At 40.9% G+C, this 138,664-nt stretch overlaps 4 protein-coding genes and 1 pseudogene across 7 annotated transcripts in view; 4 read left to right on the top strand and 1 right to left on the bottom strand.

Annotated features, from left to right (window-relative positions):
- The window catches only part of LOC116065603 (sodium/hydrogen exchanger 5-like), a 21,286-nt gene extending 21,073 nt beyond the window's left edge, over nucleotides 1-213 (bottom strand). The window contains exon 1 of the mRNA XM_035999895.1: nucleotides 164-213. Within this exon, the coding sequence (XP_035855788.1) occupies nucleotides 164-213 (50 nt within the window). The remainder of the gene's footprint in view (nucleotides 1-163) is intronic.
- Nucleotides 214-296: 83 nt separating this feature from the next.
- Nucleotides 297-3,048, top strand: LOC118494780. The gene is made up of 13 exons (XM_035999894.1): nucleotides 297-535; nucleotides 616-672; nucleotides 762-853; nucleotides 958-1,092; nucleotides 1,179-1,226; nucleotides 1,336-1,416; nucleotides 1,552-1,617; nucleotides 1,768-1,874; nucleotides 2,321-2,381; nucleotides 2,469-2,519; nucleotides 2,699-2,743; nucleotides 2,830-2,886; nucleotides 3,025-3,048. The coding sequence occupies exons 1-13, from the start codon at nucleotides 361-363 to the stop codon at nucleotides 3,046-3,048; spliced, it is 999 nt and encodes a 332-aa protein (XP_035855787.1). The 5' UTR covers nucleotides 297-360.
- Nucleotides 3,049-15,950: 12,902 nt separating this feature from the next.
- Nucleotides 15,951-18,445, top strand: LOC116045191 (annotated as a pseudogene).
- Nucleotides 18,446-37,101: 18,656 nt separating this feature from the next.
- ano1a (anoctamin 1, calcium activated chloride channel a) lies at nucleotides 37,102-122,456 on the top strand. Of its 4 annotated transcripts, XM_031292703.2 has the most exons (27): nucleotides 37,221-37,353; nucleotides 40,264-40,426; nucleotides 48,091-48,245; nucleotides 61,078-61,425; nucleotides 67,811-67,909; nucleotides 72,503-72,654; nucleotides 78,140-78,194; nucleotides 80,515-80,566; nucleotides 83,472-83,527; nucleotides 84,274-84,315; nucleotides 90,427-90,491; nucleotides 91,588-91,722; nucleotides 94,405-94,565; nucleotides 96,181-96,266; nucleotides 98,240-98,251; nucleotides 101,270-101,341; nucleotides 102,922-103,011; nucleotides 104,845-105,043; nucleotides 105,597-105,708; nucleotides 105,931-105,988; nucleotides 108,532-108,632; nucleotides 110,017-110,159; nucleotides 114,085-114,237; nucleotides 115,636-115,688; nucleotides 116,418-116,602; nucleotides 117,501-117,606; nucleotides 121,207-121,455. In XM_031292703.2, exons 2-27 carry the CDS (start codon nucleotides 40,357-40,359, stop codon nucleotides 121,447-121,449), a joined length of 3,003 nt encoding a protein of 1,000 aa, XP_031148563.1. In that variant the 5' UTR covers nucleotides 37,221-37,353; nucleotides 40,264-40,356; the 3' UTR covers nucleotides 121,450-121,455. The 4 variants fall into 4 exon arrangements, with proteins under 4 accessions (XP_031148565.1, XP_031148563.1, XP_035855090.1 ...); XM_031292705.2 differs by lacking the exon at nucleotides 40,264-40,426 and having other exon boundaries at nucleotides 37,102-37,353; nucleotides 121,207-122,456; XM_035999197.1 differs by lacking the exon at nucleotides 37,221-37,353 and having other exon boundaries at nucleotides 39,925-40,426; nucleotides 121,207-122,456.
- Nucleotides 122,457-127,922: 5,466 nt separating this feature from the next.
- On the top strand, nucleotides 127,923-133,825 carry fadd (Fas (tnfrsf6)-associated via death domain). Its single transcript, XM_031292763.1, has 2 exons — nucleotides 127,923-128,303; nucleotides 133,374-133,825. Exons 1-2 carry the CDS (start codon nucleotides 128,003-128,005, stop codon nucleotides 133,643-133,645), a joined length of 573 nt encoding a protein of 190 aa, XP_031148623.1. The 5' UTR covers nucleotides 127,923-128,002; the 3' UTR covers nucleotides 133,646-133,825.
- The last annotated feature ends 4,839 nt before the right edge of the window (nucleotides 133,826-138,664 follow it).

Genomic DNA, 138,664 nt, shown 5'->3' with positions numbered 1-138,664 from the left:
TTAATATCAAAACAAAAAAACGAATAATGGTTTGTTTTCCGTTTTTTGTTTTCCTATTTACTAATGGTAATTGGGGAAACTGGCCGTTTTTCGTTTTTTTTTTTTTTTTTCCTTTCAAAACGAAAATCCGTTGGCCACCAATACACGGACTCTGAAGACCCACCTTCCGTGGCTTTTGGAACCAAACACTGAAACTTTGAAGATGATAGTCATCCGGTTACCAAATCCTCTCACATTATGTCTTGTGTGACAAGCTACATGAAGTAACAGCAAGGATGAGAGGACATTCTGAGGATTGAACATGTACCGGAGCTTGCAGGTCAACTCAACAGCCAAGTAGCTGAACAGTTCTTCGCAAAGATGCGGAAGAACAATTATTTCATCAACAATATGTCGCCTTCAGCTCACATTTTTCTGGTGCGAAACATTTTTCATCACCACAATGAAAAAAAGGAGAGACAAACCATTGAGAAGATGAAAAGAAATGTGAGGAATGTCAGTATCACACTGGACACACTTGGGAAGGCAGTAGCAGGTAACATAACAGTAGTTTAAAATGTAGTGTCACCATCCAGTCCAGGATGTATTTGATCTACTGTTGATTGCTATGTTTAGCTCCACAGACTTCAATGGGCACTCAGACTTCATTGGAACCCACAAGAAATCTTGCTGGTAGGACTCATTTAAACAGATTTCAGACATTGGGGTTAATCATTTGTTAGGCTTGAAAAATAATCTCTTTTTACATCTTTAACCTGTAGGAACAACTCCCGACAGGGAAACTTTCCTGTGTGACATACAGCCGCAGAGATCATGCTGGGGTTTGAAACCTAGTCCACCACAAAAAAATATGGTACGTTTGATTTCATACTGTACATACACAAAGTTGGTACTCTTAATTTATGTGTGTGTGTGTGTGTGTGTGTGTGTGTGTGTGTGTGTGTGTGTGTTTTCTAGCTGAAATATGTCTTGGACCCCAAAAGAAATCCAGATGAAACAATTATACGAACCCAGTTTACCAAAGTGCAGCAAGTTACCTTGCAACGCAGAGACTTTTTGACTCTGGGCTTGGCACGGGAGTTGGAGGCCACAGTAAGCACAACTTTAACAAGTTATTTGGGTATAGCACACTGTTTTTGCCTTGTGTTTATATTTTGTTTATTTTATGCTCCATACAGATAGCAAATTGCTGTTTTCAGATAATCACCCAAATAGCACAGTCACAGGTAAATTACTTAGTTTGAGATATACAGCATACAATGATAAATTTTGTTGTCTATCCAACTTAGTTGAATTTCAAATCATGTGTAATTTAAATGATATATGTGCCATCAGCAAAATGATGTGTATGCAGTGGATTGCTATGTTGTACCAACATGGCTACCACCACATTGTCCAGATACCTCGTCTTTCCCCGTAAATATATTATTATTATTATTATTATTATTATTATGTTTTTTTTTTTGTTTTTTTTTTAATAGTTATATTGTTTAAAAAAATAAAGGTTCAGATCTGTTCTGCTTTTCTATTTCTTCATGATTTGTCTTTCAGAATGATTTGGCAAACAAGGATTTTGTCCTCATACCTATTTGGAAACCAGGACACTACATGCTCTGTGTGCGTCTGCAGTTTTATTATTGCCATTACTTTTGCACTGATTTACTATTATAAACTAATTTATCCTTTGTAGAAACCTATTTTATCTTTAATTTGAGAAATTGTATTACATTTGTTTACGTTAAAATTCCTAAAAATATATGTGTACAGGTTTTGAAGCTGAGAGAGAGACACATTCTTTTCCTAGACTCCTTATTCCATAAGCATCCGGAAGCCTCAGTTGGCTTTGGCGATCAACGATACATTCAGATTTGCAGGTTTCAATGGCATAAAGTTCAGACGTTCAATCCATCCGTTTTGGATTTAAAGTTGTTAAAGTTATTCTAGGTGCTTTTGGTCTGTTCCTGACCACATGAAGTTGTTCAATAAGCATGCTGCTGTGGTATGTTCCTTACCACATTTACAGTTCCATTTACTAAACTCTTGTTCTCAGCTGATCATTACCAATCCTTGAATGACTGCTTTCTGGGGTGGCAATGGTCAGGCTACCTTGGGTTTTTAATGACCCTCAAGTACTTGGGAATATTGCAATATTAAGGGTTTACGTATACAATTTCAAAACTCACTCTTTAATGTCAAATATGGAATTTGCTGGACTAGAAATAAAGTATACACCTGACTACTGCAATAGCCCCAACCTATTTAGTTTGGTCTGTTTTAGGAATTTTGGAACTTAAAATGCTGATTAGTACTTTAATTGCAGTGATCTTGCGCAGAGGATTATTCCAGGAGAATGGACTGTGATCTACAGCAAGGACCTCAAAGTAAATGGGTTTCTAGGTATTGTTTATTTTCCATGAATGAGCTGTGCTGAATGTTGTACACTGTCTTACTGTATTTCTGATTTTCAGGGTCTCCCAAGACAGAAAGATGGCAATGCCTGTGGGATCTTCATGTTAATGGTATTGTGTGTTGTCCTCAAATGTTTTTGCTAACATAATCAGTAATGTGGTCACTTAATGGTGTGAAATATAATTTACCTGACAACATATTAGCTGTAGATCTCTTATTTTATTTAAATACCAGGGGAATGTTTTTTCCAAGACTAGTACTGACCAATAAGTTTTCTGTTTTATTACAGTATGCTCTTTACATTGTGCTAGGGGCAGATTTTGACTTCACAACTGTAAGTGCCCAGAAAGTCCACAGACATATTACAGTGCACTGTTTTTGTAAAACGTGACTTCATTGTTTGAAATATTGTATTTCTAGGCTGACATGGACACAATCAGGACATGGTGGTGCCTGTTGCTCCTGTCTGGTCATTCAGTGTGTCTGATTTCATTATCACATGTACAACTGTAACATAAAAATGTGTAACAAAGCCAAAATTATACATATAGATCAAATTACTATTCTTCTTAATCTCTAACATGTAATTTAAGAAAATCTGTTTCTGTGTTAAAGATTGGCACAGAAAAGGAAAAATGAAGATCCCATCGTAAGAATCACATTTTGATAGTCATTAGTTGTTTAGTTGTGACCTGCATGCTAAGGGTTATTATATGATTTGATTCATTTTGGATCCAAACCTCCCACTTCATATGCATACTTTGTACTGACTTTTAAATATTTATTTGCACCCTGTGATGGTTAAATAATTGTTGTCTGCAGATTACAAGATCTTGTCTCAAAGACATATTGCTTGAGGTGGTCCTCCAGGATGGTGATAAGGCACTGATGACCTTGGCCCTTGTCTGTTCTTCGTTCAGAGACATAGTCACAGATGAAAACTTCCGGGAAAGAGCTCACTTTCTGTGGCTTGACAGTAAGTAAAAAATTATGCTTTGATAGTTGCCAACTTTAAAGGTTTCAGCATATTTATCACATCAAACATAGTGTTAAATTTGATAATCCTAAAATTTTGTAATATAGGTGTGACTAATTGGAGCAGGTTCTCCTCCAAATACCAAAAAGACAATGTACTCAGTGCTGAACTGCTCCCAGTGCTATTGTCCATACAAGAGCTGCATGCCAGGTATGTATACTATATATAATGTGCTTTGAAACTGGATGGCTGTTTGAGTTGTCACTTTTTGACAAAAAGACTGCCTGAAACAAATTGAAATACTATATGATAGCAAAATGCGAGTATGCTTTTGTTCTATACCGACAGGTTACGTTGGAAGAGGAAGGCGGGGTGAGCTGTGGGGGATATATTGTGAAGATCCCCACCCTGGATTCTGCAGCCATTTCTGCCAACAAACAGCAGGATTTTAACCTGGAGCAAAAGAATGACAGCTGGCAGGTTTTGCATCTTTTACAGCACCGCTCCTTTGGAGTAGAATGGGCTGATAAGTAACCTGACTTCCTCAGACTCATCCAATCTCCTCTCCCTCTGTCTCAATGGGGCCAAACAGAAGGGATCTGTGAACGCCTTACTCATCCCTCCCATCTTCCATCTGAACATTTTGCCAGAGTTTGCACAGTTCCTCCACTGGAGTGTTAAAGGGCTAGTTCTTTTTTATCTAATTCATCACAAAACCTATTCAATATTTGCACTATATTTTGTTTTGGGCGAGATGTTTACCAAAAAAAGCTGCCTCATGACCAGAGAGGAACACGGCACTGTATTAGTCCAGTACCTTACTTTAATTAGATTACAATGCAATTCAATTCTTAAAACAAGTACTATTTTAATTAACAATGTCAGGCACATTGAAACAGTTCCTACATTAAAGGCAAATGTTTTCCATCTGTTAACCTGTAGTCACTTTAAGTTGTTTAATATGTTAGACTCCCCAAGGTCCAGCTTGAACAAAACACCCCATACAGACAAAGACAACATGAGCGAGACAGGTAGCACATATTAACATTGCACTAAATCCAGTATGTGGTCCATCTATATACTCTGCTGTTAGGTGATAACATCAGAAGAGAGGATGCACACTCAGCAAGAATGTGCACGTTTCCCATAATTTGCAGACTTGTGGCCCTGTGCAGTTACATTTAAATGTAATTATTACTGCCTAAAGGTCCCATGACATGATGCGCTTTGGATGCTTGTATATAGACCTTAGTGGTCCCCTAATACTGTATCTGAAGTCTCTTTCCCGAAATTCAGCCTTGGTGCAGAATTACAGCCACAGAGCCAGTCCCACAATGAGCTTTCCTTAGGATGTGCCATTTCTGTGTCTGTAGCTATTGAGGAGGAGAGGGGCAAGGTGGAAGGTGGGGGTGTGGCTTTGACCAACTGCTACTTTGCTCATTTGAAAGCCATGATGTCTCTCTTTCTCATGGGTTGGCCAAATTCTCTGGGCGGGCAAAGCAGAGAAAGAGGAGGTAACCTCGCAAGATTCCAGATCGGCCCATCTGAGCTTTCATTTTCTCAAAGGCAGAGCAGGATACCCAGGGCTAGGTTTACACCTATCACCATTTAAAGCCAATTGGAGACCATAGGCAGGCTGGGGGGACGCATATTAATGTTAAAAAACCTCCATAAAGTGAAATTTTCATGCCATGGGACCTTTAAAACATGATATTTAGTTTGTATTGAATCTGCTCATGTTTTTTTATTGATCAAAAATGATACAATGAGAAAAACATACCTCAAGATATATAAGTGTAATAACAAAGGTATTCAACAGTTAAATACCTAATAATTACATTAAAAGAAATTACGCTTTTGAGATATCGGCAGCAAGTGATGACCTACTGTAGCTTTTGAGAAAATGTATTTTGTTGAAATAATTGCTGTAACTTACTGGCATGTTTGTGCATTTTTCAAATGGTGATGGATGAAAAAAAGGAGTTGGTATACAAGATATTTTGAATGTGAGCCACCGGCACATTCTGTGTTTTAATGACCTCACAATGCATTCACAGGAACAACAGCACAATGACTCTGACCTGTTTTGAATACCAATTTCTCCTAGGGTTTTCTCCTTTTACAATGCCCTCTCCCTGAAGTACCTTGCAGGACTTTAAAGACTCAAAATGTAATTTGTCGGGGTCGGTCATCACCACAATTTCTTGTGGCTATTTTTGAGGTTTTTTTTATTTTTTTTTATTAAATGTTGTTAACAAAGCTGTTATCATTTACTCCAGACTAAGGAAAACAAAATGTCTCAGCCCATTGTCACACAAGGGAGCTGCCCAAAGTAGAGATGGCCATACCCCCTCACATCTTCCTGTCTGCGCCCCTTCCATCAACAAGCCCCTATCCAGACCCCATTCTCCTGACCTAATCTAGATGATTAAATCATTATTCTTTAGCACAAATTGTGTCCCTCCGCTACTCTTGTCTAACAGTCATTGTTTATTGTCTTTAAGTACTAGAACATAAAATAGCATGTTATGGGAGGCTCCAGGTTGCAGCCATAGAAGGAACGTTTTAGTTTGCCTATAATCTGCATTTATTTTATGGTCATATATTTTTAAGTATTTTATTCATCAGTATGATAGTCTGCATTTATCTTGTAGACATATATTTTTTAAAGTATTTTTTACTCATTTGTATGATTGCCGTTACTGTTTAGTTAAAAAAAACACCTAATATATCAAGTATTTTAGACTATTCATTAGCATGATAGTCGACGCAAGCTTTTACTTTGGCATGAGACAGGACGCTCCAGGCTGCTTTAAAGTATTTTATTCCAGACGCAAGCTTTTATTTTGAAAAGTAGGCCCGCACCAGGCGGGATGGCATGAGACGGGATTTCAGATGCAAGCTTTTATTTTGAAAAGTAGGCCCCGCACCAGGCGGGATGGCATGAGACGGGATGGCACGACATGGGACGCTCCAGACGCGAGCTTTTATTTTGAAAAGCAGAAGGCAGAAGCCCGGGCGCGAGCTTTTATTTTGAAAAGCAGAAGCCCGGGCGCGAGCTTTTATTTTGAAAAGCAGAAGCTCGGGGACGGCTCCAGGCGGGATGGCATGAGACGGGACGCTCCAGGCTGCAGCGATACACTCTTTTTTTGCATTCAAAGAATTACGGTAAAATTATTAGGCTGCGAGAAAAAAAACAAAAACGCAGACAATTTTAAGCTGTCTTCATACAGACAAGAGCATATGGCTCAGTAGCCTATTATCTGCATTATGCCTTAAAAAAACATTGAAAAGTATAGGTAGCTTTGCAAGCTGGCTTATAGTCCCTGAGCTAGTGAGACATGGTACATGCAGCAACGACGATAGAGTTCACTATCAATGCTCGACCCAATGGCAGCGCCTACATCCGTCCGCTCGGTATCTGGCAGCTGCACACCCTGCTACCAATGTAACTCTACAGTCGAGCTGTATTTAAAGGGCTCCAATGTCGCTTTTGTTTCACTTAGGGTGCATACTTGTTTTCTCTGTTCATTCTCATGTAGGACACACTCTCTGTTCATTCCGATGTCGGACACACTCTCTCTATCTCATAGTCACTGCAGACACTGTTTTCCGGATTTTAAATTGCTTTTGTTTTCAAATTATTGGCTTTTATTTGGCTAAGGATGCCCATTGGAATTGTGGGTAACGCTTGATACATGCCATGTAAAATGAATGTATACGAATTCTCATGACTCATCCATAAAATAGGAACTTTAATCAGGTATATATGGTCATGGTGAGTTGGGCTCTAAGTTAATCACATTTCCTCTAGCCACGGCTGCCACTGTAGTACTTTTCCAGTTATTTTGTCTGCTGAAAATACGAGCCCATTAGATTGTGTTGTCGTTTTGTTATTTTTTAATGTGGCCTCTACTCGCTTAGAATGGAACCCTCATCTAAAGGGCCACGAGGCAGGGAGAAATAGGCTGCATTACCATGTTCGGCCACAACGAGGTGTCAATGGGCAGGTGGCGCTCTTTCATAATGACTCACAGATCTGATACTACTCCTGGAGCCTCATCGTTTACAGTTTTTTACATCTGCTTACACACGTTTTCAAAACTCTACACACAATTCACAAAACTGCATCCACAGAATGCGAAATGCCTCACATCTCCTTCAAAATGAAACACTGCAGTCAAAATGCCTTAAAGATGCCACAAACACATCTCAGAAAGAAGAATTTGCATCAAATGGCTTTTTTCATAACAATAGGTTACATTTTTAGATATACCATGTACACACTGTTGTTCTAAATCTAAAGCTCTTTTTTTCTTTCATAGGCTTAAATCTACATTTCCATACAATGTTCTACAATGAAAGTAATTTGCTGAGAGGGGTTGAGATATAAGGTGTAAACACCAGTGCAATGTTGAAACAGAAAATATATATATATATATATATATATATATATATATATATATATATATATATATATATATATATATATATATATTTATAACAATGACTGCAGGCGCAAAGTGGCGCGAGCAGAAGATCTTGCACTGCCTTTTTCCCCATTGAAGCCTGTTTTTTTTCATCTCCTGCAAAGTAATTAATTAGGCAAGTTAGGCTGCCCTAATTTTAAACTGTTTAGACATGAAGTGTAATCTTTAATCAGGTTTGTGCTGATGGTGAGGTGGGCTGTAAGCTAAATCACATTTCCGTTAGCCTCAGCTGCAACTGTAGTATTGTTTAGTTGTTCTGTCTGCTGGAAATACGAGCCCATCATGTTTCGTTGTTTTGTTATTTTTAATGTGGCCACTCCTCGCGTGGATTCGAACCCGCGTCTACCACGACAACCTCGTGTCGTGGTAGATGCGGGTTCGAATCCACGCGAGGAGTGGCCAGAGGGAAATAAACTGCATTACCATTTTCGGCCACAGCAAGGGGTCAAGGGGCAGGTGGCGCTCTTTCAACATTTAGACTGCTGCGGAGGGAGACAGTAAAGCACGGTAAAGCCTTTATGTTTAGAAAAAGCGGGCACTATGTGTGAATTCATCCACTTCAGAGGGACAGATGTCGGGGGAGTTGATGGTGATTAGCACCCAATAATTTCAAGAATGTTTCTTAAACTACTCCTGAAGGAATTTTACTTCATTCCCGGGAGATTTGATGGTGTTTGTCATCAAATAATTTCAAGAATATTTCTTGAACTACACCTGAAGGAATTTTACTTTATTACCGGGAGCAATGTCTTTTAGGACCACATAAATACATTCAGTAGGCTAATATCTGTCAGTGACATGCTGGAGAGTGCTGGAAAATGAATAAATAACAATTACGCAGCGCTTTTGGGCACAGCTGTTTCTGTCAAGTGAAACTAAACAGACATCTCCAGGATCCTAATATCACCAACAACTAGCCTAATCAGTGTTAGTTAAACATTTCTGTTAACAAAAAACAAGCACTTGACTGGCTGAAGTGACACCGGCCGAAGATCTAGCACTGCCTTTTTCCCCACTGAAGCCTGTTTTGTTTTTCAATACTGGAAAGTAATAATTTATTAGGCTACCCTCATTTTAAACAGTTCAGACATGAGGCGTCAGGTCTTATAGAGTAAAACCAATGCTTTTTTTGCATTCAAAGAATTACGGTAAAATTATTAGGCTGCGAGAAAAAAAACAAAAACGCAGACAATTTTAAGCTGTCTTCATACAGACAAGAGCATATGGCTCAGTAGCCTATTATCTGCATTATGCCTTAAAAAAACATTGAAAAGTATAGGTAGCATTGCAAGCTGGCTTATAGTCCCTGAGCTAGTGAGACATGGTACATGCAGCAACGACGATAGAGTTCACTATCAATGCTCGACCCAATGGCAGCGCCTACATCCGTCCGCTCGGTATCTTGCAGCTGCACACCCTGCTACCAATTTGACTCTACAATCGAGCTGTATTTAAAGGGCTCCAATGTCGCTTTTGTTTCACTTAGGGTGCATACTTGTTTTCTCTGTTCATTCTCATGTAGGACACACTCTCTGTTCATTCCGATGTCGGACACACTCTCTCTATCTCATAGTCACTGCAGACACTGTTTTCCGATTTTAAATTGCTTTTGTTTTCAAATTATTGGCTTTTATTTGGCTAAGGATGCCCATTGGAATTGTGGGTAGCGCTTGATACATGCCATGTAAAATGAATGTATACGAATTCTCATGACTCATCCATAAAATAGGAACTTTAATCAGGTATATATGGTGAGTTGGGCTCTAAGTTAATCACATTCCCTCTAGCCACGGCTGCCACTGTAGTACTTTTCCAGTTATTTTGTCTGCTGAAAATAGGAGCCCATTAGATTGTGTTGTCGTGTTGTTATTTTTTAATGTGGCCTCTACTCGCTTAGAATGGAACCGTCATCTAAAGGGCCACGAGGCAGGGAGAAATAGGCTGCATTACCATGTTCGGCCACAACGAGGTGTCAATGGGCAGGTGGCGCTCTTTCATAATGACTCACAGATCTGATACTACTCCTGGAGCCTCATCGTTTACAGTTTTTTACATCTGCTTACACACGTTTTCAAAACTCTACACACAATTCACAAAACTGCATCCACAGAATGCGAAATGCCTCACATCTCCTTCAAAATGAAACACTGCAGTCAAAATGCCTTAAAGATGCCACAAACACATCTCAGAAAGAAGAATTTGCATCAAATGGCTTTTTTCATAACAATAGGTTACATTTTTAGATATACCATGTACACACTGTTGTTCTAAATCTAAAGCTCTTTTTTTCTTTCATAGGCTTAAATCTACATTTCCATACAATGTTCTACAATGAAAGTAATTTGCTGAGAGGGGTTGAGATATAAGGTGTAAACACCAGTGCAATGTTGAAACAGAAAAAAAAAAAAATATATATATAGATAATATATATATATATATATATAATATATATATAATTTATATTTATAACAATGACTGCAGGCGCAAAGTGGCGCGAGCAGAAGATCTTGCACTGCCTTTTTCCCCATTGAAGCCTGTTTTTTTTCATCTCCTGCAAAGTAATTAATTAGGCAAGTTAGGCTGCCCTAATTTTAAACTGTTTAGACATGAAGTGTAATCTTTAATCAGGTTTGTGCTGATGGTGAGGTGGGCTGTAAGCTAAATCACATTTCCGTTAGCCTCAGCTGCAACTGTACTATTGTTTAGTTGTTCTGTCTGCTGGAAATACGAGCCCATCATGTTTCGTTGTTTTGTTATTTTTAATGTGGCCACTCCTCGCGTGGATTCGAACCCGCGTCTACCACGACAACCTCGTGTCGTGGTAGATGCGGGTTCGAATCCACGCGAGGAGTGGCCAGAGGGAAATAAACTGCATTACCATTTTCGGCCACAGCAAGGGGTCAAGGGGCAGGTGGCGCTCTTTCAACATTTAGACTGCTGCGGAGGGAGACAGTAAAGCACGGTAAAGCCTTTATGTTTAGAAAAAGCGGGCACTATGTGTGAATTCATCCACTTCAGAGGGACAGATGTCGGGGGAGTTGATGGTGATTAGCACCCAATAATTTCAAGAATGCTTCTTAAACTACTCCTGAAGGAATTTTACTTAATTCCCGGGAGATTTGATGGTGTTTGTCATCAAATAATTTCAAGAATATTTCCTGAACTACACCTGAAGGAATTTTACTTTATTACCGGGAGCAATGTCTTTTAGGACCACATAAATACATTCAGTAGGCTAATATCTGTCAGTGACATGCTGGAGAGTGCTGGAAAATGAATAAATAACAATTACGCAGCGCTTTTGGGCACAGCTGTTTCTGTCAAGTGAAACTAAACAGACATCTCCAGGATCCTAATATCACCAACAACTAGCCTAATCAGTGTTAAAACATTTCTGTTAACAAAAAACAAGCACTTGACTGGCTGAAGTGACACGGGCCGAAGATCTAGCACTGCCTTTTTCCCCACTGAAGCCTGTTTTGTTTTTCAATACTGGAAAGTAATAATTTATTAGGCTACCCTCATTTTAAACAGTTCAGACATGAGGCGTCAGGTCTTATAGAGTAAAACCAATGCTTTTTTTGCATTCAACGAATTACGGTAAAATTATTAGGCTGCGAGAAAAAAAACAAAAACGCAGACAATTTTAAGCTGTCTTCATACAGACAAGAGCATATGGCTCAGTAGCCTATTATCTGCATTATGCCTTAAAAAAACATTGAAAAGTATAGGTAGCATTGCAAGCTGGCTTATAGTCCCTGAGCTAGTGAGACATGGTACATGCAGCAACGACGATAGAGTTCACTATCAATGCTCGACCCAATGGCAGCGCCTACATCCGTCCGCTCGGTATCTTGCAGCTGCACACCCTGCTACCAATTTAACTCTACAATCGAGCTGTATTTAAAGGGCTCCAATGTCGCTTTTGTTTCACTTAGGGTGCATACTTGTTTTCTCTGTTCATTCTCATGTAGGACACACTCTCTGTTCATTCCGATGTCGGACACACTCTCTCTATCTCATAGTCACTGCAGACACTGTTTTCCGATTTTAAATTGCTTTTGTTTTCAAATTATTGGCTTTTATTTGGCTAAGGATGCCCCTTGGAATTGTGGGTAACGCTTGATACATGCCATGTAAAATGAATGTATACGAATTCTCATGACTCATCCATAAAATAGGAACTTTAATCAGGTATATGGTCATGGTGAGTTGGGCTCTAAGTTAATCACATTTCCTCTAGCCACGGCTGCCACTGTAGTACTTTTCCAGTTATTTTGTCTGCTGAAAATACGAGCCCATTAGATTGTGTTGTCGTTTTGTTATTTTTTAATGTGGCCTCTACTCGCTTAGAATGGAACCCTCATCTAAAGGGCCACGAGGCAGGGAGAAATAGGCTGCATTACCATGTTCGGCCACAACGAGGTGTCAATGGGCAGGTGGCGCTCTTTCATAATGACTCACAGATCTGATACTACTCCTGGAGCCTCATCGTTTACAGTTTTTTACATCTGCTTACACACGTTTTCAAAACTCTACACACAATTCACAAAACTGCATCCACAGAATGCGAAATGCCTCACATCTCCTTCAAAATGAAACACTGCAGTCAAAATGCCTTAAAGATGCCACAAACACATCTCAGAAAGAAGAATTTGCATCAAATGGCTTTTTTCATAACAATAGGTTACATTTTTAGATATACCATGTACACACTGTTGTTCTAAATCTAAAGCTCTTTTTTTCTTTCATAGGCTTAAATCTACATTTCCATACAATGTTCTACAATGAAAGTAATTTGCTGAGAGGGGTTGAGATATAAGGTGTAAACACCAGTGCAATGTTGAAACAGAAAAAAAAATATATATATATATATATATATATTTATAACAATGACTGCAGGCGCAAAGTGGCGCGAGCAGAAGATCTTGCACTGCCTTTTTCCCCATTGAAGCCTGTTTTTTTTCATCTCCTGCAAAGTAATTAATTAGGCAAGTTAGGCTGCCCTAATTTTAAACTGTTTAGACATGAAGTGTAATCTTTAATCAGGTTTGTGCTGATGGTGAGGTGGGCTGTAAGCTAAATCACATTTCCGTTAGCCTCAGCTGCAACTGTAGTATTGTTTAGTTGTTCTGTCTGCTGGAAATACGAGCCCATCATGTTTCGTTGTTTTGTTATTTTTAATGTGGCCACTCCTCGCGTGGATTCGAACCCGCGTCTACCACGACAACCTCGTGTCGTGGTAGATGCGGGTTCGAATCCACGCGAGGAGTGGCCAGAGGGAAATAAACTGCATTACCATTTTCGGCCACAGCAAGGGGTCAAGGGGCAGGTGGCGCTCTTTCAACATTTAGACTGCTGCGGAGGGAGACAGTAAAGCACGGTAAAGCCTTTATGTTTAGAAAAAGCGGGCACTATGTGTGAATTCATCCACTTCAGAGGGACAGATGTCGGGGGAGTTGATGGTGATTAGCACCCAATAATTTCAAGAATGTTTCTTAAACTACTCCTGAAGGAATTTTACTTCATTCCCGGGAGATTTGATGGTGTTTGTCATCAAATAATTTCAAGAATATTTCTTGAACTACACCTGAAGGAATTTTACTTTATTACCGGGAGCAATGTCTTTTAGGACCACATAAATACATTCAGTAGGCTAATATCTGTCAGTGACATGCTGGAGAGTGCTGGAAAATGAATAAATAACAATTACGCAGCGCTTTTGGGCACAGCTGTTTCTGTCAAGTGAAACTAAACAGACATCTCCAGGATCCTAATATCACCAACAACTAGCCTAATCAGTGTTAGTTAAACATTTCTGTTAACAAAAAACAAGCACTTGACTGGCTGAAGTGACACCGGCCGAAGATCTAGCACTGCCTTTTTCCCCACTGAAGCCTGTTTTGTTTTTCAATACTGGAAAGTAATAATTTATTAGGCTACCCTCATTTTAAACAGTTCAGACATGAGGCGTCAGGTCTTATAGAGTAAAACCAATGCTTTTTTTGCATTCAAAGAATTACGGTAAAATTATTAGGCTGCGAGAAAAAAAACAAAAACGCAGACAATTTTAAGCTGTCTTCATACAGACAAGAGCATATGGCTCAGTAGCCTATTATCTGCATTATGCCTTAAAAAAACATTGAAAAGTATAGGTAGCTTTGCAAGCTGGCTTATAGTCCCTGAGCTAGTGAGACATGGTACATGCAGCAACGACGATAGAGTTCACTATCAATGCTCGACCCAATGGCAGCGCCTACATCCGTCCGCTCGGTATCTGGCAGCTGCACACCCTACTACCAAATTAACTTTACAATCGAGCTGTATTTAAAGGGCTCCAATGTCGCTTTTGTTTCACTTAGGGTGCATACTTGTTTTCTCTGTTCATTCTCATGTAGGACACACTCTCTGTTCATTCCGATGTCGGACACACTCTCTCCATCTCATAGTCACTGCAGACACTGTTTTCCGATTTTAAATTGCTTTTGTTTTCAAATTATTGGCTTTTATTTGGCTAAGGATGCCCATTGGAATTGTGGGTAACGCTTGATACATGCCATGTAAAATGAATGTATACGAATTCTCATGACTCATCCATAAAATAGGAACTTTAATCAGGTATATATGGTCATGGTGAGTTGGGCTCTAAGTTAATCACATTTCCTCTAGCCACGGCTGCCACTGTAGTACTTTTCCAGTTATTTTGTCTGCTGAAAATACGAGCCCATTAGATTGTGTTGTCGTTTTGTTATTTTTTAATGTGGCCTCTACCAAAGCCCGTCTACGGAAAGCCGTTCCACTCCCTATTAAGCCCCATTGTACCTACTTTGGTTGCAGTTCCACCAGAGTTCCACTGGGGGTGATCACGGTCCAGTGCAAAATGAATGGGACCCTATGGAGCTAGACGGCTAAATTTGTCTCTTTCGCCTGATTGTCGTTGAGAAATCTCAGATTTGATTGTAGTTTTTGCAAGTTCAACATGGATTATAGGTCAAAAGTTGAATGAACGAGTACTTATGCCCTTTCGATTTGTTACAGGTTGAGTCGTTGTTGCCCATAACACAAACTGACAAACTGATTGGTCAGTGAAGGACTGATTACGATCGGAGATCCCGCTTGACGGCATCCGAAGCAGAACCAGAATGGCAGAGTGAATATTTCGGCGTGGTCTTTAAAACATTAGCAAACCTCTTTCTAGCACGTGTATTGACAGGGAGAGTCTAATCTGTCAGCTGTGTTGTCGATGCCTCGAGAGAAAAATGGAAGCGACTCAGAGCTTGCCGTAAAGCAGAATCTCTGGCCGTATATGTGTATGACGTCATTGACATTTTAAAAGGCTTTTTAGAACAAAAAAGCCACTTTAAAAAAATCTAACACCCAGCAGTGTGTATTTTCTTAGCCTCCCCTTTCAAATGCAACATTCAAATTACTAGACAAAAAATTATATTCTGAGAAAAGTGGATTTTGAGGGGTATAGCTCCATAGAGTCCCATTCATTCTGCACTGGCCTGTGAGCGCCCCCTATATGGAACTCTGGTGGAACTGCAACCAGTTCAGAAGCCGGAAGTAACGAGAGAGTGGAACTTCTTCCCATATTAGAAATTCTTTGCCTCTACTCGCTTAGAATGGAACCGTCATCTAAAGGGCCACGAGGCAGGGAGAAATAGGCTGCATTACCATGTTCGGCCACAACGAGGTGTCAATGGGCAGGTGGCGCTCTTTCATAATGACTCACAGATCTGATACTACTCCTGGAGCCTCATCGTTTACAGTTTTTTACATCTGCTTACACACGTTTTCAAAACTATCTCTACCTTTTTTGCAAAACTCTACACACATTTCCCAAAACTGCATCCATAAAATGCAATATGCATCACATCGCCTTCAAAATGAAGCACGGCAGTCAAAATGCCTTAAAAAAAGCCATAAACACATCAGGTGTCAATCATGGATGTATTAAGAGGTGTCAATGGGCACAAAAGATAAAGATAATTGTTTTGGGCATTTTAAGCCTTCATTGTCATAGGACAGATGAAGACATGAAAGGGGAGAGAGATGGGGAATAACATGCAGCAATGGGGCAGCAGGTCGGAATAGACCCGCCGGCAGCTGTGTCGATGAGCAGGCCTAACCCTACTATGTGTGGGCGCGTGCTCTACCAGGTGAGCAAAAGTAGCCTGCGCTGTAGGTTAATGGAAAATTCAGGTGCAAAACGAACCTAGGGGTTAATAATAGATGTGTACCCACTCTGTCGTTCTCTGGGACATGTTTTCATGCTAATCGAATGTGTTTGTAGCTTGAAAAAAGCTAGCGAGGGCCGCTGATTAGCTTACAACACTAGTATTCGGGGCACAGGTAAAGTAAAACACAAATCGCTATTTATACCACTAAAAAGGCTCAAAATATCACCACACTTCAACGGTAGCATAATGAGGGTCCCTAAATGTTAACCGAAGCTTTGAGAACATTTTAAGTGTACAGACAGTTTACTAGTGTAAAGGTAGTTTAGAACAGGGGTGTCAAACGTACGGCCCACGGGCCGGATCAGGCCCGCAAACGGGTTTAATCCGGCCCGCGAGATGATATAAAAAAGTATAAAAATGAGCTGCAATTTTTCAATAAAATAAACTGCTGTTCCAATTGCGTCCACTGGACGGCGCAATCGCAATTGTGTTAAGCAAGCAAACTGTTTATACCGGGGCAGAGCAAGTAGGTCAAGCAAGTGCAGCCAGCCCGCGATATTTATTACAGCTTCTACTTTTAACATTATGTGCTTTGGCACCCTCATTGCCCCAATATGTCTCTGTCAAAAAAGAGAAAAGTGGACACAGAGTGCAGAGTGTTGGGAAAGCTGTATGTCTGGTGTGTTCACAGCATGTTGCAGTGCTGAAAGAATATAACCTTCGTCGCCACTATGTGAGTCTTCATGCCGACAAATATGACAACTTTCAAGGACAGCGGAGAAGAGAGAAAGTGAATGAACTGTTGGCGGGTCTGAAGAAACAGCAGTCTGTGTTTACTCACAGCCGAGACATCAGTGACGCTGCAGTGAAAGCTAGCTACCTCATTGCTAATGAAATCGCAGTGGCTTCAAAACCATTTAGTGAGGGTGAATTTGTAAAAACATGCATGATGAAGGCAGCGGAGATTGTGTGCCCTGAAAAGCGCCAGGCTTTTGCAAATATCAGTCTGACAAGAAACACAGTTGCAGACAGGATTTCCGATCTTTCAGTGGATTTGGACAGCCAGTTGAAGCAAAAAGTAAAGTCATTTATTGCGTTTTCAGTTGCAATTGATGAAAGCACGGACATTACAGATATTGCACAACTGGCCATTTTCATCCGCGGAGTTGATGACACATTGACCGTCACCGAGGAGTTCGTGGAGTTGGTGCCGATGACAAATACAACGAAAGCAGCTGATATATTCACCGCACTCGTCGGCGCGCTGGACAGGGTCGGAGTGGACTGGTCCCGCGCTGTCAGCCTGGCTACAGATGGTGCGCCCTCAATGATCGGGAAAAAAAGCAGGAGTTGTGACAAAGTTCAGAGAGAAAGTGCAATCTGCAAATGGAGGATGTGATTTTTGGACTTTTCACTGTATTTTGCACCAGGAGGCTTTGTGTTGCAAGTCATTAAAGATGGATAACGTCATGAAGGTGGTCAACCAAACTGTTAGTTTCATCCGATCCAGAAGCCTGAATCACCATCAGTTTGACAGCCTTCTCAGAGAGAAAGACCACATCTATGGCCTGCCATACCACACTGAGGTAAGATGGTTAAGCCGAGGTGCTGTGCTGAGGCATTTCTTTGATTTACGAGAAGAAATTGAACAGTTCATGGAAGAAAAGGGCAAAGCAGTGTTAGAATTTCATTCCGCAGAATGGATGCAGGACCTTGCATTTATGGTGGATGTTACAGAGCACCTGAATAACTTGAATAAACAGCTGCAAGGGCGCAACAAAGTTGTCACGCAGTATTATGACAGCATACGTTCTTTCAAGTTGAAGCTGTCATTGTGGGAGACGCAACTCGCCGGTGGTGATGCAGCTCACTTGCCCTGTCTGAAAAATGTGTGCGCGACCCAACATGTGGCAGACATGAAGCGGTTCAAAGATAAAATAACGGGACTGTTACGGGAGTTTAAGCAACGCTTTCAGATTTTTGGTGAACTGGAGAAAGACTTCAAAGTTTTTTGCTCGCCATTCACCGTGAATCCCTCTGATCTGCCCGTCGGCATCCAACTTGTAATAATAGACTTGCAGTGTGACTCGGATTTGAAGGGCAAATTTGCCGCAGCTGGCTTGGACACATTTTATCAGAATCTCTTGCCAGGTTACCCCAACTTGACAGCCCTCGCCGCAAAATTGTTGTGCATGTTTGGGAACCACATATCTTTGTGAGCAAGTTTTCTCTGTAATGAGCATAAATAAAACAAAGCTGCGCTCAAGGCTCACGCACAAGCACTTGAATCACATCCTGAAGTTGGCTGCCACTCAGGATGTGATGCCTGATATTGATGCGCTGGTTAAAGCTAAAAGATGCCAGGTATCAGGAGTCAAATAAACTATGCAACCCCACTTAAAGTGTTGCATGAGACACCCTGATATAGTTCTGTGATCTGTGATATACTTCTGTGAATCACTGAGGCATTGTGTGTTTGTGTGTTCTTTGTCCTCACAATTTTCAAATAACTTGAGGTGTTTTATGATTAATAGTGATGTTGTGCTTGTACTATTTTGGACACACTGTCCTCAGGCTCCAGCTTTATGTTTTATGTTGATCGTATTAAAGCAAAGAAAACAATCTGAAGTTGTTGTTTTTAAGTTATATATACCATGATTTTACCGGTCCGGCCCACTTGGGAATAGATTTTCCTCCATGTGGCCCCTGAGCTAAAATGAGTTTGACACCCCTGGTTTAGAAAGACAGTAGCTCCCAAGACGGCGGCCGCCTGTATATGAGAACGCGACTGTCTTCATAATCTATCTTTCTATTCTATCTATCTAAGACACTTGCGTCGGGCTTTGCGCTGTGCTGCGCTATGCCGGGTGCAAGATAGGGCCCTTAGTCTGGCTAGTCCACACAGCATTCTGGGATGAGAGGAAAACGTGCTCTGGTTTATTGGCATTTCTTTAAACCAATCACAATCATCTTGGGCGGCGCTCAAAGGTTATTTAGCTAGCTGTCTGATTTACCCTGCAGAGATCTGAGGAGCAGTTAACCATAGTCCTCATAAATCCACCAGAGTTTAAAATTTCAACATAAAGAAAACTGAAGGTAACGGACATCCGGCGGGAGCAATCCCGGAAGTGGAACGTCGTTCATATAGACTATACAAGACTGATCACCAGAAAAGTGGCCAGGCCTTGAACTCCCATCCTAGGTCTGACTGTGCTCCTGCCGCTCAACGACTAAGTGATAAGTTGTTCCACATCATTTTATATTATAAAATATGATTATAAAAGAAAAATAATAATAATAATAATAAACATTTGTTATTGCGATACTCTGTGATGATGTTAAACCCATATATATATATATATATATATATATATATATATATATATATATATATATATATATATATGTTAAACCATTGAACAAACAAATGACTTCTTCCATTATGCGTAACCCTATCAATCTTTCCATTTAATGTCTCATATCAATAAATATTTTGTATTTATTTATGTATTTGTATTGATTTTGTGTCTATGTATTTCTTTTTACTTGTTTTAGTTTAACCTGCATTTTGCATGTAGACCATGCAGAAACTCTCTCCTGTCTGTCACATAAAATTACTTGTTATAGCTTTACTTATTAATTAAATCAAATGTGTAGATAATAAGTAAAGCTATAACAAGTAATTTTATGTGGAACGAATGTAATCATGAAATGCACATTATGCCCTGGGCAAAAGTGCCTATCCACATCGGTGTAAAGTAATTCAAACTTACTCAAACATCTTTCAACGATGCATGCTTCCACAAAATTAGTGGCCAAGACCACTAATTGTATTTGCACTAAAAAGACTGTATATGATTCTTATTTATTTTTGGAATAATGCTTAACAAGCATAATTTAATTTTGCCCAGTTGTGGCCTGTTGAGGGGCAATAAATATCAAAAGTTCCAAAACATCTATTGTGTTGTATCGATCCACTATATAAACATAATATCTACATACGTGGCATTTGATAGGAGGCTAGTCTCACTTTGTCCCAGGGCATAATGTGCATTTCATGATTACATTCGTTCCTTTAATTTCTTGGAGGGAAAAGTAATGGCTATACTTCCATTTAGAGAACGCTACTTTTGGATTATTTGGGCTCGCCATACCTGTCTCTTGTTGACTGACTCGCTTGTGTTGTTCGTTGTGTGTCCGATTATGCGTACTTTCGAACACCCGCCCAACTCTACCTCTGTTGGCTTACCATGAAATTTTACTCAACCTCAGCAAATCATCAGCATTTATGCGCTTGTCTCGTGCACTGCCCAATAACCAAGGAAGAACAGTAAAAAAAGTCTTTGCCTCTCGGCTCAGAGATCTAGTTGGTCTGATGAAAAAAACTTTAAACTTCAATTATAGTAACGTGCCGCATTTTTTTGGCAGTAACGGTAACAGCGTTATTAAGATGGGAAGAGTAATCAATTAGATTACTCGTTACTGAAAAAAAGTAACGCCGTTAGTAACGCCGTTATTTGTAATGCCGTTATTTGTAATGCCGTTATTCCCATCACTGCAAATGATCATATAAAACCGCACACTATAACACACATTAAAAGCAGTTCTGAAAAACTCTTGATCTCTCTTGATCATGTAGATTTTTTAGATATTTAGCCTACTGTGGTATCTCTGGTACTCTACAGTATACTACTGAATAACTATAGATAGCTTAAACCAGTGGTTTTCAAAGGCTGAGACTGTGGGCCTCTTCTTCCTTAGTTTTGCTTAATTAATTTGTTTGTCCCTTCACATGGGACTTGAAAGTCTTAACGTTTTGTACCCCTCTGCCCCTCTGCCAGGGTACAAGCGGCCGAAATGGGTTTCCTCAGGAGGATGGCTGGTGTCTCCCTTAGAGAGAAGAAGCTCAGTCATCCGTGAGGAGCTCGGAGTAGAGCCGCTACTCCTTTGCTTCGAAAGGAGCCAGTTGAGGTGGTTCGGGCATCTGGTAAGGATGCCCCCTGGGCGCCTCCCTAGGGAGGTGTTCCAGGCACGTCCAGCTGGGAGGAGGCCTCGGGGAAGACCCAGGACTAGGTGGAGGGATTATATCTCCAACCTGGCCTGGGAACGCCTCGGGATCCCCCAGTCAGAGCTGGTTAATGTGGCTCGGGAAAGGGAAGTTTGGGGTCCCCTGCTGGAGCTGCTGCCCCCGTGACCTGACCCCGGATAAGCGGACGAAGATGGATGGATGGACCCCTCTGCTTTTGAGCTCACACACTGAGAATATTGTGAGCCTGCACTCAGAGTCGACACTTGTGTTTTTGAAATGTGCAAACCATAGTGAAAACTGTGTAAAAAAAATCATTCACTTAAATGCATTGCAATTAGCAGCACATTTGTAGTTTTTGGTAGAGACAGACAGTCTGACAAGTCTGATTTAGTGGACTTATATTTACCATCTATTTTACAAGCCACCACATGATGGCGACAATGAACCACATATCGCTGTCTTGCTGCCCAATCTGTACACTGACAGAATGTACAGTATAGCCACTGTGTTATATATATATATATATATATATATATATATATATATATATATATATATATATATATATATATATATATATATATATATATAGCCAAAATTAAATATTTGACTTGCACATACTGTATGTACTGTATATACAGGTACTAAACACTGGCACATGCATACTCTCATTCATATACATGCATATACATACATACACATACATGCATGCATTGTGTGTAGGGTTGGATACCTTTCGCACCACTACCGATTCCAGTACCTGGAATTCGGTTGCCGGTACCCAACGGTACTTTTTTCGGTTGTAAAAATAATTCCAAACCTATTTACTTAGAACATTATGTTATTTATTTAGAATATTTTACACTGACAGAAATTAAACATAAACAAAAATAAAACCCCTCCCTCTCTCCTCCCAAACCCGTCCCTACAACCTATTAAATTGAATAATTATAAATGTCTTACTCACTGTAACTGTTATTGTTGTATTTGTATATTATTATATTTTAGCCTTATTTAGTTTTATTTTCATCATTTTTAATTGCTCTTTAATGTTTCATGTAAAGAACTTTGAATTGCCTTGTTGCTGAAAGGTGCTGTAGAAATAAAGTTGCCTTGCCTTACAACCTCAGCCTGTCAGTCAGTCCCCAGGGCACAGAAACCACGGTTGTGCCTGCTCGTCTCACAGGAAGTGTAAGAGGTGAATTATACTGGCCATTCCCAACCTGGCGTGCGCCATCGTGACGTCAAAATGATGTAAATCTTGCTGGCCCGCCCGGATTTATAGCGCACGAGCAGAGGTCGCGCACCACTCTTTTTTTTTTTCAGTGGAGCGCAACAAAGGGGAAACAGGAAGCATGAACGAGCTCCTGGGCAACCGGATGCCAGGACTCTCAGAGTGACTGCAAGTCTCTCTTGTAAACTTAGTGGGTTGAGATGAGTTTTTTTATGGTGAATGAAAGGCTTGATCCGACGAAGTAGGTCATCGAATCAAAACGAAGCGTTGACGTCAATGCTGCTGCCAGTTCTGTCGTTTACCTTTTTCTTCTTCTTCTAGTCCTTAGAAATAGCAAAGTCGGTAGCCTTTCCTCAATAGCGCCGCCTCCGTTCAGGATAAGACTGCATCTAGTGTCGCGACCACCACGCGCGAGTATAAATAGTTACGGCGATTTCATAATGTCACATATGCGCGCCAGCTGGGCTGCGGTTACTGTAAAACACGCTTAATGTCAACAGCACTGCAACCGCTTTCGGCTCGCCATTAATATCATATCACAGTGAAAGGTGTCCGCGTGAAGTTTTGAAAAACTGTAACCACACTTGAAACCACTTTATCGGCATTGCCGTGACTCACTTCACTCGCTTCAACAAAACTGCAGAGCCGACGTAGTTTGCTCCGTCAGCACCTCTGCGCGCGCGCATGTGTGTGTATCGGAGCTCTGCTCTTTGTCAACATGCAGAGAGGACAGATAAGCTTGCGTTTACTCTCAGGTACCGAAATTTGGCACCGTTTGATTTTACGTGAATCAATACTCGGTAGTACCGACGTGATTTGGTTGGTACCGGTAAAAGTACCGGGTTCGGTACCCAACCCTAAGTGTGTGTGTGTGTGTGTGTGTGTGTGTGTGTGTGAGTATTAATGTATATAGCCCTCTGCCTCACACACACACACACACACACACACACACACACACACACTTTTCTGTACAGTGGCTCCATGGCTGTAAAAAGGAAAAGCTGTTCATGTGCGTGCGTGTGTGCATTGGGGTAGGATGTTGGGGTGGATGGCTGGGTCAAACAAACGCATTCTTTTCAATTCAATTAAATTTTTTTTATAGTATCAAATCATAACAAGAGTTATCTCAAGACACTTTACAGATAGACGGGCTGTGCTTGCTCAGGCAGCACCTATGGGCAGCACATATGAAAAACTGGGCTTGCTTTCTCAATCAGTGACATCACTAATTTAGGAATGGAAACAGGAATGTGGGCGAGGCGTTTCAGGCAGTTGAGAAAAAGTGCTGTCTGTGAGAGAGAAAGATCCATTTGGAGTGAAATGTTTTATACACTACAAAATGAACTCCTGTGTGAACGTTGAGTGATTAATGACTGTCCCCTCTTCACACACCCACAAACACAAATACACACACACACACACACTTGCACATGTTTAAACAAGCCTTGGTGTTATTTACCTTCAGGGTGTGATTAACATGTAAAGGGTACACATGTGAAACGTTCGTTTGTACCTTCACATGGGACTTGAAATTCTTAACGTTTTGCACCCCTCTGCTTTTGAGCTCACACATTGAGAATATTGTGAGCCTGCGCTCAGAGTCGGCAGTTGTGTTTTTGAAATGTGCAAACCATAGTGAAAGCTGTGTAAAAACAATCAGAAATCATTCACTTAAATGCATTGGAATTAGCAGCACATTTGTAGTTTTTGGTAGAGGCAGACAGTCTGACAAGTCTGATTTAGTGGACTTATATTTACCATCTATTTTACAAGCCACCACATGATGGCGACAATGAACCACATATCGCTGTCTTGCTGCATAATCTGTACACTGACAGAATGTATAGGATCGCCAGTGGGTGTTGTTCAGTTCAGCCATGTCCCAGCCATTAGACTGAATAAAGAATGTGTGCTCCTGACAGGCTGGTAGGTTTCTATGGTAAGCCGCCTAGGCCAAAATTAAATACTTGACTTGCACATACTTGTACTGTATATACAGGTACTAAACACTGGCACATGCATACTCTCATTCATATACATGCATGCATTGTGTGTGTGTTTGTGTGTGTGTGTGTGTGTGTGTGTGTGTGTGAGAGTATTAATGTGTATATAGTCCTCACACACAAACACAAACACAAACACAAACACAACACACACATTCACTCACACACACACACACACACACACACACACACACACACACACACACACACACACAAAAACATATCAAATCATAACAAGAGTCATCTCAAGACACTTTACAGATAGACAGGCTGTGCTTGCTCAGGCAGCACCTATGGACAGCACATATGAAAAACGGGGCTGGCTTTCTCAATCAGTGACATCACTCATTTAGGAATGGAAAAAGGAATGTGGGCGAGGCGTTTCAGGCAGTTGAGAAAAAGTGCTGTCTGTGAGAGAGAAAGATCCATTTGGAGTGAAATGCTTTATACACTACAACATGAACAACAAGCATTATAGGGGCTCTTTAATGTGATGCAATGTTTTTCTGCAATCATTGTACCCCCTGGCGGTTATTGTAAATGTCAACCGTCCATAAACTTTGTTTAAAAAAGCTGAAAACATACACTCTCAGAGGAAACAGGCTCAGAGCAAAACACTGAATAAGGCTGTTTTACCTGAGGCTGTTTATCCTGAGATCTGAAGCTGAAGTTTGACCTGACGCATAGTCTATATACATGACGTTCCACTTCCGGGATTGCTCCGGTGCCGCGGGAAATTCCGCCGGATGCATGTATTTTCGCAGATGTCCGTTTCCTGCTACTTTCTTTATGTTGGAATTGTAAACTCTGGTAGATTTATGAGGACTATGGTTAACTGCTCCTCAGATCTCTGCAGGGTAAATCCAGACAGGTAGCTAGACTATCTGTCCAATCTGAGTTTTCTCTCACACGACTAAATGAACTTTTGAATGTACACGTTTACCAAATCAAGTTCCTTCTCGAGGCTATTTTGCAGCGACTCCATGCTCCATGCTCCATGTTTGGTTTAAAGAAATGCCAGTAAACCAGAGCACATTTTTCTCCCATCCCAGAATGCTGTGTGGACTAGCCAGACCCTCCTCCGCAGCGCTGTGGAGGAGGGTCTGGCAATGCGAGACTACATGACGCCAAAAGCCTTTACATCTGATGTCTGAGACCTGACTCTGACGTCTGAGGATGTACTTTCTTCTTCGTCTTCGTCTTCGTCTTCATCTTCGTTGTCTTCATTGTCTTCATTGTCTTCGTCTTCTTCGTCTTCTTCATCTTCTTCTTTTATATTTCTAGTAGATTATGTCTGATTGACATTAGTTCTGGATTCAAAAATAAAAGCTTTGAAAAAGGTAAAACTGCCATGTATTTATTTTAACATAAAAAATGTAATTCAGTTTTTACAATAATTCGACATGACAGGACACGTCCTTGGGTCCCCAGCAATAAACCCACCAACAGTGAAGTAGATCAAATGAATGGTTCTCAAGATATGCAAGGACACACAAAGACACAAACTGCTCTCCAATACAGTAGTTGGATAAAAATATTGTGAGCTTTAAACCACATGTAACTCAATCAATGCATTTTATATTGCCAAGAGACTGTTACAGAAATTTCAACATAATGTTAGCTATTAGGCCTCTATATTGTACAGCCCAGTCTCACGGCAGTTCGTGAAATGGTCACGTTATTTAATCTATTGATTCGTGTACACGGACACGTTTATGTCGTTGTTTTTGTGTGGTGGTGAGCACGAATTTTAATCTAATGTATTTCAATGGGAAGGATCTTTCATGATCACTGCACAACTACAGTAGGGAGTAGTATGAAAAGCCGAAAATCCGCACAGGGAGGTTGGTCGGGGTGGTGGATGGGTCAAACAACACAGGACTTTCACCCCAGAGACAGGGCATCATGTCCCACGTGTGGCATTTCATTTCCCCTTTGTTCTTTTCCTAAACACAACCGTCCCGTTGTTGTCGCACGTCCCCCACAGACCACGGGTTGTGTCCCGCCGTGTGACGTGTCCTTTCCCCGTTCTTCTTTTCCTAAACCCAACCTCCGTATAGATGCTTCCCATTCCGTGCTGAGCACCACGAAAAAAACGAGATGAACTTGTCTGTGTACACGAATCAATAGATTAAAAATAACATGACTATTTCACGAACTGCCGTGAGACCGTGTTGTATTGTACCCACTGTCAGGTCCTGACATGCATCCACTGCTGACAAGAACTCCTGTGTGAACGTTGAGTGATTATTGACTGTCCCATCTTCACACACCCACAAACACAAATACACACACAGTTGCACATGTTTAAACAAGCCTTAGTGTTATTTACCTTCAGGGTGTGATTAACATTGTAAAGGTTGCACACGTGAAACCCCTCCAAAAACAAGAAGCAGCCTGGATTGTTTTTTGGTTTTCAAGTTAGGGAAGCAGAAGCTGCTGCAAGTGTTGACTTGAAATGCTAATTTCAGTTTTTTTCAACCTGGATTGCGTTGGTGTCTAAATGACAAATGTGAACAAAAATCGTTGAAATTGGTCCAGTACTGAGTGCTGTAACCGGCAGCCGCGAACTGGGCTACAATGTAATAATATAGGACAAATGTGCATTGTTAATTATGCTCACTAAAACTGTTTTTGCCACTGACAGGCTCCGGTTATTATTCTAAATGTCTAACATTATGGAAAGGATCCCTACAGAATGTGGCTCAGGAAAGGGAAGTTTGGGGTCCCCTGCTGGAGCTGCTGCCCCCGCGACCCGACCCCGGATAAGCGGACGAAGATGGATAGATGGACGAAGATGGATGAATCCCTACAGAGATAGACTTTTTTGTTAGAAGAAGATCCCTTTTCTTTAACATAAAAACAGTCCCAAAATCGCTATCGCCAAACTCATTAAACTTAGTTTACAGTAAATAAACGTTAAAATGTTACGGTTTAGGGATATTTCTGTTTCCAGTTTGTTCATTTCTGTTGTCTTTATTGTTTATTTGTGCTTTTTCCCTGTGTTTGTATATTTATTCGGTTACCTGTTTGGATATTTCTTTTGCCTTGTTTGTAGATTTCTGTATGTATCTTGTTTTGTATATTTCTGTTGTGTATATTTGTATTCCCTGTTCATTGTGTAGTTTGTTTACCCTGTTGACTGTTCTGTTCTCTGTGTATATTTCTGTTTCCTGTTTTATTTTGATAGTCTGTTTTCTGTCTTGTCATGTCTAGTTTTACTTTTTGTGTTCCCGCCTTTGTTGATTGTCCTGCCCCGCCCTGATGTGTTTCACCTGTTGTATCACCTGTCCCTCATTCGTTCATTGCCTCATGTATTTAACCTCTGTGTTCCCTTTGTCTCTTGTCAGATCGTTTTGTATTCCCCCGTGTCAGTGTGTGTGTGTCTGCGTCAGGCTCTCCTTTTTCTCCCCGGTATTAGTTTTTGCCTGCAGCTCACAGGACTCCTTGATTGGTTTTTGTTTTTTGAGAAAATAAATCTTTGAGTTTCTACACTGCTCCTGCCTGCCTGTCTCTCTCTGCGTTTGGGTCCTCTACCTTCCGCCATCACAACACAGTACACGTGTATAGAGCCTTCATAGTTTCACATGTTAATTGGTGAATTAAGGTCTTTTTTCAGCCAAACCAGAGTGACTTTCAAAAGTTTAATTTTTGTTTCTGTCTACTTTGCTGTTTATTTAAATGGAGTGGTGAGTTTGGCAATAGCAATTTGGGGGCTGTTTCATGTTAAACTAAAATTATCTTTCTATTTAAACCAAAAATGTCTATCTCTATAGGGATCCTTTCCATAATGTTATCAGACTCTTAGAATAACAACCTGAGCCTGTTAATGGCAGAAAAGCACTTCTAGTGGACGTAAATTGAAGGTGCGCTATTGCCCATTACTGTACACGTTACATCGTAGCAGCGGTCTTGCTTACATAATACTGGACCAATTTTAAAGATTGTTGTTTCCATCAGTCACTTAAACACAAAAACATAGGAAAATAGGGGCTAGGTTGAAAAAACAAAAAACCCGAAGCTACCCTTTAAAGTAATCCTATCTCAATCCCAATCAGTTTTCATGTTGTATGTGAAAAAAACCCACAATCACTCCATACCACCACTGTCTGTCTATTAGAACTGTGAGAAAATGCCCTAATCTCACTGTCGGATGCGGAGGGGTCCAAACTAACAGCCTGTTTTAATTTCAGCCTTGTCATGACAGGAAGTGTGTGTGTGTGTGTGTGTGTGTGTGTGTGTGTGTGTGTGTGTGTGTGTGTGTGTGTGCAACAGGAAGCGGAGAGGATTGTGCATGGGAAACAGTTAATAGAGTTATTTTGGCTGGGGACACTGGTGTGAGGAGGGCTGCTTGACCTAGGTCCTGTTCACACTGATGCTAAATGTGGCAACAAGGACTAATATTAGTATTACCAGTCATCTGTCACTGGATGCTCATAGTTCAGTTAGACATGAACATAAATGCAAGACAAAGACACAATTACATTATTAAATAAGAAATTAAATATCTAGGAGTGATAAGCAATTACGTAACATATGATTTTACTTAGATGTCACTGACACTATTACATACAGTACATGGTTCTATTAGTGACTTGCATGCAACAATATAATTGTTGTTTGTTGTTATATAATAACAGGTTACGGGAACTGGGATTCATCAGAAATAAAATGCAGAAGAACTACCCAATAATTCTTTCCTCTTTCAGTATTTGTGCTTAAATGTACATAATGCACAGAAAGCCAAAGAGGAAATTGTACAGTTCCAACAGCGAATGTGTGTCGCATACGTTTTGCATAATCACTGTTGGTTGTTATCAACGTAGGAAGACTGGAATTTATTCATATGTGTTTCGCATGGCTGAAACAGAGTACAGAACAGAAATGGAAAGAGCTTTTCTTCTTATTTATGAAAATATGATATGAGGTTTTTGTTAGGGCTGCACGATATGAGAAAAATATGCGATATGCACTAACGTTGTTGAACATCGCGATAACGATATAACTTGCGATAACTAAACAGATATTAAAGTGTACTCAATTCTGCATTAGTGCTGCTTTGAGTTTTCTGCTGAAGTACAACAAATTGCTTGTTGAATTTAAAACAAATGAAAGGAAATAATTTCCAGCATTTAATTAAATGTAAAAGGCAAAAGTGAGTTACATTTTAAAGTGCAGTTTTCTACTGATATTCTCTTTTAACTAACAGAAAAAAAATCTCTGAGCGACATTTGCGATGTGTTGCAGCCTTTCGCGATGTGTTTATTGCACCAGTTGATATTGCGATGACGATAAAAAAGCGATATATTGTGCAGCCCGAGTTTTGGTTTTAGCTTTTACGTGAGATAAACATTAGTCAGGCATACTGTTTCAGAATTTTTTTCTCCCTCACTACCAAGGCTGGGTGATTTTCATACCTTCAATGTGGTGTTTGACCAGTGAAAAAGCAATAGCGCTCGGCTGCAGAGCTCCAGGCTAGGGGACCCTCCGGCGCTGGACCCATCTCCAACACCAGGACCCAAGTTAGTGAAATTACCGCTAGGGGTCTCTAAATGAAAACAAAACACGCTTGACGTTTTGGAACGCTTATTTACTTTATGTAATTTCATTCGAATGAAATAGCTGCAGCATTTTCTCTTTGTGCTGGTAACCTGTGTAGCACAACACATGGGGAATTCAAGTAATGCTTTTGTGTCCCCAGCGTCCTGTAAGGCGCTACTGGCAACTACGGGCGGCTGTTAAATATCAAGTTTCCACCTGACCTACCTCATTCATGGACTGTCAATCACCACTGAAACCACGCCCCTTTCCAAGCTTATATAACTCCGCTCTTCAGGCCTGTGACACTCTTTTTCCCTCCAAACAAAGCAGGCAGAACAAAGAGAGGAGTGATATTGCAGAGTGAAATCCTGTTTAAAGTTAAGAGAAAAACAAAGTACAGATTGTGGATGCAGTGCAGACTGTGGATGCATTACTGATACAAAATCATCCATACATCCATCAATCCATCCACCATCCATTATTCACTTGCAACCAGTGTAAACCTTTTCCCTGCATTGACAATAATAACACTGGATCCTGTGTTTAAATGTGCACACCACATCAGATGTTCAGTGAACCAACACCATCAGCACTTAAAGAGTTTTTTCAGGCATGGTTTAGGTGTAGCGACCGTGATGGACAGATGGTTCATCCAATCACCTGCCAAGTACTTTTTTGAAAGTGCCTGCCCTTTTCCTAACAGTTTCCAATGACAGCTTCTCAGATGGTTCTGTGTACCAAACCATCTGTTGCATCAGGTTGTCACACAAAGAAATACCACAGGTAATGTAGGTGGAAGATGGGCTCCAGCAGGACATTTTGGAGGGTTTTAGGGAGCAAAGTAACAGGAAGTGTAAAGTTAGCCTCGTTTCCAGCAAGCAGTTCAGGTTCAGTTCAGTTTGTCACACATTAGAGCAGTTATTTTTGCATTTCCATTGTCAGAAGTTGTTTCCATTTCCATCAGTTTCCCTGCCACTTATCTTCAAGTATAGCCTGAAGCTGAGACAAGCACTATTGGTAAATGAAAAGAATAGTGATCAACGTGGTCTAGGATTAACTTGTCTTACCTTTCATGGCCAAACTCTTACACCACACCTCCACATCCCGTAGAAATGGTATATTCCCCACAACATTGCAACATCACTGGACAAGCCATGTTTGATGCAAACATCCACCGAAAAACGGCTAGATAAGTCATTTGTTCAAGCAGCAATTACAACCCATATTCACAGTGCTAGTGACGGTGTCCGCTACCACTTTCTAGGAGCCTAGCAGGAAGTAAGGTGATGAAGAGCGCCAAATTTCCACGTAGGGGTGTAGAACATAGGACTTACACCCAGGAGACGGGGGATTGAGTCCCGTTTGAAAATAAAAATAAACAGCATGTTTTTTTTTTTTACTTTATGGAACAAACAGAGAGCTATGTCACATTTGATGTAACGTAGTAACTGGAAGTGAAGTAGCGTTTGATTTTAACCCAAACCATGATCTTTTTCTAAACTTAAGTAATTCCTGTTGGTGCCTAAACACGTTTTTTTGTGCCTAAAACTAACCAAAGGGCGACTGTTTCACGACGTAAACAACACGTTTAAAGGCATACTATGCAGTTTCCGTGTCAAACAGCGACCCCTAGAGTCGCTGTGGAGTATTTGTATTTAACGTTACCTTTGCTGCTTTTTAGCTGACCGAGTGGGACTCTTGTCCAGTTCCTCACACGGTCAGTTTCTCATTTTCTTTTCCTTGTCTCTTCCGACCGCGCTTTCTTCGTTTTCTTTGTCGACTGCCATGATTCACATCTGAAATGCGTGCTTGTGTCTTCCATAGAGGCTGCTTCTTATATGTTGTTGATGTATGTGACGTTGTGCCGTAAGGCAAGTCGTGATTCTCGCGAGATTTGGCGGGGCGCCACCTCTCAAACCTGCATTGCTGGTTTTGCCAGTGGCGTCCCCCCCCTGCTTTGCTATCGGGATGATTCGCCCTACTACGAGTTTGTTTACCATTGAAATTACTTCAAAGCTGTTATATTAAGGTACAAATTTTGCATAGTGTGCTTTTAAAACGACTGTTGCGTTGTCTGGTTTAGATATGAGCTCGTATTTCTTGCCACCAATAGGGGCACCAACTTATATAATGCTCCTGTGGGTCGTATTAGAGGGTAGGAATAAATTGCAGATATCATCGTATGGTTCGCAGGACTTGTTGGGATTTACAAACATGATTACAGATATAGTTCTCAGTTAATGGCTGTTTCATGTCAGAGAAGTTGCAATATTGCAGCTTTAAGTCACTTTGCTCAACTGGAAATGGTAGTTATAGATCATCAGAAGTGGGGTTAGGTCCCTAGGGCCCCTCCCTCACTCTCTCAGTGTATCATATGGTGGCTGCTGCTTCCAAGCTTTTTTTAAAGACCTCACACACGTTTCACTTGTATTGATTAGGAGCAAGAACCCTTTTTCATCAGCAGCCCAAAGAAAGCCAAATAGATCATTACATTTAAAAAAAATGTAAAGATCCATATGGAACCAGTGGGGGGGGGGGGGGAGTCCACACATATGGTTTCTGATTCTCAGTACTCCATTTCAGTGATGTTCTTAAACCAAAGGCAGTTTGGTTCTTAAACAGCATTTACAGTGAGACTGTGCATTAATACAGGCCTGCAGTGGGAACATGTGCTTATTGATGTAATCCCAGTGCAATATATGTCACCCTTACAAGAGCATCTGAGAGGGGTCAGGATAAATGTTTATTCATGTGTTGATGCAGAGCATGGCCATCTGCTTCATACTGATTTACAGTCATTTGAACTCAGAAGGCTGCAAATAAATAGGTGCAAATAAGTATTGTAGCTCTTTCATTGTCGAAAGTCTTTGATGGTACTTAAATTCCTACTTTTTTGTCCCCCATATGTAAATACAGACCAAAAAATGAGTATTATGAACACCACAGAAAATAATGCAATTGAATTTAGGGCTTTAGGACTTACAATTACTTTCACTATTGATTAATCTGTCACACATTTTCTCTAAGAATCTATAATCAAGAATGATAAATCACATTTTCTCACAATCCCAATTTCCTAAAGCACAAAATTGGATCTTCATATTGCTTGTTTTGTTCGACCAACATTCAAAAACCCTGAGAGAGTCAATTAACTATCACATAAGAGAATCAGTAAATTGTATTTTTGTTTGTAAAATAACTTAAATGAGTAATCCATTATCCAAATTGTTGTAGTTCATTTAATCTCTAATCAATTCTACAGGAATATCACAGGCTATGTGACCATAACAGTAACATAGTACTATAAGGTCTTGTATCTAATAGCATTATATTGTTCAGGATGTATAGTCTAACATGTTCACTCTTGCAGGTGTGGAAGTAACACAAAAACAACATTACAAATTCATTATTTAAGCATTTTCAGGTTGATTTTAGCTACAGCTAAACATGATATGTGCCATTCTCTTTGGTGCCATTGAATCAGAAAAGAGCAGGTATAAAAACGCCACGTTGGTCTGAGCTGTAGTGAACACTGCACTGATCTGCACTGCATCACAGTGAACTTTGCTGAGCATTACTGCCACAAACCAGTACAGAAATGATGTCATATAACTTAATTAGACACTGCTAAGACTCCAGTAACCAGTAAGGCCACCTAACCCGAACACATCAGCAGGGTTTGTGGTCCATTTGGGCTTTTTATTTCCTGCACTGTGGAAAACTTTCCACTGCCCGGGGAGTTTGTTGATAGTTAAGATGACATGTAGCAGGTCGTAATCTTCAGCTACTCAATAAAGCTAAACAAATAAGCTCTGTCTTATCTAGAAAAGCCCATTTCCAGTGCAAACATTATCTTTGCCACATCTGTATCACGAAATTGAATTTAATGCCGAGCTTACACCAAACGACTATCAGACTAATATCAGAATGAAATCCTGAGAGTCTTGCTAGAGTCGGGGCGCTCCCATCGTCTCAATCGTTTGGTGTAAGGTGGTCATGAAACTCAGAGTCCCGTCTTGGCGTTCCGACAAAATCAAATGTGTTTGATATTATCATAAGTTTGAAGTCCTTGGTAGTGAAGTTAAATCACGTGAACATTGTCAACAACCAATGAGTACGCTCCCTCCAGCACCAAACAGGAAGCAGCAAACGGCTAGAGCCAGTGTAGTTTACTGTTGATATGGCGCCGCGCTAAGTTAAACGCTAAAGACGGAAAGTTGCCAATTTTCAACCCTTCTAAAGCATGTCATCCAACAGGAGTTTTACCGGCAGATAAACCTCTGGGTACTGACTTTCCCTTACGTTACCAGCTAACGCTAGCGGTAGCTAGCTAACTTGGTTACATTTTTCAAAACTAATCTAGTTGTAGTCTTGTAGTTTCTGACCCTGCAAGATCCCCAGTTTTAACGTTAAATATGAGATGGTGTCAGACTTTAGTCTTTTCAAAGTCTGTTCAGAGTCTTCTAGTAGATGGTAGACATAGGTCTACATCCACACTACTAGATTTTCATTTTAAAACACTGTTTTAGCACTGTTTCAGAACTAATCTCCGTCAATACTAACACGCCTGAAAATGCATATCACAGACCACTGACCTACGGTCTGTCAACATGGTGTGGCTGATTACGCTGCTGGATACGGGAATTGTCGCAAATCGCTCTAGTAATAGCTTGCCTTTCTGCGCATTTATGCAGTAGTTGCATTGTGCAATGCTGAATTTGACTGCAGAATAGCTGCTAGCATGACAACAGCATCAAAAATGGCTGTAATTTGTTTTCCATGTCGTAATAAGCACCAGACTGATTCTGACATTCTTTTTAATCCGGAAAAGGGTCAAGTGATAGGGACGTGATGCATCAGACACGTAAGGACTGAAAAGACCCAATCAGGAAGCAAACGTCATAAACATACAATACACAAAGATAAACAGCTTTCAGTTGAAAATCCATGCAATTTAAATTAAAAAAAAAATAACGTTTAATTTTTGCGTGGCCGCTTTCCATGGGAACAAAGACGGCTAACCCTCCTGTTTTCCAGCTAGCATAACAAATCTAGCTACATTACTAGCTAGCTGCTGTTCTACGAAGAAGCAAATACATCTCCCAATGGACTCTACGTAGTGATAATGCTGCCAACAGTTAGCAGTGACTGTAATTTACAGTCTCCCGTTCCCACTTTCTTCCACCAATACTGCTTTGAATGCTACAATCCGTGCTCAGTTTCAGCACAGTGAATCTTAAATGCATCAGCATTACTGTAGCTAACAGCCATGGCTCATCAGGTGGAATACTCGGCATACCTGTAGAAACGACAGGAGCAAAGACTTTCCTTGAAAATATGCATGTGGGGGACGATGTACACACTCACAGGTAAACCTGAGAGTGCTTGTGTGAGGTGAAGAGCGGTATAGAGCTGTGACCTCTTCTAAGAGTGCTATTAGCAGCCCTATACATAGAAGTAGATCTGTGATCTTTTCAGAGTTTACCTAAACTTTTTTTTTTTTGTTTTTGCCAACGTTGTTTCTGTAATTTAATGTGAAAAAAACAAATTTTTTCAATTTTGAGTTTTTGGGCTATTTTGCTTCCAAAACACATCTTCTTTCAGACTATTGGGAAAAAAACATTCCAAATACACATTTAGATGTTTATTTTACCCCACTTTGTCTATTTGCGCCTGAAATTTTTTCACCAAAAGGTAGCATTAGATAATGCCTTGTTTGCATATTTAAACATAGATATGTCGATGTTAATCTTAATGTAAGTAATCAACTGGCGAAGTTTCATGGTGATATCTAATAGTTATTTTTTTTCCCCTATTCACCTAGTCTCTCCTTAAAAAACATTTTTTTTTAATGTTGGTGTATAGAGCTACACAGAGACAAAAAATAAACTAGACATGCTGTAGCCATTATGCCAAACAAAAGTGTCTTGTATTTCAGTGATGGCAGTCCTCTCTCCTGACCTGCACTGAGAATATTCTGCGAGGTGTTTAAAACAAAACCCAGGGCAATGGGAGTCTTGGTATTGAGTGAGAAACAAAAAAGGTGGACTAAGCTCAGGCAAGTGCACACTTCCCTTCTCTCAGACCATGCACTGCTCTTGCCCTTACCTGCAGCACTGGAGGGGGGGGAGGGGGCTCCCACCAGTGTCTACCCTGACACCCAATTGGAATATATTTTGCAAACAGTCCTCCCTGGTTTTTATTTTTTTATTTACCAGTATATATGTGTGTGTGTGTGTGTGTGTGTGTGTGTGTGTGTGTGTGTGTGTGTGAGAAAGCAAGCAGAACAAACTGAAGCTGTGTGGTCTGACAGCAGACTTTTTCACTGTTTATTTAAACCACGCCGATAGCAGCAGTCAAGTTTGGTCACTTTGTGGAACTCTTTAGCAATTAAATCATGGATTGACCAAGCCTGTATGAATGACTGCATGTATTCATGAGTTTGCCTTGAATGCAGGCATGCATACATGCAGCAAGACACACCTATTTAAAGTGCTTGAGGCCAGGGACACCCTCCCATACACAAGCCCTCCATTACCTGTAAATTCATGTATAATTCCACACCAGATCCTTAACTGAAGATGTCGTTCATGTCCTGACAACAGAACGTTCTTGTGGCGTGTATACTGCATGAGGACAGTTCAACTTCTAGCTTCTGTCACTACTTGTGCTACCACAACCACAACTACAACTAGCAGTAGTGTTAGTCTCGCTTTGCCAGACCTTCCTCCACAGTGCCGAGGAGGAGGGTCTGGCTAATCCCACACAGCATTCCGGGATGGGAGAAAAACATGCTCTGTTTTTTTGGCATTTCTTTAAACCAATCACAATTGTCTCCTATCCCAGGATGTATGTGTAGAGGAGCCAGACCTTACTCCACAGCGCTGTGAAGATAGGTCTGGCAATGCGAGACTATATGGACACATACCCCCTTCCATGCAGCATGTCAGCTTGCTTTAAAAACAAACAAACAGATTTGGGTATATTTGAAGGCATGTCAACAGATCAAAATGTGTTTTGTGAAATGACATATTTACTCCTATTTGTTCTCGTGGCTATGACTTGCATACGATAATTGTCCTCCTAATATGATCATTTTAAGCCTCTGGTCTAATAGTTTAACATTTCCCATCAGGCAACGCTGACACATTCTGTCCTCAGAATGTGTAATGAATGTTGTTGAAACTTTTGGTAGGAAAACACACCAGGAGGGAGCCTTATTGTTGTTTAATGGGTTTGCTCTTGGCTCTTGGCCAATCAGCAGTGCCATAACTATCCATTGTGACGTTACATAACCCACCAATGACTTCATGTTCTCCCACAGCTGCTGCTGCTGCTGCTGCTGCTGTTGTGTGGGAGGAGAGTTTACCTGGGGAATCCAGAAACACTTCCTCCTCCGTGTCCTCTGTGCTACCTGGCCAATACCTGCACTCATTCCTCCGTTCCTACTTTCTAATCAGACGGATTCTCTTTAACTCTGGAGAAAAGGTAAATAGTATTCATGTCATACATGCGCTCCTTTTGAATTAGTCCGAAACCTGCGCATGTTTAGGCTACTCTCCTTTCATTCATTTGCTTTGCCTGAAGATAGTTTTCACAGTTCACACAACAGTTTTTGCTGCACTTTAATTCCTACTGACACAGTAACTGGACAGCGTTTTTTTTTGTGGCTCCGGTATGAAAATGAAGAGGGGAAAAGATTTGGGATTGTCCTTTTCACGCTGATTAAGCGCGTCCTCGCGAACGGTCAGCGTGCAGGCGGGAAGTGTGTGTGACAGACAGGCTAGTTGTGCAGATAAACGGCAAAGAAACCATGTACTGAACAAAACACTTCATTTTTGTTGCTGTTTGGCCCAACAATAACCAAAAAAAAAAAGCGACAAAAAGGGGACCGTTTTGGGACATGTAGTAGAACGTGACTGCAAATAGGCTATTTTCGGACATTTGTGGATATTCTCCATGGAAACGGTTTACTAAAGCAGCTTCATTCAGAGAAATTCCTTCACATTGATAAATACGTGTCGCTGAAGTCGTTAAAATGATATTCCAACAGCTATCATTGTGTCCTAAAGCCTAGTCTCTCTCGGCTGTTATATGTCATGTTTTACGCGAGACCACTACATACACTACAGCATTCGCTCGTGCTCTCTGATCAGCTCGCGCATACCGGAGGACCCCGGCGCGAGTGGGCGGCACCAGATGGCGCAGTGATGCTCGAGAACAATGCTGCATTCAATCCCATAGGAAATAACAACACTTCACACGTATCATAGTTAAGGCAGCTGCTTTAAGAGTGTGTTCCCCATAACCCTCCCCCCCCCACCCATTTCTAACACTTAACATTGAAACACTGCTGATGCAGCTTGATCTGTACGGGAAGTGATGTCCGTTATCCCCATTGTGTAGGAAAAAAGTAAAGGGGTGGTGTATATTCAGCCGGGTCAGTTGGTAGGCTAATATGATGTAAGCTAAATGACTCTATCCCAGTTTGTTCCTCTCATGTATTACCATCATAATCACACAGCAGAGTATGTGGTTTTCAGAAAAAAAAATTAATAACCAGAAATCTTTGATGAGTCAGAAGGTCATATAACATCTTCCTGTTGTTCTCAAAGACTCCTCTGGAAGGAAAAAAAAAAATAGGCCATCTTTGCACAATAAAATCATTTTCAACCAGGTTGTAAACCAGGTAGCCCCAAATGACCTTCTTTCTTTTTTTGTAAAACACAAGCAAACTATGAATACATTGAATTTTGTGTGCAGCGGATAGATAATTCTTTCATCAACGTGGTTAGGAGAGGCAGTAGGCCTACGTGTTGTTTAAAGTGTCCATATTATGAAAAAAAATCACTTTTTCTGGGATTTGGGGTGTTATTTAGTGTCTCTGGTGCTTCCACACGCATACAAACTTGGGAAAAAAAAAACATCCATGCTGTTTTGAGTGAGATACGGGTTTCTGAATGTGTCCTGCCTTCAGTCTCCGGGTGAGCTGTTCCAAATCTGCACGGCTTTCTACGTCACTAGTCGAAACGAGGTGGCTAACCGTAGCATGCTAGCGCTAGCATGCTAGCTCGTTCTGAATGGCAAAACACTGCTACAACACACACTAGTTCACCATAATCTACAAAAGAACTTCTTCCATGTCCCTCGTCTGCAGGTATTCCACGCAAAGTTGGAAATGCGCCCTCATTTAGGAGAAGTCTCCCGGCTAATCCTGTCTTGTACTACTGAAGTTGTAGAAACAAACAGCTAGCTAGATGATGTGATCCTTACCTAGCTACTGAGCATGTGATCTTACCTAGCTACTGAGCATGTGCGACTGCCAACAAAGATGTTACAGAAGTTGAGAGGTCTCACTCTGTAGCTAAAACACAGACCTGAACACAGGGTGAAAAGAGAAGCTGCAGCAGTGTGCAGTACAACAAAAATATGGTGTTTTTTAAAAATTAAACCATGTAAACCTATTCTGGTACAACCTCAAAATACAATTAGCCTATGAACCTGAAAATGAGCATAATATGAGCACTTTAACAACCTTCTGAGCTTTTCAAAGATCACAGTGCTAGTTATCTTTCAGAAAAAAAACTCAATATGACTGGAGCTGAATGGTCATAGCCTACATAATCAAACAAAACAGTTTACCAAAAATAATGTTAGACTTACTCTAAACCAAAAATATGGTAAAGTCACAAACATTGCTTGAAGTCTGTAGGCAACACCCATGCTTTTCATGTGATATCATGTCAACTGCTGTAAAGATCAAGATCAAGCAACTTATAGCCTATCTCCATACCATGGATTTTTATAAGAAAGCTTAGCTAAACGTAATCTTTTGGAAAATTGCAGTCTTGATCATCAAAATAAGTCAGGATCCACTGCACAACTCTTGTAGGAATAACTAGTGAAAAGCTGGGGTTAAAGGTTTCCAATGTATCACATGAAAACGGATTGGTTGTGGCCAGGGAAGGCAGGGATATACCTTATGTTCCTGTTTTCCTACGGGACTCGAATGCTACATCCTTCTAGCCCGTTTTGGCACGATCTTCGCTCAGCTTCCCTGCGCGTTCCCACTCTGCTGTGTGTGAGTGGATCATGTCATTTATACAGACAGCGTCCTCACACACGGACCAGAGGTTTTATCGTAGAACAGTCTCACTCTGACTCATAATGTCGTTTAGGCAGACCTGAAATATATCTTCTGTAATCATCTCATAGAGATAAATAGCCTATACTCAAATAAATAAATAGAACCAGTCGCTTCATTTGGACAAATAGTTTTTAGTTTATTTTTTATTTATTTTTGCCAAATTCGATAGGGAACACTTTGACAGAAGTCTATCAGCTTGTCCAGAAGAATTAATAAGTGGTAGCTCTCCATCCACCGTTTCCATGCAACAGCGCGTGTGGCTGTGAAGCACGCGGAGGGATCGATGCTGTAAGCAGAGAGCGACGGCACAGTAGATCTGGACCCGGAGCGCCTTTTTAGACCCGATGGAGGGACACGATGTTGGAAATGAGCTGGTTCGGAGCGTAAACCATCCTGATAGTGCCGAGGAGACCGGTAAGAGCGCCTTATTTCCACTTTTCCAAATTTGGCAAGAAACGCAGGGATGTGATGAGGATCTGTGCGCGCTGGCTGAGACGTAGCGAAGAAATACATCTGTGCACATGCACTCAGTTTGACGATGTCCTTAAATTCCCTCTGGTTGGTTTAAGGGAGACTGTTGCTGCTGATAACGCACACGTGCGCACTGACACAGTGCCAGATGTGTGTATGGAGGGAGCCCTCGCATCATAACACCTGCAGGAGTCCATCAGACAGTACATTAAGATGCAGATTTGACTAAAAGACATGATGGTCATTTTAACATGCATGCTGACACGGGTTTAAAGTGGGATCTGGCTTCTAGGAGATGGGTCAATCCTAAGGGAGATGGATAAGCACATAAGAAGCTGGGTCCAGACTAGTTTTAATGACAGCCAGACAGATTATTTTAAGAGGATGGAAGAATGAAGGGGTGCTGTCAATCCAGGAGTGGGCTTGTGAGATGGCTAGGGTGGCGGCGTTTGAAAATATGTCCTATAAACGGTTTGCAAGACTTTTGGAGGGCTCCTAAGAATGTGCGTACCGTGGAAAGGCATATACTGTGCTTATTGTTTTATCACACTTAAATATGTCTATTTGGTCTACAGTTGTCTATTTTGTTACGATTTCATTGTATTGTCTTGAATATTATTTTTAATATTTTATCTTGTCTTCTTTATTTTTGTCTGAGGAAGTGTAACTGGGTGGACAGTCGAGGCCTACTGCATATGTGTTGATGAGGAGTGTGTGTGTGGGGGGGGTTCAGGAAGGGAGGGCATGTGTTCATGTCATAAATTGTATGTTTTGTTTACAGTAAAGAAGAAAAATAATAAATTGTTAAACTTGTACTATTAGAGAAAGGGAAAAAAAATAAAAAAGTGGGATCTGGCACGTGAGGGAACCCTTAATTCCGAGGGGAGGGGGTAACACTTTAATGTCCACTACAATATTAAAAGAAAACTCACTTTTAAAGCTAGCTCCTTCTTTGAAAACAGTGGTGAAAACAGCAGGAGCTCATGACAGGAGTTGAGTTTTCATTAAATCAAAATTATGGCTGGTGTGTTAACTGCATGCCAAAATAATCAGAGCACACAAGGCCTAATTGCCTCCTAAGTTACCATATGACCTGCTGCTGACAAGCATTTAAAAGACTGTTTTTTTAAAGTGGAGTCTGACGCTGTCACTCCGGGGCTGCATTCACATCCAGCTAACTTCACAGAGAACAATGAGAGCGAAATGGCATCATCGATCTGTTTTTAACTGAATATTCTCTGTCTAGCTCAGCTAAAAACACCAAAACTCAGAATCAGACATAGGGGAAACACTGGACAAAGCACAGGTCATGGAACTGTTTGAAGGAACCACTGGTGTAGTTGTTTTTCTTGTGCAAACCGTCTTACAGTTTACTTGAAGGCTTTTGCTTCATCCAATACTCTCTAAGAGGCAAACCCAGCCACTGGTACCCACTGTAAGGCAATGTGGAAGCCATTAAATGCCGCAAATACTGTATATTGAGCTGTGGTCTTATGCACAGTGGCCAGCTTTATCAAAGAGACAGGACTCAACCTAGGAAGTTGGTCTGGATGAAACTCTTTCCGCTTGGCTGTATAACCGGTCGAGTTGGGTACCATTCCTACAGATACAGATAGCTTTATTTATCCCAGGGCAATTAACGTTTCTACAGTCAACTGAAACATGTATACACATTCATGCTGCCAGTCATCAATGACAAAGGGAGCACAATAAAAAGGCATATGGGAAAGTGTGAGATCCAGAAGTATACAACAAGAAAACTACTAAAATGATAAAGTACGATCAAGAGAGACAAAAAATACTAAAAATCAATAAAATGCCGAGTGTATGCGGCCGGTATCTACCGGACTGAATGGTAACGTGGATTACAGTGCCTCGTTCCGGTGTCACTTTAATGCCTGCGCTGTTCTCTGGTGCTGCGAAACAGGATCATGATGCCAGTCAACACTACACTTGGCAGCAGGAAACGTTAGTTAAAACTTTTTTTTTTAAACCTGGGCGTACCAAATATTACAATCTGCTGACAGAGTGGATGCTGATTTAAAATGTCCTCTGAACTGCAGTCCTTGCCACTGCTAACTTAAATGGACTGCATTTATTTAGCGCTTTTCTAGTCTTAACCACTACTCAAAGCGCTTTTTACATAGCACAGGCAACATTCACCATTCATCATTCACACACCTCTTAAGGCTGTTTGTAGCCACCGACATGTGAAGCTGAACCACACAGCACTGGTGGGGTTGTGTGTTTAACCCATTAACTGCAAACTGCCTCCCAAGCAACATTTTCCAGGTTTTCTGGAGCTTGAAGTACACACAGTCCTCAACCGATTATGACTCAAACATTTACAAACACTGACTGTATTTGGGCTGTCAGTGGTTTAGGGTAATTTCATTACAAAAAAAATCTCAGTGATGGATTATCTATTTGCAGCAAGTTTCCAATATGGCTGCTTGATTATGGAAAAAATCATAATCACAATTATTTGGGTCAATATTGAAATCATGATTATTTAACACAATCACTCGTTGACTTTTGGAAAGATGACGCATTAATGAATTTAAAAATAACAGTGAAAACCGTTTGACAACACCTGGAACTGTGAAATTTCTCTTAAAGGAACACACCGACTTATTGGGACTTTAGCTTATTCACCGTAACCCCCAAAGTAAGATAAGTCCATACATACCCTTCTCATCTCCGTGCGTGTTGTAACTCTGTCCGACGGTTCCACCGGTAGCATAGCCTAGCACAGATCCTGAAGGTAATCTGTTCCAACTAGCCTACTGCTCCGAATAAGTGACAAAATAACGCCAACATGTCCTATTTACATGTTGTGATTTGTATAGTCACAGCGTGTACAAATAACACATGAGACACAGCCATCTTCTAACCGTATATAAACTGGGAACTATATTCTCAGAAAGGCGAAGCACTACTACTTCTGCTACTTGGGTGGAGTGATATGCTTGCAGCACCTGAGCCCCGAGCAGAGAGTAGCAATGCTTCGCCTTTCTGAGAATATAGTTCCCAGTTTAAGGGTGACAATTTTTCGGAACTCGTACCGCAGGACTCCCGCGGGAATACAGGAGTCAATTTCACTGTTGGTAACATGTTAGGGACGGAATAGAGCATAGAAATCAACGGGAACGGGCGTGAGCGGGACGGAGAAATCTGTGTTTTGAGTGTGAGAAGATCTCCGTTAGGAATTGCGTAATGAAATTGCCTAGGCCTGCAGGTAATGCATATATAGCGTAGCCTAAATTTCCGAGGTAACCTCAGTGATTTGACCGCGATTAACCAAACGCACATGCGCGATATCAACTGGCTAATTATCCTCCAGTGTCTTTCTCTCGGGATTTTGCAGGACATGATTTTTTTTTTTGGGGGGGGGGGGGGGGCAGTCACGTGATCGGGATATGAGAGGAGTATTTTCGTGGGCTCGGGATGGGATGGGAGCGACAATTGATTCCCGTGTCACCCTCTATCCTGAAGTCAGGTGTCATCACTTTCGTCAAATCAATGTTGAGAGACGGGTTGTTTTCCTGACACCAGAGTGCCATCCGATTCACCAAGCCTATATATGCTGTCTCATGTGAGAAAATCCAGGAGCCAGTTACAAATGAAGGTTTTTACGCTCAGGGGGCCCACTTCCATGCCAGCTTCTGGGGAATGATTGAGTTGAATGCTGAACAGATTTGATGTGACACATGACTAGCCTCTCGAAGCACTTCATTGTGAATGGTGTAAGTGCTAAAGATTAACATTGATGGGTCATTGAGGCAGGACCCAATTGACTTCATCGGCACTGGGATGATGGTGCTGGTCTTCAAGGCAAGGCAAGGCAATTTTATTTATATAGCACATTTCAGCAACAGGGCAATTCAAAGTGCTTTACATAAAACATTACAGAGCAATTAAAAACGAATAAAATATATATATTTTTTAAAACGGATAAAATACGAGAATAAAATTCACAGTGCAGTATAAGAAATTAAAGAAAGGCAACATTAAAAAGAGAAGTTTTCAGCCTTGATTTAAAAGAACTGAGAGTTGCAGCAGACCTGCAGTTTTCTGGGAGTTTGTTCCAGATATGTGGAGCATAAAAACTGAACGCTGCTTCCCCCTGTTTAGTTCTGACTCTGGGGACAGATAGCAGACCTGTCCCAGACGACCTGAGAGATCTGGGTGGTTCGTAGTGCAGTAGCAGATCAGAAATGTATTTTGGCCCTAAACCGTTTAGTGATTTATAAACCAGAAGTACTTTGAAATTAATTCTTTGAGGCACAGGAAGCCAGTGTAAAGACTTCAGAACTGGAGTGATGTGATCCACTTTCATGGTTTTAGTGAGAACTCGAGCAGCAGCGTTCTAAATCAGCTGAAACTGTCTGATTGATTTTTTAGGTAGACCTGTAAGGACACCGTTGCAATAGACCCCGTAAAGAACTCATGGTGCATCTTCAGTGTTCGTGGTGGGAGGGATGTAACTGCCACCAGTGGCGTTTTAGTATGTAAAAAAATTGATGGGGCACACTAAAAATGGTCATTTTCAGACGTACCTATCAGGAAAAAATTGTTTGTTTGACACCTGTCTCAGGAGCAAACTTTTGCGAGATCTGGTGACACAGATAAGCTAACGTCAACTAACGTTTGTGAACATGGTATCAAAAAACACATTTTGTAATGCTAAATATATTTTAAATTTAAATAAATAATTTAGCTGTGTGAATTTCTAATGTTAGCAAAAGAAATTATTAAATTATACAAATATTACTTTTCATCCATCTACACGACATTCACTACACTTTCAAATGAGGCCATGCCATCTTGCTATCTTTAGTTATAGAGAATCTTTGTTTCCATGTAAGGAGGTAAGTTGGGGTGGTGAATGGGTCAAACAAAGACAAGATTTACCCAGGGGACCAGGGTTCATGTCCTGTTTGAAAATAGTTTTTTTCTTTACTTTACAGAACAAACGGAGATACGTCACATTCTGCACCACATGCGTAACCGAAAGTGCGGTATATGTCTGAAGTCTGATTTGAACCCAAACCACGATATTTTTCTAAACTTAACTGGTGCCCAAACTGCGACCATTTCACAACGTCAACGACGTGTTTTAAACTTCTACCGCTGAGTTCGCTGTTTTAGATATGAGCTCGTATTTCCTGCCACCGCTAGGGGCGCTAAGTTATGACACGCTCCTGTGGTTCATGTTAGAGGGGTAGGAATAAACGACCGGATCATGTTCACACTAATCACACTTGGGGTCAAGTGTACTCGGATCAGGGCCCATATTTTGAATTGTCACCTGTATTTTCCTTCACATTAATAAGATGTTTCCACCATAAATCGGTGCATAAAAATGTATCAGAATGCAGGAAATGAAGTGTTTGATGTTAATAAAAATCCTGGGGGAGGACCACCAGAACCCCCACTTAATAAGTCTCACCAAACGCACATTATAAGCCATGAAAAATCATGCATGCAATCATGCACATACAGAAACTCTAGTTTTTGATGCCCAACCATCATCTCTTACTGCCCCCCCCCATTCAAATCAGTCCAGAACCCGGGTTGATGGCAAGGCTACAGGAAAATGTCATTCAAATACACTAAATAAGTAAAGCCATTTAAATGAGAACAAAAGAACAGCCCTGCTTTAAGAAAATAACAGCTGTATCTCAGGCTGTCTTTGATGGCTTCCTAAATATTAGCTATAGTGTGCTGTTGTATACACTATCTGTGTAGAGGTTCAGTTCAGTTCAGTTCAGTCACTTTATTATCCCAAATGGGAAACTTGATATGCAGTCAGGAGTGAAAGATAAAAAAGAAACACATTCAAGCAACATACAAATAGAGGCAACAATACAAGACATGAGTATAAAAAGGTTTCCTGTATGTAATACACACAACACAATTGATCACCACTGGAACAATCTCTAAAAACAAAACAAAAAGTACTACATTACATGTGCAAATTAAGCTGAGTTATTGCACATGGGACAAAGGAGTTTTTACTCCTATTGGTCTTGAACTGAGGTACTCTAAATCTGCGACCTGAGGGGAGTATTACAAACTCAGAGTGAAGGGGGTGGTTTGTGCAGTCTAATATAGACCGGGCCTTGCGAAGTACTTGTTGGTCAAAGATAACCATCAAGGGGGACTGTGGGAAACCTATCACCTTGCCAGCCACCTTTACAATATGGCTGAGGTGGTTTTTGTCCCTGATGTTCAGGTTACCATACCAAGCAATCATGGCAAAAATAAGAACTGATTCAATAAAAGATTTCACATCCCCAACCGGTACCGTCAGACACCGCCTATCAAGAGCTTGGGTCTGGCCGAGGTTTCTTCCTAAAAGGGAGTTTTTCACACTATGCTTGCTCTTGGGGGAATTACTAGAATTGTTGGGACTTTATAAATTGTAGTGTGTGGTCCAGACCTACTCTATCTGTAAAGTGTCTCGAGATAACTCTTGCTATGATTTGATACTATAATTGAAATGAATTGAATTGAAAACAAGGACATCATTTTCCTATCTACATTAAAAGTGTTTAACTTCCTAAGGAAGTACAAACGTTGCTGTCCCTTCTAACAGACTGCATCACAATTCACATCAAACTTCGGGTTTTTATCGATGACGGTTCCCAGATACTTGTACTGTTCAACAAACTCAATTTCAGTTCCCTTAATGAAGGGAACTGAAATTGAGTTTGTTGTTGTCTTGTTTTTGTTTTGTTGTTGAGGTGTGTCAGTGTGCATCTGCTGTGGCAGGAAGCTTTGGGCAGGAGTGAGATAGCCTCTTATTATCTCCAGTGTGAAATAATAAATATTGAAGTTAATCTGTAGTTTGACAGCAGTGCTCGAGAGCTCTGCTTCACTTGCACAATGCCACTGAAAGAGCCGCTACAAACAAGGCGTCTTCTAGATTGGGTTTGTGTCTCTCTGGGTTTATGGGGTCCTCTTTCAGTCTGGGGGTCTTGTTATGTAGAAGGGGGTGGGAGGTTTTACCTGTCGGTCCCAGGTACTTATTGTCTCATAATCTGTGCATGACACAGGCAGACTTTGCAGGAATTTTTTATCTTCACCGGGACAGCCATTCAAAAGTACAATAAAGAAAAAAATCTAAAAAACAGGATTCATATAAGGCAGTGTGGAAATTGGGCTTTAAATTTAGCATTTAAAGCATAATAACTAATAACTCATTTTATTTTAATTAGAGCTGCCAAGATAAATTGAAGTTCTCAGCTATTAAATTAATCGCCAACTATTTTGATAATCATTCGGTTTAAGTCATTTTTAATGGAATAAAGTAAAAAATCAGTGATCCCAGCTTCTTTAATGTGAATATGTTCTAGTTTCTTCTCTCCTCTGTGACACTAAACTGAACCTCTTTGAGTTGTGGACAACACAAGACATTTGAGAACGTCATGGGCTTTGGGAAACCGCTGATCGACATTTTTCACCATTTTCTGACATGTTCTAGACCAAACATCTAATCCATCAATCCAGAAAATAATCAGCAGATTTATCGACAATGAAAATAATTGTTAGTTGCGGCCCTATTTCTATTTGCAAAACCCATGTCTCTGTTCCTTTCCCAGGTTCTCCTTCCCTAGCCTGTGAGCACTATGGCAGCCCGCAGCAGGAGGTGACTGCCACGATGAGGAGGAACGACAATTACCTGCCAGTTCCTGGCGAAGAGAAGAGCCTGGACGTGGACTTTGTCAACACCAAGGACAGGAGCGACGAGGCCATAGTAAGACACTACATCCATGTTATCATTCCAGTACTACTGGGTTTCGGTGTAGAGCGATGGCTGAGGGCAGTGAAAATCAGTAAATGTTTTGCCATGAGAAAAGCTAAAAAAGGCGCTAAGTGAAATATTATTAAAATATCGAAGCCAAGACTGACTGGCCTGGATCAATGCAAATTGATCTAAAAGGGGTCATGAGTGGTGTAAAAGGCCTGTAATAGGTAATTAGATAGATAGATAGATAGATAGATAGATAGATAGATATTTATTGATCCCAAAAATGGGAAATTACAGTGTTACAGCAGCAAAATATCAGTCACACAGCACAGAATATACATGAGATACTAGGATACAATATACATGAAATAATAGGATACAATATACATACATACAATATACATGAAATAATAATAGGATAGAATACAAGAACAAATATTTAAATATTTAAAATATATACAAGTTGGGAATACAAAATGTACAACTGCTTAATTAGTAATGATAAAGATGTAGATAAACCTATTGTGCAAGTTGCAATTAGTGCAGATTGAGGTCTAAGAGTCTTATCTAGCACCCAGTGATGAGGGATTATACTGTATATTAGATGTTTGAATACTTTAGAATCTATAAGGTCAGGGTGTTTAAGATTCCACAAATTACACAAGGTGGAATAATACATTTGGGGGGTCGGGCAAATGTCTGTGCGTGGCTGTTCCTTGTGGATACGTATGTGTGACGATCCAGATGTCGTGGGAACGGGGGGGGGGGGGGGTACTGACTGTAAGTATCACTATATGGATGGATAGGGGCCCGCTGTCGGCCACTCTGACAGTCAGTACAAGCACATTTATGCCCCTTTCAGAGCGTTTCTGTGTGGGTACCTGTGTTGTAGATGTGCTAGCATCTCTCCTACGAGACACTCTGCTGCTGTGTGTTTGTAAGTCTCAGTACAAATGTTTATCTGTTGCGGTTAAGTTAACATAACTGTTTATAAGCCGTACATATCTAGTGACGCTCTTCCACTGAAGAGAAACAGATCTCTTGTTCATGTACAACATGACCCCACTGCCAGAGTCTGGCTAAGCGCTTCAAAAACCCAGGGAAAACCTGGATACAGTTTATTACATGCCTTAGAGCTACACACCAACCAGACGGCCGACCGTCGGCAGAAAAGGCAGTCGGACTGATCAGTCGGGTCCCCGAGTTCCAAAGAAATTCCATCAAAACACACTGAGGCGATGCCGATTTGAGCGTACTCTCTGCGCATGCGCGAAACATAATACGTCTCCATAGCAGCAGGCGGCACTTCTCTGTATTGTTTCCCAGAAAATGAAAACCGGCAGCTGATAGGATGAACGCGTCACGTGGTTCTTTTTTCTCCGGAAATTCACAGCCAGACTGTCATGGCGGCTTGTTCAGAATACGATCTCATGTTGTACTAAAATAGTTCACCGAAACGTGTTTCTGAAAACATTTCAAGCGAGAAATAGGCCATGCAGTTGCTGAATCTGTCTTCATTTCAGATGGACAAAGGTCAGTTTAAAAGATTTTCGTCAGATTTTGAGAGGCTCATCCGCATCATTTCCGGGTGAGTCCCGACTGCCCTGTCTCTGACTGAGCATGTCGGGTCGGCCAAAATGAAGGCCGACAGCTCCTCCGACGGACGACGGCACGGAACACACCGAACAGACTCGAGTCACTGACCTCGCCAGACTGTCCGATGGCTGATAATCAGGTTGGTGTGTCAGGGCCCCTACATGTAGCTTCTTATAGAATTAGCAGTCCATGAAGGTTCTATATATACTTGGGTCCTGTGTGTAGAAAAGTAGGTGATGATGCTCCTATCATGAGAAATAAATGAATTTCCCTGCTTGGACTGGTAGTCCTGTAATAAGTAGTTAGGATCCAAGGGGTGCTGTTAAGGCACATTTTAATTTAAACCTAGTGTCAGTGAGGGAGAAGTATTCATTAAAATCTGGTTGATACATACTGTAACCACAGTCAGTGTGCTGAAGCAACATTCACACACGTGTGCACCTGCTTACACAGCAATGTGGCAAACAATAAAATGATGATTTCCTTTTAGAAAACTTCATTTGATAGCAAATGTATCTTTAAAGGTACACTGTGTAGTGTTTTAAGTATTTTATTAGCTAAAATCCATGTCTTCATTCATAAACATGTCCTCATTGGTGTAAAATTACCTCTGCCAATGATCTGACTTATCCTCGTAAGCAAAGAATTTCTTATCTGCATTTACATTGGACGGGCAAGTCCAAGAAGGCTTCTATGTCGTTTTTGCCATTTTGAAAAACTATAATCGCTGAGAGGGACATAAAGCACTAGCCTACCTGTCTACCTAATCCTCAACGCGTTTTCGTTCAGAGCCAGCGTCACGTGACTGAAACCAGCTGAAACGGAGAAGGAGATCAGTGAGAGGCGCTTGTCACTGCCCCGGCAAATTTGAAAGCCTGCACTGCACTTTAGTTCATAATGGAGGATCATACTTATGTTGAGCCACAGGAGAAGGATTCCTCGTCGCCAAAAAAGCGAAAATTGGAAGACATGTTGTCATAGCTTCTTGGTACATAACGGTAACGGCAACACGCAATTGAAAAAGCGAGGCGCTAGAGAGCACAATTCGTTTGAATGCAAAATACAATTTCACTGCTTGATGGGAGAAATTCCTACACAGTGTACCTTTTAAGTCTATCGAATTCATGTTGTTCACCCTTGACAAGAGCTTTGTTGTGTTATGAGGACTGATAATAATATCACCAGGCGGGACACAGTTACCACGGCGCTGGAAACAAGTGTTATGGAAAAACTCGGTAGCAGCTCGACTCATATTCACATCAGTAAGAAGGTTTGGGAGACTTTGGTGACTTACACAGAAGCATTTAATGAACTTTGATTGAGTAGATTTAGGATTTAACCGTACAGTTAACCACAATCTATTATTGTGTAGTGCCATCCCAGTTCTGAAGGGTCTGTCTATTTCCAAAGAGCCATCTTCACACTTACCCTTTTTTTATTCTGCTCATCGAAACAGACACATTTTTTAATCCAACATTACATATCCATGAACGGAAAGGAGCTGGATAAAGACAAAAAAATCTTATTTTACCAGCCCCTTATGAGAAAACGAGCATAAATAGATAACACTGTTGAGCAATTAACAGTCCTTTTTAGAGAGAAGAGCAAGTAAAAAAAAAATCATGAAAGTCTGATTGATAAAAATAAAATTTCCTTCTAAGTCCTCATTTTCGGGTCATGCAAAGATATTAATGGCGCCATAGCATAGACACCACAAACATGCTCACCCTAATCCTGTTGTTCTGCAAGTTCAGTCTATCTCTCTCTGGAAAATAGGCTAAGATGTGTGTGAGGGCCCTGACCTTGTTTCCGCCTACAGTACCTTCGAAGGGATACGGATTCGGAAACACTACATTCCCTTATCATGTAGCAGCTTGGACCCTCTCAGTCTCTAGAGACATAAAATCATACTTGAACACAGGACAGGTTTAATGATGGAGTATGGCCGAATAGATCTTCTCGTCCCCTCATCTGTGCTCTAGGAGTGACCTCATCTTACCTAAGTTTACCCCCTTGTCTTATCTTACCACTACATGGTGTTTTTAGAAATTCCACCTCAGTGATGCTCTGTGGCTCAAGTGTAATGTGCACAGTTGAGTAGGGATGGACCAAATCCAGATTTTTGGGGTTTGGCCGAATACCGAATCCACTGGTTAAGATTCCAAAACCGAATACCGAATCCTACTCCCATCCTCAGTCCGTTAACACAGTAAAGACATTAATGAAGTAAACAACGTCCACAGGAGTGTATTTTTCATTTTATTTTATTTTAACTGTAAAAATCGGTCCAACTACGTAAACACCTTCCCGTAATCAATGGTGGCGTCATCATGTCGACCAGCGTAGCGCGCTAAGTGCAAGGGTAGGGTTCGGTTCGGTGGAAAAAAAATCTCAAAAAGCCCAATATTCTGCCGAATCCGAACCCTAATCCTGGATTCGGTGCATCCCTACAGTTGAGTTCTGCATGTGTACCTGAAAAGCTAGGAACACACAAGCATGACTCAATACACACAAAGGTAAGTCAAAAAATAGAAAAAAATGATTCCAAAACAGACAGGGGTCAATAACTAGAGAGAGAGAGTGAGGTAGGCAAACTAGCCAGGCAGGAAACTGAGAAGTCAAAACTGGGTGTAGTAATCAGAGTCAGGATAACGAGGACCAACACTGAAATGCAAATGCAACGCAAAAGACAATCTGGCAAAGAGCAGGTGAAATGGGAAGCAGGTGAGTGAATGGGTAGAGCCGGTCAGGTGGGAGAATAGGCAGGAGCGAGGTTACTGGAGGACAGGAGAGAGTGACCATAGCTGTGTTCGAAACTGCTCCCGCGTTCACTCACTCACTATTCCCTATGTAGTGTTTATTAAATAGTGAACTATATAGGGAACGACCAAACAAGATTTCGGACACTCACTGAAAACACATCGTTGCATGACTTGCGTCAGGAGATGCGCCCGTTATTTGTGTGATGGAGGCGGACGCGCCCAGCATCATGTAAACAAACCAAAACTAAAATACTTCTAATACGTCCCTGATCAAATCCAGCACCCAGGAGGAAAGTAAAAGGGTGCATATATGTTGCATGTTACATTTACACTATTTAGAGACGAAAGTCCGCTTCATTTTTCCTTTTCAGTTTTCGCGGTGACTTCTGCTTCTTCTTCTCCTCCGGGAAAACACGGTCACGTTGCATTGTGGTATACGGGAGTAAAATGTAGGGTACATTGTATGTACACTCAAAATAGCAGTGCATTGTACGTATTTTATAGTAGACTATACAGTATAGTGAATTAAATTTACTGCGGAGAATTCGAACACCACTACAAGATGGCAAACACACTATATAGTGCACTATTTCCGTGACAGGGAACAGTTACACACAGCTAATGACTACGTTTACATGCACATAATATTCCGGTTTTTGCCCTTATTCCGACAAAGACGATATTCCGACATTTTACATGGCTAATGAAAGTTAATAGTCCACTAATATTCCTGTTTACATGTAGCCGTGCAAAATAGGATTTTCTTTTTACCAGCGGTGGTGGACTTGTTGGACTGTGCGAACACAGCGTCCCTCTTTCATTCCTTCAACCAGCTTCTAGAAAAGGTCGGCGTTGCGATGTTTGGTCATTTTTTTAATGATCCAAGTTGATATCCAAGTCTTTCATAATGTCCAAAAGTAGCTCCTTCTTTTCTTTTGGTCATGCATCTCTATCGCAGCCCTGCAAACTGTTGGCTGGTTGGTTTGTGTACAACAACCATAGCAATGCACAGAGCTGACCACAAGCCGTAAACAGTCAAGAGGCCATAAACTGTCACAAACTGCGGTAGAAACCTAGCCTGGGAAAACCCTGACGATGAGGCGGGCTTTATACGATGACGATAGCGCAGCAGGCTCTGCAACATGCTCGCTGGTTGAAATATTTTTCCGTCGCACTGCATACGTCATCTCCTTCATCGCTCTGATTGGTTTTAGGTCTATCCAATTGCGCCCAGAGGCATTTGAGCGGCGTCCGTTGGTGACACCCTTTTGGAAATGGGCTGTGAATGAACCTTCCCCAGACCCACTCTCAGTTACAACTGAGAAGGGTCTGGTGTCAACCAGGCTAGTAGAAACCCAGATTGAGACACATATTCCCAATGCGCTGCATACATGTCCAAAGAATGCTTCTAAAACCCGAATAACACCAGCATATCAAACATGTCTTAATCGGAAAATGCTATATTTGGAAAAAGGTCTTATTCGGAATATCCAAACCGAATATGCTGTTAACATAACCTGTATCAAATTCGGAATATTGTCATATTGGGAATAATAGTGGAATATTGGTGGGCATGTAAATGTACTCAATGAGAGGAGAGACAGAATGATATAAGTTTCCCAGGAAGGAGTTACAAAGTGGCATTTGTAAAAAGGCTTCTGCTCTGGATAACACAGCAGTGATCAGGCCAACTCTAAAGCTTTTGCATGTGCTTTTATAATCAGCCAGTGTCAGTGGCAACAGGAAGTGATTTGTTTTACAAAATATTAAAATGAAAAGGAGCTCTTTTTCTATTGAGCTTGAGCAGCAGTGAACAGACTGTGAAGAGAGCAGCACTTAAAGTGCCACTTGAGCTGAAGGCTATTCCTCCAGCTCAGCACCTTCCTTTAATCAGACAGCATTTTCACTGTTATTACATGCAACACAAGAGAGATCATTAATACTGGAGAACAAAGGTCTAGGAAATGAAACACAACTAGACAGTGTTCATTAAACCTCACAGTGCAAGTTGTTATGAGAGGACTTTCAGGAAGAGTATGGTTAGTTTTTATAAGGGTCAGAACTGATATGACACATAAGGGGACGTGGTGTGTGACGGTGATTTAACTCGGCACAAGCGGCAGGTGTATATAATAATAATAATACATTTATTTTATATAGCGCTTTAAAAGGTACTCAAAGGCTGGGGGCCTGAGTAGCTCACCGGCAGAGCACAAGCTCATATAAAGACGCTCAGTCCTTGGTCCAGCAGCCACTGGTTTAACTCCGACCTGCGGCCCTTTGCTGCATGTCATTCCCCTTCTCTCTCCCCTTTCAAGTCTCTAAGCTGTACTGTCAGAAATAAAGAAAACAAAAAATTAAAAAAAATTAATAAAATAAAGGTACTCAAAGGTACTTTACAAGGTAAAAGCAACAGCATGATCAGTATAAAAACATCAACACACTGCAAACTAAGAAAACACATACAGATAGACACAACACATGCAAATGAAGAGACATCTTTACCAACTTGACGACACATGCGCAACATTTACAAAAGATCTTCACCGATTTAAATATGAGCATGACAAATACATAAATTGGTGCCTTGGGAAAATACAATAATTCAGATCAATCAGCTGTAACCATAACAAACTGTTTAAAACAAGACAAAGAAAAAAAAAAAAAGAGAATAATAAATCATGATCTTGGGATCATTTTATAAGTGGGACTATAATTCTGTCCTGAATTGGTCCAAACAGGAAAGCAGCAGAATTTATTGTAATATGTGTCACTGGTGCAAGGCACTAATCATGTGGTAGGAATAAGGCTTAGGGGAAGTTTTGGTCCCAAATGTAATCCATAATGAATGCTGCTTCCTCTTTTCCTCTAGTGGGAAGAAGTATTTTAAAGGGTCGGTTTCTCACTTACCTCTTGTGGTATTTAGCTTTGGAAATACTTTCTACTTAATAAACAGTCGCTATGAGAATTATCCAGAGATATAAGTTGTTTACGGGCAGACATGTAGCGTTTCCATTTTTAAAAAATTATTATTTTTAAAATGTTTTGAGCTCCACAAATGAAATTCCATTCACCTCCATTGTGTTGTAGTGTACAGATATCTTAAAACGTGGCAAATTAAACCAAAACTATCTAGAGGTACAATAAGTGAGAAAATGTGTTATTTCGTAATTTGGGTGAACCGACCCTTTAAGTTACCATTGTCCTCCTGTCTATCTGGGCTTATGAGAAGTATGCCAGATTTAATATTGCCGGTGTGGCCCTTCAGGTTACTGCCGGTAAAATTGTGATTTGAAGCCTTCAACTTGCAAAAATGTGTTCCAGCTGCTACATACAGCTTACTGCTGCTGTGAAAAATATTATTGACTTAAAAACCTGCTGGGTTGTCTCAGCCTTGAGCTTATTATCACTCAGAAATGTGTATTTGTGTGGGTGGCTGTGTGCATGTGGAAGCCCAGAGGAGAGGAGAACCTCATTTCCCGGTGGCTTAGTGAGAAAAGAGTTCCTATTGGTGAGTGATGCATACACCACCACATCCTCATGTGCCCTCTGAGAAGCCACCTCTGACCCTCGCAGCGATGACTACTTCCTGTTGAGAGAGAACTAAAGGTGTGTGTGTGTGTGTGTGTGTGTGTGTGTGTGTGCGCGCGCTGGCTGAGATTATAGCAGGCTATATACAGTAATATATAATATACACACACATTCACACGCACCAGCAACACATGATACTTGTTATCACACGAGAACACACACACACACACACACACACACACACACACACACACACACAGTTCTGTACCGTGGGTTGGTGGCTGTAAAGAAGAAAAGCTGTTCATTTCAGTACTGTGTCAGTATTAGTTTTCTCCTTCATTGTTGAGCCAAGACCATGAAGGCAATTCACCTTCATTTAGCCTGAGTTTATGACTCTTTTATTGACAGCACACTGTCTGATCTACAACATGTATTGCCATGTGATTGTCTCTCTATCTTCATGTAGAGAGACAATCACATGGCAATACAGCTATCAGCTGCTTTTAATGCTGTCAACAATTCCTTTACAGTATGTGATGTCTTCAGACCCCCATATCTCTCTCATTGTTACATACTCTTAGTGGTCACTTTTAGAGCTGGGCAATATATCAATATTATATCAATATTGTGATATGAGACTAGATATCGTCTTAGATTTTGGATATCGTGATATCGTAATATGGCATGAGTGTTGTCTTTTCCTGGTTTTAAAGGCTGCATTACAGTAAAGTGATGTAATTTTCTGAACTTACCAGACTGTTGTAACTGTTATTATTTGCCTTTACCCGCTTAGTCATTACATCCACATTACTGATGATTATTTATCAAAAATCTCATTGTGTAAATTTTTTGTGAAAGCACCAATAGTCAACACTACAGTATCGTTGCGGTATCGATATCGAGGTATTTGGTAGAAAATATTGTGATATTTGATTTTCTCCATATCACCCAGCCCTAGTCACTTTATAAGGTACACCTGTGTAGCACTGGGGCTAGTCTGGATCAATGGAAGTACATAAAAAAGCCTGACATCGGTCAGGATAACGCCTGACCGATGTCAGGCTTTGCCCCTCACCTTCTGCTTTGTGTGTTGCCGTTGGATAATTTAATGTCCTTAATTTACTTGCTTGGAAGGTCTGGGGGCAACTTAGTCTATATTATTTCATTTAGAGGATAGTTAGAAGATCCACCGGATGTCCCTCATTTTCGGCCGAATGTCCCTCACCTTCCTCTTTCTTTGTGTTGGCATTCTAAACTCTTGTGGATTCATGAGGACTATGCTTAACTGCTCCTCAGATCTCTGCAGGGTAAATCCAGACAGCTAGCTAGACTATCTGTCCAATCTGAGTTTTCTGTTGCACGACTGAAACAACTTTTGAACGTACACATGTTCCACCGAAACAAGTTCCTTCCCGAGGCTATTTTGTAGAGGCACTGCCTAGCGCCCCCCCAAGGCGATTGTGATTGGTTTAAAGAAATGTCAATAAATCAGAGTACATTTTTTTCCCATCCCAGAATGCTGTGTGAACTAGCCAGACTAGGTGCAACAATGAGCTGTGGTCCCCTATTGGTTCTGCACTCCTGTTACCTTCAAAAGATGAACTTTGCTATGAACGGAAGATGTGTCCTACTGACTGTGGTGATCCCCTGACTGACTAGCATGAATTATTATAATTCCTTAACTTTCCATTAAAGCCATCATCAGTTAAAAACATTATTTTGTCCAACACTTTGGTTCATGACCAAATTCAAATTTAGTTTGAGTGCAAACTAGCACGTTAGCAAATCTTAGCATGCTAACATGCTAAAATAAGATAAAGAACCTGGCAAACATGGCCTCCAAAACATCATCTCTATTTATATATTTACTTTCTCATAACTGCTTAAAAAATAAACCTTAGACCTCAACTTGTATCTATCTTTTAATTTGATTTACTTTACAATGGAGCTGCTAGCATGGCTGGAAGCTAATTTTTGTTTAAACAGGAAATTATATGAAAGACGATCTGTAGCACATATTTTATTTTTAGATTTAAGTGTTTGTACAAGCCCGCAGTTGTTTATACTCTATTTTAATGTCTATTTTCTATTTTCCCGCTAACGTTGTTTCAACACGAAATTATATGGAAGACGATCTGTAGCACATATTTTATTTTTAGATTTAAGTATTTGTACAAGCCCGCAGTTGTTTATACTCTGTCTATTTTAATGTCTATGTTCTATTTTTCTGTCCACAGTGACACCATTTCCACCGAGGCATCATACATTCTCATGTAATGTAATCAAAACAAAGATATATCTGTTAGTTTATACAGTGTGATAAACAGCTAGCCTTTTGTACTTATGTCAACTTGCCGGGGGTCAGTGGAAGTAGCTAGGGATCTGAGTGTGCGGAAAGTGTGTTGCTATCTCAGCCAGCGCGCACGCACGCACACACACACACACACACACACACACACACACACACACACACACACACACACACACACACACACACACACACACACACACAGGGTTACAAGTACAAATACCCTGGAGTTTAGTTCATCATGCATAGTACACTTCATTTCTAATCAGACGGATATGACTGGAAAAGGTCAGACAGTTTTTCTTTAGAATTACATGAGATTAGATCAGAAATAAAAATGCAACAAAATGATCCCAAAGATGGTTTCTGTCATTTTAGGGTAGTTCTTATCACGCTGATGTTTTGTTAATTTTCTGATAAGTTTGGTTTTTATTAGTTTCATTTTATTATTTTGATGCTTTGAAAACATCATGATTGACAGCTGGGATGGAGACTCGTGATTGGTCTGGCGGGTGTGAGGGCGGGACTTTGTTACCCCGGCTCCACCGCCTGATCACTACTACGCACACTCTGCCTCCAAAATGACAAGATGGCAGCGCCTGTACACGGGATATTTTGGCTTCACTTTTGTACAATGGGAGGAAGTGGAGACATCTTTATATACAGTCTATGGGATAATCTTGTTTCCTTGGCTTTCTTTTCCCTTTTTGTTGCAGGTTAAGGCCTGTCTGGTCGTGCTTTTTCTGGGTTTGCCCAATCAAGCCCTATTTCCTGCATTTTGATTTGTGTCTCAATTGGTGGTTGGTTTGTGATTTGCCTGAGTTCATCTATAGGGAACTATTTTCAGCGGCAGATTAACACACATTTGGTGATGTAGTGTGTATTTGGGGCAGCAGGACAGTGTACGTGGGATTGAGTCAAAACAAACTACAGTGTCTGTGTTCATTGTAGGGGTGTGAATCTTCACTGGTCTCACGATTCAATTCGATTACGATTATCCTGTCAACGATTTGAATTGATTTGATTTTGCGGTGTATCCCGATGCATCCCTTCCTTAATATTATATATTATAAATTGCTACACACGGTTTTCATCAACACATTCAAGAAGTCAGATATATATGAACTCCCCTTTTTATTGTATCTGCTCTTAAAAAAGACACTTTCTGAATGTAGCAGAGTCTGAACAGCAGACAACAGACAAAAGGCAAAAACAATAAAAGCCGCGAGCGGAAAATCAACAAGTAACACCAGTAGGCAATAATCAATTATGGTCTGTCACTGCATCGATGCAGAATCATCCTTGTCCGGATCGCGATGCATTGATGCAATAATTAATTTCAACGCCCCTAGTTCATTGTAATTAAGGCCTCATTGATGTCTTCCTAATAGTTTACGGACAGCAATGGAGCTCTATGGCACAGAGGATTAAGATAAGTTAGTGTTGCACACACAGCAGGTTAAGGGCATGTGGGTATACGACAAATTAAAATCTTCAACTACCTGGCTTACAGTATGTTTTTTTTTTTTTTCTTAGTCAAAATGCATAAAGTATGAGGTGACATTTGTGCAGAGATACTAACATATACAGTATAGGGCTTTATAATCCACAGCGATATGAGCACAACAAGACCTTTCATTTAATGCAGTTGGGGATTGCAAAACATAAATAGACAGCACAAGATGCGTATCACTTTGTAGACACTACTGGCTAAGTAAGTTTAATATTTCATGAGATAGCCAACTACATGGTTCAGCTGGAGAAGCACGTGTTTGTTGTATGTTGTGTATGATGGGCACTATGTTATCTCTACTAGCCTTCTCCACTGAATATCTTTGGGGACAGTAAGTGGTGTTACATTGCAGTGTGAAAGTGTATGGTGCCCAGGAGTGCATAAGTGAACCAGAAGGTAAATATACTGCAGAGAATGAAAAGCAAATATTCCTGTTACAATCATCATCTTTTATCTATCTATCTATCTATCTATCTTGCATGTGACAGAGAAGTCCCTATCTGCAAAATCTGAATAAAAGTGAGTCATCTCACTAGCTTGACATTGCCTAACCAAATTGTAAATGTGAGCTTTTATCTGCCAGAGCAAATCAATAGGTCCTAGGCTAACATCTCACCACATACATAAAAGTACTGCAGAGATCGTTGAGCTTGTAGTATTTTGTATTTATTTGATAAATTGAGTTACTAATTACTTTACAGATTCAAATTATGAATAGAAAATATCAACAAATGAGAGATGATATAATATTATAATAGATAAATCAATTAGCCCTACCTTTACCAGCTGCAACATTAAAACCATACGTATGTTAATCTATCAAATTATGAATTATGATCCAATAATATGACATAAATTATTTGGAAATGCGCCATTCTGCATAATGAGTACTTTTACTTTTGGTACTTTAAGTATGTTTTGATGCTAATACTTTTTGTACTTGAGAAAAGGTTTGAATGCAGGACTTTTAATTGTGCCAAAATATTTCTATGCTGTGGTATTACTTCTTTTACTTGAGTAAATTATCCGAGTACTTCTTCCACCCCTGCTTATTTTTAAGAAGTAAGGACTATTTCTATACATATACAGTAATCTATGATATTTTGTCTCTTTGTTTCTTGCTTCTAGCCAATGAAAAATCTTTATGCGGAAGATGGCTCACCTGTGTATCCACGGCAAGGCCCTTACTTCTCTGATGGGCAGCGGCGGGTGGACTACGTGCTCACATACCAGATCCAGAAGCCCAACAGCATCCGGCGCCAGTCCTCCAGGTTTGGCGACAACAACTTCATCCGACGGCTTTGGCGCAGCCTGAACATTAGAAGCCGACGCGCCGAGGCGCAGCCAAAGGAAGACCCGGAGATCGCCGCCCAGGATCAACGGACTGACTATCATGAGGATGACAAGCGCTTTAGGCGGGAGGAGTTTGAGGAAAACATCCTGGAGACGGGGCTGGAGCTGGAAATGGACGAAAGGGTGAGAGCTGAATGTGATGTGGTATTTTGACGATTTACCTTAAGTATTGTCGCTACGTCTTTCAAGCTTTCCATTGTAGCACTGCAGCTATGCAGCTTACTATGATAACGGTGGCAAATGTATTACTAGAAGTTTTAGTCCTTTTTTTAAAACAATGGTTTCTTGCTTAAAGACGGCGCTAAAGCTGCAAGTCAGCCTATGAGCCCTCACCACGTGATAATCCATGTCTAAGACATAGAAATGGAGAAGCAAAATTGTTCTTGTTTTTCAGTGTGGAGCATGTAGTTCCTAGTATTTTATTGTAAAGCGCCATAGACATGTGCGTGCCGACAGCGGTTATGCGTCACTGAAGCCAATGTCTTTTCTGGTGCTGTCTAGTCCGCAAATTTTTCAGTCAGTCTTTACCAGTAGGGCAGACAGGTGTTGGTGATCTGACCAGAGTTGTCTACTATTGGCTACTTCCGGTTTAGAGCTCCACTAACAGGAATTATATTATTTAATCGTGTGGATCCTCCAGACTTTCCAAACGTTATTGGACAAATGGATCAAATTTAGTCGCAACTATTGCCGTCACTTTTGACACAGTTAGGTTAAGGAAAAGGTCGTGGGTGGGCTTACGTTTCCATGACACGCGGGAAGAACGGGACGGTTGGGTTTAGGAAAACAATAACGGAGGGTTGGGTTTAGGAAAACAATAACGGACGGTTGAGTTTAGTTAGAGAAGAAAGTGGTTGGGTTTAGGAAACGTGACACATGGGACACGATCCCCGGTCTCCTGGGTGAAAGTCCTGTGTTGTTTGATCCATCCACCACCCCAAACAACCTCCCTATGCAGATTTTCAGGCTTTCATACTACTCGCTACCGTAGTCGCTCTTAGTGCTACGTCTTCTTCAAACCCCGTGTAGCTGCTGCTCTCCCTGGTGCGTTCTACAAACACGCTGAAGGGCGCTTTTTGCCTCACTTCAGACGCTGACGGCCACTGTCCAAACGTCCGTATTTTACGAGTTCGGAGTGAGAACGGGTTGGTCTATTGGAAAAAGTATTTTTGTGCCAGAGGGCATCACGTGACGGGCCGGGAGTTTCAATTCCACTTTTTCCGGCCGCTGTGTTCAGTTTGCTTCAAAGCCTAGCACACTTCCTGGGGATCTGAGACAGTTTGATTTGTTGCATGAGACATGCGAGTGAAAAAACATGCCTGAAACGCTTGCTGTCGTAACATGAAACTCTTTAGCTGCTTAACTTACATACTTGTTTGTATTTTTAACCACTACGTTTTCACTTATAACATCACAAGAGAAAAGGCTTTTAGGATTAGAACTACCCTATGTGTTTAGCAAATGTAAAGCTATCTCGGCTAACGTGTTTGGTTGGAGTTGCAGGAGTGGAAACTTCCCCATTTCCAATTAATAGCAGGACAGAGCACCTAACATTAGGCTAACCTCTGATAGCATCCAGGATGGGCTTCAACAAACCGTACAAAAATACCACACAGTGGATGTGCAAATTGTAAATGAGGCTTTTTATTGTCCATTTGTATTATTGTAACCTCACAAACGAATATGATTGGTAATACTCTGCTCATTGTCCTTGGAAGCAACGCGCTCGGTTACTACTGTAGGTGGTAAGCTAGTTAACCGGATATGCTAATGTTTGCCGCTTATGTTAGAGTTTTGTGTGTTTTTGGTTGAAATGTTGACCTTTTTAGCTAATCAAGACAGACCACTCTACAAACTCTTTAAATGTTGAGTACCACGCTTAACACAGCCCCAAGCACACCACTTTGGGTGGATAACACAAAAGCTCGACAGACCCCCTGAGCCTAGTTATGGTTGCTAAGCTCTGATCCTCTGTTTGGGGAGTGATTTAGCAAGCAATTATTTGTTTCCTTTACATTTGGAAAGTTGTTTTGTGGTATTTATGCTCATAGTTAACATACAGAAAGGGAAAGAATGGTTAAGAGAAAGCAGGTATAACATCCAGTAACTCGCAATGCAGATTCATGTGACTGATAGTGGAGAAACTGACAGGACCGAGTGGATGTCCTGGGAATTTGAATGTGTGTGAGGGATTTGAATCCCATTTCCATTTATCTTTGTCCCTTGTCTTGATACCATTTGAGTTCAACTCTATTACCTTTTTAATTTCAGCTGTTAAACAGATCAATACACTCTGCTATCATCAGTGTAATGTCTTGCACTACAGAAGAGGGGCTACTTGCTATAAAATAGCTGTTGTCTTTTATTTATGAGCTCATGCTTCAGGTACATTTAAGATCAACGTCAGACAACAGTGTCAACCATTGACCAAGCATTGAATTTACCTTCTTATAGTTCATACCTGGGTGATTCCTGTTTTGGATCAAATTTTTGGCTTCCTATTTTCTGAAAATTAAAATGATTGTATTTGATGTTTTTAACATTTTGTCAGAACAGTGCCATACTTAGCTATGAGGAATGTATGTTGGCCAAGCTCAGGTGCTGAAAATATTATAATTATCAGATGTTTTTTGTACATTTTTCTCCAGACGTTTTCCACCCTGTTAGGGACATACATCGTAATCACAAAGTTTTAAAAATGTACAAGTGAAACAATACTGAACTTTTCTTGGATAGAATGTGTCCCTTGTGCTATGATAAAAGTGTTGTTTTTGTTGCATTAACAGTTTTAATTTTATGAAGAGTATATATCTTAAATATTAAGAATTGTTACCTTTTTGGTCCCCATTTTGTTGTCTAGTATGGGGAATTTAATCAATTAGAAATAAATGTATATATGCATTACATGTACCTCACTTAACAAAACAACATACAAATATACCAAACACTTAATGTTGTGGTTAAAATATTAAAAGAAAATCCTTGCCAGGGTGGAATGGAACATAATTAGGGTGGAATGGAACATAACAGGGTGGAATGGTACATAACAGGGTGGAATGGAACATAACAGGGTGGAATGGAACATAACAGGGTGGAATGGAACATAACAGGGTGGAATGGTACATAACAGGGTGGAATGGAACATAACAGGGTGGAATGGTACATAACAGGGTGGAATGGAACATAATTAGGGTGGAATGGAACATAACAGGGTGGAATGGTACATAACAGGGTGGAATGGAACATAACCGGGTGGAATGGAACATAACAGGGTGGAATGGAACATAATTAGGGTGGAATGGAACATAACAGGGTGGAATGGTACATAACAGGGTGGAATGGAACATAACAGGGTGGAATGGAACATAACAGGGTGGAATGGTACATAACAGGGTGGAATGGAACATAACAGGGTGGAATGGAACATAACAGGGTGGAATGGAACATAACAGGGTGGAACCCGACAGCGTGGAATTTTTTAGCTAAGTTAGCTGTAGCTTTTTGAGTTAGCAACATTTAGCTAGCACACACTCTACAAATGTACAAGTGAAACAATACTGAACTTTTCTTGGATAGAATGTGTCCCTTGTGCTAGGATAAAAGTGTCATTTTTGTTACATTAACCAGTCCCTCCAGGATTTCGCAGCCTTTTTTTGAGTTTGCTGTGGCCCAAAATGCCTGATTTTGCGGGAGCTTTTGTAAAAAATTGCGATAAAAGTTGCGATGTCTTTTGTATGTTTGTTGCAATGAAGTTGTAAGACAGTGAAAGTTGCAAAAAAAAGTTGTGATTTTTTAATATTTTTTTTTTTTTAAATAAAAGGAAACTTGTTTCGGGGAGAATAAAACTACTCTGGGCTGAGTTTTCCTAGTAACCTTACCAAAAAGGCTCAGGATGCTGCAAATGTTGGTATAATATGAAAATGGCTGGTGAATTTAAGACAAAAAATAATAATTTATTCAATTAATCAAATTTGAACATATGTGTCAGTGGCTTGTTGATCTTTACATTGTTAGATAATTTCCTATCCTGGCCTGGCCTGGGACACACATTCATACGGTTTGATAAAGTACTTATTGGACTTTAACTTATCATTGCACTTACAATAACGAGCGTAGCTGTCGTCTGTTTAGGTCATCGTGTCGTCTCATCTCCGGTTTTTCCTGCATCCACCGTGTGTGTGCCATGGATGTATTTAGAGAACGTGTGTGCGGGGGGAACTGTATGAGCAGCAGCCCCGCCCCTGCCCGCTGCAGACAGCCGACAGTAGCTATAGACTATGGTTAACTGCTCCTCAGATCTCTGCAGGGTAAATCCAGACAGCTAGCTAGACTATCTGTCCAATCTGAGTTTTCTGTTGCACGACTAAAACCATGTTTGAACAGATACATGTTCCACCAAGTTCCCGAGGCTATTTTGCAGAGTTGCTCTGTCCAGCGATTAGCGCCGCCCAAGACGATTGTGATTGGTTTTAAAGAAATGCCAATAAACCAGAGCATGTTTTTCTCCCATCCTGGAATTATGTGTGGTCTAGCCAGACCTTCCTTTGCAGCGCTGTGCAGGAAGGTCTGGTAATGTGAGACTAGCGCTCTTGAATGTGGAATAAATGATTTAATCATGCAGCTCTTCTAGACTTTCCAAATGTTATCAGACAGAACGGATCAAATTGGGCCAATGGGCATCACATGATGGGCCCAGAGTTGCAATCTCCCTGTTTGGCGTGCTATGTTCAATTTGCTGCAAAGACCGAGACACAGTTAACACATATTGAGTACAATTGTGAGAAAAATAAAACAAATCAAATTTGTAATGGATTCCAGTGCATATCAAATGTGTCAGTCTTATTGGCATTCAAATAAAAGTGAATGAGGCAGATTCTGTTATATTGTTGCCTTTCGAGCTGCAAATGAAAGGCACAATTTAGGCAATTAAGTTGATCTGTTTAATAACCTCCTGAGTGGATGTTTTCATTTGAACAATTGACAGAAATAAAATAAACATCAAATAGGTTTAGATTTTAGAACTGACGAGTCTAAATTGGATCTGTTGACACTCGGATCAATTTCATTTTAGTCAATCCATCTTTGAACGGACTCCAGAGCTTTACTGTGATGTTTGTATTTTATATCTTATCTCATCTAAACGTGGATGTTCAGCTCTTGTGTCACTGGTGTGTATGTGCTACTTGAGTGGACCCATGAACACAAGGAGATTTGTTTTCATTACAGTAATAGAGAACCAGAGCGTTTTGTCATTTCTTAGTCTGTTTATTGAAGAAAAGTCAAATGGAGATAAATTGACTGTACACACAGTTAATCACCATTAAAAACTGAATGAGCAAACTTATGACATCTGAAAAAGGCTTTTAGCAACTCACGGTGTCCTATGATGTCATTCTAAATGACTTAAAATGCGTGGGCAAACTTTGAAGACACTCTACTATGGAAGCCTATGGAGTACAATTATTATTTTCATATACGTATCATTACAGTTGTAACAGTTGTCTCATTGGAACTACAGCTCGTGCTAAAAGTTACATGGTGTTGCTTTAAATCATTGCTTTAAGCATTTAAACAAAGTTTTGTGATTGAGTTTGTAACATTCCAAAATCTTAATTTTGACTTAAAGATTTTCATTTTCACTGTATATGCATGTATATCTATTCCAAATATTGGTAATCGGTTTCATTAACTACTAATAATCTGTACCAGTATTGGCCTTGAAAAACCAGTTTCGGTCGATCCCTACTCGCTACCGTTGTCGCTCTTCATACTACGTCATCTGACAGCTCCGCGGTTGAGCTGGTGCTCTGCCCGGTACATTCCATACAGACGCTAAAGGGTGATTTTTGCGCTGCTATCTGACCACGCGTTTATTTGACGAGTTGGGTGTGAGAACAAGTTGGTAATAACAACCCAGCCCAACTAATGACTAATTATTGAAGAAAGACATTTTAAACATGCGATGACACGCACCTATACCGACTGTTATTTCTGTTACCAGTAGGGTTGGGTGTTGTTTGTTTTTTTCCCGATACGGTGCTGAAACTATACTTGCTTAGGATCAGTATACAGAAAAAAAACAACATTTGAATTTGATATTGAAGTAAATCTGGTAAATCTCTGTGATGTATAGCTTACAGTTTGTCAGCTAGCTTGAATTGGTTATGTATTTCTGTATCCAGACAGGTCAGTGTGCCAAGCTGGAGGGTGTGAAGTGAGTCTGGCAGTGTGTGAGTGGTTTTACATAACAGCAGAGGCTGCAGAGACAATCCCATATGCAGCAATAAAGATGTGTGTTTGTGCTGGAATGGATGCAGAAGATTTTCCTGACACTCTGCTAAACAGTGCATCTCACAGAAGAGCAACATGCTTTTCTGCCTGCTGCTCCCTTATGTCAACCAAATAAGTTTTTAGATCATCATTTTGAAAAAGTCATGAATTGTCCCATGTTTCTGCAGTGAGTACATAGAGAATGTGTAATGTATAATGTATGTATAATGTATTTCAGACTAATATCCCTGGAATCGGCTTCATGAAGGTCCATGCTCCTTGGAACGTTCTGTGTCGGGAGGCTGAGTTTATGAAGCTCAAGATGCCAACAAAGAAGGTACTCCACCCGCCAGTAAATTGTCAATTTGTCAAATGCATATTTACCGTAGCTTTTTCTTGTCCTGAGACTGATTGGACTGTCTCTCAACGCTGCATTGCTAAGTGGGGACAAGTATGAAGATGAATGTTTCCTGTTCCTTTGTCTTTGCATTCATGTAGCATTATGACACCACAGTGGGGCCAATTTGTGGTTACAGTTCTCACAAGCCTTGTAATGAGATTTTGATAGAAATCCAATGGGAATGAATAATGCATGAATAACCATCGGACATGTGTTAAGTATGGAGGAAATATTTATTCATAATTCAAATTGAAAGTCCAAAGAGAAATTGAAAGTCCAAAGAGAAAACGAAGCGAGATCAAATTAAAAATATTATTATTTTTTTTCATTTTCCATTGATCAAATTAAAAATATATATATTTTTTTAATTTTCCATTTGGCTTTTCCATTTGGATTTAATATGTGGCTTTTGAATTTAAATTTAACATTGGCTTTTCCATTTGGATTTAATATTTGGCTTTTGAATTTCAATTTAACATTGGCTTTTCATTTGGATTCAATATTTGGCTTTTGAATTTACATTTAACATTGGCTTTTCATTTGGACTTGACACATGTCAATGTAAATGAGGAGGCGTGGCCCAAAGGCTGGTGGGAGGGTCTGAAATGAAAGGGGTGCAGAGGCACCTTATGAACAGCAGGGGGAGCTGACTGCTGGGGAGCTCACTGTTGAGCATCTGTCTGCAGCTTGGCCACAAGGCTGGCTTATCCTCTTATTTCACATGATAGAAACTGATGATGTAGGCTAAACACAAACGACATTTCATGCAACAACAGTGAAGTTTTCATGTAGAATTGGGCCTGTGTTAGTGAGGACTAGATTAGGACTGTATTTAAAGCTGATTCTGGTTTCTAACTTCGCCCCAGGTGTGTCTGTTTAAAACACGGACGGAGACAACTTCTCTCTTCTGATGTTTTATTTAATTAAGCAACAGTACAAACATGGGTGTGGGTAGCTCTGCTACGTGTGTATGTGTGTTGTCAGATCTTGAGGACACACACACACACACACACACACATACACAATCTCAACCGGGTAGTCATCGTCCAAACTGCGACCTCTCCTTTTTCTTTCTCTCACTTTTTTCTCCGGGTGGTGCGTCAGTGTGAGGTGCGTGTCCGCGCTATTCTCCGACACGTACTCACAACAATCACTCCTGATTGACGGCCTTTTGTACAGCCTGTGTAGGCTACTTTTTCGTTCATTTGATTTCCGATTTTGAAACGATATCCAAATTTGAAAAATGGGTCATTTCAAACCTTGTTAATATTGATGACAATGTGTTCAAATTGAAAACGTGTGTGAAATAGCAGATGGAAATTATAAAAAAGCAATGTATTCTATAATCTAGATCGGGAGTTTGCCGTAGCAGCAGCAGCAAACAACTGGAAACTTTTTACAATTTTTGTCTGCTATTTCACCACTAAATTCACTATTGAGACTTTTTTATGCGAGCAATTAACTGTGTAGAGTTTGAATATGGGCAGTTTTACAAACATTGATGGCCAACTGCACATTTTCTCCGATGTTGTCAGAAGCTCCAGTCTGACGGGACAGCCAGCTGGTGGCGGCCGGGATCGCCTCCCTGCTGGCTGGCCAGTGATGCTCACAGACACCGCTGTCAGCTGGAAGTCTCTCAATAGAATCATGGACAAGTTTATTTCCTGAAATATGGCTCGTTTTCCATTTGAACACATTGTCATCAATATTAACAAGGTTTGAAAACGTTTCAAAATCGGAAATCAAATGAACGAAAAAGTAGCGTACACAGGCTGTACAAAAGGCCGTCAATCAGGAGTGATTGTTGTGAGTACATGTCGGAGAACAGCGCGGACACGCACCTCACACTGCGCGCACCACCCGGAGAAAAAAGTGAGAGAAAGAAAAAGGAGAGGTCGCAGTTCGGACGATGACTACCCGGTTGAGATTGTGTGTGTGTGTCCTCGAGATCTGACAACACACAGACACACGTAGCAGAGCTACCCACACCCATGTTTGTACTGTTGCTTAATTAAATAAAACATCAAAAGAGATAAGTTGTCTCCGTCCGTGTTTTAAACAGACACACCTGGGGCGAAGTTGGAAACCAGAATCAGCTTTAAATACAGTCCTAATCTAGTCCTCACTAACACAGGCCCAATTCTACATGAAAACTTCACTGTTGTTGCATGAAATGTGGTTTGTGTTTAGCCTACATCATCAGTTTCTATCATGTGAAATAAGAGGATAAGCCAGCCTTGTGGCCAAGCTGCAGACAGATGCTCAACAGTGAGCTCCCCAGCAGTCAGCTCCCCCTGCTGTTCATAAGGTGCCTCTGCTCCCCTTTCGTTTCAGACCCTCCCACCAGCCTTTGGGCCACGCCTCCTCATTTACATTGACATGTGTCAAGTCCAAATGAAAAGCCAATGTTAAATGTAAATTCAAAAGCCAAATATTAAATCCAAATGAAAATCCAATTTTAAATTGAAATCGAAAAGCCAAATATTAAATCCAAATTAAAAGCCAATGTTAAATTGAAATTCAAAAGCCAAATATTAAATCCAAATGGAAAAGCCAATGTTAAATTTAAATTCAAAAGCCAAATATTAAATGAAAAGCAAATGTAAATGAAATCAAAAGCCAAATATTAAATCCAAATGGAAAATTAAAAAAAATATATATATTTTTAATTTGATCAATGGAAAATTTAAAAAAATAATAATATTTTTAATTTGATCTCGCTTCGTTTTCTCTTTGGACTTTCAATTTCTCTTTGGACTTTCAATTTGAATTATGAATAAATATTTCCTCCATAGTTAAGTGCTATGCTGCACAATTTTGTCGTATTTACAAGGGGAGACTGTGCTACAAAAACCTCACTGTAATCTACCTTATAGTTAATTTTCAAAATCAGAGGTATTGGATATTGGCACAAAACACAAGTTTGACTACATTATGATTCAACCTCAGCAGTCAGGATTTAGACCTTGCACACTGTCCTTTTTAGGACTAGATTGACAAGACATTAAATTGTTTTAAGGCCGTTTTCAGGTAGATTTTAAGCAAGCCTACTGGTTCCAAGTAAAGTGCTTTTAAGGTTAGTGAAGGTGTCCCAGAAGGGTCTAGCTTGGGTCCTCTTTTGTTTACTGTATACATAAACATATATATTATCTTAATGCTTTCAATGCTTTTCAAATAACTCTCAAGCAAAAGCTTTTTTTAAAATGCTGACAAAGCAGACTCCACTATTCAGATCCTGCCTACTGCCCACGTCGAAACCCTTCAGGGCTCTCAGCCTTATAGATCTAGAAAAACTGACAAATTACCTTTGCTCTCGGATCACATCTAAATACAGTAGTTATGTCAGATCACAGACATGCTGATGTCAATGAGACCACCTGTTTAAATATAGGATGCAGAGGAACAACATGCAGTAGCTCAGTCTGTAGGGAATTGGGCTGGGAACCGGAGTGTAGCTGTTTCATGTCCCCGTACGTACCAAAGTACGGTGGTGGACTGGTAGCTGAAGAGGTGCCAGTTCACCTCCTGCCAAGTTGCTCCTGAGCAAGGCACCGAAACCCCTAACTACTCAGGGCGGCTGTCCATCGACAGCTGCAGCCCCCTCACTCTGACATCTCTCAATTAGTGCATGTATTGAACTGAGCATCTGTGTGTATTTCAGGCATTGTGTGTAATGTTTGTTCTAACAACATAGTGAAAACATTGTAATTTCCCTTGCGGGATTAATAAAGTATACATTATTATTAATTTCAAGATACATGTTGTTAGAATATATTTTGTGAAAGTGTTAAGAAAAGGTTTTAGAGTTCATGGGGCTGACCTCAGTGCCTCTGTTTCCCTGGGTTATGAGAGGCCATCTAGTTTTACAGTGATTAGACATTATAAAGGAAGGGTGAGAAAGATCCTCTCTGATCAGGGGAGGGAACGAGGCAAACAATGGTCAGCACTAAGCGCGGGATTTGTGACACTGTATGGAAATGACCTGGCTCTCATGAAAACTCCTTAAAGTTTGCTGGAGATTAAAACACAGGTGTTCAAAATCCAACAACAGCGGCTTGCTTCTTCTGAGCTGAGAATTGGAAGTCAAGGTCATGTTTTTATACAGTGTTACAAATTAGTCAGGAGCCGGCTGGAGTCAGAAGATCTGGACCGGATCCAAACTGATGAGGGCACCACCAGGGATGGGAGAGAAATGGATAAATAGACAATATTTTAACTTAGCAGCACCTGATGCTGGGGGAAGCTCTCTCGGTCCGTTAGGAGATAGACTTTGCCTTGTATCAGGTCCATGTACATGTACTTAAATTCTGCAATATCTTTCACTAAACTTGTTATTAACTTTAACTGGACGAATCTTGGTCTTGATTTGATTCCTGAGTTTTATTTCTCTGATCTACCAGTAAACGAACACAAAATAGTGACCAAAGAATTGGAGTCAGATTAAGTCTGGCCTTTTTAGGGCCAGACCGGTCAAATTGGTCACATTTTAGACTAAAATCCTACAATGTATTTCTTTTGTCTCCTCTTCAGAATTACGAAGTGAAACAAGGCAGTAATCTGGTGGAGAAGATCCGGCTGTTCATTCACAAAGTCACAGCTCCTCTCCACCCAAAAGTAGACCCCAACCGGCCACAAACCGTCAAATTCCTCTCTCACCCTTTCTCCAGAGAGAAGCAGCATCTGTGAGTAAAGTCTCTGCTGACTTTTTGCTTTCAATTGTGAAGACTGGCCAGTCAAACTCTAATTTTTCTCACTTGTGTAGTTTTCTACACCTTTGCTTTGCCAAGTAATGCACATATAACATACAAGCCAAAGAGATTTTACACATCTGAATCTGTAGACAGAATGTTTACATGGGCATTTATAATTTGACCCTAACCCAATTAAGGCACTTATTTGATCTAAATTGGACTTTAGTCATCAGAATAAGCATCACCTGGGTATCTATCCAGCTTTGCCACATTTTGATACACTTTACATTTGTAAAAAATTGTATTTTAATGTTGCCCTGAAAAACTTTTCCTGACCGGCAAACATATTTTTTACATTTGAATTCAAATGGACTGTATCAGTCCACAGGTTACTGAAATAAACAGTAAACATTTAATAAGTAGCTAATGTGAAGCTATGCTAATGCTAATTGTGTGATAATTGGGTTTATTATCTGTTTCATGTTGGATACCGTGACCTATGTACCCAGTGAAAAAGTTTAATAATATGGGCTATACTTAAAGCTGCAGTAATCAATATTTGTATGTCATTAATGGGTCAAATGATATAAGTTAAGGCAAAGGGTTTTATCACTTAACTCTGCAGCTCCACTCGTATCAATGTCGATTTTTATTCTCCTTCAGCTCGTTGTTTTGGTTTTACGGCACACGCCCCCTGCAGGTGTACAGCGATACTGCAGTCTGACGTCGGTTGAGTGAGCGGCACTGCGCTTTGATGTCTGTTTAGAGAGGCAGCGGTCTTTTCCTTATTCCTTTTCTTCATTCTGTCTGGTTTGTGCGGTCGTGAGGAGGTCACACCCCTCCGCTTCAAAAGCTCTGATAGACCCACTGTACAATACCTGCCCAGCACCAACAGCACACAGACACAGTTAGAGACTAGCTGGTTAACAAAGTCTATATGAAACAAAGGAACGAATAGAATAGTCCAATATTCCTATTGAACAGCAAAATCTGAATACAGTAGGTCACAACAGCCCTGTGTTTATAGCTTGTTCCGCTGCCCCCAGGCTAAAACATATCTTCAATGGCTGCATCCCACTTCTCTTAAATTGCATCCCCGGCTCCTCGTCTTGCCTCCCTTTCTTGCGTCTTAGTCGGTCCCACTGAGGAAGAATGGGAGATACGCGAGGAAATCATGGGAAGAAAGATGAAACGAGGAAATGTGTTTTAGAGGGATGAGACATCCTTTCCTCTGAATCGACACATGAATTCGTCAGTTGAATGGGCAACTGCTTTCAGCTGCACGGCTTCCAGGAAGGCTGCTCTCTGGATCATTGCTCATAGATCCCTCCTTCGATGCTCGCTCCTCGTCCTTGGGGTAGGAATAAGAGCTTTAAGACGGCCTTCATGAAGGAGGGCCAGAACAACTTCCGGTTCAGCCGAGGAGCGAGGAGCTATTACATAAGAGATGCGAGATGTGCCTATATTGCGAAAATGTCTTTGTCAACCTGAACGTCCCGCCGAACCCCTTTTAAGAGGAGGGAGGATGGAGGAGGGATCTCTGAGGAGCTATGAGCGAGGATACACAAGGGCAGCCTTTTCGTAAGCTCAGAGAATTCAGGGGAAAAGGCCAAAATCAGTGACAACACTACCAAGGTGCCATGTCGCAACTGACTCAAAATTCAACACATATAAGTAAGAAAATCCCCCCAAAACTACCATCATAATCTCCCAGTGCAGTGAGATAATCCTGAAGCAAGAGATCATGGTGAGACATATCTCCAGCTAATAGATGCAAGTTATATCTGTGATTGTGAGACTCTTTTGCAAAAAAGCAAGTTAGATAACCGGCAAATTTGCAGTTTTACCCACACAGACAGCACGGAGAGGTAACCACAGAGGTGTAGAATAGGCTAAAACATCATGGCAGAAAGGCTGAAGCGTGACGCTCTCCTGCAGCATTCTGCTGAAGCTCCCATCTCTCAGCTTTCTCTTTCCGGAGGAACCGCACACATCTAGCTGGAATCACAAAAGTCATTTACATTTTCTCAACACTGTGTTGGAGGATTATGAAAATGGCTAAAGGAAGCATTTAGCCTCAGTAAAAGGATTCACTACAGACAGACGTCGTGACTTCACAGACTCATCCGGTTCTGTCCCAACAAGTAAAGCAACTTTCAGAGGCAGTGATCCGAGCGGAAGAATGTCTTAGCATTACCATCAGCCTGCTGGGATGTATGGAGGAGAGAGTGGGCAGTGCGCAGCTATATTTACAGCTCTGACTAACAGCTAGCAGGAGATCTCCCTCTACATCTTTTCCATCACCTAATCTTCATCACTTTTGAAAGCACTCCAGGCCAGCTCCCTGAGATAAAGCCTAGATATAGATTGCAGTCTATCTAAAGTCAATTTGGCTCCATCAGACATGGTGTTTAATGCTTCTACATCTAGGCTAGTCTTGAGCTCAATCATGTCATTTTCTGAGGGAATACTCGAGTCACTCCAGGACTAAATAGAGGATTATTTAAACTTCAGATTAAAACTGTCTGTCAGTGGAGGCACAGGGACCATCTGGACTGTTTCAGTGAAGGCCAACAAGCACCACCAGCAACACATGTATGACTGACAGGAGCTGCCCACTCAGTCCTTTGGATGAAATGCTTTCAGTGCACACACTTCCAAGTGCTTTCCTTCTAAGAATTGCATTCATATGTACTATGTCTGACTGGTGTTTTTAACTCCTGCACATAAATAGGTAACTTTACGTCAGATTACTGTAACAGCAGGAAGTGATTGTTGTCATTAAGTCAGTTAGGGGTTGTGGCTAGAAGTAGAGCTTAGATCGGGCCCAAAAAATCAAGCCCGACCCAACCCCAGCCAGTGAACGTTGTGTCCGAGACCGGCCCGGCCCGACACATTAACTTGCATTATGAGCCCGACCCCGATTTCAACCCGACACTTTTTTAATATGTGGGCCGTTATAACTGACGTTCTCAACTACAATTCAGAGTTGTTTGAACTCAATGCATTTCTCTGTGAGGGCTTGCTTCACCCTCATGCTTGGAGAAGTAACAAAAGAGGACGTTGAAGGCTGACTATCATCTTTTCTGCCACGGCGAGCCTGCTTCATGTGTCTGTTCATCATCCAAGTCCCCGTTTTATTTGCTGTCATAGGCGAGCAGTGTGCCGCACTTAGCCTAATGCACTCAACAAAGCCGACACATATGTTGTCACTGCCCACGACTTGTTTAAAATGCTTCCATACCTCCGACTTTCCTCCAAACTTGCTCAAAGGTAATATTCCTGTTTTTCTTTTTTTCTTTACATCCCCAAGCTCCATGTTGCACTTAAGCTACACCATACAGCCCAGCAGTCCCGGTGTGATGTGTGCGAGAGGAGGAGACTTTTGTAACTGTAGTCCAACTTGTGTAACTTTTTGGACACATTTGTTACTTTGGCCTAAATATAGCCTATATAGATAATATTTCTGATTATGGCATAGCTTTCTCCCCACCCAATTAGGCTAATAAAGTAATGATTAAAAAAAACACAAATACTACCGGCCCGAGAATAGTGGCGGAAAATAACGGCACGGGTCGGGCTCGGGCAGAGAATCTAAACTCTAGCTAGAAGGGATACGGCTACAGCGTTTAGGTGAGAAAAAGTGAGCATCGTGCGGTGACAACAGTTAAGTTTAGGCACCAAAATGACTAGTTAAGGGTAACTACCGTTTTTTTTCAACCTGGACCCATATTTTCCCATGTTTTTATGTCTGAGTGACTGATGGGAACAACAATCTTTGACATTGTTCCAGTGTTAAGTGAGATCGCTGCATTCGGCAGTGGCAAAACAAGCTACAATGTAAGTTAATAGGGCAATTGTGCTGCTTGTATTTACCTACACAAAAGTGCTGTTTTGCCACTAACAGGCAAAATTCTGCCATATGTCCATTTTTTCGGCCGGATGTCCGTCACCTTCCTCTTTCTTTGTGTTGGCATTCTAAACTCCGGTGGATTTATGAGGACTCTGGTTAACTGCTCCTCAGATCTCTGCAGGGAAAAACAGCTAGCTAGACTATCTGTCCAATCTGGGTTTTCTGTTGCACGACTAAAACAACTTTTGAACGTAAACACGTTCCACCAAAACAAGTTCCTTCCCGAGGCTATTTTGCAGCGGTACCGGGGCTCTGTCTGGTGCTTAGCACCGCCCAAGACGATTGTGATTGGTTTAAAGAAATGCCAATAAACCAGAGCACATTTTTCTCCCATCCCGGGAATGCTGTGTGGACTAGCCAGACCCTCTTCCGCAGCGCTGTGGAGGAAGGTCTGGCAATGCGAGACTACCCTTCCAGTGACACTGTGCTACTCTACGTGCAAAATATACGCATCACTACAGAAGTACTCTATTTGAGTGTCTGCAATCAGCTCCAGTGGCAGAAACGTGGCGCAGTTGAGCTTGTGGATCCACGTCGGCTCGCACCAGCAGCCTCTGAACGCAAACAAAATATGGAATCTGTCTGCTTAATTTTTTTCCCTCAATGGGCCTCAAGTTTTAAATCAAGTTTTAAATAAAAATAAAGCATACGGTACATCCTGAATGGCAGTAAAAGTCATATTAACTGCTTCTAAACATAATTAGTAGAGATGGCCCGATACCATTTTTTGCTTCCCGATACCGATTCTGATACCTGAACTTGCGTATCGGCCGATACCGAGTACCGATCTGATACTAATGTGTCATATATTTTATTATGTTTTAACAACTGTATACTACTATCCCTGTATGGATGTGATATGATTTATATCTTTGTTGTGGGCCTGGCTCAGGTTAAACTCTTTGTGAAACATGAACAAACACAAATAATGAATGCCCCTGAACTTTCTTTAATTATCCAGTTTGACAGTCAGTTATAACGGAAAAAGAACATAAATAAACTACTTTAACGTAGATTTTCAATAGGACTTTATTACGTGGTATCAGATCGGTGCATGAACTCCAGCACTTCCCGATACCGATACCAGCGTTTCAGGTAGTATCGGGCTCATCTCTAATAATTAGCAGGAGACAGGCTTGGCTGGTTGAGCCAGCAAGGATTTGTAAAGCTTTCTCATGCCTTCTCCCTTCATCTTTTTGTTGTGTACATTATAGCCTCCACCCTGTACTAAAACATAATGACATAAGCTTCCATTTCATTGTACTTGTGTATGAACATACTTCATGTGACTTCATTGTTATTGTACTTTTAATCCTATTTGTGGCGGTCCTTTTACATCAAATCTTTAATCTCAGTTCACTGTGTGCTAGATGGACAGCATTATATTAACAACATTAGCCTGCACGATAGTGCTTAACTCTGCAAGTGTGAATTGTTATTTATTCCACCCTATCCTCTTTTTTTTCCAATATCTACTCTAAGGTCAAATATGTTTTCTATCAGTCTGCACTCTTTCTCTGGATCTGCAACTAAAACTGGACCTGTTGTGTTCTTTGTTGCCAGATTCGATCTGTCTGACAGGGACAAGTTCTTTGACAGCAAGACCAGGAGCTCAATAGTAAGTATTGGTTTCAGTAGATGACCTGTTTGAAGGTGGCTCCTTCAGGAAGCTACATAAGAAGTTTAATTCAGCCCAGTGGCAGCATGTGTGTGATATGTAGCATTTATGGTTATAAAGTCCCCTCCTTAAAGGGTAGATTCGTTTTTTTTTCAACCTGGACCCTAGTTCCCAATGTTTTTGTGTCTAAGAAACTGATGGGAACATCAATCTTTGAAATTGGTCCAGTATTAAGCAAGACCTTTGCAATCGGCAGCTGTGAAACAAGCTACAATGTAATGTTAATGGGCAATTGTGCACCTTCAATTTACATCCACTAAGACTGCTATTTGACCAATGACAGGCTCAGATTATTATTCTAAGAGAGCTGACACACCAAGCCGATTATCGGCCGTTGGACAGTCTGGCGAGGTCGGTGACTCAAGTCTGTTGGGTGTGTTCCGTGCCGTCGTCCGTCAGAGGAGCTGTCGGCCTTTATTTTGGCCGACCCGACATGCTCAGTCGGAGACAGGGCAGTCGGGACTCACCTGGAAATGGCGAGCGGATGAGCCTCTCAAAATCTGACGAAAATCTTTTAAACTGACCTTTGTCGATCTGAAATGAAGACAGATTCAGCAACAGTATGGCCTATTTCTCTCTTAAAATGTTTTCAGAAACACGTTTCAGTGAACTATTTTAGTACAATATGAGATCGTATTCTGAACAAGCCGCCATGACAATCTGGCTGTGAATTTCCAGAGAAAAAAGACCCCACGTGACGCGTTCGTCCAATCAGCTGCCGGTTTTCATTTTCATATTACATATTACGTTTCACGCATGCGCAGCGCGTAGCTCAAGTCGGCGTCGCCTCAGTGTGTTTTGAGGCATTTTTTTGGACCTCGGGGACCCGACTGATCAGTCCGACTGGCTTTTCTGCCGACGGTCGGCCATCTGGTTGGTGTGTAAGCCCCTTAAGTGTCTGACAACATCATGGAAAGGATCCCTTCAGAGGTAGTTAAAGAGTAAGATCCTATGAAACAGCGCCGATATCGCCAGACCCACCAGACTCCTTTTAAATAAACCGTAATTTTATCAAAGTAAAACACACTTCATTCTAAGTCGACAGAAACAAAATAAAAGTGTCAAAAGCCGTCTTGGTTTGTGTTTCCCTTGTTCCCGCAATCACCACTCTGGTTTGATTGAAATAAACCCTTAATTCACCCATTTACATGTGGAAATATGCTGGCTCTATACACATTAAAAGTACTGTTTATTTACATGGAATCTGGTGGGTTTGGCGATGGTGATTTCGGGGTTGTTTCTGGTCAAACAAAGAGGATCTCACTCTTTAACAAAAAGGTCTATCTCTGTAGGGATCCTTTCCATAATGTTGTCAGACACTTAGTATAATAATCTGAGCCTGTCAGTGGCAAAAACAGCACTTTTAGTGGACGGAAATGGATGATGCGTATTTGCCCAATAGGATAACATTGCCGCTCGGTTTAGCTGCCGGTTACAGCGTTCTCGCTCAATACTGGACCAATTACAAAGATTGTTTTTAGTGACTTACACACTAATGCATGGGGAAATGGGGTACAGATTAAAGAAATACCGACATTACCCTTAAAGTATAGACAAATGTGCTTTTCTACATACTTTGTAGATCTACTGTAACCACAAAGACCTGACACCCTGTGCTCCCCGTTGTGCGTTCCTCCAATAAGACCCCCATTGACATACTAACACCTCGCAGTACTTAACTAATGAATGGGTAGTGAGATTGATTTCTCATTACTGGATATAGCTCCTCAATCACTGCAGTTCTTGGCTCCCAACAGAGCCTCGGCCCTTATCAATAAAACTCTGTTTTACTCTGAGCTCATCACCCTGAGGACACACATGCTGTACAAAACTCATTTTCCCTATTATATTTGCTGATATCTTAAAGTCTGTCACGATACGATTTCGATTTCATTCAATACAGGAGCCTCCAAATGATATGAGACACTATCATAAGCCCATTTAACACAGTCACATTTATAGCAACTCAAAAAAGCAACTAAAATATAGTTCGACAATGTTATTACTGAGCTCTTCCAGACATTTAAATAAATAAAAAAACTATTATTTTTAATAAAAAGAAAAATATGGGGCATCTTACAGATGATCTGTATTGATATTTTCACTTTGCATCGATAATATTGGATCGTGGATCATTGAGTCGTTATATCGATGTATCACTACACCCCTACCTTACCTTCTCATCTGCATTCTCATGATTCTAAAACTGAACCTGTTTAGTTAAATGTGAGTTTTTTTATTTAACGTGTTGTATCCTTAGGTGTATGAGGTACTGAAGAGGACTAGATGCACCAGAGCCAAATACTCCATGGGTAAGACCTCTGCCTGTTCCTCTAATACGACAGATCAATCAATATGCAATTATTATCCTCAGAGTATAGTGTAATTATCACCAGAGAAGATTGCAGGGTGTGCCGTCGTGGTCTTTGAGCAACATATCCCTAACTCTCCAACTAATGGATGGATTTGCTTGAAATGGATTGAATCTTGATTTTGGTGACCATCTGAGCTATCCTCTGTCCCGGTCCCGGCCGTGACCCGGGGGTTTCCCTTGTGTTTCTCTGTCAGTGTGTTTACATGCAAAGCGGTTATGCCTGTTCTCCCCGTATAGAAGAATGGGAAGAATGACGGGAGTAAGTCTACCTCCGGTACAGTAGGTGGCGCTCTGCAATTGGCAGCTGGTCAGAATAAGGCTTTATCTTCCGGTTGACCTTTGTCAAAATCACACTATCATCACTATATCACTAGCATCCATCCTGAAATGGGTGTTCTTGATAGTCCTTGCCATGGCGAAGTCCTCAGTGGGTTTAAAGGTTTAAAGCTTGTGTTGTTGCTGTTGTTTTTTGGAGCCATTATTTACAACTGCTCTCTTATATTTCCGGGTCAACAACCACTGCAGCGGAGCTGGATACCGATTTCATTACTTTTTAGGCACCGACCAAATTGCCTCCTTGGTATCGAGTATCGAAAAATGCCTTGTCATTTAATACCAAATTTCAGTACCTAAGGAGTAAATCTCATCAGCTTCAGTAAGCCAATAAGCATGCAGCATGCTTCTACCAAGATCATAATAATGTCATGATTGGCTGCAGGGGCGTTGGACTGGTGGGGAAAAGGGGACTGTGAGGAGGGCCCAAAATATACTAGAATGAATAGCTGTGGATGCAGGGAGGGGCCCATAGAAAATGCCTTTCTACAGGGCCCAGAATTTTGTGCTACGCCCCTGATCGGCTGTCTAACATAAGCCGTAGAGCCAGGCATGAAAAACAATACGTTACACAGAGATGAGGCTCACGTAGCAGGAGCTGGAGCTAAATAGAACGATTTGTGGGCTATGTGTAATTTTGTCATTTCTTTTTGTTAAAATGGATTTTATAAAATTAGTATCGAAAGAAGTATTGTTCAGAAACCGGTATCGAAGTGACAGTATTGGTATCAGTAGGGGAAATGTTCGAAAGATACCCATCCCTAGGTATGAGAACTTTTTTTTTAAGGTCACTGGTGTAAGGTGTTTGAGAAACCAGAGTACTGCCTTAACCTGAATATAATCAGGTTTCATAATGCATGTAAACGCACTGTATGTTTTCACCTCCCCTGTGTCTTCCTGTCTGTCTCTTTGTGTCTATGTCTGTGTCTATGTCTCTATCTGTGTCTGTCTGTCTCTCTGTGTCTGTGTCAATGTCTGTGTCAATGTCTGTGTCTGTCTTTCTGTGTCTGTCTCTCTGTGTCTATCTCTCTGTGTCTGTCTGTGTCTGTCTCTGTGTCTGTCTGTGTCTCTGTCTTTGTCTGTCTCTCTGTGTATATATCTGTGTCTAAGTCTCTGTCGCTGTCTGTCTCTCTGTGTATACGTCTGTGTCTATGTCTCTGTCTGTCTCTCTGTGTATATGTCTGTGTCTCTGTCTCTGTCTGTCTCTCTGTGTATACGTCTGTGTCTATGTCTCTGTCTGTCTCTCTGTGTATATGTCTCGGTCTCTGTCTCGGTCTCTGTCTGTCTCTCTGTGTCTATGTCCGTGGCGCTCCTCGCTCCTGATTGCTGCTCATTGTCCACACCTGCCTTCCATCAACTCCAACAAACTCCAGCATATCGACCGGCCATTCAGCGACTCATCGGCAGATGGTTCAGTTAACCGTGGTAGTTACACTTCAGGCCGCTCCTTGTTCTGAGCATTTGGTGCTTTTTCTCAAGTGTTTTTTGTGCATAAACGGAGCCTGTTCTGCTGTGCTGCAGGATTACTCTCCTCTGCCTGCCTATTTTGCCTGCATCCCTTCAGCCAGTGCAGCAAACCACTTGAATCCCTGCTCACCCATCTGCCTTGCTCCAGCATCTTCAGCCATTAACCCTTACTACCAACGCTCTGCTTCTGTTAGCAGCCTCCTCCCTCATCCAGCCTCCAATCCCCTTTTTCCTTTATCTACTCCTGAGTCTGAGTCTGCGTTTGAGTCTCTCTGTGAAGACATATCATCCTCAGCTAAAATTTTAAAATCCCTTCTCCTTCTGTCTCCAAGTTGCTTCCAAGGTATTCTACAGTACTGCATCCTAGTGCTTGGGATGTGTTAAATGCAGAGGGGGGAATTTCACTATGTTGTGCTCTGTTATGAATACTGTATATAGGTGTGTTTGATGCTGTAGTGTCTCTAGCAACCCATCTCCATGTGGTCTCCTCCTATATATATATATATATATATATATATATATATATATATATATATATATATATATATATATATATATATATATATATATATATATAAGGTGTGTAATGTGATGTCCTGTGATCTGTCTGCCCCAGGATGTCTGTCAGGTTTTATCTCATCATCTGATGAACACTGGTAAAATGTCATTTCTCCAACATTTCATTGCCGCATCACTGTGGTAATGATGATGTTAAAGCACACCTTCTAGTGTAATATTCCGGTTATACATACAACAGTTACCAACAAAATAAAAAACATAATACAATTTTTCATATTTTGTATTCATATTGTGGGCCAGATTTGCTTAATGGTTGAGTGGCTTTTGGTGTTTCATGGTTTAACTGGCTCTGCTATTGACTCTGTCCTGCCAGTGGGGCAGGTGAAGATGCTCTACATGTAATTCTTAAGTGTAATTCTAAGTATTAATGTGTGTGTGTGTGTGTGTGTGTGTGTGTGTGTGTGTGTGTGTGTGTGTGAGTGAGTGACAGTGATTATAATCCTGTTGAATATGCCTTCCTACAGGGATCACCAGTCTGCTAGCCAATGGTGTCTATACATCTGCTTATCCTCTGCATGACGTGAGTATCACCATCACACTGCATAGCCACCTCTCCCTTACTGGCCTGAGAACAGTTGATATATTTTATATACTGATATGAGAGAATTATTCCAATTCAGAGCTTCTGATACGAAAATGTGCAAAGCATCTGCTGCTTGTAGTCTAGAACTGATGTAAACTAATCCTATTTGTGACTAGAATTTCTCTCAGGTTTCTCTCAGGTCTCATATTTCTGTGTTGAATTAAAGGCATTATTCCATAGCCTATATCAGGGTTTAAAAAAAGTCTAAAAAAAGTATAACATTTCAAAATCAGAATTTTAGGCCTTAAAAAGTCTTAAATTAGCTGAAGTGTTGTGTTCTAGGTCTTAAATCCTTTTAAACCGTTCTTAATTTTCCTACTTCCATGTAACACTACCTCTAATGCTCATTGTAATGCTTTAGAATTATTATTTTTTGATTCCGTGATGTTGTAGTTCTGTCTTTCGCTAGTCCAAATATATAATTTGTTGTATTTCGACTACAAATGAGATCAACATGTAACTTATATTGCAGCCAAAACGGCTTTCGTGTTATTGCCGTGAGTCTCTTTCGGATTGTACCACAGACATAAAACAGATTTTATTCTTCAGCTATAGGGAAGTACAAGTTTAGCGATACATGGCTTGAAAAAGATGAATTTAGGGCTTGGTTAAAGCCAATTGCTAACAATGTATTTAAAGCCTGCTGCTCCTGCATGATAAACAAAGTGTATTTGTTACTACAGGGAGACATCGAGGGGGCAAATGCAGAACCTAACGACAGGAAGGTAGGTAGAGCAGGTCTACCAGTCAATAAATTGATTCAGATGTCACCAAACCAACACTTTCAGTCAATTCACACATACTCATTCATCAATCATTAAGATACATGTCTCAGTTCAAATGCGTTTTCCACAGCTTGTCCTCTTCATTTTGAATGCAACACAGCATTATCTATATAAGTGACTCAAACATGCCACTCAATTAGTTCTACCATAAGGGATTTAAAAAAAAAAACCAAGAGTAACGAAGGATGACAGACCATGCTAACCATGACAGCATTTGTGCATTTCTGAGCCTTTATCTCATACTGTACAAAAAAATGAACCAGGCAATTGGAAAGAAAATAAAAGCTCATGCTGAGTCTGAAGTTATCTCCTCCCCTGCTAACACTCTCCATAATTATACAGTAGGCTGTGTGTCACTAAGGCAACAGCCTAATAATCCCTCCTCTGTTCTCAGGCATCAGAAAAGCTTTAGCTCGGTGCTTTCAAGTGCCTCCACAGCAACATATATATATATATATATGTATATATATATATATATATATATATATATATATATATATATATATATATATATATATATATATGTATGTATATATTACAATCCCACGTATACATGTTTAAGAAATAGGATTTCCTCGACTGTAGGGATGACAATGTTTAGTCTCAGGCCCCATTTCCATTTGGGATTAATATCCATCCTGAGTGATTCGATCACAAGTGGACAGCTCTAAGTACAGCTGGGAATGCACCCAGGATGCATTGAGAGACGATCACTCAGACCACGTTCAGAGGTGGTCCACATTCTTATAGCAACGTGTACGTAAATGCGTCCTGGTCCACTTTGAGGACTGCCTACTCAACTGTGAATCAATTCAAAGTAGGGCTGGGCAATATATCGATATTATATCGATAGATATAATGTCATTGTGTAAATTTTTTGTGAAACCACCAATTGTCAACCCTGCAATATCGCCGCAATATCAACATCGAGGTATTTGGTCAAAAGTATCGTGATATTTGATTTTCTCCATATCATATATTCAAAGTATTTCTCATGTCACAGAAACCACTGGGAGTGAATGGTGTGTTTTAGATGTTATCATCATACTGTCGAGGATGTGTCTGTGTTTTTGTTCTGGTGCTGCCTGCTCCTATACCCCCGCCTGTCGGGAGCTCTGTTGCCTACAAAATATAAGCAGGTATGATATATAAACTAAACTTCAAACCACAGAGATTTGGTTAGAAGCTACAAACGTACAGAGAGCTGAACACACTGAGACTTTTAAAAAACGTCTTTCTCTCCTGCACAGGTCCCGGTGGCCGTCAGTAGACATCCTTATTTTTAGGTTCATAAAATGTACATGTTGCACACGTACTGTAACTGCGGCACGTTTTCTTAAAAAATGCGATGGAATATGCAGGATATTTATACAATTTTATGCAATGAAATTGCGGGAACTTGCAAAAATTGCGGGAACTTGCAAAAACTGCGGTTTTATCATGGCTTCATCGTGGGGTTTGCAGCTTTTCGATGATGTTCACGTCGCGTAATTAAGTAACTTCATAACGTTCCCATGGCAACAGGGGAAGATGGCTGCTCTTGTGTGAAGTAAACACAACATTTTTCAACTTTCTGCTAAAATATATGTGCGGCGTATTTGAAAAAATGCGGCCCCCGCATAAATATGCGGACTTTGGCTGATTATGCATTGAATAATCGCGTTTTTCTGGAGGGACTGCTATATGCAAACAGAAAATGATGTATGTGTTTATTTGCATATAGAGCGGGGAAGTGAGATCAGATCACAAGTGGTCACTCACGATATACAGTATGTGGAGACACATTCTGCTGCCTGGTGTGAACACACATGTGTAGCTTTCCACTTGTGATCAGATCCCTCAGATCGGATATTAAAATGAGAACAGTCTCGAAGCCCAGTCTGATCTGCCATGTGAACACTCCTCTGGGCCTGCTTCCTGTGATGAAAGCCTTCAATTGCAGCCTTGCTGCTGTGCCTGTGAACGGAGTGTGATTGTGTGTGAAAAACCATTTCACAGTGATTTATGTGCTCGTTGCCTACTACTGTAGTAGGAACAGAGCACAGACTCAGTCAGCTGTTAGATAATCATTGTAAAGACCATAGCATACAGCAATGATTTGCATATAAATCGCACACGCACGCACGCACGCACACGCATGCACACACACACACACACACACACACACACACACACACACACTCAAACACACAAATCACGTTTGTTTTATTTATTATGAGCATTCATCACAGTCTTAAATTTACCACATAACTTAAATTATACATGACTAGAATTAACACCGCAATACATTCTAATTGGCTCAAATGCACAGTCCATTACCAAACACCCCAAACTCAACTAAATTTGCTACAGGTGGTTATGAGATAAGTTTCACCTGCCTGTGTTACTGTTACAGCCCAAGGTGGCATTTTGCTGTAACTTAAAAAATAATTTCAATGATACACATTCCAGAGCAAGTTCTCCAACCCTAAACAACTAAAGGGTCGTCAGTGCCTTCCAAAACAACCTATATGACTGTCCAAAATCCCACCTTCATGGTTGATTTTGGGCATCTAAACCTTGGTTAAGGACAAAGATCTTGATTAAAGTAAGCTGGCTGTTCTCATGAACCATTTTTAGATATATTTACAAAAAGTAATGCACTGTACTTTGTATGTATTCCACGTATTCATTACTGCACGAACCACATTGACTGCTGCTGTAGAGAGTGCTCTGGTCTGCGTAGGGAGGAGGTTGCTGTGGATGGGTCCTAAAACACATGGCTTTCAAGCAGGGGATGCGGAGTCCGAGTTTGTGTCCCGGAAGAAGTTAAGGGGAAAACACAAGACTTTCACCCAGGAAACAGATGTTCCTGTCCCGGGAGTACTACTTAAAGGGGCCGCTGTTTTTAAAATGTCTAGTTAAGATTAGAAGAAAAAAATTGTAGTTTGAGTTAAAACTAACAACAATCTTTTTTTGTAATCTTAACTAGTCGTTTTGGTGCCATAACTTAACTGTCGTCGCTGCAGGACAGTCACCTTTTGTCAACTAAACTCAACTGCCACAGCTTCTGAAACGACGTCACGTCGAGGTGCTCTGTCAACCCGTGCTCACTCCGAGCTCGTAAAATACTGACGCTTGGGCAGTGGCTTTCAGTGTCAAATACGACGTAAAAAAGCACCCTTCAGCGTCAGTGTAGAACACACAGAATTTCACTTTATAACATTAATATGAGTTCCCCTAGCCTGCCTATGGTCCCCCAGTGGCTAGAAATGGCGATAGGTGTAAACCGAGCCCTGGGTATCCATCTCCGCCTTTGAGAAAATTAGACCTCAGATGGGCCAATCTGGAATCTTCCCTTTATGATGTCATAAGGGGAAAGGTTACCTCCCCTTTCTCTGCTTTGCCCTGCCTTGCAAGCTGGTCAAAGCCACACCCCCACCCTCCACCTTGCCCCACCTCTCTCCTCCTCAATAGCATTTAAAGCTACAGACACAGAAATGGCACATACTAAGGAAAGCTCATTGTGGGACTGAATTTTGTGAAAGAGACTTCAGATACAGTATTAGGGGACCACTAAGGTCTATATAAAAGAGACTTCAGATACAGTATTAGGGGACCACTAAGGTCTATATAAAAGAGACTTCAGATACAGTATTAGGGGACCACTAAGGTCTATATAAAAGAGACTTCAGATACAGTATTAGGGGACCACTAAGGTCTATATAAAAGAGACTTCAGATACAGTATTAGGGGACCACTAAGGTCTATATAAAAGAGACTTCAGATACAGTATTAGGGGACCACTAAGGCCTATATAAAAGAGACTTCAGATACAGTATTAGGGGACCACTAAGGTCTATATAAAAGGGACTTCAGATACAGTATTAGGGGACCACTAAGGCCTATATAAAAGCATCCAAAAAGCAGCATGTCATAGGACCTTTAAAATAATATAGTATTATGAGTGACAAAGGTAGCTAGTAGTATTAAAGTCCGACATTCCGCGTAGGGAGGTTGGTTGTGGGGGTGGATTTGTCAAACAACCTACCCACCCAGGAGACCGGGGTGTCCCGTGTGTCACTTTTCCAAAACCCAACTGTCCCGTTTTTCCTTTCTAAACCCACCTGTCCCATTCTTGTCCCGCGTGTCATAAGCCCACCCACCATCTTTTCCTTCGTCAAAAGTGACGCCAATAGTCCCGACCCAGCGCGTTTAGATAAAGAGCACGTTTAGATATGATGCTAAAGGAGACTTTTAGCGTCAATAACAACACCAAAGGCATCTGACCAAGCGTCCATATTTTACGCGATGGAAGTGAGAATGTGTTGGCTCTGTACCCGGCTCACGGTCACGTTTTCTCAGCTAAACTTAACTGTCGTGTGACGGTTCATCAGGTGACCAGCAGGCCATCGCCTAATTCCGTAAGATATCATAGGAACCTGTTCATGAGAAAGCGTTGCAAGAAACCAGTGTTGAGGAGCAAAAGTGATGCTCCAGTGGGGATGGAGGGGACATGTCTGGTTTCATTTTGTTTGATTTACACCCTAACACAGTGTCATCTGACGCCATAATGCAGGAAAGAGATGCTCTGAGTTGATAAAAAGGGTCACCTTGAGTTATAACTGCGCACTTCAAACAAAAAGCTTTACGAGTGCAGACATCAGCGAGAGCTTTATGACAGCAGCCCTCCAGTTGGAGGAGCTGGGTACGACCGTACTGTCAGTTACCGTAAATAGAACAGCATATATTTTGTGCATGCACAGTGATACATAATACCATAAATCATTAAATAAAAGCCAGTGGTCGAATCATATCTGATGACCAGCATAAACAAGTAAAGGCTAGTCGCTAATAAAGGGGGGGTCGATTAGCTCACATAGTTAATTCAGCATAATGTGTGTTTCCACAGAACTTATTGCATCTTTCCAACAACAGAGTCATGTCATACTTACCACTCTGATGCTTTGAGTTTCTCTTTTTTATTCCAGACTCAAATTCAACTTTGCCTTTCTTTCTATTGGTGTTAAAGGTATCCCATATCATGATCATTTTCGGGTTCACTTGTATTTTGAGTTTCTACTAGAAAAATGTACATGCTTTAATGTTGAAAAACATTTTATTTTTGTCATATTATGTTTCTGAATATACCTGTATCCCTGTACCCTCTGTCTGAAACGCTCCGTTTTAGCGCCTGTCTCTTTAAGCCCCCCCTCCTATAAAAGCCCAGTCTGCTCTGATTGGTCAGGATGTCCATGTCTCAGCATCTGCGCTCCTTAAGTCTCTGCACCGTCACTGCAGTCGGGGAATGACTGTAGCGGCACTTTCTACCAATATATAGTATAGTTGTGACATCACAACCGTACGGAAGTCCTGACAGCTCGTTTAAAGTATATTGGCAGTACAGTAGCTCAACACTGGAGCTGAAACAACTAATCGATTAGTCGATCAAAACAAAAATACTCAGCAACAATTTTCATAATCAACTCATTGTTTTGGTAATTCTTTAAAGCAAACATAGCAAAACCTCACTGGTTCCAGCCTCTCTAGTGTCTACATGTTCTGCTTTTTTTCACTATTTCATAGACCAAACAAATAATCAATTTATTGAGAAAATAATCAGTAGGTTAAGGTAATAAAGAAAATAATTGCTGGGTACACCCCTACAACACTTATAAGCCCCTAGGGGTTCTTAATCTCACCTGCACAATCTTTTTTTTTTTTTATTTGTGTGTTACTGTTGTCTTTATTTTATTGTGAAAAATTAACACTGATAAAAAATATATATTTTTAAATATCGTCAAAGTAGAAGGAACCGAAAGTAATTTGAGGCTGGAAACACTGTTTGAATTTATCAAGACAAACAGGTAAACATGGAGGAAATATTGAGTGAATGAATAATTCATTTATAGCTTTGACAGCAAACAGCATCACCAGAAAAACTTCCATGTAATGGCCTGTCTCTAATACATAATATAATACATGTATATGAGCATTCACGGTAATTATTATTACGTGACATTGTGTCATGATATATAATTCCTAATGATTGACTCGTGCTTCTCTTCACAGCTGCTGTACGAGCAGTGGGCCAGCTACAGCTTCTTCTACAAGTACCAGCCTATTGGACTCATCAGGTCAGATCAATACTGTAGCAGTGCTCTTGTCACAGCCATCAGGTAAATCATAAACACATTCTCACACCGCGTCGATATCTGCCACGGCTCATGCTCTCCCAGCAGCACTGGCTGCCTGCACCAGCCTGCAGGCAGGAGAGAGACAGATCGTAACCAGATTGGTGCTCCACTGAAACATGATGCTCTCCTCCAGAAACAGTGCAGTGCAGTGCTGAGCTGACTGTGGTCCATGAAACTGACTGGCAATGTGAGCCGAATCTGATGGGGTTTTCTTATCAAACGCACTGAAGTTACACGCTACACATATTACAAGCAAGATCCTCATCATCATGAAACGGTCTTGTTTGCAAGATTGCTGCAGAATGCAGGTTTATGCAGTTGGTGGAGGATATGAGAGGCTGATGGGGAAATTATTTAAAACATCCAAAGACAGCAGGAAGTACCTAATGGTGCATTCCATTTACCTCGAAAGCCAGAGCTGGGAATGACATCCCACCCTAGGTTGAATGCGTTCCATTTACAAGTCAGATTTTTCATTGTTTCCATTAGTGCTAGCCAGGTTAGCCATTGTTAGCAATATCAGTTGATAACTTACTTAAGGTAACAACGTTTTTTTGTGCATACAAACAGCATAGCAACATGTCCACAGATAGAAGTTGGACAGGACTATTTCTACGACTGATAGATAGACTATAGTGAGACACAAATAAGACAGAAGTGCTTATAACTGTACGTTACTACAGCTTTCACTGCTGTTGATGCACGGGTTAATCAGGATGCTAATGCACTTCCGGACCTGCCTCCTTACGCTCCTATACTTTGTCAGCTTACTTCCTGCTTTGCTCCTGTCATAACTACTACGGCCACTAGAGGCACTGCCACTATAAACATAACAATGAGTCGTAATTCCTGCTTGAAGGAATGACTTATGTGGGCGTTTTTCAGGGGAGGACAGCTTAATTTAATACTAACCATTACCTGATCTTATCAACCGTGATCTCATTGGTTAATGGTAAGGTGTTATGATAATATGGTATCATAGTAAATTTGATGTTGTAAATGTATCACCTTTGACCTTTGGTATCTCCTCCTACAGGAAGTATTTTGGGGAGAAGGTTGGACTGTACTTTGCCTGGTTAGGAGTCTACACACAGATGCTGATCCCTGCAGCCATAGTTGGAGTCATTGTGTTCCTCTACGGCTGCGCCACTGTCGACGATAACATACCGAGGTATACACACACAAGCACGCACACACACACAGGCTCATGAAACACAGTCAGTATGTTTACGTGCACAGCAGTAACTGGGGTATGGTCGGTTATGCCAGTTCTCCCCTTATACATGAGCGGGGAAGAATGGGGAGAATGACAGGATGGTACAGTAGGTGGCGCTCAGCCAACACACAATGCTTTTTCTTCCGGTTGACCTGATCAAAATTACACAGACCGATAACTAAATTAGTGAAATTTAACAACTTAATGTTTAATTTGCATGCTCTTGTCACAGCATATGACAGCACAGTGTCCCCGCCAGATGACTAACAACTTGTTCAGCTCATTATGACGTTATCTGTAACCTGTTACCAGTGTTGGGTGGAATTAGCAAGCTAACTATGTTAGCTAACTAACTAACATTAACGTCAGCCAGGGGCCGCAGCGGGGGCTGCTCGCTCCCTCCACTTTTTTGCAGAGACACAGCGTTGACAGACATCTGGAGATGGATAGTCAGTTTAGCCATCTCCCGATGTCCGCTGCTGCCTCGGCAAAGAGTAAAACAGATGGCCTGCAGGCTCTTTGCTGCTGATGGCCCGCTGATTCAGGTAAAGCTGCCTACACATGATAGGCGGCAAAACCGCTTTGCCCTGGCCGTTCCATTGATTTCGTACGGGGAGAACGGTGTAGCCCAACTAAGCGCTGCGCTACCCCTGGCGTTGCCCATCGCGCGGATTTGTTGCTATGCGCTGCGCTCAAAGTTCAAATGATTTCAACTTTGACTTTGACTTTTCGAAAGCGCAACCAATGAGATAACAGCATGTTGTTACCTAGCAGCGGGAAATAGTTTCCTTGCCACCCTTGATGACGAATACCTGCACTGCGCTTTGCTCTCTGCGCTCTGCGCCCTACCTAGCGGTGCGCAGAGAGCAATTTGCTTATCATATGTAGACGGCTTAGCGCTGTTTTGTTGTATGGTGTCATAGCCATCCGCACTGACGGAGTATGTCCTGTTTAAAACCCACTTCAGGGGAGTGGGGAGGGCAGTTGAAGCATGCGCAGACGTTTGAACCGATCATAGCCCGGTTAAGGGTGTATACATGGAGGGATACCCCAGTTACTGAAGGAGTTCTCTAACTCTGTTAACTGGGTTATGAGAACCCCAAATTTTAACCGGGGTAAGGTGTAAACGTGCCGTTTGAGAATCAAGGTATATGTTTTTTTAAACTGCATGTAAAAGCACTGACTAAGCACCTTCTGTTACTGACTGTGCACAGCACCACACATTGAGCTCTATCTTCAGGACAAAAGTTGAATAATACACTTCTAGAGACAATACAGTATATCATGAGATATTTCTAAGTAGAATGCACATCACATTAGCCTGGTTGACACCAGACCCTTCTCAGTTGTAACTGAGAGTGGGTCTGGGGAAGTTCATCCACAGCCCATTTCCAAAGGGGCGTCACCAACGGACGCCGCTCAAATGCCTCTGGGCACAATTGAATAGTCCTTCAACCAATCAGACCAAAGATCTGGGTGACGTAGCAGCGACAGCGGCATCAACGGGTTGCTGCGCTTCGGTGGCCGTCATGTTGAATGTAAACAAAAAGCTGCTTGCCGTCGCTGCGCTATCGTCATCGTGTAAAGCCCGACTCAATGGTTGTGATTGGTGCCTCGATTTGGAAAAATTGGAAATGGGCTTGAAAGGGCTCTTGGCCAGACAGACTTGCAGAGCAAATCTCAAATTTGCCGGAAGTTCGTCTGGGTTTTCCCAGGCATTTTCAGTCAGTCAGTCAGTCTGACATTTATTTCATTTGTAAAGAAGGATTGGATTTTTTGCTTTTGGTCAGAAAACGGATATGATGTACTCGCTGTCAGCGGTATCATATGAGCAGACAATATTTGGGTTAATCATTGTTATAAAAAAATAGATAAAAAGAATCGATTCTAGGGAAAAGAATCGATTTCAAAAACCGTCACAAAAAAATCACAATAGATACGATTTTCGATTTCTTTCCCCACCCCTATCATATATTTTCGCTGTCCGGCAGAAACCTTGTATCTCCATATTTCAGCATTTTAATGTTTTTTTCTCATAAATCGATGCTATCTGTCACCCTTTGTGTCTGTGTGTGGGTTTTAGAAATATTTAAACAGTGACAAGGCGTTTTCGAATTTGCCTTTTTTAATTTCCCGAAAAGCAACGGTTTTGGACAAGGTTTTCCCCCAAAAGCAATGTCATGCTGGCCGCTATGTGGCTTGTTGTGCCATGACAACAACAAAAACAGTGCTTTATACTAGGGGTGTTGAAATTAATCCGCGATGCGGACCTGGACAATTCTGCATTGATGCAGTGACAGACCATCATCGATTATTGCCTACTGATGTTTCTTGTTGATTTCCCGCTCGCTATTTTGTTTTTGCCTTTTGTCTGTTGTCTGCTGTTCAGACTCCGCTACATTCAGGAAGTGTCTTTTTTTTTAAGAGCAGATACATTAAAAAGGGGAGTTTATATATATCCGACTGCTTGAATTAGTTGGTGAAAACCACGTGTAGCGATATATAACATTGAGGAGGTGAGGTATGTACAGTAACCTGAATCTAAACCCTTGTTCAGATCTCTCTCCACATTCATCATTTCGCCGTCTTACACCCCTTTCAATAACTCATCTCTTCCATCCATCCCTGTTTTGTCAGTATGGAGATTTGTGATCCCAGGCACAACATCACCATGTGTCCGCTGTGCGATCGCGCCTGCAGCTACTGGAAGCTGGTGACGGCGTGTGGTACAGCCCGAGCCAGCCACCTGTTTGATAACCCAGCCACTGTCTTCTTCTCCATCTTCATGGCCCTCTGGGGTAGGGACACATTCACACAAACAGAGACATGTAGACAAGTCGAATGTTACAAATACAGGGTGTGCAGCTACGCATTGCTAGAACAGTTCAACTCAACAGACACTATCATTTAATGGGGATGTAACGATACACTCAACTCATGATTCGATACGATTCACGATTTTATACTATTTTTTTGTATTTTTAACAGAATGAGCTGCAGACAAATGACTTAAACATATAACTTTATTTATATAAACTGCAAAACAACAGATTTTTTTGGGGGGCTTGTTGGCCTTTAATTAATAGGACAGCTGTAGAGAATAACGGTAATAATAATAATTTATATAGATTTTTTTACTGATTCAAGATGCATCGTCATATCCCTATCATTTAAAGGTGCTGTAGGTAGGATTGCGAAGATCCAGGACTTAGCCAAAAAATTTGAACATTGACAACTTCTAGTCCCTCCTCCCTTTCGTTTTACCTACTGCACCTTTAATCCAGGGTTTTTCAACAGGGGGGTCCTCAGAGTCAATGCAGGGGGGGCCACCAAACTATTGTTTTAAATCCCCACTGCTTACTGGCCTGTATGTAAGGTAGCCATCCACAGATACAGTTAATCCTTAGGATTGTATGTTTAACATTAAAAAATGATTTATAAAAGCATGCCAACAATTAGGCTATTTGAATAACTTAGTATTATTATATGCAAAAAAGGTATGTATAAAGGCTTTAGGCTGCCCTACAAATAATGTTAGGCCCAGATTAATAAGAAACTTCCTTTTATACGACATATGTAGTAGGGGGTCCCTGATCCGCCTCTCTTTCAGTTAAGGGGACCCCTGATTTAATCCATTCAGCAGAACACATGTAATTATACAGTAGGAATCGGCAAAGGTAACTCTGGAATAAACACAGAGCCAACCTTCCTCTTATGTTCTGCCAAACCACTCTGCCATCTGTTAGCAGCAGCAGGGCTGCAGACCAGCGAGGTGTTATGTGTTTAGATGGAGCTAGTGTCTGACAGAGTCACAGCACGCCAGCCATCTGGGTTCACATACTGTAGTCCTGCATTTGTTGCCTTATTGTCCACTAATCCCAGGAAAAGACCCACATTAACAGTGGATGTTTCTGATCACAAGTATTGTGTGTATTTCAAAGCCTGATATTGAGGATTTTTTCTTTTGGTAATAACAACTAAGAATATTTTCAATCATATTGTCAATGTAATTGCAAACACCACAATCATCTAGTGCAGCGTTAAGTGGGTTTACAACCGGTTTCAATCATATTTAACATCAACAAAACAATCTTTTATTTTAGAGTCTAAAACGATGCAATATGTCAGAACCCTACATAGTTGACAGGTCTCTGTAAAGAGGGTATACAAGAAAACATACAAATCACCTTATCAAATGTAAAGCTGTTGATTGCACAGACTTTGCACATGTGTAGGCCTACATAACTTCATTTCCGTCTTATCAAACATTTTAGATTCAGGTACCATATGTGCAGAATGATTAAAAGATTGCATATTCCCACTCCATATTCCTTGTCATTTGGGTAGTAGATACATGTATTAAGCGTGTGTTTGAGCCTGTGTTTAACTTGATGTGTATGCTTGGTTATGTAGCGGTTCTGTTCATGGAGCACTGGAAGAGACGACAGATGCGACTCAACTATATCTGGGACCTGACAGGCTTCGGAGAGGAGGAGGAGGTGAGATAACGCTACAAATAACTTTACACCCACGCAGTGGTTGAAGAAGTATTCAGTTGTATTGGTACAAAGGATTAACAACTGCATAAGAAAAGATGTGGTTCTTTGAAAAAAAAAAAAAAAAGTCTAAGGTACCAAAGTCTAATGGTACGTGTCCATTGTCAGCGTCATTTCCCCGCTTTCCTTTCATTTCTATGTGAGCAGCCGTGCAATGCATTCTGGTAGCGTCGAGGGGACTTTGGAGAAGCGGGGGCGTCAAGCTGCCCGCTCCTCATTTGCATAAAGTTGACTGGATCCAACTGGCTCGGCTCCTCTCAAAAGCTTACGAACAATCTTTTAAACTGAGCGTTGTCGATCTGAAATTAAGACAGATTCAGCAACTGCATGGCCTATTTCTCGCTAAAAACGTTTTCAGAAACATGTTTGGGTGAACTATTTTCGTAAAATAAGAGCTTGTGTTCCAAAATGAGCCGCCATTATGGTCGGTTTTGAAATCCGGGAGCAGACAGACCCACGTGACGCGTTCGTCCAATCAGCTGCAGCCATTGTGGTTGTAGGAGGGTGGTTTTCTTTGCTTGTCAGTGGTCATAAAAGAGATACTGGTGGTACGCCCACTAGTGTGCAGTGCTGGGAAGCGGGGCGATCCCTTCGGTGAAAATAACGCACATATGGACACATACCATAAGACCGTAGAAACATCTGGGTACCATGACTCCTAAGGTCCTTTTTTTTTTCGGTAAGAAACATCCAATTACAATTAACTACTGCTCTGATTCTCGCCGTTGACTGGCTTCCTCTCAATAGCAACGGCAGTCGAGGCTCATGGGTATTATAGTAGTTTTAGCCGTCATTCCAAAATGACAGACAAACGGTGAATTTTCCGAAATTAAGTTGAAATAATTCAAACTGGTGTTTGGAATGGATACGCTGGAGAGTCTTGTGTTTTCATGTTCCGTAACATTAAGGATATCCTTTAAAGAAAAATTTGAAATGGGAATACAGGATTGGGGCAAACACTTCTGTAACCAGTCTCTCTTTATCTCCAGCTTCTCCAAATCCCATTTTAAATTTTGCAAACTGTACCTTCTATTTGGATAAAAATATTTTCAACTCGTAGTTACAGCTCATATAACAATGCACTTAGCTTAAAATGCAGAAAGTAATAAGGATGACATTGAGGTCAGGATATGCATGTGAAAGCACCTCCTCTGTCTTTTGTGTGCGCTCTGTAATGAGTCAGCCCTTAGCAAACATTTTCCCACACAAACATCACAGCCTCAGACATCAGTGTCTTTTAAAACCATAATGACATGAAACAGTGCATTACTAACGTCTCTTATGAAAAGATTTTTAGTTTTTATTATTTTTCTGTATTGCTCTAATATGGCATTTTTTTCCATTACATGGTACCTGCTCTCCTCGCCTCGACTCCACTCGCCTTTTTTGGTTTTCCATTACGAAAAAAAGTCCCTGGAGCCTGCTAACAGGTACTTTTTTTAGTACCACCTCCGTCGAGGTTCCAAGCGAGCTGAGCCGATACCAAAAGGTGACGTGAAAGCGACAGACGGGGGTGTCCTGAACAAACCCGCCATTTTTAAATAGTTTAGCCAGCTATGTTTTTTTTTTTTGCTGCCTCCAGCTTCGTTTGAAACAAAATGTGTCTTCTGGCTGTGGCAACAACAACACACCTTCGACGTTCTGTGTGTGTGTGTGTGTGTCGCGTTAGGTCACGGCAGTTTACTGCGGCGGCGCTATGACGACCAGCCAAGCTCGCCTCACGCATGAGGCGGCACTAAATCTGCAATGAAAAAAAGGAGGACGGTGCACCGCGGTCGAGTCGAGCCGAGTAGAGCTGGTACTAGCAGTGGAAAAACGCCAATAGTGACATGGAAGTGCTTTAATCTTCAGAGACAATGATTGCTGACCGACATCTTTTCCCTTATGTGTTTTTGTGTGTGTCTTGTATTTCACAGGCGGAGCATAAGGTTAGGATCCAACTTTCCAGCTATAGTTTGCTTTAACTTACCTTTTTTTTCTTTTTGACTTGCTGTATAAGATCCATTCTGCGGCAACTCACACTAACCCTTTTCTCCCACAAGGTGTCTTAACAATCTGCCAGTCTTTTCACTTCACATGCTCTTCATCTCTTTGCTCCTGTGTTATGTTTTGTCTGCAGCTTCTCTCTTTCTCTCTGAGGGGATGAACATCCTGATGCTGGCCATCCCTGTTAGTGTGGCACCTCAACACAGCACTGTTGCTTTTTCTGTTTGTGTCTACTGATGGCAGCAGAGTTGACAGGACAATTTGTTGACTCATAGCTCTTGTCTTTGTCCACCTCTTTACTCCACTTTTTTTATTTACTTTTATTTCTTTAGATATTTCCCCATAAAACAGACATAAACTGTGCCCTCCATATACATAAGACAGGCAGCACACACAGTCCCAAAGTAAAGTAATATGCCTTTAAATAGAAGAAGTGGGCAAAACATGTCCTTTTTAAACATTGTGAAAGGAACAAAAATGGGCTGCCCTGGTGGGTCAATTAATTTTGAGCATGTTCTATTCCAGTGGCATAATATCATTTATATAATAGGTATAATTATTCCAGCCCTTGGTGACTGAAGTTTCTAATATTGTTGAGTTGGGCCAATGACAGAAGTGGCTATTAAAGGGGACCCTTCTCTCCACCCACAAGAAACTCATAAAGGTCCACACAGTCACGTTGGACCAATTGTACCACCTATTGTATTGGACCCATAGGAGCCCCACATAGTTTAAACAGTTCCAGTCCACGTTCTCTCAGCTAACTTTAGCACTTATTGGGCCCAAATGGACACGTTGGCTGGGAAGACAGTGGTATGTCCAACCCATATGTATATATCTCAAATAGACAGTGGCTCTGAAAGATATAACACAACAACATTTCACAGAACACAACATTTCACAAAACACAACAAAAATACAATGACATTTCACAGAAGACAACAGCAAAAGTAAGAAACACAATGTCATTTGGTGAGAGTCAAACCGGAAAATCTTCTGTGAAATGTTGTCGTGTTTTTGAGTTTTGTCTTTTGCTGTTCTTTGTGAAATGTCGTGTTCAGTGAAATGTCGTGTTTTGTAAAATGTTGTTGTGTTTTGTGAAATGTTGTTGTGTTTTGTCCTTCAGGGCCACCGTACAAATACCTGAGAATAGGTTTCTCCAAAATTCACACAACCTTGAACAGGGCCAAAAGAGATCAGATATGCAGGTTAGCTGGTTTTGATTGCCTCTTCATGTTGAATCAGTAGTGTACACTCTTTTGAATTGTAAAAAAAAGTTCAAGCTGAACTAAAAAGTATTTTTATACTACCAGAGGTGCAATTTGAAAGGTGTTGATTGTAGTGATGAAAGCACAGAGAATGATCCCCTGGCTCTGCAGTTACTCTCAGCTCTACTTCCAGCTCATTGTTTGGCTGAAACAAATATCACATGAAATAATACAAGTAATTGTGAATTTTTACTTTAAGTAGTCAAAGTCTTGAAGAAGTCCCAAGTCAAGATTGTTGTTTTCTCTTTGTCTATGCTGCTTTTTGAGTCTGTCTTCACTCTGTCTATCCATCTGTACATTAGCTTGACACGTGGACCTTCAGGCCAAAAGTGACCGTCTAACCCTCAGCTTTGTGTTCTAATAATACAGTTTCCTCTTTATTCGCAGCACTTCTTCATTCCTCTTGGCTAACTTCAGGCTGTATTACTATGACTGTGATATGGGTACACAAACACTCACTTCTGACTGCATATTACATGGATTTAGAGTGTTAATCATACATTCCTTACCATGAAAGGATTATTCGACAACAGTGCAAATTTGACACGCCACACCATGGACCTTTGTGTATCAGATGGAACACATGGGTTTAGGAACGTTAACACTAATTTACTGGACATTTTAAAATTTGGCATAATGGGCTTTCTTACCCAGAGATGGATATGTGTGTCCACTACAGGCAGAAGGTAGCTGTTACCAGTGGTGGAATCTAACTAAGTACATTTGCTCAAGTACTGTACTGTACTGCACAAATGTTTAGGTACTTGTACTTTACCTGAGTCTTTTCTTTTCACTTTCTACTTCGTCTCCGCTACATTTCAGAGAGATATGTATATTGTACTTTTTACTCCACTACATTCAGTTACTAGTTACTTTACACATTACTATTTTTGCACACAAAACACATGTTTATAAAATTTGATGTTTTATTATAAATGAAACTAGCCAACAATATAACGGCCTACAAGTCCAGCTGAAATGATTAGACCATTAAACACACAACTGTTTGGATCCTTTACACTTTCTAAAATGGGAGGATTTTTCTGCATCGAGTACTTTTACTTTTAATACTTTAAGTACATTTTCCTGATGATACTTACATACTTTTACTTAAGTAACATTTTCAATGCAGGACTTTTACCTGTAACAGAGTATTTTTTTACAGTGTGGTGTTAGTACTTTTACTAAGATCTTAGAAGAATACCTTTTCCACCACTGGATGGATATCAGTCTGTGTGTGTCCACTACAGGCAGAACGTAGCTGTTAGCTTAGCTGTTAGCTTAGTGGTTAGCCTTGATATCTCAAAGCTTGGGCCAACATATCAGCAACAAAACTGAAACTACACCATAGTTTGAGTAACATGAGTTAAAGTTGACTCTGGATATTGTCGTGCTATTTAAACATTAAACTAGTTTGCTTTCATTTTACATCCTCCGCTTAATCCTTTCATGGTGGGTCAATGCACTTCTCTTTTTATTTTCTTGCACAGAATGCTGTACTTAAATTTTTTTTTTTAAACACCATGTGGCAAAACTTCATGCAAAAAAGGCTGTTCATTTCATTTATGTCTCTATTCTGAAATTCCAATACTGATCTTTTCTACAGTTTATGGCCGTGTACACTTACTGCTTACTAACACATCCGCTATCACGAATCAGTAAGTGTAACATCCAAACTGCTTACTCTTCCAGGACCACAACCGAGCCGAGTACGATTTCCGGGTCATGCGAAAGACAATAAGAAAGGAGCATCCAACCCCGAAGGTAAAACCCATTTCCCGATATATTATTTGTGTTTAAAGCATAACTGCACAGTCAGATGAGTCGTCTTAAAAAGCAGTAAATGTCATATTTCAGTAGTCATCAGGGTCAGGGCATCAAGGCTCTGGGTTGCCCTGCCTGAGAGAATTAGGCTTCTTTATAACAGTCTTTCATGACAGTAGGGGTGCACGATTCAGAAAATGTCACGATTCGATTTTTTGGCTCAAGATTCGATTCAAAATCGATTTTCGATTCAAAAACAATTCTCGATTAAAAAAAGATTCACAGTATGTAAATGTAGTTAATTTTCCCATGTGATTGCAGTAGACATACAATTTAAATTTATTTATTTTTTTAAATAAAAAAAAATGAATACATTTTTGGAATTCTATGAATCGATTTTGAATCAGTAGAGCTTGAATCGCGCTACGAATGTGAATCGATGTTTTTACACACACTTACATGACAGGCTTTTATGTTTTATGTATCTGAGATTTTATGAAAACATGGTAGTATAAAGAATGTTTTATTCTTGATCCTGGAGCTAGTCTAAGTCTAGTCAAAAGCACTGATGCACGTTCTGTCCTCCCAACCCAGTCTCACGGCAGTTTGTGAAATGGTCACGTAATTTAATCTATTGATTTGTGTACATGGACACGTTTATCTCGTTTTTTTCGTGATGGCCAGCACGTTTTTTTTTTAAACTAATGTATTTTAATGGGAAGCATCTTTCGTGATCACAGCACGATTCGACAACAATGGGACGGTTGGGTATAGGAAAAAAAGAACGGGACCCGAGACAACAACGGGACGGTTGGGTTTAGTAAAGGAAGAACGGGATGGGTTTAGTAAAAGAAGAGAACGACGGATGGGTTTAGGAACCGTGACACGCAGGGACACGAACCACGGTCTACTAGGTGAAAGTCCTGTGTTGTTTGAACCATCCACCACCCCAACCAACCTCCCTACGTGGATTTTCGGGCTTTCATACTACTCGCTACTAAAGAATCGTGCTGTGCTCACGAAAGATGCTTCCCATTTAAATACATTAGTTTAAAAAACGTGCTGATATCACGAAAAAAACAACAACAGATAAACGTGTCTGTGTACACAAATCAATAGATTAAATTACGTGACCATTTCACAAACTGCCGTGAGACTGGGCTGGTCCTCCTGACAAGGTTCAGAGTCCAGCATGTTCTTTTTGATTATTCTCATAAGCCTTTATACTTTTGTCTTGTACCAAGGTCAGGTCTTTCTGACACACACACACACACACACACACACACACACACACACACACACACACACAGTCGCCTGAGATTTCTGACCTAATTCTCAGTAGGCTTGAATGTGACATGATAGCTCGGGGCAGAATTAGCTGTGCTCCGCTGCAGCCACTGTGTGTGTGTGTGTGTGTGTGTGTGTGTGTGTGTGTGTGTGCTCATCTGCGTGCCCACGGCATTAAGAGCTGCTGCTGACAGAAAGACATGACACACAGGTCCAAACAGATGCAGTTAATGTTTCAGACATGTTGTGTACTTTATGTCCTTTACACAACTGTGTGTTTGTGTGTGTTTTAGAGAGAGGAAAGTGAGAAGGCAAAGGTGAAGCTGACATGTACAGACAGACTGCCAGCTTACCTGACTACTGTGGTGACGATGGTCTTCATGGTGAGTCTTCCTGCAGCGCTACTTCCACTTTAACTTTTCTCTACTTTAAATGGGACATATCAAGAAAAAGTCACGTTTTCAGTGCTCGTGCACATATATGTGGGTATCTGGAGTGCCTACCAACCCACAAACTGTGAAATAAGACAAACCAGTCCGCTTTTGTGGGCTGCCAGAAAACCAACAACATTCAACAAGCCATTCAGATTTGGCCTCCCTTACTATGTCAAATACAGGCTCATTAGAATAAGCCGCCCCCCATCTGAGTATCTTCACCCACGGCTTGAGAACAACCTTTGCATAATTTTCTCCCAAGCCGATCAGAGTAGACTGGGCTTAAAGAGACAGATGCTAAAATTGAGTGTTTCAGACAGAGGGTGAATATCAATCAATCAATATATTTGTCATGTCAAATCATATAAATTACAATTTCACTGAAATGTAATCCTTTCAGCTCCTTCAATTTATGCACCGCTCGAGCAGTCGAGTCAAGGACTCAGGAATAAAAGCTTTTGTTAAGTATCTAAAATAGTTGAATAGTATCTTAATGTGTAACATAGGCTTCACACATGTCTTTTAAAGCCAGGCCGTTGCCTCGGACACCCAGGCCTAACGGCGCTACTGCCAGCCGCCCACTGCGTGTCCAACTTGAAATACATGACACACATGGACACAGACCATAGGAACAGCCAAAGAGAGAGAGAATCAGAGGGAACACTTCTAACCAAAACTGAATCTGAACCAAGTCAAAAATGTTACATAACAAATTGGTCCAAAAGTGGCCTAAACCCACATGTGTCAGGGCTCGTCAGGGTTTTGCATAGCAGGAAGCTATAGACAGAATCACTGTGACGTCGCGCAAACACAAAAATCACATTGCGAAGATGTGTGTATGAAATCAGCAGACTTGTTTATTTCTGTCGTCATATTCAGCCGTAACTGTAACATTTAAAGATATATAGTTAAACGCGGAGGTCTGACCTGTCTGACCTCTCTGCTGTACTTATTTTCTATGTAGCTTTGCTAACATTACGATCAGCAACGTCACCGTAGGCAGAAAAACAGGTTTCATTATTATTTTCATTGTATAACTAGAACAGCGGTTAACATGTGTGGCGTGTTTCAACAGGTGTCTATTTAACATCCTAAACTCTGGCTCTCTCTACTCAACTTCAGCTTTCAATGTGTGTCACCTGCAGTGACTCTTTACATATGTTATATATATATATATATATATATATATATATATATATATATAGTGTCTTTTACATTTATTGTTCTTTTCTGTTTCTTTTTTTGTAAAATAAAATAAAAAGAGGAAATATACAATAACATAATATAATGCAAAGATGGCATTAAAAAAAACAACCTGAGGGCTTATAAAAGGAACCCACCTATAAAAGGAACCTAACACTGAAATCAAAGACAGCTATACATGCTTGGCACACATTTGCAAATGAACATAAATATTTTTCAAATATTTAACGGAAAGAAAAAATATTTAAAGGAAATAAGAAAAAAATGAGTAAAAAAAGGTGTACCACAGATAGAAAACAAAAAATAATAATATTACACTAACATATCTACACTGCGTTTAGCATTTATACTGTATGATATCTAAATTTAATTTTTTCTTTTTTTTTTATCATAAATGAAGAGTTCATTTCCTTTCAATATGTTTATGTTTATCCACCAAGGAAAATTCCTTATGAGTTTTACTTGGCAATAAATCCTTTTCTGATTCGGATCTTCTTCTTCACCTTAATTGTTTTGTCAACGATTGTCAGATTGGGTGTTCTCCTCCTCCCCCTCCTCCCTCTCCTCCCCCCTTTTTAGATCCTGGTGACATTTGCCATAGTCTTCGGGGTCATCCTGTACCGGATTAGCATTAAAGCAGCCCTGCACATGAGCACCTACTCTGACCAGTCCAACATCAGAGCCACTGTCAAAGGCACGGCCGCCGTCATCAACCTCGTTGTCATCATCATCTTAGATGAAGTCTATGCCGCCATCGCCCGCTGGCTCACCGCACTGGGTGAGGCACATTTCACTGTTAATCCCCTTAAAGACATGGTTGATCCTCTATCCAAATATTGGTTTCTGACTACGGCAAAGATATTCTTATGACAAGCAAAAGTGTTTGTGGGAAAAGGGAAAATATTAAAAGACAAAGCTTATATCTTTTGGGGGGTGGCAGTAGCTAGGGTTGGGAACCGGAGGGTCGCCGGTTCAAGTCCCCGTACGGACCAAAGTACGGAGTGTGGATTGGTAGCTGGAGAGATGGCAGTTCACCTCCTGGGCACTGCCAAAGTGCTCTTGAGCAAGGCACTGTATCCCCTCCCCCCCGTTTCTTTTAAAGGAAGAAATAATAAGCATGCTTTGACACCTCCAGCAGAATGCCACGTACTTGCCTTTATAAATCCACTGCAGTGAAATTGTAATAGAAACTGTAGAAGTTTGAAAGTTGCAACAGCCTTTTAAAATAGTGGTGCCACTGGGTGTGTGTGTGTGTGTGTGTGTATGTGTGTGTGTGTGTGTGTGTGTGTGTGTGTGTGTGTGTGTGTGTGTGTGACACGTCTTTTTTTCAGAGGTTCCAAAAACGGACAAGAGCTTCGAAGACCGCCTCATCTTCAAAACCTTTATCTTGAAGTTTGCCAATGCATTCACGCCCATCGTCTACTTGGCCTTTTTCAGGGGCAGGTAAAACAAAAACTTCTCACTGCTGGCTTTTTGTACATTTTGATTAAAGCCTTTAAAAAAAATCCTTTGCATCTGTTGCGGCTCTCACCTGCCATTTGATAGACACTTTTATCGAAAACACTGTACTATGAGTATGTTTGGACTGTGTACGTGATCATGCTGTAAACTACTTGCTTTCCTCATCTCACGTACAACACGGGGTGGTTGTGTTTGGTTTCGCAGGCTTGTTGGGCGGCCTGGAAACTACTTGTATGTTGTTGGATCGTACCGAATGGAAGAGGTAATTCACACTAATCACTGTGCCACTTAAAGGTTACGGCTGTTGTTATCTCATATTTTTATATGTCAATAAATCCCAGGAAAAGACTAACTGCGTTAGTCCGTGTCTCAAAAGTTTCCCACTCACCGTCCTACCATGTCTGTGGCCTCACGCCAACTGGTTTCTACTGAAGACTACTGAGAAAATAAATACACCACCATATAATACTGCAGTTTTTAACCAAATGAAACTCAAAGAGGAGAAAATAGTGCATTTTTTGGGACTATTTTCAGCAGCGGATTAACCCACATTTGGTGCTCTAGTGCAGTGGCTCCCAGTCTGTTTTAACACGAAGGACCCCTAAACTGAAACAGATTTTTAAAGACTGAAAGATTTGGCCTCAGATCCCGTCTGATAGGATTTTTTTTTTTAAATGTATGAAACCCATGACCAAAATAGTCATACATTCTGTTATCATGTTACTTACTGTATGGATGGAATTATGGTGATACATTTTAGTGAAAAACGGATTTCCCTTTTTTCTTGGGGAGCCCCTAGAACCTCCTAAAAGACCCCTGGGCGTCCCGGGACCCCATTTCGGGAACGACTACTGTACTGAGTATTTGTTGCAGCAGGATGGTGTGTGTGTGGGATTAAGTCAAAATAAAGTACAGTGTGTGTGTGTCCATGGTGATGGAGGAACATGTCAGCCAGAGCAACAGTGTGGCTCACTGATGTGTTTTAATAGTTTCTGGACAACAATGGAGCTCTATAACACAGAGGACGAAGACATAGCAGGCTTTGATACACACACACACACAACACTTGGCAGTAGATACAGTATATTCACTGTTGGTTTGGGTCTGCACAGGAGATTTGTTGGCAATAAAGAAAACTAAGTATCACCAGACCTATCCTTTAAAGCTGAACATGTTTCTCTCTCCCACACAGATCATTCAGTGCAATGTGACATCATGACTTCGCGTAAACATACACTTTCACTTTACATGGCGTGTTATCTGTACGCATTTTGAGCTATCCGCGTGTATATCTATGCCGTATACAGCAGACGGGTTGCAGATTGACCTCAATAAGTGGCGTATATATGATTCCATTTCGTATGCCATTTTGGTGCGTTCTAAAGACGCATAATCACTTTTCGGACGGTTGGGTTTAGGAAAACAATAACGGGGTTGGGTTAAGGAAAAGAAGAACTGGACGGTTGGGTTTAGGAAAAGAAGAAAGCGACGGTTGGGTTTAGGAAAAGAAGAACTGGATGGTTGGGTTTAGGAAAACAATAACGGGGTTGGGTTAAGGAAAAGAAGAACGGGGTTGGGTTTAGGAAAAGAAGAAAGTTAGGAAAAGAAGAACTGGACGGTTGGATTTAGGAAAACAATAACGGGGTTGGGTTAAGGAAAAGAAGAACGGGGTTGGGTTTAGGAAAAGAAGAAAGTGACGGTTGGGTTTAGGAAAAGAAGAACTGGACGGTTGGGTTTAGGAAAACAATAACGGGTTTGGGTTAAGGAAAAGAAGAATGGGGTTGGGTTTAGGAAAAGAAGAACTGGACGGTTGGGTTTAGGAAACGTGACACACGGGACACGATCCCGGGTCTCCTGGGTGAAAGTCCTGTGTTGTTTGACCCATCCACCACCCCAACCAACCTCCCTGTGCAGATTTTCAGGCTTTCATACTAATCACTACGGCACAAATTGACACGCAATCGCAAGGTAATGTAAGTCAATGGAGGCCAAACGGCGTTGATAAACACGCTAAAAGGCGATTATGCGTCTTGATAACACGCCAAAATGGGATACGAATTGGCGTGTCATACATACACCACTTATTGAGATTAGTCTGTTCAGTGGTTGAACTGATCAGATGTATTTGACTGTATGAATGTATGCACTTTTTGGAGATCAGATCCAACCATTCACACGGAGTAACTCCTTGTACATAGACGTCGACTTTTTAATTTTGTTTTGCATTTTCATAAATTTTAATTTGTAAGAGCACATACAGCGAGGGGCTTTTTTTTATTTTCAAACATGGATATTAAAGAAGGATCTTTTAATTTGGTAGTACACATGCTGGAGTGATGCATTTTACGTCACCGCTGAGACAGGAAACAACAGCGTTCAGCTTTGGAGATGAAGAGGACATACAAGATTATTACCTCTACAAAGAGTCCATGTTTTTTTTTTTTAATCATCCGTGTTCTCCTTGATTTGAAGGGATAAACGCTACAAGCAGCTGTGTGGAGGAGGGGTGGGGGTGGTGTATCATGTGGATGCTCCGACGTTGTTGTCATTATTTAGAATTCCTCATGGGGGAGACAGAAACTACGCACTATAGCTTTAAATAAAGTGTGGTCTTTTTCTGACCGCACTTTCCCCTTCCCACCGTCGACTATTTAAACTCCTCCATCCATCCATCCCTCCCTGCCTCCCTCCCTACTTCCCCCACTACCTACTTCCCTCCATGCTCTTCTGCCTCATTTCGGTCTTTACTCTCTTACGCTTGTTCACTCTCTCTCTCTCTCTCTCTCTCTCTCTCCCTCTCTCCAGTGTGCCCATGCAGGCTGCCTGATGGAGCTGTGCATCCAGCTGTGCATCACTATGCTGGGCAAGCAGCTCATCCAGAACAACCTGTTTGAGATTGGCATACCGTGAGTGCAGAACATACACTTCCCATAACGCTAACACACAGAACATAAGCTGAACCGCAGCATGGATCATAATATGTGGGTTCAGCAAGCCAGAGAACAAATTACACACACCCACTAAGTTGCACTTGTACCCGAGATGAATCATTTAAATGCCTGTCTGGTTTTCAGACACACTTACCTGGGAACTAGACAACACAACACCTTACCGAACTCTGTCAGCCTGCAATTTGATCTGTCTTCCTTACTGCTTACAGTACTCCATAATGGAAATTTGTAAGTTTGTTGTACTCTATGTACCGTTCAGCACATGGTTGACCATAAGCACAGTTCTAAATTGTGTCACAGATATAGTTCACAGTCCAAGCAGGGTGCAAAATGAATGTTTTTGTCCACCAGCCAAATGGCCAGTAAATGTTCAACTTTCACCAGCCATTCAACAGAATACCATTGTTTTGAAAACATATCCAAATGAATTTATCACCAATGCACCACCAATAATTTAGATGGCATGTATGACTGAGTTGAGGACGGATCGAAGCATTTGAAGGATGTCAAACGTAGCACCCCGAATTGACTTTAAAGCAAATGTATAAATTAATTGTACTGTATTGAGATATACAGAGAGGTGTTTCTATTATTTATTCCACCCTATTCATATCAATTAGGGTAGGCTAAATAACAGAAACACATCTCTGTATAATGCAATGCAGTTCAACATAGAGCTGGACGATATGGAGAAAATCAAACATCCAGGTGCGATTCTAGGATCAAACCTTTAGGGGGGCTCAGCCCCTAATGAGAATGTGACACGGATATAGTGTCTTGCAAAAGTGTTGCATTTTTAGTCAGCGACCGAGTTGCCTCTAAAGTATCGAGTATCGAAAAATGCTTTATCATTCAATACCCAATTTCAATACCTAAGGAGTAAATTTCATTCAGCGTCAGCGAGCCAATAAGCATGCAGCATGCTTCTACCAAGATGTAATAATGTTTAATTGGCTGTCTAATGTTAAACGTCATACAGACACAAAGGAAAACTCTACGTTACACACAGACACGGGGCTCATGTAATAAGAGCTGAAAAAGAAATGGAAAGATTAGTGTCGTAATGTTATAATTTCTTTTTGTTTTATAAAATTGGTATAGAAAAAAGTATTGTTCAGGAGCCGGTATTGACGTCACGGTATTGGTATCGTTACCTGTATCGAACATTTTTGAACGATACATAGCTCTAGTTGTATCAGACTGCATTAGTGTCAGCTGGACCGAGGTCTTTCAGAGGGATCTTTACCACTAATGTTCATTTATGTTAAACGTCCAATAAAGATAAGGCTTCAGTAAGTCTTAATGTGTAATTTCCGTAATCGGCTGTTGGTATGTTCAGGAAGCTGAAGAAGCTGCTCCGGAGGAGGAAGTCTGACTTGGACTCAAAGCAAGAGGAGGAGCTGAACAGGTCTCTGTATCGCCACGAGAAAGACCACATCCTGGGTCCCTTCGTCGGCCTCAGCCCTGAGTACATGGAGATGAGTGAGTCTACGCTAGATGTACACTGCTGCTCTCTTTGGCTTGTCTTTGGTCTGTACAGGTCATTGAACGTCATTTAGACATTTGGCTTTAGTTATTTTATTGCCTGCCTGAACATGTATAACAACTACGACTGTCCTCAGCAGCAGTTTGGAGTTAATTTTTTCCCTCCAAAAGATATTTTTTGGATTTTTCTCTTTAACCTGTTAAAATCCACCTCTTTTGCTTGATTTTCGTCTATTTCTCGTTCAGGCCAAAATGCATGTATGAGGCTTCATTTGAAACCTAAATTCTTCTAGCACAGATCAAACAAGAATTGAACCCCCCTCCAAACCCTGTAATACAACATTCTCGGCCCAAATAATGAATTTCACAACAAATATATATATTCATGGGCGCCTGGGTAGCTCACCTGGTGGAGCGCGCGCTCATGTAGAGAGGCTTGGTCCTCGGCACGGCGGCCGCGGGTTCGGCTCCGACCTGCGGCCCTTTGCTGTATGTCGTGCCCCCTCTCTTTCCCCTTTCAAGTCTAAGCTGTCCTGTCAGAAATGAAAGAACGGCCTAAAATGCCCAAAAATAACCTTAAAAAATAAAAAAAATATATATATATATATATATACACACACACACACACACACACACACACACACACACACTGCAAACATATAAAAAAAGTAAAATTAAATAAATAAAAATAAGTTCATAATAATTACAAATAAATACATATAAGTAAATCAGCCAACTGTCCACTCGGTATTAAAACATCTTTTACTTTTCTTTAAATCATCCTCACCTTTTTGTTGGTTGCTTGTTTCAGCCGGCCTCTTCACCCCAGTAATCTGCTGCCACATTTTTGAGCTTGAATCCAAGGAAATGGCAGACATGGTTGAGATGTGAAAGAACAGCAGTGGCAAAAACAACTAATAACAAAGCTAATGGCAAAATTCACTGGCTTCTGGTACGTGGTCGGGTGTTAATTTCAGGCCCTGCTCCTCAGTATTTTCCAGCTTGCCTGATGTTTGCTGGAACAGCAAATGTCCTGATCTCTTCTGTCAGAGTGGTGTCTTCTACCCCTGATTCAAAGTAGATCCCTGAGAAACACTCTGTGTTAATATCAACACCCTAACCTCTGCAGAGCCCATCATGTTAGTGCAAAACTAACATGCTTAATGGCTCCGAGCACTTTAAGAAAATCACTTAAATGCTCTGCTTCTATGTGCCAACAAACCCTCTCCTGTTTCTTTGCTCCTGCTTCATGTCAGATCTTACAGATTGCAAATGTCAGCCCCTTTTCAGCACAATGTGTTAGCTTCAGTGAGCAAACTAGCAAACACATTCCTCTGAGCTGACACACAAACTAATGGCCATGTTGAGGTGCACTGTGTTGAAAAAGAAATCTAATTTCACAGCACACAGACTGTCAATCAGTGATGTGGAAACCTTGATTAGATTATGTGCCACAGAGATTTCTGTGCATGTCTGTATACTGTATGTGTGTCTAATGAAGATAAGTACAGTAGATTTAAATGTCTGGCTTTTAATTTGGCAGGTCAGAGTTGCTCTTGCGGTCGAGTAATTGCTCTTTTGGGATCTTTATTATTAAGCAGTTCCATACATCTCACGAGGAAAGGAGATGTAATCAATAAAGTGCACATTGAACATTGCGCACAATGTAGAGTGTGTAAGGTAGTCCAACAATGACAAAGCCCCGCCCCCACCCTCTTCTTTAGACAGAGCTGCAAGACACAACAAATCGCTTCTCACAAGGCTCAGCATTGATTGTAGTAATTGCCACATAGGTCAGTCAGGTGTAACAAACTCTGGTTCCTGTGTGTAGTGATGGCCAAATTAAGCCTCGTGAAGCTTTGTGATTCATTTTCTTTATTTTCCGAGCCCACTGGATGGTGCTTTTGTTTTAAAGAAAAATGCTCAAGGAATGGCAATTCAGTAGAGATGCCCAAGTGAAGCTTTGTGAAGCATTTTCTTTATTTGCTGAGCCCAGTAGATGGCGCTCTCTGTTCAACAAAGGGTTGAAAGCACTGATTTTTCTTTGAACCAAGAGCGCCAAATAGTTGCGTCAACAAATACAAGTAATGGTTCATGAAGCTTCATTTGGACATCACTACAATTCAGTGTGCTTTGAACCTCTTGTTAAACAGAGAGCTCCATCTAGTGGGCTCAGGAAATAAAGAAAACGCTTCACGAAGCTTCGTGAGGCGTCATTTGACCGTCACTACCTGTTCAATACACAGTATATTAGCATAATAATCATTTAACCTTCTAAACTGATGAGTATTGACTCACTTTTGCATTATTTCAGCCAGTAATAGAAAGTAACAAAATGAGCACGTGTGTACAGTATATGAATGTCATGGATAATAGACCTTAAAGGTGCTGTAGGTAGGATTGTGAAGATCCAGGTCTTAGCAAAAAAAATTGAACATTGACAACTTCTCAGTCCCTCCCCCCTTTCTGCTAAAGGCCAAAACGGTCTCCTAAGCCCCTCCCCCCACAAGGGACAATGAAAGCCTGTGCATGAGCAGTGATTGACATGCAGTTAGACACCCCCACTGGCCCTGATTGGTGCATCTGAACAGGGAGTGGTGGATTTTTGCAAATCGCACTACAGGCTGTAGGTGGTGCCAGAGGAGTCAGATTTTTTTTTTTTTTTAAATTACCTGCTTCATGTACTTCTACTCAAACATAGGGTCAGTTTCAGCAAATATGACAGAACGTTTTATAAGTTTTACTTACTGCATCTTTAAAGCTGCACTCATCAATATCTTTATATTAACAATGGATCAAATGTGAAAGGAGTCGATCATAGTAACAAACCCAACGTGCAAACTGTGAAAACCAAACCCAGGTTAGCTGCATAACATAATGAAGCCCAACAATGTAAGCAGCTGAAGGAGCCATACTTTAAACAACAACGATCAAATGCTGTAGGACCTCGCAACACAAATGTCCCTGAAAGTAATTAAAAGATTAAAGATTACCAAAAAAATCGGTTTCATTTCATAAGAAATCTCCATCAATGCCAGAGGGCATCATGTACCGGCATAACAAATTCAAGATCACTCTCTCTCTCTGCAGTACCTAATTCATTTCTTGATTGCCTGAACAACCTCATTAGCCCATGAAACCATATCATTATGATAAGCATAGAAATATCTTGCTGCTGGGGATTTCTCATCATAATCCTAGACACAACTCCAAATGAATGCTAATGTTGCTCTGTGTTAGCTGGATGCATAAATAGGCAACTGTTTGTTAACAGCTTTAATCAGTGAATATAGTCAGATGTTGTATTCTAAGTTTGTTCTGCTGCTCCCGAGTTACAAAATAATAATGAACGCAGCTTTCATTTAACTGAGATTTCAGCCTCTGCTGCAGCAGAGCTCCAATCTGCAAATCTCATCAGTCGAGCTCTAAAGGTCGCTACTCCATCCATCTGTTCCAACAGAACAGCTTTAAAGATACTCAGCTGAACATGTACACATGAAGAAAAACACTTAAAAACACACCTTCATTCCCACTGCCATAAAGGCATGACCCACACACCCAACTATGCAACTTTGCACACACATACTATAATTTTTACCCTGTGTAAATTATTTGTATAAGCTATTGCTATTTACTGTCCGAGTTTGTTTTTGTAGTGTATGTTGGAGCCATATCTAAGACGATTTTCTGTCATGACAGACAATAAAGTTTTTTTAATCTGAATCGAGCAGTTTAGCAGGTTATTTGTATATGTATGCAGTGGCAATGGAGCTTTCATGCAGCTTTTTGGCCCCACACATTTCACCCAAACTTGGTGGATCACAGTGAGCCCACAGTCAGTTTCTCTTCTCTCTTTCTCTTGAGGCAAAATACAATGTGTCCAGAAACTTCTGCTAATTTCTTCTGTCGTCTGTGTCTTCAGTCATCCAGTTTGGGATGGTGACTCTATTCGTGGCCTCCTTCCCTCTGGCTCCGCTCTTCGCTCTGCTGAACAACATCATCGAGATTCGCCTGGATGCCAAGAAGTTTGTTATGGAGCTGCGCAGGCCGATTGCAGCCAAAGCCAAAGACATCGGTAGGTGTCCACCACCCCAACTGAAATAATATTTTGGCTACATCGCCTTCATTAGGGTGAAAAATCCAAAAGAAAAGCCTGTGCACGAAGGAGAAGAGATATGCGATCGGTTTTGATACCTCACTCTGTGTGGGCTCTCTGTATTTGAAATGTAACTACCTCAGACAAGTTTCAACGTACAGACGAGCATGTGAATATTGTTTTAAAAACATTAATCTGTCCTTTAACTGAAGGTGCTGACATAAGGACTCTGACGTCAGACCATCTTTAAATGTACCAAACATCCAGTATATTTTACATAATTATTAATACATACATACATACTACTAATAAGCTTTATTTGTATAACACTTTTCAAAACAAATTTACAAAGGACTTCACAAAAAACAATCATTAATGAAAAATGATTGGTACAATACAAAGAAGTCAAACGTGACAGGGAATGTAAAGACCAATTAACAAGAAATGCAAGTTTATAAAAATAATAGTTTTTAGTAGAGATTTAAAGGAAGTCACTGAAGTAGAAAGGCATATTTCTACAGGAAGGCTGTTTACACAGTTTGGGGGCCCTGGCAGGAAATGCACAATCTCCTGTAGTTTTAGATTGGGGGACTGCTAGCACTGTTTTGTTGCAAGATCTGAGGTAGGCAAGGCAAGGCAGCTTTATTTAGCACATTTCAGCAACAAGGCAATTCAAAGTGCTTCACATAAAACATGAAAGAGCGGATAAACACAATGAAAAACATTCTAAAATAGAATAAGACATCTATGAAATCCAAGAATAAAATAGGCAGCATTGGGCTTTGGGTTAGCTCAGTTTGTAGAGTGCTCGCCCATATATAGAGGTTCATTCTTTGACGCAGAGGCTCAGGGTTCTGAATCCAACCTGCAGCAATTTCCTGCATGTCTTCCCGCTCTCTCTCCCCTTTCATGTCTAAGCTGTCTTAATGATTAAAGGTGGACATGCCCAAAAGAAAAAAATAATAATTATAATGGCAGCATCAAACAGAAAAGTCTTCAGCCTTGATTTAAAAGAGTTGCAGCAAACCTGGAAGTTTGTTCCAGATGTGTGGTGCATAAAAACTGAACGCTGCTTCTCCCTGTTTAGTTTGGGTTCTGACTCAGATGACCTGAGATGAGAGCTCTGGATGGTTTACACATGTATACTAACATGGAGTGTGCACGTACGAAATCAGTCTCAGAACCAAATAGAAATGGATTAAAACCACAACTAACTGTAGCGTTCCTACAACTCGACACACAGTTCAGTCTTTCCACCTCTGTGCTTGTGCCATCTAGTGGTGGCTGGCAGTCACTGACCCTACTGTATACAACATTGGCATGTGGACATGGAGCTGCTGTTTGCACCTTAATCACAGTCCCTTTGTCCTTCTGCAGGTATCTGGTACAACCTGTTGAGAGGCCTCAGCAAGGTAGCAGTCATCGTTAACGTAAGTCTTGTATCTTTACAGTCACTAACGTGTCTGAAAAATGAAAATGGATGAACGTGTCAGTGTCAGATTTATGCAGTCTATAGTGTCACCTTATGGAGTGCTTTGGTTCTGTAAATCTAGAAATCAGGAAGGAGTCTTACACAGACCTTACACCAAACTTTTCAAGCGGCTTCTTTTCACAGACTTTCCAATATCGGAATGAAATCATGAGTCTTGCTAGATTTGGGGTGTGCTCCCGTCATCTCAATCGTTTGGTGCCGGTGGTCATAAAACTCAGTCTGAGTCAGTCTTAAGTCTGACGTTCCGACAAAATCAATTGTGTTTGATAATATCATAAGTTTTAAGTCTTGGTAGTGGAGTCTGAATATGAAAAGGACTTACTATTTTATCTCATCACTGACCCCCTCTCATGTGCGATTCTTATTTATTGATGTATGCATTTATTTAAATGTTTTGCCCTATGTGATGTCTTGTTTTGTTTTTATTGTAAAATCTGTCTTTCACTGAACAGAAGAGCTCTCCAAATTTTGAAAAGACTAAAGTCTGACACGTCTCACGTCTAAAGACAATCTGTCATAATAGTAAGATATTAGCCTTTAATTGTCTTTGTACATGTCAACGGTACAAGTCTTGTCAGAGTCTTCTAGTGTATGCTAGGAATTCGTTTACCCTGGTCTTTTGATTTCATGAAGACACTGAGCAGATACGCAGTTCTCTGTCCCGCAGGCCTTTGTCATCTCCTTCACCTCCGACTTCATCCCACGGCTGGTCTACCAGTACATGTTCAGCGTTGACGGCACCATGCACGGCTTCGTTGATCACACTCTGTCTTACTTCAACGTCAGTGACTTCCAGCCGGGCACAGACCCTCTGCAGCCAATGCACCTGGGCTACAGGGTAGACATATGCAGGTAAGGATTCACTTTACAGCCGGGCTGCACTTAGTTCTGCTGGTGTGTTGGGACAATCATTGATATATTTTTAAATCGTAGCTGTCAATCGATTAAAATATTGAATCGTGATCAATCGCAAATTATTCGCGCACTTTTTATCTGTTCAAGATGTACTTTAGATATTTTTCTTGTTTTTAGTGGTATTTGAGACTCAACTACTCCGCCGGTAACTCAGTTCACATTGACAGTACATGCAAATAACTTTAGTCTTTTGGAGAGAACCATCTGGGAGGGCGTTGAAACTCAACTTGCTCAAGGAGCTTTGTTTCTGCTAGCCAGCCACATTACTGCTGCATCGCTTCCTGATTTACCAAACTACGGAGCGGCCTGAGGTACAAATCACAGAATGCGCGTGCATTAATAATGTGTCAAAAAAATGTGTGGCGTTAAAAGGAATTTGCTTTAACTCCTAATCATCGCGTTCATTTTGACAGCCCTATTAAAGTGGATCATTCTTGGGTGCCTGGGTAGCTCACCTGGTAGAGCAGGCACCCGTATATGGAGGTTTACTCCTTGCGGCTGCGGGTTTGACTCCACCCTGCGGCCTTTTGCTGCATGTCATTCCCCCTCTATTTCCTCTTTCATGTCTTCAGCTGTCCTATATAAATAAAGGCCTAAAATAATCATTAAAAAAAATGGATCATTGTCACGCCAAAACCTCCCAAGCTGTCAGCTGTCATAGACCTATATTGCATGTACTGTCATACAGTGTTGTCGTCTATATTTTTACCTTTTGTGATATAGATAATCTTCGTTTTTATGCGGGAGTAGGTGAAAAAATGGACAAATTGTAAAGCATCAAATGAAATCTTTTAAAATGTGTCTTTAAATAAGTGGTTTGTCCTTCTGTCTCCAGATATAAGGACTACAGAGAGCCTCCCTGGGCCAGCACACCATATGAACTCTCCAAGGAGTTCTGGGTCGTTCTGGCCGCTCGCCTCGCCTTCGTTGTTGTCTTTCAGGTTTGGAACAACACACAGATATTAATATCCAAGCACACATACTGCATGCCTCGACATGCTTTTTTATAGGCATGTCTCTCACTTTGCCATCCATTATTTATGTGGACCAAGCACACAAACATGCAAACAACTCATACATATTTGATGAATTTTTAGCCTCTGAGGGAAATATGAGGTCATTTATTGAGTGAAAACATAAGGAATGAGTCTCTGTAGACTTGCATGTGACCGAGTTTTAATTTTCCGATTTGATTGATTTCACATTATTCTCCAGTCAACAAGTAGGCCTACTACTGTTACCTTCATATGAAACGTCCACCTGCATATTTGAATCAGTCCTATTCGCTATTTATCGCTGTTGCTTTAATAAAATTAAATGATGCTTAAAGGTCCCATGACATCGTGCTCTTTGGATGCTTTTATATAGACCTTAGTGGTCCCCTAATACTGTATCTGAAGTCTCTTTTATATAGACCTTAGTGGTCCCCTAATACTGTATCTGAAGTCTCTTTTATATAGACCTTAGTGGTCCCTTATATAGACCTTAGTGGTCCCCTAATACTGTATCTGAAGTCTCTTTTATATAGGCCTTAGTGGTCCCCTAATACTGTATCTGAAGTCTCTTTTATATAGGCCTTAGTGGTCCCCTAATACTGTATCTGAAGTATCTTTTATATAGGCCTTAGTGGTCCCCTAATACTGTATCTGAAGTCTCTTTTATATAGGCCTTAGTGGTCCCCTAATACTGTATCTGAAGTCTCTTTTATATAGGCCTTAGTGGTCCCCTAATACTGTATCTGAAGTCTCTTTTATATAGACCTTAGTGGTCCCTAATACTGTATCTGAAGTCTCTTTTATTTAGACCTTAGTGGTCCCCTAATACTGTATCTGAAGTCTCTTTTATATAGGCCTTAGTGGTCCCCTAATACTGTATCTGAAGTCTCTTTTATATAGGCCTTAGTGGTCCCTAATACTGTATCTGAAGTCGCTTTCCTGAAATTCAGCCTTGGTGCAGAATTACACTAGAGCCAGTCCCACAATGAGCTTTCCTTAGTATGTGCCATTTCTGTGTCTGTAGCTATTGAGGAGGAGGGGATTATGAGCTCATAAGGAGCAGAATCCAGATCGGCCCTAAGCTTTCATTTTCTCAAAGGCAGAGCAGGATACCCAGGGCTCGGTTTACACCTATCGCCATTTCTAGCCACTGGGGGACCATAGGCAGGCTGGGGGAACGCATATTAATGTTAAAAAACCTCATAAAGTGAAGTTTTCATGCCATGGGACCTTTAATTTACATGGAACCACATGGATTTGTGTGTTCCTGGCGTATGTTTCAGCAATAGCTCAGGACTGTGGTATTGGGATTATATCTGCTTAAATGGAGGCACCGGTAGACCAGCACCTCCCGTGTCCTGCGAGGTAAAAGAGAGAGCAGAAATAACAGCTTCAGTTCCCTGTCGGGAAGTGCTGTCTGACAGCCAGGTATAGCGGTTGAAATATTATAAATATAGCGCCTAAAGGGCTGTTTTGACAATTTTGAACCAGCTCTGTGTCATGGCAGTGTGTGCAGATGAACGGTGTGGCTTCCTTCCGTAGCAGCAGCGCACAGAGCTCCTCGCGGAGCGGAGCAGCGGAGGCCTGGGGATCTCTGCAGACCTCCGCTGCTCCGGAGATGGGTACTGGTCAATCCACTCCTCCATAGTTAGGCCACTCAGGAGGTCTGAAGTTAACCTTAAATGTTTCCATTTTGTTAGGCTTTCGGTTCATTAAGTTTTTTTCTCATACACGGAATGATGCTTATAGAGCTCAACAAGTGTGGTTCTGGTAGTAAAAGTCCCATTCATTTTCTCCATTAGTAATATATATAATATTTATAGCCATAATGTCTAAACCATCCGAGGTAGACTGACCATGAGCTGTGAGTACTACACTACCCACAATCTTAGGCACAAGTCTACGATAATTTCTCTACACAGTCTTGTACCTTTCCTTTTTTGGCGTTTTCAAAATGTTCTTTTGCGCCGAATCAAATGTTATACAGTCATCATTCATCTCGTAGCTGGTTGACTTGGTTCCAGGCTTAAAACTCTTTATAGTGACGTTGCGCTAACACAAAAATCACTTCCAGGTAGATAAATAGCCGATTTGAGTTGCAGATATGTTTAAAATCAGCAAACTTGTTTATTTCTGCTGTCATATTCAGCTGTGACTATAACGTTTAAAGATATATAGCTAAACACGGTGGTCTGACCTGTCTGACCTCTCTGCTGTGCTTATTTTCTCTCCTGTGTAGCTTTGCTAATGTCTTTTTTTAAAAACCAAATCTAGCGTTAGGAAACAGCATCATCTCACCGCCGGTCGGACTGACTGCTAGTTTGGGTGGTGTCATTTTCTTGGCCCAACAGGTAAATTAGCTCTCCAAGCCAACGTTAGTCAAAGTGTTGACATATGAAAGCATCAGACATTTTAGATGAAGGAGATGAGAGTAGATCCAGCTGTTTGTCGTCCCTGTTTGCTCAACGCCGTTAAATTGTCTGTACTGGACGCAGGAGTTTTCTAACTGGAAGTTGCTCTAAACAAAACAACGCGATTGGGTCTGTAGACTTGCTTCAATGTTACTAGGACTTATTACACGGCTTGAATTCGACGGCATTCTGCGGTCTGCTAATTCGTTATGACAGAGATACTGTGGTGTTGAGTGACAGATGGAGGGTTGCATGTAACAGCTAAGGTTACAGAGTTAAAGGTGCTCTAAGCGACGTTGGGTGACGTTCAAAGTATTTTCAAACAAGCTCGCCCCTCCCTCCTCCTCATCCCGTCCCCTCCCCTTCCCTTCCGCGCACTAATACATCCATGGCACTAACCCCCCCCAACCCCCACCCCCAAATCCTTCTTGTCGGTTATTGGCTGGAACACTGTTTGTTATGTTTAGTGGTGCAGGTTGGCCAGTTTGTTTTTGTTGCCTTTTTTGGAGCCTGGGCTGTCTACATAGATTGTGTTTTTTTACAGTGTGTTCAGGGGACCGGCAGCTCGCAGATAGTGAGGAGATATTTGCTGTATGTGACAAAACATGTTGTAGCCTAAAAAACGCGACCCATCGCTTAGAGCACCTTTAACGTTGCTATGAACGCAGTGTTCCAACCGTAGAGACGGAATGTCTGCGGAATGATTTTCTTTAGCAGAAGCAATATAATCTTTTTTAAATCAATAAAATCCTTTTTTATTAATTAATTTTTTACATTATTATTTGGGCATTTTAGCCTTTAATTGACGGGACAGTTGTAGACAGGAAAGGGGGGAAAGAGAGGGGGAAGACACACAGCAAAGGGTCGCTGGTCGGAGTCGAACCCGGGCCGCTGCGGTAAGGACTGAGCCTCGGTACATGGGGCGCACACTCAACAAGGGAGCTAACAGAGCGCCCCTAAAATCCTTTTTAAATCAATATTTTGTGTCAAATGATTGATTTATTTTGTAAGTAGCCATGTAATAAGCAGGATAATGTAGAGCGAGGCATTATAGGTCATTATAGCAAATACAACCCCTGAGATGTTCCTTTCTGAGGTGTTCCCACTTGCTCTGTGTTTCCTCTGTCCTGGGCAGAACGTGGTGATGCTTATGAGTGACTTTGTGGACTGGCTGATCCCAGACATCCCCAAGGACATCAGCCTCCAGATCCACAAGGAGAAGATCCTCATGGTGGAGCTGTTCATGAAGGAGGAGCAGGGCAAAAGGCTCGCAGCGCGGGAAAACCACAACCAGGACAACTGCAACTCCCCCTCGTCAGCCAATCAGAGCCCGCCGCGGCCCCGTTCACGGCCAGTCTCGCACGCCAACTGCTGTTAAACTGCTAGCTGCGAGAAAAAACACAGCACCTGTATACAAACTGTCCATAAGGGAATCAGCTGCATAAAGTTAGCTGTTAAAGGTTAGAGGTTTTAAGACATGATCAGTTTTTAATAATAAGCAAAAGTGCTTTTTCTGCGTTCATGTTGTTTGGGAATATTTGCAAGAATGACCTGACAGTTAAAACCAAAACTCTGACGCATTCACGTCAGAATTCCTTCACCTTAGAAACTAGTTGTTTACCTGTTTTTAAAAATCTTCCCATGTTAAGATGAAGCATTTTACAGCAGGCCAGACATGGTCAGCCATTAACCAAAAATCCAGCAAGTAGTTAGACAACACCCATAGCATGTATGATCACAAAACATTATTTAGTGGATGTACAGTACTGGAATTGAAGGGAACAAGCCATTAGCTTCACTTGACTCTGGGGAAATTCCTTGTCAATGACATCATCATTCAGAACGCCTAAGAAAACATTGCCAAACCCCACCTGCAACCGATTATGAATCCTATTTTCAAGCATCCAGTTCATACCTGCAACGTCTCCCACGGGACCTGAAAACAGCGTTTGTATTGAAGACAGCGTCTGTCCAAAGGGTCCTGCTGGGGAGATTTTCCTCCTGATGTCTTACTGGTGAGAACCTCCCTCCTGCCATCAATGCGTAAAGCTTAGATAGGCCTTTCTTTTATTTATTTTTTTTTTTTTTTGCACAATTATTTACAAAAGCAGGAATTTATCTATGTACTTTTTTGAATATGCAACATGGTCAAGTACATGTGCTTTGGTTTTTGGAGATGAACAGCAAGGTTTTGTCCAGCGGCCTGTTGATTTGTACTATTCTCTTGTATGAGCACCATTTTGCTCATTTTTACATTTGTTACTAACTGTGGTCAGTGGCATTATTCCTAAAAAATAAATTAAAAAAAATAAAGCACAAGTCACATTATCCATTCCAATGAACTGGAATTCTTAAAACTGCCACTGACAAGATTTACAGCAAAAAAAAAACCACAAAGTGATGTCATGCTGTAGATAGTTCCTGTAAATGTCCTGTTAAACCTTACCAAACTCTGCTATTATTGAGTATAGAGATACATTTGCCAAATTTGCTATTACATCAAATCATTCTATTTCTTAAAGCTTTATTAACCACATTTCTTTTATTTGCCACATGGGGGCAGCAGACCAAGCTGAACAAAAACACTGACATATTGTCGCAATAAAAAGACAATTGGCAAACAATTATTTACACATCCAACACAGAGCAACGTTAGGATTCATTGTGAGTGTTTGTGGCCACCCATTCCAGTTTTTAACTGTCATTTTAGCTCAAGCAGCTAATATATTTTTCTCAGGCTTTTTGAGGAACTTCTCAAAAGAAAAAGTTCTCAGGAACTTGTTATAAGCTCAACTGATCCCTTTATCTGTCTGCTCTGTGGTGTTGAGCAGATGTACAGCGTGGAGTGGGTTTATCAGAGAAAACATATACCTGCTGCCGGAAACAAAGGTCGATGCAAAGAAGTTTGTGGGCCGTAAAACCAAAACAATGAGCTGCAAGATGCTAAAAGGCTCTGCAGGGCTAAAGTGGGCTGTTGATAATTATTTCTCTCTGTGGGTTTATCACTACAAGCAACGCCTTTTACACTACACATTGTAATATCATCTATTTTTAGTGTATATTTTTTGATGATTAGCTGCTATAATTAACATGACTCGAAATGAATGTTAATGCTACTCTGTGTCTGCTGGACTTGTAAATGCAACTGTTTGCTAACAAGTTCACCATATCAACTTAAAAAGGGATGATATGTCAGTGTTGTGTTTTCAGCTTGCGTCTGCTGCCCCACAGCGGCCACAAAATCAGTTCATGCAAGTTTAAATATCTGCAAGGAAGCTCTCTGTTCACAGGAAGAGAGTCCAGCATTCAATCTTTTGCCTCACTTGTTCATTTGGTGTCTTTTGGATCATGTGCACTCCAGGGCAGAGTGCAGTTTAGTGATGTCACCTTGCAGAGTTTCTCCAGACCAAATTGATAACTCTTGACAGAATTCCTCATCCGTCACTTTTGAACCACCAATGGGAAATGTTGGCTTATGCAAGAGCCCAGAAGATGACAAGTAAACGTATTTGTCTCGCTGATTAAAACCATGAATGCCATTCACACCTTTGTCTACCGTTAAGAGATGCTCAGCTGTATTTATTAAATAATTAACGACAGGTGTGCTGATAGATTTAAGGTTGTGCACTAAAATTGGAATTAATGTACTAATGTTTGAAGTCACATGTAGTGGTACAAGGAAGTGCATATATTACAGTGTGTGCCATCATGCTCATAAAACATCAGAAAACTGCATCTTGGAACAAATGGGATTGAGGAATTTTGCCACATTAATATCAACATGAGCTCTTTATTTAAAAGGACTCTACATTTGTTTTTTTACTTAAGTAGGAACACTCGTTGACTCTGGAATGCAGCACATGTGTCTTGCTCAAGGGCACCCCAGTGTTGTTGAGCGAAGCGACTGCTTTACTGACTCCTACCCTGCCTTATATTCTCCCTAAACTATCGCTGGCTCATTTGAGATTTCCATTTAGCAGTTTTAAGGGGATACAGTGTATCAGTCGAACCAGAAAAGGAAACACTGTTTCTATACTATTATCTTGCCTTATGTTAACCTTATAAATTCACTCTGCATTTTCTTAAAGCTGCAACTCTTTAACTAATCAAGCACAAAGACTGAATCTTATTTTGTTTTCTATTTATCAAACTGCAAAAACATATGTGGGAGTGACTGGATACCACTTTGAAGAACGTAAATGTACGGTGGATTGAAATAAGGCTAACAAGTACAGTCTACACTCATCCATGTGTCAAGTCCTGCCCCCTGTTGTAAATATATTGAACTACCCCTGATTTAAAGGGGCTGTATTCAATATTCAGAATATTAATATAGCAGCAAAAAATTATTTGTAGTGTAAAGTAATGGCAGCCTGAGCAAAGAATGAAGTCACACTCGCTGTGTGTTGTGATCCGAGCTTCTCCGTTTTGATTGCAGGTCAGGCTGCGCGTGCTGTTAGTTCCTTACAGAGACATAAAAAGAATAGACGTAGCATCAGTGACGTCACCCATTGGTTTGTGGACTGTGTTTTTGAAGCCTCGAGTTTGGCGATACGCTGTCTTGTTTTTTTGCAACCGGACGTGACGGTTTTTAACGAGAGGGTTGTTTATGGTTGTAATGGCGATGCGTGAAGCTAAACGCTAAAGAGGGAAAGTTGATGATTTCCAACCTTTCTGAACCAAGTCATCCAGCTGACCTGCTGGTAGTCTATGTCGTCGACGTTTCACTCCCGGGACAGTTCCGGTGCCGCCAGAATTTCCGCCGGATGTCCCTCATTTCGCCGGATGTACGTCACCTTCTGCTTTCTTTGCGTTGACATTTTAAACTCTGGTGGATTTCTGAGGACTAGGATTAACTGCTCCTCAGATCTCTGCAGGGTAAATCCAGACAGCTAGCTAGATTATCTGTCCAATCTGAGTTTTCTGTCGCACGACTAAAACAACCTTTGAACGTTACACTTGTTCCACCAAAACAAGTTCCTTCCCGAGGCTATTTTGCAGAGGCACCGTTGCTTCATCCGGCGCTTAGCACCGCCCAAGACGATTGTGATTGGTTTAAAGAAATGCCAATAAACCAGAGTATGTTTTTTTTCTCCCATCCTGGAATGTTGTGTGAACTAGACCTTCCTCCGCAGCGCTGTGGAGGAAGGTCTGGCAATGCGAGAATAACCTGCCAGTAAACGCGGACTTCCAGGTACTGCAGCCGTTCATCTGCATGTACAGGTTTTCTCATAGACTTCTATAGAAACATATTTTTTTTGCAACCAGTGGAGTTTCCCCCTGCTGGAAATGAGATAGAATGTGAGTTCAAGGCACTTCGACACTGGCTTAACTTTTCAGACCTAGAAGCTTCGTCCATTATTTTGACAGTCTATGATTCCTTGTTTGGCGATATCAGCCGTCGAGGGCCGTGACAAAGCGTTGGTATTTAACAGATTGGGGGATGGTCTGTGAGAGCCGTGTGGACGCAATCCCAGACCACTTCATTTTCTGAATATCCACTACAGCCCCTTTAAGCCCTCAACCCAGACCCTGAATGTATTATAAAATGTTCTCTTGTAGTTTAACATGTTGTAAATCTCTTTCTTTTTTAAATTTCATAACAATGCATTTAATGTATTGAAAGGGAATTATCAGCCCACAGGGGACCACTGATCTGTCAACGAGAGACTTTCACACTAACAGTGATATACTTTATCTTAGTGTCTTATTTTAGAATCCATGATTTAATGTTCTAGTAACCATCAATATGGACCTATGTCGCTGTATCTGGAAAGATGCCTGGGAAAACATCTTCCGATACAGACTACAAAGACATTTGATCGTGATAGACATTACTATTTTTTGGGATATGATTTGCTCTTTTGAGCAAAGACTGCACATTTTATTTCTAGCTAATCTTAATACTATTACTACTCTGTATGTAAGTAGGGTTAGTGTTGATATTCAGTGATAGATTATGCCATACATGCTGCCACGGGGCTGTGTGGAGCCTGTGTTAGCTATAATATTTCCTTCCTCTGAATCTCTTATAACCTGATGTCACATGTGCCCCTCCTTCATGAGATGTCCTCTTGCCTGACTGTTGCCATGTTGTATTTACAGCATCAATAAGCACGTTGTGACATGCTTATATCTATTCTAATGTATGTCAAAGCACATTTCCCAACATGCGTGAGTGTAAATGCATGTATAACCTATTTGTCTGTCTCTGATACTCTCTGGGTCTTTTTGTGTTTAAACTTACTGTAAATAAATGAGAGATGAACTGCCTGGAGTGTACACTTATTGAAAATTCACTTTCTTTTTGTTATAGGAAATGATCTGATCACGATTGTTTTGTGGTTTGTATCCTATCCGCTGGCTTGACCTCTCCGAGTTGATTCTGAAAACGAGATATCGGAGAACAAAGTGGCGCCAAGAAGGGTTCAGGTCACAGTGTTCTGAAGGTTTAATGAGACACACAAGGACATAGGCCTAAATTAAGGCCTATGTGCTATAATAATATATAGGACAAACTGGCTGGGGTAATGGAGTCAGAGTTGAAATGCTGTGGCAAGCAAATATTTGTATTGATAAGATGTGCACAATTCCTAAAAAAAGAAAAAATCCCGAAACACGTGTAAGGTTTTGAATCTGCAGAAAGTTTGGAACAATACAGCAGATTAATAGTTATATTTACATAAACAAAGACATTTGCATGCAAAAAAGGCACAAATTGTTGCAGAGAAATTCACCAGAATGCAGGAAAATTTGATGTTGAAAATGTCTTGGGGGACGACTACTAAACACCCCGGTTATAATTTGTCCGCCCTAATGTTGAAACAAACGTTTTCGCTAAGTAGGTGGAGATCTCAATCCCCCCAATGTTGACACCAGTGCCGATTTTGGACCCTTTTTTAGGGGGGCTCAAACCCTAAATTTCATCTCAGCTCCCCTAAAAGTTATAATGATAAAAAACAAATCCATTTTTTATTTTTTTTTTTTTTTTAATCAATTTTAGAGTTTGCAAACTTGTCTGTTAGAGACAGAGGGCAAACAATTACAGGTTCAAAGAAACCGTTTTAACATCCTGTGTCGCTGTCCAATGCTATGCCAGTCGAGGAAAGTTTTATTTTTTTAATTTATTTATTGTTTACACCTCATTATCATTTCATTTGATTCTGGTAGTCCAAGGGACTTTCGTCGTTTTTTTTTTTCACATGTTCAATATTTTTCATTTATCTTCTGTTATAATAATAAATACATATATTCATTGTTATCCAGTGAAATTAGTGATTTAGCAGGGGAGGGGTTAACACTTTTGCCAGGCACTGTATCAGTGTCACATTGTTATTAGGGGCTGAGCCCCCCTAAAGGTTTGATCCTAGAATCGCCCCTGGTTGAAACTAAAGTTACACCCTTGCACAAGGATAAATACATTTTCTAACAATCGCTCCAGTCACTTAGATGACGTGAGAGTAGTATTTATGTAAATTAAAAAAAAAAGAGGCTCCAGAGGAAGGGAGAGTTGGTTCAAGGTAGGTTCACGCAGATAAATCTTCAGAAAGGAAAACAGTTTGTTTAAAATGTATGATACAACTTTATGATATCAATTAAAACAGATGAGAGAGGCTTTGTTCAGAGTTTTCACAGAATTCAATGTAACAGATTTACAAAAATGTTGGTACTTTGATTAAATGCTGATTCCTATCACTAAAGTGCAATATCAACTAAGGTGATTATTCATCTTAGGGGGGGGGTTAACACTTTTGCAAGGCACTGTATCCGTGTCACATTCTCATTAGGGGCTGAGCCCCCCCTAAAGGTCTGATCCTAGAATCGCCCCTGCACAGGAGTCTGAAGTATGTGACAGAGGCGGAAGTGAAAGTAAAATTCGAGTGTTTCCTAGTTAGTTTAGATCACATCGGCGTCTCAGTGGAGCTGCAGACATGAGCTCTTTACAGTTCAACGCCGTTTTACTGGATATATCTACCCAGCTGTCGGCTAAGGAGCTGGAGGATTTAACGTTTCTATATAAAGACATCATCGGGAAAAGGCAGCGGAATGATGTCAAGACCGGAGTCCAACTGTTCCAGCTTCTGATTGAGAGAGGCAAACTGGGAGCCGACAACACCAAGTTCCTGTCCGATTCGCTCATACACATTAATCGACACGACCTGTCAAACAAATTGAACAATTTTGAAAGCCAGCGTGAAAGCACCGACGAACAACCGGACGACGACGAGAAAGGTAGGCTACGAACCACACGCGCTGTAGAGCTACAGGGCCGGTGTTGTAACGAGTTGTGTTCCCCCGTCGAACTCTGTTCCTTTCCCCCCCCCTAACGTTACATAAACCTGAGCCAAACCTTAAACCTAACTACCGGTATTCAGGCGACTCAAGGAACGGTTTAAGGAAGAGCTACTAGCCTACTAACGTTGGGCTACTGCTATATTGCTATTATTAGGCTACTACTTTTTCTTTGAGTGGTTGAAAATGGCAGAATAGTCCCTTCACACGTAGGGAACTCAGTGCTTTTTCAGCCAATGTGAAGCCCCCACATTTCACAGTTCTTTTTCTGAGGTCGTAGTTCTACGTTGCTCCCACAGTTATGTTATCCCTGATACAGTCGATGTAAACCTGTAATCTTAAGCTCAGTGTGTTCATGGATATTAAATTCATTGTTTCTGGTGTCATAGCTTGATATGTAATTCACTGAGAGTCATGCCAGTCTAACTGTAGTCTGTGAGTGTCATACAGTTGGTATGAGGCTCAGAAAGCATCTGACCTTTTTTCAACCTGGGCCCTATTTTCCTATGTTTTTGTGTCTAAGTGACTGATGGGAACAACAATATTTGACATCGGTCCAGTATTAAGCGAGATCGCTGCAGTCGGCAGCGTCGAAACAAGCTACAATGTAAGTTATTAGGGTTGTGTCCAGCTTGTATGTACCTTCACAAAAGTGCTTGTTTTGCCACTGACAGGCTCAGATTAATATTCTAAGTGTCTGACAACATTATGGTAAGGATTTCTAAGGAGGTCGACCTTTCTTTTAACGAGTAAGATCCTTTTTTTAAAACATCCTCGAAATTGCGTTCGCTAAAGCCACCAGACTCCATGTAAATAAATAGTAATTTTAGCATCGTAAAATACACTTCATTCAAAGTCAACAGAAACAAAAGAAAACTATTAAAAATGCCGCTTTGGGTTGTCTTTCCACTTTTCCAACCATCACAACTCTAGCTTTGGATGAAATAAACACATAGCTTACCGATTTACATGTGAAAATATGTAGGCTCTATGCACGCTAAAAGTATTGTTTCTTTAAATGGAGTCTGGTGGGTTTAGCACTAGCAACTTCAGAGCTGTTTCTGGTTAAACAGAAAGGTCTCAAAGAGGTTTTAAAAAGGTCTATCTCTGTAGGGATCCTTTCCATAATGTTGTCAGATACTAAGAATGGTAATCTTAGCCTTTCAGTGGTAAAACAGCACGTTTAGTGGACCAAACTGAAGCTGAACATTTGCCCCATAGGGTTACATTGCAGCCCGGTCTGTGGCTGCCGGTTACAGCGTTCACACTTAATACTGGATCAATGTCAAAGATTGTTGTTCCTATCAGTCACTTACACACAAAAAATAGGTTGAAAAAAAATGTAGTTATACCCGTTGATATATTTAACAAGACAATGTAACCTGTCAATGTCTTAGTAATATGACAACTTGACATTAACCTAGACAACATAACCTGTCACAAATATGTCATAGCAGACTTACCATACTTAAAGAAGCTAGTATTTAGCTTTCTGTGTCAACGTTACATTAAACCGTCAGGACCGTTTTGCACTGGGCGACAATTATCGACAGTACTGATTAATTGGACAATGTTTTTCCTAGGTTAGCTTCATTCATTTATCATTTGAAAAAGTTCCTCCTCAGTTTCATAAAGCCCAATTTTACACCTGCAAACTGCTTCAGGGGGTTCCCTGCTATCATAAGGCTTTATAAGGTGCAGCACCCAAGTTGTTTTGTGCACCACCTAAGCTGAATGAATGTAAAAATCAGTGTGAGCATCAAAACTAACTTAATGACTTTTCTCAGATCCATTTATTGTAGTTGGTCCCCAGGACTTCTTTGTTACTGTTATTATCTGCTCTAGCTTTTCCAATGTTTTAGACACAGATATGGTACATTACATTACATTACATTACATGTCATTTAGCTGACGCTTTGATCCAATGTGACTTACAATTGCTATACTGTATATTAGAGGCTCTGGAGCAACTATGGGTTAAGTGTCTTGTTCAGGGACACATTGGTTGATGTATCACAGTGGGAATTGGACCCAGATCTCCCACACCAAAGACGTGTTATGTCCACTGCACCATCCCCACCACATATAATAATAATAATAATAATAATAATAATAATAATAATAATAATAATAACAATAACAATAATAATGCTCCAAAATTATGAGGAATTGCATTTATTTTCTTTATTGAAAAATGTTACATTTTCTGAGGGAGAACCCCTAAACCCCCTTTAAATATTTGCACCTAATTCTTGCACAAACCTAGGGAAAATTTAATCTACCGAATTGACCCAAATATAAGACGACCCCGATAATGGGACGACCCCTCCACCTTTTCATCTCATCTCATCTCATCTCATCTTTTGGGGAAATTTTTTTTTTTTATGAGGACCAAATCTTTTTTTAATAAAGATGTATTTCTTTATTTATTAGTCCCTCCTTTCGTTTTTCAATCACATATTTATGCACCCTCTGGTCAGTCTCATGGAAGCGGCCAGTTTGGGGGCCCCAGTACGCTTTTCTTTGAGTGTTGGCGTTTTAAAGACTTTTTGGGCTCGCCATCTCCGTACATTAAATACTGTGACACCATATTTTTTCACTGCTTGGCTCACCATCATCCTAACTTGGCTAACTACTTTTGAGCGGCTTCGTTGGGGATGCTCACTGTGTCTCTGCATGTTTCAGCCTCCGGCTCTGTTGGGAGTTTTTCTGAGTGCTCCGGTTATGAGAGGCACTTTCAGGCTACTGCTATTTGGAGCCAACCTGTTGTTGTAGATGTATATTGGTGTTAAAAAGTCTAGACCCCAAATATAGGACAAGCTGACTTTTTCTTATATATTCATAGGGGGATAAAAAGTCTTATATTTGAGTCAATACAATATATCAAACTGTTGACTGAAACTACTATTCAATACCTGATATATGAATGTTAACACCTACTTGCCATTCAGAAAGTTCATTTTCTGTGTCCTTAATACAGTAGATAAATAAATAAATATATATATATATATATATATATATAAGAGCCAGTAAAAATGGACTTCGGGCAAGTAGAATTTTTTTTTCACTTGCCCTACCAAGCAAGATACTTTTAAAATGGTGCCTAAACGGTGCCTGAACTGATTATTTAAAAAAAAAATAATAATAAAAAGAAATATATATATTTTACAAAACGACAGTGGGCGACATTGAAGAACAGCTCTTTTATTGATAAGGCCATATGGTCCAAATAAATTCATTTTTTAAGACTGTTATAACAATAACTTTGTTATAACTTTCCACCGTTTAGCTGTCAGCATTTTATTAAGGATTAAGGAATATTATATTAACGGTATGCTAACGATAACTGCTGTCAAGTGTAATGTTAACCAGCGTCACATTAGGGGTGCAAGATATATCGACTCAATATCGTTATCGCAATATATCGAAAGTGTCGCAATAAGTATGCAATATTTAGTTTATTTTGTGGAGCGCTGCGTCCCGTCCGCTGACTGTGTGGCTTAGTTGTGTTTGATTTAGAGCCCGCTTGAAACGCTGTAATGATCGTGTTTCATTGGCCAGTTACCGTGCCACTTGCACATGTTGGTGCACGTCAGCGCACGGGGCCACTACGTGACAAACCCTATGGAGCGTGTCACGTGACATGTGTGCATATTTCGACATAGTGACAGTGTAAGTGAAGAAATAGATAGAGACAAAAAAACATAACGAATCAGAGAAGCGAAAGATAAGTTGTGTCCTGTTCTCGTTATTTATTTTATACTGTACATAGTAGTAAAACATGTCCTGTTAGACTTGGTCGTTATTTATTTATTCATGTTGGACCAGTTTAATATGACTGTCAGTTGAAATAAACCTTGTGTTATATTTGTTATGAATCTATTTTGATGCGTTTTCCCATAACTTTTGTAATTTTACATATGTTTAAAAATATCGAAATTAATATCGATATTGCAATATTCATAATCGATATCGCAATATTCATAATTGATATCGCAATATCACATTTTGTCAATATCGTGCAACCCTACATCACATGCAGCGATGTTTCTGTTGCCTCTAACGTCCGTTTCGGAGCATCGGAGAGCAGTGCAGACATTTCAGCGGCACAGAAATCTGCGTTGTTAATCAGTCCGGTAGATATCGGTCGTTTCTCATTAAGGCACCGGTGTAGTATTGGCAACGGGTCTCAGTACCAAACCCTATAGCCTATGTAAGTGAAATGTAGCTTTCTGAACTGCTTGGAACAGATGAATATGTAAAGACATACTTCTAACCAGTCCCTCCAGAAAAACGCGATTATGCGATCGTATAATTCAATACATAATCAGCCAAAGTCCGCATATTTATGCGGGGGCAGCATTTCTTCAAATACACCGCACTTTCGCCGCATAAATTGCCGATTTCAGCGCAAAATATGCGGGGCTTGCGTGATTTCATAATCCCCGCATTTTCGTTGCAAAAAAAGTCACATATATCTTAGCAGAAAGTTGAAAAATGTTGCGTTTACTTCACACAAGAGCAGCCATTTTCCCGTTACCATGGGAATGTTATGAAGTGACGTTATGAAGTGACGTCATTACGCGACGTGAACATCATCGAAAAGCTGCAAACCCCGCGATGAAGCCATGATGAAACCGCAATTTTTGCAAGTTCCCGTAATTTCATCACATAAAATTGCATAAATAACCCGCATATTCCATTGCATTTTTTAAGAAAACGTACCGCATAATCAAGGATTTTTTCCCTCAACAATCACAACAAAACTCAACATTTTTCTGGAAGGACTGTCTAACTCCATATGTAGAGGAGAAGTGGGACAGACCTTTTTCTTTAATTAGCCCTAGACAGTTCCCAATGTTCTCCATAAGCTGCCAAATATCACCATTGTCCTGTGGAGGGTGTTGGATTAGTTGCATTAATGTTTTGCATAAAAACGAGTCCATTGTTTCCCAAATAAGGACATATTTTCTTCTCTAAACCCACAATGTCTTCCTCTACTTTTGTCAGCCAAACTGGACGTTGCCACAGAGGTGATCGTCGAGCATCTGGGAAGGTCTTGGCGTAAACTGGGCCGCCGACTGGGTTTGAATGACGTGAAGCTGGACTCCATCTCCAGGAGGCATCCCACAGAGCTGGAGGAGACGACGAGGGAGCTGCTGAAGGAGTGGAGGAAGAGTCAAGGAGCCGAGGCCCGAACAGCACAGCTGATCCAAGCCCTGAGAGCCTGCACCCTCAACCTGACCGCTGATAAAGTGGAGGACCGACTCGCCTCCCCCTGATACTGATGGAGACTTACAGATAGAACTGAAATACACTTTGGGAATGAAAATGAGAGTTGTGATTAACTTTTAAGGAAAGAAATGATCTATCAAAGAAATTTATACACAGATATATAACGTTGTGCGCAAGAGAAATCACCTTCTGATCAATAAATCGACTTCCTGAATGTCATAAAACGTGCTTATATTGGTCATGTTTCATGTTTTTATCTGAAGATGAAAGCAGAGAAATGTACTCAGGTGACATTCTGATTCATGAAATAACGAGAATTTAACTGAAATGGTGAACTTCACAAGTTAGTTCTTAAAATGGCAAATATTCGTCCTGCGACATGAGAGACTTCTGCCGGTGGCGGTGGACGTTATTACATATATATTAATAAAAATAACTTTCATTATGAAGCACCTTTCAAAACAAAGTTACAGTGGTTTACAGTTAAAATATAAAATAGAAGTAGATACAATCCAAAACTTATGCGATTGAAGTGAAGTGCGACTGCGCAGCTTTTGCAGCTGCTCAACCTGCACAAACAAGAAGCTGTGTAATTCTTAAAACACTCGCAAAGGGTGAAATGCTCCCCTAACTGCGCTGCCTAGCAAATAGTGTCTGGGTGCTCTTGTGCTATTTGCACGTGTTTAAATGAGGTAATATGAAAATATCTGGCACAAAGGTGGTCCCTTTCTATGCAAATGAGCCTCTGTATTAAAAAAACAATAATACAAACTTAAAACAAGCACTTTAATATATAAACTAGAACTGCAAGCAGTTATGACGGGGTCCAAGCCTCCCACGCCAGTCGCCCCCGACGCCCGGGGGAACGCGCGGAAGCGGAACCCGAAGCCGGGCGGCGGGGAGGCAAACGGCGCTAAACATCGAGAGGCGCGAGCCGCGACGTCCGCGGTACGTCGCCGTCGCAAACGTAGCGGTCGACGGTTCACCTCCAAGCGTGTACGGACCGCCTTTAAGAATGCTCTACAACAAACAAACTTCTTAACCCCCCTGACCGCGGGAGACAGCGGAGAAAAATGAGAGAGTGACCGAGAGGGTGGAGGGGGGAGGCAGGTGTGGTTGTTGAAGGAGCAGGGGAGGCGGTCAAGTTGTTGTAAATGGCGTCATAGGCGCCGATTTATGTTTTCCTCCGTGGGTGCTTCGTGGGAAATTAAGCATCGATGCCACCGACTTAACCGATCACGCTACGACAGGTGCTCCACTTAGCACCAATTGCAATGTTTAATTGCACGGTATCGCCGCCTATGAATGGTGTTGATATTGGATTTAAAAAGTGAGAGAAAAGAGTTGCATTTGTCCACTGTGAAGGTTGTAGAAACTTTGTCAGGTGGGTTAAGAAGTTTGTTTATTGTAAAAAACCAAAGGAGCACGCAAAAATGAAAACAAAAACCTAACGGTAGGAGGCAAACATCAGTAAATATTAAGAAGTGTGAGCTGCAAGGTCTGTGGTATATTTCCATTGCAAATATCCCATTAAAATTGAGTAAAAGGGCCAAAACTGGTCTACATTGATTATAGCGCCCCCTAATGGCCGATCTTCGCCAAATTTGGTACAGCGCCTCGGAGCCGTATGCCGAACGAGCACCACAAGTTTCGTGGTGATTGCTTTTACCGTGGCAGAGATATTGCATATGCAAATTTTCCCATTTAAATGCATTGAGTCATTGGCCAAAACAAATAAACGTTGCTTATAGCGCCCCCTAAAGGCCGATCTTCGCCAAATTTGGTACAGCGCCTCAGAGCCACATGCCGAACGAGCACCACAAGTTTCGTGGTGATTGCTTTTACCGTGGCAGAGATATTGCAATTGCAAATTTTCCCATTTAAATGCATTGAGTCATTGGCCAAAACAAATAAAAGTTGCTTATAGCGCCCCCTGAAGGCCGATCTTTGCCAAATTTGGTACAGAGCGTCGTAGTGGCATGTTGAACAAGTTCCTTGCTGATAACTTTTAATTTGGTCGAGATATGATATGATACGTGTGTGGTAGCTAGCTATGAAAATTTGTTTGGTCGTCAAATGCGCATACTTTAACGTAGCAAAATTCCTTGAGTAACTTTTGGTCAGGTCCATCTGGAGATGCTACCTACCAGGTTTCGAGCTGATCCGTCGCACGGCCTAGGACGAGTTCGAAAAAGTTGGTTTTGCGCATTGCGCGATTTTGCGAAAAAGATTTTAAGCAAAAATGGGCGTGGCCTATATCATGTGATTCAGCTTGATTCAAGGAACACGTGGATGTATGGTTTTCTAATGTGCGATGTGTAATGTGGGAGATAAAGGCAAAAAAACATTATAGCGCCACCTAGTGGTCCACATGTGTAATTTTTGGTAGGTGTGGTCCATGACCCATTGTCTATCTACCCTGTAAATTTAAAGTTGTTCACATTAGTGTAAGTGGTGAATCTAGACTTGGGTCCCATAGGCCACGCCCACTTTGACCCCTCAGTACCCCACTCTAGACATGGCCTCAGAAGTGTCCCTAGATGGTGCCCATCAAATTTTGTAAAAATCAGATGAGCCGTTCATGAGATATAAACTTTTTGTACTTGTAGCGCCCCCTAGTGACCAATCTTTGTAAAACGCGTCGGGCACCTCCAGAGGGTCATGGCAAACAAGAATCTAAAGTTTGGCGTTGATAGCATTTATTTTGGCCGAGATATGGGAAAGTTGGTGTTTTCATAGTTAGCTACACAAATTTGTTCGTGCGTAATATGCGCAATTTTTGTCCTATCAAAATTCTTTTTATTAACTTTTTGTCAGGTCGGTCTGGAGATGCTACGGTCCAAGTTTCGTGCAGATCGGTCGCACGGTCTAGGAGGAGTTCGAAAAAGTAGGTTTTTGATAAATTGCGATTTTTCACGCATAAAAGTCTAGGCGGAAATGGGCATGGCCTATATCACGTGATTCAGTTGGATCCAGGGAACGCGTGGATATATGGTTTTTAAATGTGAGGTGTACGGTGTGAGTTATAGGGCCAAACGCGTTTTTTCTGCTATAGCGCCACCTAGTGGTGGAAGTGGGTGAATGTTTGTGCCTGAGGTCCTTGCGGCGTTTGGGACTAGTCCTGAAAACGGCAACCCCCCACCATGTACGGTTTAGGCTGTAGTCGGAGTTTTACGCGGAGAAGAATAATAATTATGATGATGATGAAAAATCAGTAGAAAAACAATAGGGTTCTACAGCCCTGCTGTACGAACGGCATAGCTTTGCTATTGCCGGTTCTTACAGACTCGGGCTTGGACCCCTAATTATGCCCATTGATTAGTGATGCACCGATGTGAAAATTGTGGCCGATACCGATAACCGATATTAATATTGCTGTTATGGCCGATACCAATATTTACCGATGTCGCTATCTCTGTATAGAAAACAAAGTTTTGTGATAATCAAATAAAGAACTATTTTCCAAAATGCATTTTTTTTTTTTTTTACTTTTGTGATTTATTTTCCGAAATGACTGATATTGGATACCTTTACCTGTGTGCAAAATATGACTGTCATCAGATTTTCAGAAGAAAAAAATTAATATTTATATAATTTGACATCGAACCGATACCGATGTGTTAAAAAAATGACCATATCGGCCGATATTATATCGGCGGCCGATATATCGTGCACCACTACCATTGATTGTTACAGTTCTTGATTGCCAAATGGTTCATGTCATCTGCAGGCAGTGCATGACAAAGGTAATGTGGCTTTGTCTATTGATGTGAGATCTAGTGAGTTAAATCCCAAATACGGTTGAGAGGCCCGGACAGCAAAGGACCCTAACACCGCCTTCCCACTGGCACTTGAAATCAGCTCCGTAATACGCAATACGCCCCCAGTGGACGTCGTACTACACCGTTGAAAAGCTTCAGAAGCGACTCACAAAAATGGCGGAGAGACTAGAACGACCGATAAATGTCTGAATGTACGATTCTCTATGACCTGTCTTATACAGATATAAATAGAAAGGCTGCTACGTGGAGAAAAGTTGCCCAGGACGTTGACATATCATGTCGATTAAATGTGATATAGCGGTATAATGTCAATAGTTCGATGTCTGTTGCTAGCTAACCAATTAGCATTAGCAGGTTTGTTTATCAGTACCGTAGCAACACTAACGTCCGCTGGAATTGTCGGATAGAAACCATCCGTAGCCTTTCGCAAGAGTTAAATTTTTTGAACACATCCGGATGACCAACTGACACAGATTTTTTCCGCACCGCACTCGTTCGGACCCGGTTCGGATCCATTCGCATGCGGTCTGCGAATCTCCATAGGAAATAAATGACTTCCGGTCGTTTCGAAGCCGTATCGGAGCTGATTTCAACTGCCAGTGGGAAGGTGGCGTTAGTGACAAGCGGAGACTCTGGAACCATTAGTAGGGACCCGCCAGTGCCAGAGGATCTCAAGCAGCGATCATCAGGCAGATCACAGATACAGGCCTGAGCACTCAAGGCTTTAAAAACAAGCATGGAAATCTTAAAATCAGTTCTATGCCTCACAGGTAACCAGTGAAGGGCAGCGAGGAGTGGTCTCTTTCTACGGGTTAAAGGCCTGACAGCAGCGTTTTGTATCAGCTGCAGTATTTGGACGTTTCACCTACTGATAACCAGAATAAAGTGCGCTGCAAAAGTCTGAAGGAGATAAAAGCATGGATCACCTAAATGTAGGTAAAGTCCTATTCCAGACAAGTTTTAAAGTGTGGTGTCTTAAATAGTAATGCTGTGATGCTGTATGAAGAGGAATCCGCCGACACTGTTCTTGATTATAAAAAGGTTTATTACAAACAAAGATTCAGCATCAATTTTACAAACTCCTGCAGAGAGCTTGGAGAACGACCAACCCAAATTCTTCCAAAAATCGTTCTGACTTTTCTTTGTGTGAGCAACATATATATCCTATGCATTGTATCATCATAGGACGTAATTTTGTAAGTATACCATTGGATGGGTAACTGACCAATCGATGCCTGTTATCTGGCACAACTCCAAAAAAGGTCTCTTCTGTCTTGGGGGGAC

This window comes from Sander lucioperca, chromosome 3 (genome assembly GCF_008315115.2).
Source record: "Sander lucioperca isolate FBNREF2018 chromosome 3, SLUC_FBN_1.2, whole genome shotgun sequence".
In the NCBI taxonomy this organism is placed as follows: Eukaryota; Metazoa; Chordata; class Actinopteri; order Perciformes; family Percidae; genus Sander; species Sander lucioperca.
This window is presented reverse-complemented; position numbering and strand designations above follow the sequence as displayed.

Bases quoted from the DNA above. Each gene is read 5' to 3' on its own strand.
- LOC118494780 (XM_035999894.1), top strand. From the start codon at position 361: ATGCGGAAGAACAATTATTTCATCAACAATATGTCGCCTTCAGCTCAC. The intron at 854-957 runs GTACGTTTGATT...TGTGTTTTCTAG, and splicing joins GTCCACCACAAAAAAATATG to CTGAAATATGTCTTGGACCC. The intron at 2,520-2,698 runs GTATTGTGTGTT...GTTTTATTACAG, and splicing joins GTGGGATCTTCATGTTAATG to TATGCTCTTTACATTGTGCT.
- ano1a (XM_035999197.1), top strand. From the start codon at position 40,357: ATGGAGGGACACGATGTTGGAAATGAGCTGGTTCGGAGCGTAAACCAT. The intron at 80,567-83,471 runs GTAAGACCTCTG...GCCTTCCTACAG, and splicing joins CAGAGCCAAATACTCCATGG to GGATCACCAGTCTGCTAGCC. The intron at 101,342-102,921 runs GTAAAACCCATT...TGTGTGTTTTAG, and splicing joins AGGAGCATCCAACCCCGAAG to AGAGAGGAAAGTGAGAAGGC.
- fadd (XM_031292763.1), top strand. From the start codon at position 128,003: ATGAGCTCTTTACAGTTCAACGCCGTTTTACTGGATATATCTACCCAG. The intron at 128,304-133,373 runs GTAGGCTACGAA...TACTTTTGTCAG, and splicing joins ACCGGACGACGACGAGAAAG to CCAAACTGGACGTTGCCACA.